Raw genomic sequence first — 144,179 nt, 5'->3', positions numbered from 1 at the left:
AGACAATTAATATGTACCTACATTAGTTTATTCATCCATCTCTTTCGCAAAACTTCAAGCATTCCGATAAAAATAATCTTCTTTCACTTATAAATAAATAATACATTGGTGCCCCGATTAAAACTGCGTTCAACGAAGCCACGAGCTTATACATCCCTAATTTTCTAGTCCCTTTAGCCTTGTGAATTCTTTAGCACACTGGTGAAAATATCAGTCAGACTGTCAACGCCATCTAGTATCGAGTAGATAGCAGTTTTATTACCAAGGAAAGTGATAGCGACATCTATTGACTATACCAAACATTACTTTAACTGCGACATCTGTTGTCGAATAGACTAAATAACAATTTAGAACTAACCCCCGTCGCGGGTTCGACCTTGATAAATGTACTGTTTTATGTGCCGTCGGATAGGTCAAATTATTGTGCTTCTTAGTCTAAAATAAAACAAAAACTTCAAATTATTATAGTTTTTAGTCTAAAATTGAACAAAAAAATTAAATAAAGAAATAGGTTTATAATTTCAGCAAATGTCAGTAAGGGACGTCACAAACCAGCACAAATCATACAATTTTCGAATAGGCCAGATATTTTGTGCCTCAGTACACTTATTACAATAACATACATCGCGCTTTTTAACACGAAAAGGTAGACAGAGATGTGCTTCATAAATATGAAAAAAAAAAACAATAAAACGACAAAAATCACTTTGGTAAGCGGCATTTATTAAAAAAACATACAAAAAAGATGTCAATTAAAATAAAAAGCACAGAAACAGACTTGAAACGAAAAAATCGTGCAGCAACTTTTTTACACAAACGAGCAACAAAAAAGTTGCCGGCGACAACGATATTTCGTAAAATTTCCAATTAATTATCTACAATTTGAGTCCGTTTCTATTCTAAAAATAATCATAATATTACAAAAAAAAAAACTATACAAAATATGTGATGTACATTAACTAAGGTACATTTGAAATATCTGTGGTAACAAATGTTGCCGGCGATGGCAACTTTTTTACAAAACCCTTATGAACATTTTACTCACAGCCTATTGGCATAACTGCTATAATTATTATAGGAATTAAATTAATAAAATTATATGTAAAACCTAGCTTTTGAACGCGACTTCATATAAGGACAAAAATCTTACTCAAAGACATTTAATAATTACTTAAACTATTCCTTAGTAACGATTTTGTACCGAAAACAATTGCTAAGGACTGGGTTAAGTTATCATTAAATGACTGACGCCCGAATACTCAAACGCTACTCAATTTTAAGTTAAATATTGTGCTATCTCTGTCATTTTATAAAGAATTGATAGGGACAGAACTACATTTGAGAGCGTCTTAAAATTGAGTAGCGTTTGAGTATTCGGGCATTAGTAAGGCTGTTAGTACTATTCCAGATTTTAATCTAGCTCTGTGTCAAATTTCATCTCGATACATGCAGTAGTTTCTACGTGATGAATGTCAGTCAAGTTATTTAGGTAATAATGCAGGGGCCTTAGTCTGCTATTACAATTGTGTCAGAATGGTCGATCATTGAGTAGTGCAAGAGGGACGGAGCTATGTAGGTTGTATAGCTCCGTCCCTCTCGACTGAGCAAAAAGTACAGCAGAAACTACTGGTCGTAGCAAGCTGAAATTTGGTAAACAGGTTCTTCTCAATGTGTACGGGAGTACTAAAAGAAGATTTGCTAAAATTCCAACCATTTTACGCGCCTGCCAAGCGTGGAGATAATGGCATACCCTCTTAGGGTGTTACAACACCAATCGAGCGATCGTCCATCGATGCCATCGACCGATGATAGAATGGATTAGTCGACGTCGATCGATAGTTTCTACAACACCAATCGATCGATAGCCGATAGATACTATCTGTCGATGGTGGAATGGATTGGTCGATATCGATCGATGCCATTGATGGACTATCGATCGATAGGTGTGGTAACACCCTTATGTAGAGGAGGCTAATAGTCCTGCAGTTGCTATCGATATGCGATATACGTAACAAAGTCGCGGGCAAAAGCTAGTATCATATAACTTTATTAATTGTAGGTACATAATTATAAAACCCATATTGTATGAAAGAAATGCAATTGCATCGTTGTATCTCGTCATTAGTCTTTTGAAAAATATATAACGTTCAATCACCTAAGACATGACAAATCTTTAAGACAATTATGGCAAAATTAATTAAGAATACTTGACGACTGATTCACAAATAAACTTAAGATTGATAATGACAAAATAATCAGTTACATTTTGAAAGAACATCATCTGAATTGGGCCTAATTTCTATAATCAACATAATTTTTCCTTATTAATTTTTAATTATTATGTTATCGGCTTACTCACGTAACTGTTTGACGAGGAACTTGACTTTCAAGCCATACTAGAGGCTCATATTTATGAGCAGCATTCCGCAACACACGACGCGGCGATTGTCGCACTGCTACTGACTGCAGTAACAGCATGGCCTCAAACTAGTCGAGTTTCTCGTCAAACAGTTACGTGAGTAAGCCGATAACATAATAATTAATTTAAGATTTTGATGGGATAGGGCGACACGCAGAAGTATCACCTGATGGTAACGTTTCTAACACCTTTTTTATAGCATAGGAGACAAACGAGCAGACGAATCACCTGATAGTAAGCAGTCAGTGCCGTCAATGGACACCCGCAACACCAGAGAAGTCCCAAAAGCATTTCTAGTTTGGAATATTACGCTCTATCAAAATAAAATAGTTGTATTTTTGTTAGCAAATAGGCCCAATTTGCGTGATATCCTTTCGAACCTAGCGTTTAAACTATGGGGTAAACTGAAACAGTTAACCAAGCCTTTCTGTTTTGACTTTCACAACCGTTTTACATAATCACAGCCAGATTAGCGACGCTTCAAAATCTAAGATGAATGGTGCACCTAACTATTGAGAAAATATAAAGTAAATTTAGTTCATTTTTCATTTATTGCCCAGTACAGCTAAAATCAATAACCAATCACAATCCAATGTTTTAATGGTATAAGCCGGTAAACGAGCGTACGGATCACCTGATGGTAAGCCATCACCGCTGCCCATGAATACTTGAAACACCAGAGGCGTTACAAGTGCGTTGCCGGGTTTTGGGGGTTAGAAATTAAAGGGTTGTTGAGGAATTGGGTCTTCGGTAACCTCACTCACACAACGAAACAACGCAAGCGTTGTTTCACGTCGGTTTTCTGTAAGGCTGTGGTATCATTCCGGTAGAGCCGCCCCAATCTTTGGATTTATATCGAAATGATATATTAGTTGATAGTTTATAATTAAACTCTCAAAATCCCAAGGAATTTTGGATGGATCAAGCTCCATTTAGAGATTTTGGATGAGTTCGGTTATTAATTCCACTTATTAAAATATACCCTTAAAACTACCTCTTTGGCCACGTGCAAGCAAAAGGTCTTTAGGTAACAATTTTTGAATCAAACAAAACATTATTAGAGGTTCTGATTTTTAGCTTATAAAACAGCATTACCAACAAGCACCATTTCAGTATCAAAATCAAAACACCTAATAATATCTTGTCCGTTACACTTGCAACTTAAAACCAATGAGTTATTTTAGAGGAACAATTTATAACCAGTCTTAATAACCTATCTGGTATTAGAGAAGGCTACCAATGTTAGAATTTTGGCATAAAAATGTGTCCCAAAGATAGATTATTAAAACTAGCTGTAAATTTTATGGGATAAGGGTCAAACGAGCTGACGGATCACCTGTACACTTAGTATGAGTTTGCTTTACGTTAAAAGTAATCGAAAAGACAGCATGTTTGGCGCTCTGATTGGTCGGCTCAAATGAATCAACCAATCAGAGCGCCGAACGCACTCTCGTTTCGTTGACCAATCTACTGATCGGTCGGTCGGCGATATACGCGTTATCGTTTCAATTACTTTAAACGTAAAGCAAGTTCATTTTAAGCGAGTACGCTTTGCTTTAGTGCTTTACGTTTCAATTAATCCAAACGATAGCGCGTATTACTTTAAACGTAATGCAAACTGGTACTTAGGGTACGGAGCACCGAACGCCGAATGCGCTCTGGTTTCGATTACTTCGAACGTAAAGCACACTCGTACTAAGATTACTGATGTTAAATAATCAACGTTGCCTATAAACACCCGCAACACCAGAAGAATTACAAATGCCTTTGAAAAGAACATCTTATGAAAAGCCAAAAAATATACAATGTTAGGTGCACATCCATCTTCTAACACACTCATAATCAAGTCCTCATGTCTTTTAACAATAAAAGCATAGTAAGTTTGCTACCTAAACTCAGGTTAAGATTTGATTTCAAACATTTGATTTACAAGTTGATCAAAAATCGTCTATACAACATACGGTCTTATGTTTTTAATGAAAATTCTTGATATCGGCGTGGTTTAAATTCATTATTATGTTTTCCTTAGTAATTGCTAAGGACTGGGTTTAAGTAACCATTAAGTCTGACTGCCAATAGAAAACTGTTGAAGGCAAATCCTCCGCTAACGTCGGTCACCGGTGACCACCACGGCGTTCAATGTGTTAAAGAATATATTCAATTAAAAACATAAGACCACTATACAGCGACATATCATTTTAAAATCATTTCATATAAAAAGCACCAATTGAATAACAATTAATTAATTATTCATTAATTTTTTACACATAATCCTCATTCTCCTTAAATCGAAAATTTCGTTAAAAATCTATAAAAAAACCTAGCAAGCTAATCTCTGCACAATTTCAAAATTTAATAAAACCTATCTACAATTTTTAATAACTAGAACATCAACTTTACGACAAAGTCGGTTAAAGAGGACATATTTGTCAATTTACATCAACATTTACAGGAAGAGTCTATTAACAAAACACTAGGATATTTTTAGACTGAAAAAAACTAAGCAACGTCACGCCTTTTATCCCCGAAGAGGTAAGCAAAGGTGCACATTACGGCACGTAATACCACTATACAATGTACACCCACTTTTCACAATTTGTGTTATAAGTCCCATGTAATAGGGGGTGAGCCTATATTTATATTAATATTTAAGACTTTTTGCCATTATTGACTCTTGTTTTAAAATACTGTAAGAAATTAAAATATTTACACTACATAATGAATTGTAACTGTAATGCCCGAATACTCAAACGCTACTCAATTTTAAGGCGCTCTCAAATGTAGTTCTGTCACTATACATTCTTTATAAAATGACAGAGATAGCACGATACTTAAGTACAACTTAAAATTGAGTAGCGTTTGAGTATTCGGGCGTAAGTGTTGTAAAACTAATATAAAATAACATGTTTCAGTTTAATATTTGTTTTTCACAACAACAACTTTCAAGACACGCTAGGGACCTAAAAGTTTTGAGTTGGTTGCGCGAAATTCATCCCATCGATGCTCGCAAAAGCTACACATGATTATAGGTCCCATGTGACGCTTGAAATTAGTAGAGTAACACGTCTCTATCTCTACGCTCGATATAACTCAAAATGTAAACTGACAAATATTCCAATACACAATTAAATTCAAATATGTCTGCTCATAACTTACTTTCTAGTTTTAATTTCCAAAATTATGTACACAGGAACGATTATAAGAGAGCACAATTATACATAACTATTATACATATAATCATAAGCTATATCACAAAATTATTATCATTATTAAAACACGTCAAAGTTGGTGAAAAGTTGCGCGACTGTCGCGCGATAGTTGGGCAACTTGTTGGACAACCTATCTAATTTTTTTTAACATTGCCCCACATTAGGATTTTTTTCTGTGTCGTGGGTGCGTTTATAAACTTACAAGTTACTACAATGCAACACCCACTTTTCACCAGTTATGTTATAAGTCCCATGTAATAGGGGTTGAATCTATTGCCATATTCCGTTCTTGTTTTAAAGGGGGAAAGTCATCGAATGACTTTTCCCGCCTTGGGCGAGGCGGGAGTGTCAGACTCTTACTGACTAAAAACCACCCCGTTCCTTCTCCTGCTTTGAGCCGGAGCCCCGGTAACCTATTACGTTGTCCGCAGCTCCGGATCTTTGACAGTCTTTTCAACAACTCTGACATATTTTATTCACACATTATAATATTAATAATAGACTACTATAAACAAATTGACATCTAACTAAGTACTAGCAGTAACAAAACATATGACTCACGATCTTTGCCAACTAGAGAATATAAGAAGCTGTTGATTTTGAACAAAAATGTTGCATTGTAACTTTCGTGAGACATACTAAATTAATTATTATGTTATCGGCTTACTCACGTAAATGTTTGACGAGGAACTCGACTAGTTTCAAGCCATGTAAGAGGCAAATATTCATGAGCAGCATTCCGCGACACACGACGCGGCGATTGTCACGCTTCTACTAGCAGGTAGCAGCGCGACAATCGGCGTTTGAATATGAGCCTCTACCTAGCTTGAAACTATTCGAGTTCCTCCACAAATAGTTACGTGAGTAAGCCGATCATAATAATTAAAAATGTTTCATCTTAATTTATATGTATGGCCGGCAAACGTTGTTTTGCCTTATAAATTATTTCTAGTTTCTAGAAAAAAAAATTAAGGGTGAATAACCCTTATCACTTAGGGGTATGGAAAATAGATAGTAGCCGATTCTCAGACCTACTGAATACGCATAAAATTTGGTAAAAATCGGTAAAGCCGTTTCGGAGGAGTAAGGTAACTAACATTGTGACATGGAAATTTTATGTATTAGATAAATGTAAAACTTTGTGAGTTTATGTGTTTCTATGTATGTTTGTTACTCAATCACGTCAAAACGGCTGAAGGGATCGGACTGAAATTGTAATTAGACGAAGTAACTCGACCAGTTTCAAGCCACAAGAGGGCCTATAAAATCTAGAAATTACCAATAGCTGTCTTATATTCTCTAACTGACAATACGACCTCTTTAATACTCGGATTTTACCAATTTTACTTGTCAAATTATTTAACAAATTATTTTTACAGTATGTAGTTATTACATACTCCATAACTTGGTTGATTATGGATATAAAAAACATCACGCCTGTTAATGCTCTAGGGGGCAGGCAGAACAGAGACTACGAGCCTACTCCAATCTGTCTTTTTTTACTATACATTAAAAAAAATATCTATGTACCTATATGTAGGTAGACTCATGGTAGCCTTAGGCTTAAGACGCCCAGGAGCTGCGGACTACCTAGCGGGTTTACCGGGGCTCCGGCTCAAAGAGCAGGAGTAGGAACGGGGTGGTTTTTAGTCAGTAAGAGTCTAACACTCCCTCTCGCCTCGCCCAAGGCTCCTGCCTTGGAAGGCATTGGATGATTTTCCCACTTCAAAAAAAAACATCACGGCTTAAGACGCCCGCTTCTCTTACATGAGGGTGGGGGTCGAAACCTACCAACGGCAAAGTACCAATGTGACATTTTCCGAGTTATACGTAGTTTTTTAGGCTATTTAGACACCACTGACAAACGGTGTAGGAAAACATCGTGAGGAAACCTGGGCTTATAATTTCTAATTGTAAGTTCGAAATCGCCAACCCGCATTGAGCAAGCGTGGTGATTAATGCTCAAACCTTTTCCGTGTGAGAAGAGGCCTTTGGTCAGCAGTGGCCACTTATAGACTGTTGATGTGTAGGTAATAGGTACTACAAAAATGCGATATGATTATCGAAAAACCATATTTTTATGAACAAAAACTTTGTTTATTTTTATATTCTGTTATCTATCGGACAAGCCCTGCTAGAAATCCCGTTTGCGTCAACATCTAACATTGATAACCTTTATTATCTAGGCAATAAGGGTTGTTTCCGAATAACACTTTGTAAAAAGAGTTGAATTTCTCGGTAATAGCACGGAGTCTGGAATTGTGCCCGGTATATGGCAATAGGTTCGCCCCCTATTACATAGCACTTATAACACTAAAGGTAAAAAGTGGGTGAACATTGTATAGCAGCATTACGTGCCATAATGTGCACCTCTGCCTACCCCTTGAGGGATAAAAGGCGTGATGATACGACGAAAAAGAGTAGAAGAACAGAGTTGAAGAGAACGATGGAGTTTCTTGTTCGTTCTTCTCCGTACTTTTTAAATATCTGAAGTAATAATTGCCTTACTACTGTGGAGATAAGGTTGAATTTGCTATGTCAATTAATAACTGGATTTTCGTATCGACTTTTGATCGCGTAAAAATTGACTTAAATTGGTAAAAATCCGAGTAAAAATTAATCTCAATAAACATAATATAGTAATTCAATTAATTCTACCTATTTATTTATATTAATTATTGATAATATTTACAAAAGAAAATTATTAAATTCACAATTATTTCGTTAAAGGTAAAAAACGGACTGCTCATTGTATTATTGAGTGCGAGAAAGAGATAAAACGATATAGCTATCCTTTTCCAACACATTAATTGACATACAAAAGTTATAATGTCAAATTATAAGTTTGAAATCGCCAACCCGCATTGAGCAAGCGTGGTGATTAATGCTCAAACCTTCTCCGTGTGAGAAGAGGGCTTTTGGTCAGCAATGGCCACTTTTAAAGACTGTTGATGTGATGATACGTAGAAAGATTTTTGAAAGCAGGTGGATGCGAAGAGCTGAAGATCAAGCTCAGTGGCCGGATACTGAAGACGCCTATGTCTAGTAGTGGTCGGAAACAGACTCATGATGATAATTAAACAAGGATGAATAAAGGTTGTGATGAAAACATATATAAAAGTCTTACAATCGTTTCATCTCTTTTTAGCATAACTAAAATAGTATTAAACAGTCCATCTTCCATCTCTGTTACTCACACTATATTATAGTAAAAAAAAAAAACAAAAGACATGGAGCTTATTGTGAAAAAAATGTCCAGTTAATAGTCTATTGCATTCATTACTCGACAACGTAAAAAAAAAAAAAGATTTTTCTGAAATATTAATTGGGGCAAAAAAAAATTACCTCACCCTTACTACCGTACTCATAGACATTTAATGATTACTTAAACTATTCCTTAGTAACGATTTTGTTGCGAAAACAATTGCTAAGGACTGGGTTAAGTAACCATTAATGACTCTGAGTACAGCGGTTATTTTCCAATACAGAGCAGATGAGAAACTACAATATAACAGCATTTAAAGAATAAAATGACAAACACCCCCTTACTTCTTAAAAAAGCCCCCCAAAAATGCAATAGACTACACCAAAATCACCTTTTTGCTGTAAAAAAGCTCCGTAAAACTAAAAACTATGAGTGTTCACTCACACTATCCTTCTGTTGGCACTCAAAATCTTTTTTCACACTCAAATTTATACTTTCCGTATCTTCTGTGACTTCTGGACTCTTCATAAGGTTCAGACCATTCTCGAAATCTTCTTGAGAACCATGTTTAAACTGTAGATGTTTCTCCATACTAGATTTTTGCACACACCGGTAAGAACAATGGGGGCATTTAACCGATTTTTGACGAGGCCTATAAGGTTTACTTTGGTTTTTAATATCAATTTTATCACCCTCTTTCTCATTCAAATGCCTCTGTTTATGTTTAGTTAAATTCGTTTTCTGGACACATCTGTACGAACACATGTCACAGCTAAAAGGCTTTTGGTCCGTATGCAAGTACATATGCTTGACTAAATTAGGCTTCTGTACCGTCCGATACTCGCAGAACGGACAAGCGAAAGGCTTGTAACCCGTATGCGTTCTTTCGTGAACGACTAAATTATTTTTTTGCGCACATCTATAATCGCAGTATTGGCACCTAAAAGGCTTCTCTTTCATATGAACTAAGATATGTTTCGCCACATTATTCTTTTGCCCAGATTTATAATCGCAAAACGTGCATGAAAACGGTTTTTCACCGGAATGCGTTCGTTCATGAATCTTTAAAATTGCAGGAGACTGACATCTGTAAGCGCACTGGCTACAACTGAACTTGCCAACTTTCTCAACTAATTGCTCATTATCCGAACAAGATTTCGAGTGGTGTTTCAACCCCCTTTTTGAAGGAAAAACATCATTACACTTATAACAAATATACTGCCCTTTGATATTCATTGAAATATCTTCAGTAATCTTATTCTGTACACTAGAATCATTCTCATTTTTCGCTTCAGAAAAATTCTGGTTATACTCCGAATAGTATATTTTATTTTCGTCTGTCGGTTTCAAATTTTCTTTTGGCTCCTCGCATTTTTCTTTCGCGCTATTCAGACCGCCATCTTGGCGTAACTTTTTAAAGTCTTCTTGGTAAGGGCTAGTGTTCTCAAACTGTCTATGTACGACTAGATTTTGGGGATTTTCTCTTATGTTAGTGTAGTTTTGGACGTAGTTTTGTGATCTAGAGTAAAGGTCTATTGAGTTTAATGCAGGAACGTTTACATGGGAGTTGTATACATACATCTGATTGTCTGGGTGGACTGGTTGTTGCGGCTGCGCGTGTTCGGGAGGCAAACCTGGAAAGAGGAAATGTATTTTTTAAATATTAAGTCTTTGACTGCCAATAGAAAACTGTTGAAGGCAAATCCTCGGCTAACGTCGGTCACCGGTGACTCGGGACCAATGTGTTAATAGGATAGATGACTAATTTTTATTTTAATGTCCGTCTTGTAGATTATTTTAAAAGATTAGACACGTATTTTTTTCTTAGGAAAACAAGTACTTTCGAAGATATATTGATTTGAAATATCGCGTGACGTCACTGCTAGGTACGTTTTATACGTAGAAATGACGTATTTGCTCCCACTTTGATTCGTTTTATCATAGTATTGTTACCTTATATGAAAAAATTAAAAAAATACGTGTCTAATATTTTTTCATTAGCTAACTGACGGACTAAATAGATTTTAAATTTGTATACCCCGTCATCATCCTTATTGAAATCATCGTCAGTTATATTTATGGACTTAGCAACTACTACAAACGACTGCCCGCGTAAACGTGGAATAAGCCTGCGTACGCCTACTACGTTATTTCAGACTATAATCTACCCCTGTCCCAAATTCCATCGCCATCCTTTTAGCCGTTTTGAGGTAATTGAGTAACAAACAAACACACAAACTTTCCTATTTATAATATAAGTTAGATTGGGTAAATACTAGCTGAAAAAATTAATCAAACCTTTAGAAAATGGTACCAAAATGGATTGATAGAATACAAATAAATGCTATGACTTTGACAGACTCCTGCCGTCCCCTACCAAGGTATAATCCGCGATGTTACGTACGTAATGCAGTCGCAATGAAAGTGAGCAAATTTATTAATATAAAAAACTCGTTATATGACCTTTAATATCACGATATAATGTATATTTGACAAAGGTCAGGGAGCCAAGTTTTATCTAATGGAACGAGATGTCTGTCTACCCCAAGTTGCTAGGGAAGATGATTGATGATAACCATTATCATCAGTCAAAATAAGGCCACTGCTGAATTAAGGAGTCCCCTATTAAAAGGGAGTTTGCCAAAATAACGCTTTTTTATGGAACAAGCCGGTAAACGACCATTTTTTATGGGACAACCCCTCCACAACCTTCCATACCGCTGCAACTCCTGTGCACCAGGATCTACAGTCGATATCACCATGAAAACACCGGAGTACTGAAGTCCGGCGCGTCGCAGGGAAATGAATGACTGTCTTGGATCCCACAACGAAACAAATCAGAAGATGTTATTAGAGGAGAAGAAAAAGAAACGGACAAAGCAAACGGATCACCTGATAGTAAGCAATCGCCACCGCCCCTGGACACTCGAAACACAAGTGCGTTACCGCAGCCTCTTCGGGATTAGGAATTTAAGGGTTCTTGGGGAATCAGGAATTGAGAAAATTGGGGGTCTCCGGTAACCTCACTCACACAACGAAACACAACGCAAACGTTGTTTCACGTCCCGATGATGATTAGGGGGATAATTGAGCCTCCGGTTATTTATCTGCTTCTCTTTGAGGGGGAAAATCATCCAATGACTTCTCCCGCCTCGAATGAAGCGAGAGTGTCAGACTCTTTCTGACAAAAAACCACCCCGTTCCTACTCCTGCTTTGAGCCGGAGGCCCGGTAACCTTTTACGTTGTCCGCAGCTCAATGTCAGACTCTTACTGACAAAAAACCACCCCGTTCCTACTCCTGCTTTGAGCCGGAGGCCCGGTAACCTTTTACGTTGTCCGCAGCTCAATGTCAGACTCTTACTGACAAAAAACCACCCCGTTCCGTCTCCTGCTTTGAGCCGGTGGCCCGGTAACCTTTTACGTTGTCCGCAGCTCAATGTCAGACTCTTACTGACAAAAAACCACCCCGTTCCTACTCCTGCTTTGAGCCGGAGTCCCGGTAACCTTTTACGATGTCCGCAGCTTACTGACAAAAAACCACCCCGTTCCTACTCCTGCTTTGAGTCGGAGCCCCGGTAACCTTTTACGTTGTCCGCAGCTCCGGATCTCTTAGCATAGCTCTTACTTTACTATGACACATGGGCTTTCCAAAAACCGCTAGATAACACGAGAACAAGTGTCAGATAACCCAATGATAACCCTATTTGATGTTTATAAATAACTGGTGATAATGCTAGTTTTATTTTATTAAAATCAGTGACCCATATTCTTTTATGTGCGACGGGCTGCTATGGGTCGACTTTCAGATTTGATTCCTGCATGGGACAACCCTTTTTTTTTTTTCAGGGCGGAAAATAATCCAATGACTTCTCCCGTTTGGGGTGAGGCGAGAGGGAATGTCAGACTCTTACAGACTAAAAACCACGCAACGCAACGTTACGCCTTTTATCCCCGAAGGACTAGGCAGGGGTGCTCATTACATTACGGCACGTAATGCCGCTTTACAATGTACAACCGTTTTGCACCATTTGTGTTTTAAGTCCCATGTAATAGGGGGTGAGCCTATTGCCATATACTGGGCACAATTCCAATCTCCGTGCTACAACTGAAAAAAAATCGTAATACCGAAATGAACCCAGTAATACTTTGCCCGGGAAGCAAACCCCGTTCCTTTTCCTGCTTTGTACCGGAGCCCCGGTAACCTGTTACGTTGTCCCCCGCTTCGGATATGGGACAATCCTGACGTGTAATTGGGTATTACAATCTGTTATCACCACACTATTTGTATTGCCTTCAAACGTCATTACAACATCGAAACACCCAATAAATCTTTGTCCGACCCATCCATAACCACGGCAAACTTGCACCTACTTATCAAGGCGACCGTTGCAAACAAAAATCAAGATCCTGTGACCTTTTTCTCTACATACATACATACAAATTAATTCATGCATTATTTTTTATGTTCAAAGCAGTTTTTTCCATACAGACGAGTTTAACAATCTTTGTGTTAAAACGAATTCAGGTTTAAAGATGAGATCTGATGTAAATTGCTATTTTAGAACCGACTAGAAACTAGTGGCGCCTAATAAAAAACTAGTAAATTGGGATGCAAAGTTTGTGTTAGAGAATTGTGTGAATAGAGATAATATTTTATTGGAAAAAGCTTTTAAACATACTATACTATGATATTATAAATTGGAAAGTCCGTTTGTTTGTCCTTTCTTCAAGTCGGAACGGAGCAAGTTTATGACATACATATTTCTTTTTGTGTGAAGTTAGACTAACTTACTACAACAAGTAGCCTATATCCCAGCCCATTTTTGTCTCTCCTACTTTCCTATAATGTGGGGATGTAAGGTTGTATGGAGCATTCGGCAATTTTTAAAATAGAAAGCTAAATATTCGAAAAGCAACCCCTTGAAAAAGCGCGTTCGAAGCCGCGGGTCACTAAATAGAAAAAGTTGTTGCGGTTCGTCTAAGATACCCTATACATCAACATCATAGCCTATTGTCCACCGTCAGAGTAGAATACATTTGCCACCACCCCCTTCCTGACCAAACGCTGATCACTTCCAAATCGAGATGTATGTTTAGTATGGTCATCGAGACTACCAAATATCAGAGAATGTGAATCAAATATCAGATTGATGAGACGTCAGGAAGAGGTTAAAATTCCAGCTATTTGATTCAAACACATGGGACTAGTTAAATAAAACCGTTTAAAAAAACTGTAGTCACCCTTGCTCTTCCCACAGGAGTAAGAGCTGACTAAAAGACGATTTGACAGATATTGAATCTTGTAAACAGTGGTCTTGATACATCGCAAACCCTCATATATTAGCTCGCCGCGTCGCGTTCCGCGGTCATCTTAAAGAGCCATCAGACCACCACAGATCGGGCCCAGTAGGGCTGATGCCTGATCTGGAGCTGCAAACTACCTAGCGGGCTTACCGGGGCTCCGGCTCGAAAAGCAGGAGTAGGAACGGGGTGGTTTTTAGTCAGTAAGAGTCTGACACTGACACACCTCGCCCAAGGCGAGAGAAGTCATTGGATGATTTTTCCCTAAACAAAACCGTTTAAAAATACTGTCGTCACCTCTATCCTACTCTTCCGTAAGAGCTGACTAGAAGAAGATTTGACAGAGAACCTTGAAACCTATGGTCTTGAGAAGCGTGAGGACACAAACCCTCATTTACATAGGAGGCCCAAACTACAGCAGTGGAGTGCCACGGACTATTAATGCTGATGATGTCGAGTCAAAAACACAAAAACAGCTGCACAAACGACCAAAAAATTTGACAATGACCTCAGAAAAATTATAATGAGACCCATAAAAAAATTACAACCTAGATTAATTAATATAGTTATAATAAAATCGTACGTTATGCATTCGCCGCTCAATGTGCACTGCCCCTTACGACTGACGTCAACGGAGTGATTTGAATAAATTATGAAAACATTTTATTTAATATATTAACGACTACTACTCGCATTCGTACTTGACCTTGGCGCATAATGTTAGAAATGTGAAAATAATTCATTAATGCTTTTAAATAAAGGTGTGGTGAGATAGAAAAAGATTTAAGATAGGATTTTCGGATAGGACATGCCGGCCAAAACATGCGGAGATTTAAGATGCTTCGCAAGCATGACAGTTTTTTTTAAGAGGGTAAATCATCCTAAGGATACTTGTTATAGGAGTATATTCATCTAGTTATTTTAAAGGTTGACGTGTAAAAGTGTTTTTTTGGTAACCTATTTGCAGAAATAAATATCATTTATCATTTATAAGATGCCCGCTTCTCATGCATGACAGTTTTTTTTAAGGGGTAAAAAATCATCCTATTTTCCTCCCGCTTTGGGCGAGGGGGAGCGAGAGGGAGTGTTAGACTTTTACTGGCTAAAAACCACCCCGTTCCTACTCCTGCCCTTTGAACCGGAGCCCCGGTGAACCCGCTAGGTAGTCCGCAGCTCCGGATCAGGCATCAGCCGGAATGATGGAGAGTAGAATACGTTTGTTATCACCCCTACTCTTCCCGTGGGTGTCGTAAGAGCCAATTTATAACCGAAATCAATAAAAGCTTAGCAGAAACGAAAGTTTAGCTGAGTCCGTTTCCACCAGTACTAAGCTATGTGTACCAATGAATATGATTGGCGAAAGCCAAACGCATCCACAGCAACGTAGCATAGCACATCTTATGTGGAAAAGCACACTTAGTCTGCTTTTACTATAGTATAATATTGATTTCATAATTGCAGATTTATCAAAGTAAAACATCACGTTACAATCAATAGGAGTCGAGAAGCGAGTGATACCGTGAGGCAGTAGCTAGTTGCATACTAACCCATATATACCTGGCGACCTGTTAATAACCCATTCTACTATAATTCAATGACTAGTATAATTTGCTGCACAATATCCAAAAACCGGAGACCTAATTCCCCCTTCCCAATCCCCGATTCCCGAACAACCCTGAAATTCCTAACCCCCAAAAAACCGACAACGCACTTGTAACGCCTTTGGTGTTTCAAGTGTCCATGGGCGGCGGCGATTGCTTACCATCAGGTGATACGGCTGCTGCTGATCTGTCTGCCATAAAAATAAAAATGGGCTAAGGCCCCTGTTTGTCTGCGAATCTGTCTACCTTGAGGGCGTGCGTCATTCGCTTGCCGGCACACGGCCTCCATTAGAGAACTTTTTGCCCCATCGGCCAAAAACTTATTTACTTACTAGTTAATTATATTATTCAAATGTAATGCAATCTGCGCATTCTATCATATACAAATATATTAATTTAAATAAATAAAACATTTCAACGAATACATCTTGTTTTTTTAATGCACTCTAAGACGTCATTGTTTATAAATCATTGCAAAACCATTTGAATCATAAATAAAAGTTTGATGTAACCTTTGTAAAGGGAACCGCCTTTTAAGGAAAACGTCGTGAGGAAACTGTTGCATTAAAAAATGGCATTTTAGTGCTATTTTTATGAATGGAGAGTAAAGTTCACGTATGTTTTTATGATATAAGCCGGTAAACGAGCATACGGATTACCTGATGGTAAGCAATTGCTGCCGCCCATGGACACTCGAAACACCAGAGGCGTTGCAATAGCGTTGCCGATCTTTCGGGGTTAGTCATTTAGGGGTTGTTGGGGAATCGGATTTTGGGAAGCGGGTAATTGGGCCTCCGGTAACTTTACTCACACAACGCAAGCGTTATTTCACGTCAGTTTTCTGTGAGGCCGTGGTACCACTCCGGTCGAGCCGGCCCATTCGTGCCGAAGCATGGCTCTCCCACACTTAACACAAATCATTTGATGGTAAGGTAAGTGATCAGCGAAACCCATGGACATCTACAATCCTAAAGGAGTTACAGGTGCATTGTCGGCCTTTGATGGTAATTTTGAAAAGTGGGAGAGCCATGATTCGGCACGAATTAGTCAGCTCGCAGTTTGACACAGCCTCACAGAAAACTGGTGTGAAATAAAGCCTGCGGTGTGATTCGATCTTCCGATCCCTGAATCCCCTATCACTAGGAAAAGCCATTTGATGAGTTATCCCAAAAAGTGATATAAAAATGTTGACATAATTCAATACTTTTTTAGAAATATCTAATTAAATATATCTGTTGACGTCATATAGCATTTAACTGCTAAAGTGAATATTAGGGTTTTACGATTGTGAAACAAGAAGACATATTGTGCCTCGTAGTGAAGTAAATAGGTTTCTCAACGGTCAGCAAAGCGCATGTACTGCCCTAAGTGTTGCAAGAAAACTAACAGGTACCGGGGCTCACTCAAAGCAGCGAAGGAACGGGGTGGTTTTTAGTCAGTAAGAGTCTGACACTCCCTCTCTCGCCCAAGACAGGAAAAGCCATTTGATGAGTTATCCCAAAAATCCCCATTTTTGGGATAACTCATCATTGCAAGCGTACTTAAAACCACTTACCATTAAAGCTTTCTTGCCAGGTTATAAAAAAATTGAAAAGGTTAATTCAGGTATTTTTGCGACATTTTCCCAGTATTGAGAGAAAGATGGGTATATTAAAAGGAATCTAGATAACACTAATACCTAGATCACTATAGCGAAACGCAAAAAGCTAGATATTCTATAAAACCATTTAACTATTATAAAACAAGTTTGGTAATGGATTCAGTACGAAAATACTTTCAATTATAATATTCTTAAAGGTTATAATGCTGGAAAGGTTACACCTACATTATGAATAACTGATTTTACCGGTCAAATCAAATAATTTTAAGTAGAGAGCTTCTTCGAATTTTCAACATAACTGGGATGGGATGGATGTTGGATGGATGTTGGGTGGATGTGATGGCAACTTTCGACATAACTGGATGTCTACCAACGGCAATGTTTGGTACATTCTGACATCTTACAAGTTATATGTGCTTTCTAAGATTATTTAGACACCACTGACAAACGGTGAAGGAAAACATCGTGACGAAACCTGGGCTTAATTTCTGATTATAAGTTTGAAATCGACGAAACACATTTAGCAAGCGTGGTGATTAATGCTGAAACCTCCGTGAGAGAAGAGGCAATTTAATACTTACATACTAAAATCCACGGTAACTTCAGAGAGAAAAGATAAGTGTGGGAGAGCCATGCTTCGGCACGAATGGGCCGGTTCGACCGGAGTGATACCACGGCCTAACAGAAAACCAACGTGAAACAACGTTGTTGTTGTTTCGTTGTGTGAATGGGGTAACGGGAGGCACAATTACCCCCTTAATAATCCCCGATTTCCCAACAACAACAACAAATTCCTAACCCCCAAAACGCCGGCAACGCACTTGTAACGCCTCTGGTGTTTCAAGTGTCCATGGGCGGCGGCGATTGCTTACCATCAAGTGATCCATCAGCTCGTTTACCGGCTTATACCATAAGAAAAATAATACACATAATAATATGACCGATATTAGAAAAGGCATAAAATATAAAAAAAAAAACTCACCATTTAAACTCGAAACACTGTTGATGACAGGATTAATATTCTCATAGAAATATCCGTCATCCTCCTGTTCAGACTTAATATGGAAAGGCATTGGCAGCATATGCTCTTGTTGGTCCAAACGCTCATGAACGTTCATCGGAGCCCCAACCAACCTTGGCCCCAAACTTTGATCCAACATATGAGGATCCTGCATCACTATAGGAGTCCGCCTCGTCTCATCCTGGCCCAAAATCTCCTGATCCATATTCTGCCTATTTAAGTGATGAGACAAATCTATCTCATGACTTAAATCGTGAGGCATATCCGTTCTCAAATCGCTTATCCGACTCAAATCCGCGTTCAAATTCTCGTTCAAATTCTGGGCTAGTTGACTCAAGTTATTTTGCAAATCTAAATCAGACCCTAATGATCTTAGAGACAAATCTAGGTTCCGGCTAAGATTTTGCCCTAATAGATCGTCATGCCTGTTCAGATTTTGAGGTAGTTCGTTCAAGTTATGCACTAGATCCAATTCTGATGTGATGTTTCGTTGCAAATGTGCTGGTATCTCATTAAAATTCAAGTTTCGTTGTAAGTGGTTCGTTTTTAGCATTAGTGATGATATTTGTCTAGGAGAGAGAGGTAGTTCGAGGTTGTGAACGATTGTGCTGGCTACTGAGGACTGCATCGCTTGATGGAGTTGCTCCATTGATAGTGAGGAGTGTTGGTAGTCAGTTGGTTCGAGCTGGTGTGACCTTTGCAGCTGTGGAGAGGAGAAGACATTATTGGTGTGTGATTTTGGTAAATAAATGGGAGAGTAACAGTTGTGGATCACAAAAATTGGCTCCGTGGGGGAATCGAACCCACGACACGTTGCGCGGCAGCCAATTACCCAGCCACCGCACCAACCGTGCAGTTTTTACCAGAATTATAGTTATTGAAAATGTTATAAGAGGGATTTTGTAGCTTTCTTCAAATGAAGAAACAACTATAGTATTTAGTAGCTGATCTGATTAGAATCTCAGCACGGTTGGCGCGGTGGCTGGGCAACCGGCTGCCGTGCAACGTGTAGCGGGCAAGATTCCTGCACGGAGCAACTCTTTGGTATAGGTGTCATGTGTATGTGAACTTGTATGTTTGTAAACGACACAGGAGAAAATCCTAGAGCGGGGCATGTTATTTTTTTTTAACTAATACATCAAGCTGACATTCATTTTGACACCTGAATGGTGTAAGAAAGAGACGTATTGAGGAAACAAAATGAGCAAAATCAATTTTCTAACAAAACGAAATTTACTTGATCTTGAATTATTGAAATAAGTCAAGGCTAACGACCAGTTTTATGTGTTTAAGTAATAACAATAAATTAACACATCTAGGTATTTTGTAAAAATCTAACGAGCTTTACAACTTTTTACTAAGCATTTTGTTTTATTTGTCACAAATTTTACCTCAATTCTTAAAGTTACAATAGATCCATAAAAAATACTTCTTTTTTGAGGGGGAAGATCATCGATTGACTCCTCCTCCTCCTGTTCTACATTACTGAAACTGTTCTTTACTCCGCAAAGAGTAACGAACAGTCTCTTGCTCGTTGATAAACATGCGAAACCATGTTTTGGAAGAAGCACCCCTTTTTTAAGGGGGAAAAACATCCAATGACTTCTCCTGCCTTGAGCGAGGCGAGGGGGAGTATCAGACTCTTACTGACTAAAAACCACCCCGTTCCTACTCCTGCTTTTCAAGCCGGAGCCCCGGTAAACCCGCTAGGTAGTCCGCAGCTCCGGAAAAGAAGCACCTAGCTTCATTGACGGACAGACTGACAGACGACTGTTATTTTAACCAAAAAACATGGTTAGCTCACGTAAATTAATGGAGAAAAGCTCAACTTGTTTCTTAGCTCCAATTCTATAGCTCTACGCGGCGACATCACGCACGCTGCTCATTATGAAGAGTACTGTGTGACTCGAAACTAGATAACTTCTCTCCATTAATTTACGTGAGCAAACCATGATTTTTAGTTAAAAAAATAGTCCATTAATCCATCCGTCAGTGAAGCTAGGTGCTCATTTAAAAGTGTAGTTTCGAATTAATGAGAAGAACGAACAAGAAAATCCATTTGTTACTCTTTTAAAAAAATACCAGTTTACAATTTCTGAACCAAGGATGTTAAGGATATCCACATCCGTAACCGAAACTATCGGATATCCGAAATAAAAATATGTATATCCATTTCCGTAACCGAAACTGAAATAAATGTTCCGGATAATTTCGGATAGGAGCGGAGTCTAAATAAGACTTGAGACAAGTTACGAAAAGTTACTTATAAGCAGATTGAAGTAGTTACCTGCCAAATGATGACCAATATATAAATAAAACCTTTTATTTTTTTTTTAAATGTTGCCCCACATTAGGATTTTCTCCTGTGTCGTGGGTGCGTTTACAAACATACAAGTTCACATGCACATACCCAGACCCGAAACAACAATTTGTGGATCACACAAAGAGTTGCTCCATGCGGGAATCGAACCCGCTACCCGTTGCGCGGCAGCCAGTTGCCCAGCCACCGCACCAACCGTGCTGTCAAGTTTAACAAGAATAACTTACAAGAATTAGATCACCATTAATTTGCTAAACAAAGAAAAAGTAATTTTGCCAAATTAAAATCTATTTACTTAATGATTGCATATTAGTTATTATAGTTACAATATCAAATTTCTTTGATAAAATAAATACCTGTGTTACTGCCATACTCAGAGTTATTTAATGGTTACTTAACCCAGTCCTTAGCAATTGTTTTCAGAACAAAATCATTACTAAGGAATAGTTTTAGTAATCATTACATGTTCTTTGAGTATGGCAGTTAGACTTTTTGTTTAATCACTGCAGGGTGTCATCTGAAAACCAGCATTGGGCTCATACACTTAACACAATACTGATATAGATGCCCTTTTGATGTGGACATGCACAACAGTATTACTTAATATGTGGTTGAAAGGCTAATTGATCTTAAAAACATCACTATTTTTCACACATAATTTGTTGAAAAAAATTCACTGATTCTGAAAATATCACATATAATACCGAATATAACTCTATATCGCAAAAAAATGTTGCTTAGATCAATTTTATTAGCCTTTCAATCATTGAATTAATTTCTGTTTTTATTTTATTATAAATAAATGGCTTTAAATAGGTTTAAACAGAGCGGAGTGGAGGTTAGGGAGGGTTTTTGCCCTGCAGTGAGATGATCAAGGCTGAAATCTAAAATCTAAAATCTAAATAGGTTACAAGATAACACTTTACACAGTACATGTCAATCTCTAAAATAACTAAATAAGGATTTTATCTATTTTCACTGATTTCTTCTATTTAGCCATTTCTTTGTTCTTATATTTACTCTTTTAAGTTCATTATTTTTATTTTGTACTATGTATACATTTATGTATTTTATTAATTAATCTTTGTATTTGTGTGTGTCTTATGTTGAATAAATGCATTTTTCTTTCTTACTAAGTTAATTTCTTTCTTTCGAATTATTTTCTTAGTATAACTAAGCCCTACTTCTTTTATTTCTAGCCATTGTAACACAGAAAGTTTTTTTTTTCAAACATAGAATCATTAACAAAGCATAGATAATATCTATTATCTACAAAATGTAGAATATATATAAAAAAAAATCAAGACTAATTTTTGTTTACTTAACCAATTAAATGTAAAAAACTTGATCTTTATAATAAGTGCACTGTTAAAAACGGAAACCAACAAAAACTGGTGGCGCCAAAAAACTAGAATACATCAATCGGGACCCAAACCCGGAACTTCAGTCACGTTATCAACAGTTTTTATGTGAAAAACGGAACGGATTTGAATTAAAACAAACAATTAATGAATTACTTACGCTTTCGAGGTAAAACTTGTAATTATCATCGTCCATGACATTCTGGTCCTCTCTTTTCACAAAATCCATGATTTTACACGGTTTTTTACTATGAAAAATTTGAAAAAATAATTCTCAGTTACTATCCATAGTACGAACCTAACCTAACAAAACACTAAATTGTATGACTTAAAATAAACACTTAAAAAACATGTAAATGCGTAAATTACACTAGATATTGCTAATCACATGACTTTTTACTTAAATTGTGAGTATAATTGTAAAAGTAATAGTATAAAAAATGAGTTTTTCGTAGTCCTTTCCGATTCTCTGAATGAAAGAAAGGAAGCTGAGTATAGACAAGTAGAGTTGCCGTCAACGAACATCTGTCGGGGATGTCGTTACCAAATTGGATTTACCCGTTTTGTTTACTTTATTATCCCATAATGTTTTATGTTTTTTGTTACATTATTTTTAATAATTAACTTTTGGTTATTTAAAATAAAAATCAGTAGATTTTCTAAAAGTAATATACTATATACTAAGTAAGCAACAAAGACTGAATTAATAAAAAATATATAAATAGATCAAATATTATCATGTATTGACGATGGTAGTGTAATCGGAAGTTAGGGATGTATCCTAAATCCAAACTACCTTATTAAGTTTAAACTATTCTTCCAATGAACATAATTTTACCGAAATTTCTCGAAAGTTTTAATTTTTTTATTTCTTATAGGGATGAATTATTATCATCAGCATCATTAGCCGAGAGACGTCCACTGCTGAACAAAGGTTGAATTATTATGTTATAGTTGAATAGTGAGACAACCAATTTTATCAATTTTTCGTTATTAGAACTTAGTTTATTATTGGGTAATTTTCATTTCATTCATTAATAGGTATTACTGGAAACAAATATTATTACATTAATTATACATACCCAATTAATATAACGATATTTATCGAACTGTTTACCTGATTTTACTCAATATTCGGGATTCGTTAATAACTAGCAACACTGCCATAGACTAAATATTATTTGTTTTAAGTTCAGAAATCATAAACTACAATCTTCCATTTTCACTCAAGTAACAAAAAAGTAAGTAATTACGTTATGGAATTTAAATTATTTCATTTACGTAATGATCAAATAATATAATTTTACATTGAAATGATCAATTTTTATTGCAACTTGAATTTATTAAATTAAGCTTACAATAAAGGTCTATTTTCTAAACGAATACCGGTATTACTGACTTTTTGTTTGACCTTCACAATCCACATATTCTGTCAAAATTCCCGTTCTTAGATGGTGCTCAGTAGTTTTATAAAAACAAAATTTCACTCGAAATATAAGTCATTATTGACATTTAGTCTTAACAGTGTGCAACAGAGGTAAGTTCTTCCTATTTACATTGCATTGTTAAACTTTATATTATAGACTGTTCGAGAATTTCATATAACTAACCCAAATTACGTAGGCCGCACTTTGGTTTTGCTAATTAGAATTTATTATGAACCTTAAAACAGAATAAATAAGTCTTAGTATACATTAATTAGTAGGTTTTGGTATTAATTTTGATGATAAAAGGGTAGGTTGTTCAGAATTCAGAATCTTTTATTATCATTTAGGTATATTATCTCTTGTTTAAATAGTAATGGATCAACATTTGATCTTTTTAACACCGGCTTACATTGCCAGAATTATTTACGTAACTACACATAATATGAAATGAATATTCAGTGGTTTTCGTTTACTTCACAATGATTTATTCAAAATTTTTTAAATTAATCTTTAACACAATATTAACAACTAAATAAAAGACAACTAAAATTTATTTACTATTCTCAAACTATAAAAAAATTGGCTGCTAATCGAAAATCATCATTGCCACACAATTTGGTAATGCTGCAAGCCTTCTGGGCAATATCCAGTCTTAACCCATTCACCGCATATTATATGGTATATGCCACACATATTTCCGTGTCCCTACCGCTCGTGTCATATTGCTGCAACAGAGAACATGCATGATTTTTTTTATTCTATTCACACGATTGCTCCTCCTTATTTAGTGTAGATATATTTTTTTCAATTTGTAGCCGCGCACTATGGGCATTGTTAATGATATTTAACTGGGTGTTAAAAGGGATCAATTACAAAGTTTATTTTAAATTTCTTTAAGATTTTTAAGTCAAACATTTCATTTATGTTGTTGGAACTATTCAAGTTGCATTTTCCTCCAGAGCTGTGGACAATATAACAGGTTACCAGGGCTCCGGCTCAAAGCAGATAACGGGATGGTTTTTAGTCAGTAAGAGTCTGACACTCCCTCCCGCCTCACCCAAGTCGGGAGAAACCATTAGATGTTTTTCCTCCTTAAAAAGTTGCATTTTCCTCAATTAGTGTTCATTTCTTGCATCTAGTGAATATATCTAGGTTGCATTGCAAAACCACAAGTCATTAGTGCACAGTTTTCCTTGTTTGTCAACATTCTTAATGCATAATATTGCACTCCCAAGCTTAGTTATATGCTTTACTCAAGTAACAGTATTTGTGGCCAGACTAAGGCAGGCGAGCAACCAGTGGTCATTTGTCTACAGTGCGTATCGTAGTGCGAGTAATCGCCCGCCTCACTCGCACACTCGCTTATAGCCGAGCTACACAAATATCAGAACTACACACTCGCTTGCCACGTCTCGCTTAACTCGTTTCTAGTTCTAGCTCTACTTGTAAACTCGTATCATCGTTGCCGGTGGGACAACTGCCTTAGTATATACAAAAATTCTAAGTTTTTTAAATTACAGTGACTTGTGTTAAAGTGGCAGTCTTTTGACTCTTTGTCTGTATTTTTGATTACATTATTGAGTAGTGCTTCAGTAGTATGGAATGGTACATCCTGAGCCAACTGCTTTAGTTTGGAAAAGGATGTCATTTTTAGACTAACCAAGAACTCTAGATAAAATTTTCATCTTATTTTAAGTGACTCTACTAGTGTGGAAAAGCTAATAAATATATAAACTTGATTTCGAAGCAACATACTAACAAACAAAAAATTTCTAACTTTTTTATATATATATTTCCAGATATTATAAAACTTGTCCCGCAATGTCGAAGACAGCGCTAGTGATTTTGGCCCAGGGTGCTGAGGAGATGGAGACTGTCATCACAGCCGATGTGCTGAGGAGGGGAGGAGTAAGTAGCAGTCTTAGGTCACTTCCCACCAGAGATATTCTATGTAGCTATACTACGAAGATGTAATAGCTAAGCTGTGCTAGTATGAGTTTGCTTTACGTTTAAAGTAATCGAAATGAAAGCGCGTTCGACGAATGATTGGTTGGCTTATTCGAGCTTATTATGGTATCCCAAAAGGGGTAGACAGGCGCGCGCCATCTGACGACCACAGAGGCCCAGTAGGGCTGATGCCTGATCCGCAGCTGCGGACTACCTAGCGGGTTTACCGGGGCTCCGGCTGGGGTGGTTTTTAGTCAGTAAGAGTCTAACTGCCACACTCAGAGTCATTTAATGCTTACTTAAACTATTCTTTAGTAACGATTTTGTATGGAGAACGATTGCTAAGGACTGGATTAAGTAACCATTAAATGACTCTGAGTGTGCGAGTAACACTTCCTCTAGCCTCGCTCAAGGCGGGAGAAGTAATTGGACGATTTTCTCCCCTTAAAAAAAAGTACCCTTAATACGAGTTAGCTTTGCGTATAAAGTAACCGAAACGAGAGCGAGTTCGACGGTGGTTGATTTTTTCGAGCCGGCCAATCGGAGACCCCTTTGGATATCACATTAAGAGTTTTTTGGGGGAAGTTCATCCAATTACTTTTCCTGCCTTGGGCGAGGCGAGAGGGAGTATCAGACTCTTACTGACTAAAAACCACCCCGTTCCTACTTCTGCCCTTTGAGCCGGAACCCCGGTAAACCCGCTAGGTAGTTCGCAGCTCCAGGGTATTAAGGATACTGATCATAAATACACCAGGTGGCAATAACACTTGTATTACAAATTCCAGGTAACAGTGACTATAGCAGGTCTGGATGGAGCGGACCCCGTGCTGTGTTCCAGGCAGATCACCATTGTGCCCGACAAGGCACTCGACGCGGCTCTGGCTGAGAATCCCATTTATGATGCGGTATGTATCAGATCAAGACAATTTTTTATGGTATAGGTACTAGCGACCAGCCCCAGCTTCGCATGGGTGCAATGGTGATATATTACGCATGTATTATACATATAAACCTTCCTCTTAAATCATTCCATCTATTAAAAAATCCGGAGCTGCGGACTACCTAGCGGGCTTACCGGGGCTCCGGCTCGAAAAGCAGGAGAAGGAACGGGGTGGTTTTTAGTCAGTAAGAGTCTGACACTCCCTCTCGCCTCGCCCAAGGCGGGAGAAGTCATTGGATGAATTTCCCCCTCAAATGTGTTCCCCTCAAAAAATTATGATGTCCTAGCGACTTGCCCCAGCTTCACATGGGTGCAATGGTGTTATATTATACATGTATTATACATATAAACATTCCTCTTGAATCACTTTACCTATTAGGTAAAAACCGCTACGAAATCCGATGCATAGTTTTAAAGATTTAAGCGTACAAAGGGACATAGGGACAGAGAAAACTATTTTATTTTATACTATGTAGTGATTCTGGTAAACGAGCAGACGGATCACCTGATGGTAAGCAATCGTCGCCGGCCATGGACACTCGAAACTCTAGAAGCGTTACAAGTTCGTTTATTGGGCGTTAGGAATTTAAGTTTTGTTGAGAAATCGGGGATTGGGAAGATTGGGAATAGGGTAACTGGACCTCCAGTAATCTCACTCACGCGGCGAAACAGAACGCTTCGGTTGTTCCACGTCGGTTCTATGTGAGGCCGTGGTAGCACTCCGGTCGGGCCGGCCCATTCGTGCCGAAGCACTTATGATTTCTGTTGCATCATAGTAAAAATAAATAGTCCGATAGTCGTGGTAGCCCAAGTTAAACGTACTTTCCAAGATTATTTAAACACCATTGACAAACGGTGAAGGAAAAAACATCGTGAGGAAACCTGGGCTTATAATTTCTGATTATAAGTTTGAATCGCCAACCCGCATTGAGCAAGCGTAGTGATTAATGCTCAAACCTCCGTGTGAGAAGAGGCCTTTGGTCAGCAGTGGCCACTTATAGGCTGTTGTTGTTGACCCGACAGGGTCCACATTGTGTCATAGTTTACCTCCTAAGTCTTACATGTGGAAAGCAATAAAATATTGAGTATTGTATAATTGGAACTTAAAACGGGATATTTACCATGTTTTTTAATTATTATGAGTTTCCGATATTTCGGCACTGTTGCAAGCTGATCACGGATAAACATGATAAATATCTCGTTTTAAGTTCTAATTATAGTGTTAGTGACCATGTCAGTTTAAAAACTTATATTGAGTATTAGTATGTTCATAGTAAAATACATTGTTTATCTTTTATCTTCCAGGTGATCCTGCCAGGCGGTCTAGAAGGATCGGATCGCCTGTCTAAGTCGGTGGTAGTGGGCAACGTCCTCAAGGAACACGAACAGAAGGGAAAGATTGTCGCTGCTATATGTGCTGGTAATTACATAGTTATTTTATAGCTTTTTGGATCCGCGTACGTCTTTAAACTGCAACCAACCACCGAGGCAGCAGCATTCTTATAAATACATTCGCGATACTCAAGCTGCCTGCCAAGCGTGGGAATTATTGCAAACCTAAAGTCAAGTTTTACCACAAATTCCTCAGTTAAATCCCCCACTGAATCTGTGCTTTCTAAGGAAACAGTCACAGTCTCTGGAACCTTGGGTTTCTCTTGGATACTTGTAGTCGCTTGGTTCTTTACTGGGTCCATTTATTTATTTATTTATTTGAATAGAACGGTACAAGCCAATGACACTATTCAACACCTTACAAAAATTAAAAAATATAAAATTCAGAAAATTAATATAAATATTAATTATTAAATATTCATTCATCCATCTTTTTTGCAAAACTTCAAACATTCCGACAAAAATAATCATAAAAGTAACCTAATGAAAGTCGTTGGTTGACATTTTCAAACAGACTATATTTATTGATGAATTTTTGCACCTCATTTGCACATAGATGGCTTATATTTACCATTGCATTTTGGTAACATTCTAATAAAACCCTCTCATCTACTCACCTCCACATCTCTCATTTTGAGCCACAACAACAAAATTAAATTAAGACGCGCGCGTATCAATGTTCCGGAATACCTACTAGTCTTCCGATAACGCGGGCGCCTCGCTGCTAACAGCTGATCATGCGAAAGCACGCCGGCGCGAAATTGTGTTATTGTGATAAATATAAAACTAATGAGTATACAACAACAGTTTCTTCAGGAAAGTTGTTTGTAATCATGAGTACAATCACGTGTTTCAATATCGTTCACTAATTACCTGTTTTTATTTAATGTTTATTTTCCCTGTCACAGCGCCCACAGCGTTCGTAGCGCACGGCATAGCTCAGAACAAGAAGGTGACCTCGTACCCGACCACTAAGGACAAGATACCGGCCGACTGCTACACCTATGTGGAAGGCGAGAGGGTCGTCGTCGATGGCAATGTTGTTACTAGCAGGGTAAGTTGGTTATTTAACTAATTTTTAGGAAACTGAGAGTAAAGTTCCCTAAAAGTAAATGTCCACAGCATAGGCGTAGTCAGGTTTTAGTGGAGGTAGTGGATCAGGAGGGGTTCAAGAAAGTAAAACGAACAAAACAATCAGTAGTTAATATTACTAACTACTTACTTTTACTAGCTACTTAAATTGTATCTTAACTTTTCGGGGGGGGGAGGGTTGAAACCCCAACCCCCTCCCTGGCTACGCCTATGGTCCACAGGCCATCAGTACCCTTCGGGGATAGAATCTCGTTTGGAGCTCAGATTGACTAACTCGAATTAATCAACCAACGCGCTCTCGTTTCGACTACTTTAAACGTAAAACAAACTCATACTAAGGATACTGGCTTTCGCACTACTAAACTTGAATACGTTTTATCTAAGTTTGACCAGTATGTATGTGTATTTATTCGCGATTATCTTCGCGTGTCAACATGTCGAATATTTTTTCATAGTGAACTAAATATTACTGCAACGTCACGCCTTTTATCCCCGAAGGGGTAGGGACATTACGGCACGTAATGCCGCTATACAATGTACATCCACTTTTCACCATTTGTGTTATAAGTCCCATGTAATAGGGGTTGAGCCTATTGCCATATACTGGGCACAATTCCAGGCTCCGTGCTACTACTGAGAAAATTTTCGAAAAATCGAAAATAGCCCAGCTTGACTGTCCGACTCGGGAATCGAACCCGAGACCTTTTGCCCGGCAGTCGCACTTACGACCACTCGACCAACGAGGCGGTTAAGTAAGCCGTAAATTAGATTTTTAACTATTTTTTTTACCGTAAAAGCCGATAACACGCCTGTAACTCCTCTGGTGTTGTGGGTCGGCTTGATCGCTTACCATCAGGCTTTCTCACTCCTAAACTTGAAAACGAGTAGCGAATATCTTAAAAAAAATATCTGTTTTACCTGTATGTATGTTTGTGCGCGATTATCTCGCATTTCGCTGAACCGATTTTGATGCGGTTTTCAGCATAGTACTTTTTATTTAAGTTTTCTTTTTCTTCATTCCAGGGCCCCGGCACAGCTTATTGGTTCGGACTGAAATTGATCGAGTTACTGACTGGCAAAGATAAGGCTGATCAAGTAGAGAAAGGCATGATCATCACTGGATACTAGAAATCTGCCATAATTATAATATAGACTAACTGCCGTACTCAGAGACATTTAATGATTACTTAAACTATTCCTTAGTAACGATTTTGTATCGAAAACAATAGCTAAGGGCTGGGTTAAGTAATCATTAAATGACTGAGTACGGCGGTAAGATTAATTATTATGTTATCAAAGTCAAAGTCAAAATTATTTATTTCAAATAGACCAGGGAAGGCACTTTTGAACGTCAAAGCAAATATAATAATATTAATAACGTCTATCTGTCGGTCAGTCCTCTAGTGAAGGCTTACTCACGTAACTGTTTGACGAGGAACTCGACTAGTTTCAAGCCATGCTAGAGGCTCATATTCATGAGCAGCATTCCGCGACACACGACGCGGCGATTGTTAGCTACTCTAGTAGTAGAGGCTATGAAAATATGAGCTCTTAGCATGGCTTGAAACTAGTCGAGTACCTCGTCAAACAGTTACGTGAGTAAGCCGATAACATAATAATTAATTTAGTATGTCTCATGCAAGTTATAATAATATAAGACTAAGATTTTTGTGTCATTTCTTTTAAAACTTAAGTATACATTTTTATTATATGATTTGAAGAATCAATATATTAGATAAAACAGTTTACTCACGGAAATAACCGTCGCCGCATATGCTGATTATGATTAAGAGCCCCGGTCGTAGTTCGAAATTAATTGAGCATACTCGAAAGTTTGTGAGTAAGCTGTATTATCTAATTATTGATTGTATTGTATCCACACAGCTTTTTGTTATGTATGCATAGCATATTATTATAATATTTTTTTTTGAAATATATTGTCTTTTTTTTTTTTTTAGAGAGAATCCATGGATATTCTTACTTCATAGTTCATTTCTATGAAAATCTACACTTTTTTATGGTATAAGCTGGTAAACGAGCTAACGTATCACCTGATGTTAAGCAATAATCACCGCCCATGTACACCTGAAACAACAGAGCAAGTATAACGCATACTTGCGTTGCCGTCCTTTTAAGAGTTACGAATTTAATGGTTATTGGGAAATCGAGGATTGGGAAGGGGGTAATCGGGCCTCACTTACACAACGAAACACAACGCGAGTGTTGTTTCACGTCAGTTTTCTGTGAGACCGTGGTATCACTCCGGTCGAGCCGGCCCATTCGTGCCGAAGCATGGCTCTCCCACACTTTTAACATATACTCCAAGAAAAAAAAACCATCATATTTCTGGCAATTCTTTATAATTTAATTGTTATATGAGTACAATATATAGAATTAAATACTAAATACTTAATTCCTAAGTAACATAAAAAAAGTTTAAATGCATTAAATGAGAGCATTATTTTATCTCCAATATTAAGAACAGGGATGCTTGCTTCAGTCCAAAAAAGGGGTAGGCAGAGGTTATGAAGCAAATACAAAGAGGAGATGTCATAACTAGATATCCTTAATTTATGGATAACCGTATAATAGGCATGTTTCCTACTAGTCAAATTCAATACTTTTTTCGAAACGTCAAAAACTATATTTTCTATGAACTTTGTATGAAATACTCTATTACGACGTCATAAGTTTTTGACGTCAAATAGCAGACTTATTTCTAGAAATTTAGCTAGAAAAAATCGAAAATTAAGTAGTTCATCAAACTTATGAATGAGAGTGTGATTATTTTTGAATATTTTATTGTATTGAAAAGTTGTAATAATTTATTTTTGACCCAGTCATCATCCCTATTGCACCTGCTTTATAACGGAATAACAGTAACTCTACGACTTAATGCTAAATATCTTCATAATACCTACTTCAAAGGGAGGGCAAACCTATTTCTTTTTATTATTACATAGTACGATTATTGAGGATTACGAAAATAACATAATATTACTTTGCCCTCCCTTGGAATCGAAAACATCCCTGTTCTTAGTAAAATAAATCATACAATTTTAATTTCTAAATATTGCGATATTTCTTTAAGTCAATGGTTTAACTAATGACTTATTATAATGATATTAAACCTATTATCCCTTAAGGGGTAGGCAGAACTAGAAGATTATGTGCAGTCAGTAGTAATCTTTAATATTAATGTATATTATACAGTATTAGTATATGTATAGACATCAAGCCATCCCAAACTTCTTTTTAAATAAGGATAACATGAGTATGTTGCTATTATAATAAAAATCGTGAGAAATTCTAAAAAAACTAAAAAATCACGATCTAATGACGTAGACTGCGCGACGTCGCCAAAAAATACAGTTTGGGATAAATTAATGTGCGTCCTAACCTAATATTACACAGATAAATTAGCATATAGACCAATTAAATATAAAATTAAATCTAGGTATAAAAACCAGTCTAGATAAAAGTTGAGTATTCCTATTTCCTATACGAATGAGGAACAAAAAATATTATTTGGCAATTTTATAATACTAAAAGGCCAGTTTCATCTATAATATCAAAAGAAGTCGAGTTTTCCTTCCTGACGCTATAATTCCAGAACGCACGAACCGATTTCCACGGTTTTTGTTGTTGATGTGTTCAAAAATGTTGTTTTAATTATGAGCCCCTTGAATGGTTCGAAACTGGTCAAGTTACCTCGTAAAATAATTAAATATTTCAAAAATTAGGCAGAAATGGTTAAGAGATCCAATAGTATGTATACAAAAATATTACGCCTTGTTAAACCCAGTAGGGGTAGGCAGAGGTGCTCGAATTAAATCTTAACCTAACACCCACTTTTCACCAGTTATGTTATAACTTATAAGTTATATCCTAACCTAACTTATAAGGAGTTATAACTGCAGAACGCAGGGCCCAATGCCAAACTCCGTACTAGTTCAATTACTGAGATTTTTCGAAAATTGTTCTTTCGTTCCTAACCTACGTTTATTCTAAGTATAAATATTATGTATCACTAATTATAGTAGACATACGCTCTTGACTACGCAAAGGAAAATGGAATTACAATGCTAATAAAATAAAAACTACAGAACCAATCTGAATCAACTATGATTTTATATTAATTACTATGTTATCGGCTTACTCACGTAAGTAATCGTTTAACGAGGAACTCGACTAGTTTCAAGCCATGCTAGAGGCTCATATTCATGAGCAGCATTCCGCGACACACGACGCGGCGATTGTCGCGCTGCTACTGAGCAACTAGCATGGCTTGAAACTAGTCGAGTTCCTCGTCAAACAGTTACGTGAGTAAGCCGATAACATAATAATTATTTTAGTATATCTCACGAAAGTTACAATAAAATTATTATATTTATAGTTAATGTAAGTCTATTATCTAAACACTAAGTATATGAGAGGAGATACGATGTCCCAAAATTCCTTTACGCTTACTCTATAATATTACATAGCTAGCTCTAACTTCTAAGAAACGATGAGTAAATAATGATATTACGACTAAGTAGGTACACTACAGTAACCTAGTTATCCTATTGAGTGTTATCTTGAGTCAAAGACATTCTTTGTTCTATTGCTTCCGCCATATAACATCACGTATTCTAAGTATATGAAGATTTACACGTGTTTATAAAAGTAATGGTATTTTTCTACCAGAGATGTGCTAATAGCTAGGCTGTGATACTATGTGACTGTTTCCACTGATACTAAGCTATGTAGCTGTGTGAGGAAGATGCGCAGCTCGAGTATGTGATGTATCGGTGGTAGGAAAACCATCTATAGCACGCATCTTTCCATATAAAAAACATAGTTTAGCTGAGTCCGTTTCCACCAGTGCTAAACTATGTGTACAAATGAAAATTGTGAAAGATCCGTCCGACCCGTCTTTGAATCCAATAGTTATTCGTGTATGTAGATACACTTAACCTAAGGTAATATTAGTAAAAAACATTTTTGCGTAGTGAATTTTGTACGAGAAAACATAGGTACCGTACCGTAATTTAAGAAAACATTCCAAATTACTTGTTCCGTGTAGGAATCAAAACCGCATTCAACAAGAGCGTATTCTGATTATCCGATCCGATATCGGTGTCGCAAATAAATACGACATTGAAGTGGTTTTTGGGGTTACTCGATCTTAGTGCGAGTTTGCTTTGCTACATTCGGCGCCGTGATTGACAGCTAACAATAAACCAACCAATTAGAGTGCCGACTGCGCTCTCATTTCGATCTCGTTAAACGTAAAGCAAACTTGTACTAAGGCCCCAGTAACCGGAGCTGCGGACAACGTAACAGGTTACCGTGGCTCCGGCTCAAAGCAGGAGTAGGAACGGGTTGGTTTTTAGTCAGTAAGAGTCTGACACTCATTCCCACGTCCCCCAAGGGGGAGAAGTCATTGGATGATTTTCCCCCCTCAAATAACAGCCCCCAGGTTACTGGCAGCTATTTTGGCGGTTACGCCAAAATAGCTTCGTTGTAAAATAAGCTCGTACCTACTAAGCCTTTTTCTTTTTTTTTTTTTTTGAGGGGGAAAATCATCCAAATACCCGCCTTGGACGAGGCGGGAGGGAGTGTCAGACTCTTACTGACTAAAAACCACCCTGTTCCTACTCCTGCTTTGAACCGGAGCCCCGGTAAACCCGATAGGTAGTCCGCAGCTCCGAACCTACTAAGCCTACTGAGGTCGTATGCTTTGCCGATATTGAATTGAATAGACCGAAAACGCTCTAAAAAACTGATATTAATAACCGACTTCAATTGAAAATCTCTGGCAGAAATCCAGGGTGCAAACCGGACGCTACAAACGCGCGAACAGGTGATGGTAAAAAAAGATAATTTAAAAAACTAAAATGTATTATAAAAATGACAAATAAAATTAGTAAGTAGCGTTTTTCAGGAGCGTTCCGTTTACACCTATATAAAAAAAAACGATATCAACTCAAATCTTTTCGATTTAAATCGGTTATTAATATCACCCGATACTAAGATCGTATAACTTTACCAAAATTCATTGACAATTTTTGAATAATAATTTATTACTAAAACGAAAATGTTTTTGGTACAAAAAATTACCAATTATCCAAGAAATCGTAACCTGTCTTCGGTACAGAGTCAGTCAGGGTCTCCGTTGACTGGAAGTCAGTTCCTGATGATGCCTGGCTTGAGGATAGCAGACCTCTATTCTCTTCTGATAAGTCTGTAACATAAAATGGAAAATTATGGTTTGATTGATATGAAATGATTGTATGGTTGGCTCGGATGCAGGTGGCGGCTTGGTTCCACGTGGGACTAAAGGGGAGGCCTTTGTTCAGCAGTGGACGTCTCTCGGCTGATGATGAAGATGGCTCGGTGGCTGGGCAACCGGCTGCCGCGCAGCGTGTATTGATTCGGCGGGTTTGATTACATAAATTCCGTCCTGCGTCAGGTGAGAAAGAGTACGACTCTTACTGAAAAACCAATACGTTCCAACTCCTGCTTTATGCCGAAGCCGCAGTAGGTATGAGGCAAGCCTCACCTGGTAGGGCTTTGAAAAATCATCGAATGACTCCTGCCCTGGGTAAGGCGAGAGGGAGTGTCAGACTCTCACTGACTAAAAACCACCCCGTTCCATCTGCTTTTCGAGTCGGAGCCCCGGTAAACCCGCTAGGAGGCCCAATTACCCTCCTTCCCAATCTTTCCAATCCCCGATTCCCCAACAACCCTTAAATTCTTAACCCCCAAAAGGCCGGCAACGCACTTGGGCGGTGGTGATTGCTTATCATCAGGTGATCCGTCTGCTCGTTTACCAGTTTATACCATAAAAAAGGTAGTCCGCAGCTCCGGAACAGGGGGCCTACACTAATTCAACGAAAAACAAAGTTTCGTCCGAAACTTTGCAGATTCTACAATTCCATTTATTGCGAAGTTTCGTGGACAAAAATGAACGACTGAAACGAAGATAAATAAATAGGTTTAGATTTGAAATTCAAAATAAAACGTTATTTTACGTAATTTCATTATTAAATCAATTAAATGCCGAAGATTAAACGAAACTCCGCATTCGAGAACCGGAGTAGCCCTACAGGCATAAAACAATAGTCTTTTACATACCTATCTCTGCCTCACAGAAAAAACAGAAACAGGAAGACACCACAACCTCTATAAAAGACCATACAAAAAGCAAAAACAATAACAATTTTGAAAACTAAATGCCCCACTATCATCGTACCATAATTATCTCCTATACCGACCACTAGCTTACCCTTTGTGGCCCACAATAAGCCTTTGACACAATGAACAAAAACAAACAACCAATTTTGGTACATTACGGCCCTATCATAAACATAGGTGAGTCACTGACGTGAGTAATGTTTGTTAAACAATTTATTATAGTTTACGGTTGGTAGTAGACTTGCTTTTACATGCGGTTTCAGACGCTTGGGTAGGTCCAAGGTTGCGGGTAAAACGTAATAGGTCACTGAGGCTTAGGTTCAAAGCAGGAGTTGGGAAGGGATGGTGTTTAGTCAGTAAGAGTCTGACACTCCCTCGCGTCTTAGCCAAGGCGGGCTTCCGCCTCGCCAAACTGGAAGCATGTATCTATACATCATCTGGGAGTTAGAACATTAACTTTAGTTAATAATTATTATTCCTGGAGCTGCGGATTACTTAGCGGGTTTACCGAGGCTCCGGCTCGAAAAGCAGGAGTAGGAACGGTGTGATTTTTTGTCTGTAAGAGTCCGACACTGCCTCTCGCTCGCCTAAGGCGTGAAAGTCATTGGATGATTTTTCCTCGAAAAAAAAAATAGTCTGACACACCTTCACGCCTTCCCCAGAGCGGGAGGAGAAATTTGATGATTTCTATACTAAATTTAAGCTTCATACGTGCGGCCTCAAAGGGCCGACATAGGCTATGATGAAAGTGTAGACCAAAAGGGTGGGCTGACGAATACTTATTGGACACAGCAGGGAGATTGGCAAAATATTGCTGAGGATGAAGACAACCCGCTGGTGCAACGTGGAGGAGGCGATTCACCCGTGGAGGAGCCCTCTGTGTGTGATAACAAATTGTTGTTTATCTGGGTGTCATGTTATGTGAAATTGTATGTTTCTAAACGCACCCACGACACAGGAGAAAATCCTTATCTGCATTGAAAAAGTTATGTAAAAAAGGCCTCCAGCTGGCTTTATGTGGGTGACCCATTGGCGAATCAGGAATTGAGGGATGATTGCAGACGATACGCACACGGTGAAAGCACAAGCGTTGTTCCACACCGGTTTCCCGTGAAACCGTAGTACCACTCTTGGGTCAAAATCTCTCTAGCCCTTCTTAATGACACTTCACAGCAAAATTATTGAGTTCACGCGTGTCGTATGCTAAATATCTGCATTTATATGTGCGTGTGTATGTCCCTATGTGTTTATTGTGTAACTGTCTTGAGAGTCGCCAGCGGGCGACGCGACAGATCCATACTAACTAAGATATAATTGCGAAGAAAGAAACTTTGTCTGTATATCTGTTTGTTTAGTAAAATAATCTGGTGAACAGAATTAGTTCAAATTGGTACAGAGATAGGCTATGGGATGTAAGATGTAAGCCTCTTTTTTAAGAGGGAAAATTATCCAATAATTTTTCCCGTCTAAGGTAGGGCTGAACCGGAGTTGCGGACTATTTTTTCTTCTTAAAAAAATCAAAGACTATCTAGGGGGAAGAAGGACTCTCTGTTGACTACCTAGACTCTGTGTAGTTTCCCGGAGCTCCGGCTCGAAGCAAGTGTAAGAACGGGGTGGTGTTTAGTCAGTAAGAGTCTGACACTCCCTATTGCTCACTCGAGACGGGAGAAGCCGTTGGATGGTTTTTCTCCTCAAAAACGGGACTTTAATCACTGGTTTTCATGTGAACTGTATTTAAGCAATTTATGTGTGACTTTGCAGAATTAAAACCGTGCAAAATCAGGTTAAATCGCTTGTGTAACACGAGTAGGTAAATAATAAATTCCTCGCACATAATATTGTAATAGAGGAAACGGCGCTTTGTAGTACGTGGAATTATTATTAAATCACCAATTATTGTGTGGAGAGCTCGTATAATTTAGCAGATTTATACTTAACTAAATGGTTTTATTGGAAAAGTTATTTATAGATATTTTTTATGGAATAGGAGGCAAATGAGCAGACGGATCACCTAATGGTAAGCGATCAGCGCCGCCCATGGACACCCGAAACCGGCCTTTTGGGGGTTAAGAAATTGAGAATTGTTGGGGAATCGGGGATTGGGAAGATTGGGAAGGGTAATTAGGCCTCCGGTAAACTCACTCAGACAACGCAAGGGTTGTTTCACGTCGGTTTCCAGTGAGGCCGCGCCATCGACCGGAGTGATAACTCCGGTCGATGGCGCGGCCTCACTGGAAACCACGGCCCATTCACGCCGAAGCATGTCTCTCCCACACTTGAAAAAATAATAAAAATAAACTCACCACTATTAGATTTAGCCACACTGCTCCTATAATCCTTCTCATACTTATTCTCGGGCTGCGGACTCTTGAAATTGGTCCTGAAGAAATTCTCCGAGGAAGCCACTATTTGGGTCTGAGGTCCGACAGACACCAGACACTCTCGTTCCTCATCTTTACTCTTGAAATTCCCAATGAACTTGCTGATGAAGCCTGGAGAAGTGACTTCCCTCTCCGTACCTTCCTTAAAAGTACTTCTTAGAACATCATGGGATTTCAAAGCATTCTTCAGCTCGGAGACCACTTTAGAGTGTGATAGAGCTAGCTCAGACATGATGGGAGGTGGTGATGTGGGTTTCACATCCTTCGGAGCCCTACAGTCGCTTAGAATACAGAGATTTAATTGGCTCTTCGTTTGGTAAAGGAACGGGCTGCTGTGTTCATCTCTGTATGATGTATGTTCATCCTGAATAAGTTTCTGCCCATGTTCACGACCAAAGAATGACATTAAGTCATCTTTGCGGACTGGTGGGTCGTTTATGTCGAAGTCTAGGGTATCTAGGAGAGCATACTTCAGACTTATGTCAGGTTTTATTAGAGATTCGTTTATGATTTCAGTCTGGAACAAAAAAGAGTTTTAATGAATAAATAGTAATTGCTGTGCTTAGAGATATTTAATGAATACATGAAACGATTTTGTTCTGAGAAAAAGGCAAAGGGCCCTTGATATCAGACTCTGACTGACTGAATTCGATACTAGTCTCAGTCAGGAGCTGCAGACTACCAAGCTGGTTACTGGGCTCCAGCTAGAAAAGCAGGAGTAGGATCTGGGTGGTTTTTAGTCAGTAAGAGTCTGACACTCCCACTCGCCTCGCCCAAAGCGGGTGAGGTCATTGGATGATTTTCCCCCTCAACAAGAAATTACTGGTCTCATTACATTCCGACTTTGCAGTATAATATTAATATTTAGTTATGTATTTATATTCGCTTAAATAGGTAGTAAGGAAAAATAATATAAGTACCTAGTTATTCTATTCTCTATTATTTATAGAATACTAATAAAGATATATCAAAATAATAGTGCATGCAGGCACACACATTCTCATTCATACGACAGAAAGTTTTTTTTTGTTGAGGGGTAAAATCCAATTACTACTCCCGTCTTGGGCGAGGCAATAAGGAATGTCCTACCCTTACTGATTAAAAACCACCCCATAAATTCTGCTTTAGTCTGCAGCATGAAAGTCTGGTTACTACCTAGGTCAAAAGTTAAGCATTTCCGTTCAACATAGCAATGCAGCTAATCTTTTAGGCACTCTACCTCATGACTCCGATGAGCATTATTTTTTTTACACTAAGTTTAAGTTAGTTTTTATTTCTTTTAAGGTAATTTTAAGTTATAAATATTTCAGTTATAGTTAGTTATTATAGTTATTTAGTCAATATGATTTATTTACTAATTAGGAACCACAGTGTTTTGCAGAATGCTGCTCATGAATATAAGCCTCTAGCATGGCTTGAAACTAGTTGAGTTCCTCGTCAAACAGTTATGTCCTAGCTTCACTGACGGGGAGACTGACAGACTATTATTTATTTCTTTCTATGTTGATGTTACAATAGTACCTAATTATATGGTTTAATTGGAATAAGTTATTTAACTCTGATTTTTTGAGTAAGCCAATAACATAATAATTAATTTAGTGTGTCTCACGAACTCTGTTGTAATAAAATTATAATTAGTATAATTTGTGATATCAATTAATTTGTTTAATGTACAAAAGTAATGTAAATAAAATTCAATAACAGTTATACTTAATAGACAGTTAATAGCTTAGTGTTAATTACAGCAATAATAAAAACAAACAATAATTGATTTAATTTATGTTTTAAACTATATGCAATCTGAAATAACGAATCATAAACATTTTTCACTTAAAAGTGCTTTTATTTTTTAATGACACACGCAAAGAGTTTCACTTAATTAGTACTGGCTGGTAATAATCTGTTAAATAGTACCAGAGGACGATAAAATGAACAAATAGGCGCTATTATAATTTGATGCATCGCACGAAATGGTATGAATCACTCAACGGTAGTCTAATTTTAAAATGCACTATTTTTGTTAATTTTCCGCACATATTACTCAACTGTACTGTTTATTATGAAGCTATTGAAGTGTTAAGGAAGTATTAGAATTACCTTTTCTTTTTCCGTTAGCGTTTCCCATATATTTTCGTAAGAATTCTTTGCGTCCTCTATATCTTCGTGTATTTTCGAAGCTATAGGATTCATGGAGCGAAAATATTCCTCAGCGTACGCCCCCAACGCCATGGTCACTGATTTTAATTAAAATAATACACTAATTCTGTTTAAAATTGTGCTATTTTTATTTTTTTTATTTATATTCGATAAACACAACCATCGCCGTACTATGAACGGAAATAAATAATGAATGAATAAGCGAGACAGCGTTATTTATTGTTACGTCATTGGTTCAAGTGACAGCCACGAACAAAGGACTGCTATTTGAAAATCGATTTTATGTCGCGTTAGTAAAGTTGAAATTTAAATGAAATAAAATAGGTTGACAGACATCTAGCGGTCAACATTGTTATCTATTCCACAGAATAGACACAAACCGTAAATAATTTAGATTTTTACAGAAAACTTGAGATTATCTGAAGTTTAAATAATCAGAACTTATGAAATAAATATAAAGATGCTAAAGAAATAACAAAAATCATAAAATATTAATAAAATAATTTAAAATTACGGTTTTCAGCAGAGTGTTGCCATAGCAATTCAGTGCCAAATATTATCGAAATATCGGTAAATGGGTGGACATCGAAACGTCAAAAAGACAAAATGGCTATCATTAGCTTTATTTGTTTAGTGTTTTTGACTATAAAATGTAACGGTAAAACGTGAAAGTGAACAAATTTTTATACAACAGCAATCATGTTGCATAATACAGGGCCTTACGGGCCTAACGAGACGCCGATAAATATGGGAGCGCCCGTGAACATGACACCGATGAGTGGTCATATGAATCTCGCTCATAACATTAATAATTTAAGTAAAATGGCCCATCACGGAGGCCAGGGGCCTAGCGGGCACTTCAATCTTCCAGAGTATGCACATTACAACCAATCTACACTGGGTATGCCGCCGCAAATGGGTCAGTTTCCCAACTATCAGCAACTGGGCTTCCAGCATTCGTACATGAATCAAAGTGCGTCTTCTGTCAACGATTTACCATTTCCAAACGGTATGTTTCCTATGAACTTTAATATACAGAACGAGCATAGCGCTAACATGATGAATTACTCGTACGAGAAGCGAGCGAGCGAAACTATGAGGCAGGAGAGCTATAAAGATCATGCTATGCGCAAAATGCCTTTAAACATACCTCAGATACCAAATAAGTCTTATGCCAGGCACAGCATCCCTGATGAAGGCTACGGACTTAACAATACATACCACGACGGTCACCACAACTTAGATCTAAGTTTAAAAACACAAGAAAAGATACAATTGGATAGCACAAGGAAGAAAAATATTGAAAACACTGTTAGATTAATTGAAAACATTCTTATAAATTCATCGAATAAACCCAAAGAAGCACCAAGTGCTCTGAGTAGACCGACGAGCACTAGAACGGAGTTACCGCAGCAAACGGTAATTGAGAAAGCGCCGAAAAGTAACATACCTGCTACGGAAATACAGAGTCATACAGTAATACAAACGCAAGCAGATCCATTACAAGTGACACCTGCAGATTTCTCGAAAACAAAGCCAAATGATGTTGTCGAAGCTCCGATAGATGTTAACGATGACAGTCAAGACAAAGAAGGGTCCGAAAACGAGCCGCAATCTGACGAAGAAGACATAAAACCTATAGCCATAACGCAACACTTTGTAACGGAAGAAACGGAAGTGAATACGGACAATAGTATCGTTATTAAAGTTGAGAAAGATAGTTGGGCGGATGCTGAGTGCTTTTCTCCGTTCCTTAAAGATGTGAATGGCTTCCAAAAGGATGATAATATTAATTGCAGGATCATCGAGGGAGAAACTAGTGTTGCTGAAGCTATTGCGGCTTATAAGAACGGTAATTAACTATAGTATTATTAAATAACTATAATTTTTAATTACAAACTAAATTACATAAATTAATTACAAAATTGATTTAATGGATAATAATTAATTAGGGCTGATCGGGGCTCCAGCTCTAAGAGCAGGAGTAGGAATGGGGTTTTTAGTTATAGTTTTAACTAACTTGTTTGTCAGAAAACATGTTTTTAATATAAGCCAGTAAACTACCACACGGAACACCTGATGGTAAGCAATCGCCGCCTCCTATGGACACCCGAAACACTAGAGGCGTTACAAGTGCGTTGTCGGCCTTTTTGGGATTAGAAATTGGGAAGATTTGAGCTCCAGTAACCTCACTCACACAACGTTATTTTACGTCGGTTTTCTGTGAGGCCGTGGTATCACAGTTAAGCAGCATAGGCGTAGCCAGGTTTTAGTATCGGGAGGGGTTCAAGAAAGTCGACCCATTACATGAGTGACCAAAAAAAAACAAGAAAAATAAAACAATTTATGTAATATGTAATGTAATTAACAGATTCATAGGTAGTAGACCTTGGCCAAACAGGGGATGTACTATGCTAACTAGAAAAATAACGCTCTGTAATGTCTAGGTACGCATTTTTGTAGGTGTAGCCAGGGGGGTTTGAACCCCCAAAGAGGCTACGCCCATGTTAAACAGTCAATTTTCTTTTAAAAAAATATAATTATCATATTTCCAGGCATAAAACCCGAAGGTGTATTCGAATGTCCGCACTGCTCACTCCTCTTCAAACATCCGAAGCGCTTCATAATCCACCACAACTGGCATACATTCGGTCTCACAAACATACGGAGGATAGAAATAGCCAAAGTGAAAGAACAGAGGAGGTTCGAGAGGAAAGAGGCTCGTGTTATTGAGAGGATGAACTCTAAAGAGGTTACGGAGGAAACAAGTGTTGATGGCAAAGTGTTTCCTTGTAAGGATTGTGATAAAGTCTTTAGTGCTAAGGGGAGCTTGAAGAATCATCGGCAACGGTGAGATGTAGTTCTTTTTTATTATTTTAATAGAGTAACGAATGGAGTTTCTTCCTCGTTCTTCTCCATTCGAAGCTACACTTTAGAACGAGCACTTAGATTCACTGACGGATAGATTGACAGACTATTGTTTATTTCTATAACTACTTGTCAAAGGTATTAGAAACGAACTTCCAACGACTTCGCCCGCATTCCCGTGGGATAAAAAGTATCATATCACCTAAGTCAGCTCATACCTTATCTGTATACCACATTTCATCAAAATCCGTTCAGTAGTTTCAGCGTGATTGACTGTATTTTTTATTTACTTACGGAAACAAATATTTTCGAAGATATATTTGATTTGAAATATCGCGTCACTTCACTTCTGCGTACGTTTTATACGTAAAAATGACGTATTTGTAACTTCCAGTCCTAAACATTGATTATTTTTATTTAAGTAATGTTATTTTAAATAGCTGTATTCACTTTCAGAACACACCCGACCCGTATAAGAGAGTGCAGGATATGCCACAAGCCCATCTCCAGTTGGATGGCACTCCGGGCACACATGGTCACTCACTCCGCTGACTCCGGACTCGGGTTCCAATGTGCGGAGTGCCCCAAGAGGTTCAAGTACTCTCACTCTCTCGCCAAGCACTCTGATACCCATTTGGTAAGTTTTTAAAGATGCTCTTTGATTAGACCCGTGTATAAAGCACAAATACAATTATGGCGTAAAAAATAGCATTACTTGCCTACTGATAAAACTACCATGTTTAATGAAGAATAACTCTGAACGGACTAAGATTTAGAACTTGACGCCATAGTAACTTTTGTTTAGCTCAAAATTAGCCATCCAATGTTGTAACACACATAGCTAGTTATTGGAAGTTGGGACCAGATTTCATAGAAACTCTGGCATCATCCTTTCCGGCTTAAGTCATCCTGTTTCCTGCATTCATTTTACCGAGGGAAGTGGAAACTATCGTTTTCTTTTAAGTCTTCTCCCCTAATAATATCTTCTCATTTATTTCGTTGCGTGATCCAAGACAGTTGTTCATGTCCCTGGGACACAGTGTTCCGTATGATACCACGGCCTCACAGAAAACCGACGTGAAACAACCAACGCCTTATATTTCGCCTCGTGATTGAGCTTACCAGAGGCCCAATTCCTTCCCTCCCTAATCTAACCGGTTCGATTCCCACACGGAACAACTCTTTGTGTGATCCACAGATTGTTGTTCCAGGTTTGGATGACATGTTTATGTGAAATTGTATGTTGGCAAATGATCCCACGACACAAGAGTAAATCTTAATTTGAGGCAACATTTAAAAAAAAAATTTCTTGCCCCCAAATCCCCAATCTTCAAATCCTCAAGCCTGGCAAGATGCATGTAAACTCTTCTTTTTTTTCCAAAACACGCCGGTAATCGAGCAGACGTATTACCTGATGGTAAGCAATCGCCGCCGCCCATTGACACTTGAAACACCAGAGGCGTTACAAGTGCGTTGCCGGAGGTTAGGAATTTAAGGGTTGTTGTTCGGGAATCGGGGATGAGGAAGATTGGGAAGGGGGAATTGGGCATCCGGTAACCTCACTCGACCATTCTCGTTAAATATAAAGCAAACTCTTACTTAGTACGAGCCCCTGATGGTAGCAAAATCACTCCGGTCGAACTTTGCCGGCCCATATTAGTGCTTGCCTGCTTCTTTAACCTCACGACCAGAACTTCTTATACCACATTATAATTAACGTTTCGTGCCCCCAGGAAAAGACGCACGCCTGCACGGAATGCCCCAAGAAGTTCGGCTCCCAGGCGCTGCTGAAGATGCATATGAAGACACATGAGCGGGTGCTGCGCGGAGCCACCTTCCGGTGCACCTACTGCGGCAAGGGATTCTTCGAGTCTTATAGTTTGCAGGTAAGGAATTGTGTTATGTTTAATACCACGTACGGTGACAAGAAAGCACATGGTTGATGGTAAGTGGGGCATTTCATGCCCGCTTTGCCTGGTACCTTGAAGTACCCCATATCGTAGCCTAAGTTAGAAAATCTTGAGTAGTTAACTTGTACATTTTTTTAAAACCCCAGAAAGAATAGGAAACATACAAAAATTCGTCCGTTTACTTAAGCTGTGAAACTATGTGACCGTTTCCACTGATACTAAGCTATGTAACTGTACTAGGAAGATGCGCAGCTCGAGTATGCGATGTATCGATAGCACGTATCTTTCTATACAGTTAAAAAACATAGGTTAGCTACGTCCATTTTCACTAGTGCTAAGCTACGTGTACCAATTAATATGATTGACTGGAAACCAAACGCATCCACAGCAACGTAGCATAACAAATATCATCATAAAAACCATCCTAATAAATAAATGGCTATTGAAAACACTAACAATACATTAGATTTTTAGTTTTAATTCCCCTTATACATCATTTTATGGTTTAATTTCCAGGTGCACGAGAGGACACATAGGAACGAGCGTCCGTTCACATGTGACATATGTAATACAAGCTTTGGAACTAACTCCAGCCTCAAGAGACATGTTAAAGTGGTGAGTTATTTCTTATATTGGTATAGATACACATACATACCTATAATGTCACGTTTTTTGTCTACCGAAGGGGTAGACTGAGGTGTGTCTCACAATTGTACCACCGAAACAATGTAACCAAGTATTGTATTGTGAATCTGATTGAAAAGGAGTAACCTATGGAGTTTCTTGCTCGTTCTTCTCCATGGGAATCTACACTTAAGAACGAGCAAATAGAGCAACTACAGGACTGACCGACAGACAGACGTTATTAATATTATTATATTTGCTTTCACGTTCAAAAGTGCCTTCCTGGTCTATTTGAAATAAATACCTATACAATGTAACACCCAAATTGCCGTCACCACTCGACACTGGCAGAATAGTCAACAAGTTTGTATTAGAGACTCGGTTACCAAGGAAAAAAATGTAACACCCATTTTTCAACAGTTATGTTATAAGTCCATGTAATAGGCGGTGAGTTTCCATACCCTGGATACATTTCTAAACTTCGTGCTATTAATGATACTTTCTATAAACGATAATATTCGAAACACCGAAAATATCCCATAGCACTTTGTCCAAATCGGCAGTCGAATACGCTCTCAACCAACTAAGCACCTTTACCACATAAAAAATGAAAACAGTTGTAAAAATATAGACCTATTTAGAAAATCTAACCCTAAATTCCTAGCTATAAAGTTGTAAATCAAACGTCACATTTGTAAAAATCACTATACAATCAGTGGCGTAGCGTAGTGGGGGCGGCGGGGCGGCCCGCCCCGGGCGGCACTTTTTAGGGGACGGCAAAATTAAACAATAAATAATAAAAATATTTTGTAAATATTTCAACCATTTTATATTTTATTCGCAAATAGAGATCGGAGAAAGTAGTGATAATGGGGATGGAACCTTTAACGAGTGTTCCTGCCCCGAGAGGGAGCCTTTAGACAGAGTCGACTGTACAAATTTGGACCGATTAAAATGAGCTTACTCTTTAGGCGTAGTCTCGAAATCATGAAAGACGGCCTTGGTCCACCCGATCCCTAAAAAAGGTGATCGAACAGATCCGTCCAACTACAGGTAGTCATAACTTCCCTCTTCTCGGAGTCCATTATCAACTACCAGCTCTTGCGGTACCTAGAGGATCACCAGCTACTCAGTGACCAACAATTTTTACGGTTTTCGTAAAGGTCGGTCGGCTGGGGATCTTCTGGTTTACCTGACACACCGTTGGGCACAGGCGATCGAATCTAAGGGGGAAGCGTTGGTAGTTAGCTTGGACGTGGCGAAAGCCTTGGACCGGGTTTGGCATAAAGCGCTTCTTTCGAAGCTTCCTTCCTATGGGCTTCCCGAGAATTGTGCGAATGGGTCTACTGCTTCCTTGCAGACAGAAGCATTAAGGTCGTTGTCGACGGGGAATGCTCCGACTCTCTGTCTGTAAACGCAGGTGTCCCTCAAGGCTGTGTGCTATCACCTACCTTGTTACTCCTCCATATCAATTATATGTTGCAAATCAGCGGCATTCATTGTTATGCGGATGACAGTACAGGTGATGCCTATTATACCGGCTGCTCTAACATTTTTCGGGAAAACGTCAACGAAAACCGAAACAGACTTGTGTCTGAAATCGAGACTTTTTTGCGGAGAATCTCAGATCACCCTACTAAGACACAGGTCTGCGTGTTTACCGTTAAAAAACTACCGTTGTTCGTTTTACCTCAGTTTCAAAGTATCCCCCTCTGACTGCCTCAGCCGGTATTGGAAATCATCATATGACTTTTCCCGCCTTTGGCGAGGCGAGAGGGAGTGTTACACGCTTACCTACTGACTAAAAACCACCACGTCTCTACTCCTGCTCTTCGAGCCGGAGCCCCGGTATTGGAATTGGGATACTTGGCATCAACATTTCGAGCGACTTCCAGTTCCGTGGCCATCTAGAGGATAAGGCTAAATTAGCGTGAAAAAAGCTTGGTGTGCTCAACAGATCAAGGCAGTATTTCACTCCAGCCCATCGCCTGCTTCTATACATATAAGGCGCAGGTTCGGCCCCATATGGATACTACTCTTATCTGTGGGCGGGGGCACCTCAGTACCAGCTTCATCCTCTGGACCGCGTTCAGCGGCGTGCGAATCGGATTGTTGAGCGTCAGGAAATTTAAAACCGACTTGACACTTTGGCAATGCGTAGAGATGTAGCTTCGTTGTGCATTTTCTATCGCCTATACCACGGGGAGTGCTCTGATTCATGACTGTTCTTGCCGAAAAGTTCTCTATTATGAATGTATGTAATGTATAGTATACATTAAATTAAAATATCTAAATAAGGGGGCGGCAAAATTGTCTTCCGCCCCGGGCGGCCGACACTCACGCTACGCCACTGCATACAATCAAAATTAAACCCTAAACCCTTTACATTAAACCTCACATTCGCCCAACAGTCTCACAACACGTCGAAGCCGTACCAATGCTCGGTGTGCCATCGGAACTTCATCACGGAGTCCATCCGAGACAGACACGAGCAACGTCTACATGGCAACCCCGAGGACTTCAAGTTTCCGTGCAAACTGTGCCCTTCCAAGTAAGTAGCTGATTTTTTTTTTGAAATTTAACTTTGAGGGGGGAAAATCATCCAATGACTTTTCTCGCCTTGGGCGAGGCGAGAGGGAGTGTCAGACTCTTACTGACTAAAAACCACCCCGTTCCTTCTCCTGCCTTTCGAGCCGGAGCCCCGGTAAACCCACTAGGTAGTCCGCAGCTCCGGATCAGGCATCAGCCCTACTGGGCCCCATCTGTGGTGGTCTGATGGCAAGTACCTGATGACTTTAATATTTATTATTTTAAGTGTGTGAGAGCCATGCTTCGGCACGAATGGGCCGGCTCGACCGGAGTGATACCACGGCCGAGCAGAAAACTGACGTGAAACAACGCTTGCGTTGTGTGAGTGAGGTTACCGGAGGCCCAATTCCCCTCTTCCCAATCTTCCCCATCCCCATTCCCGAACAACAACCCTTAAATTCCTAACTCCCAAAAAGCCGGCAACGCACTTGTAAAGCGTCTGGAGTTTCAAATGTTCGTAGGCGGCGGCGATTGTTTATCGTCTGTTCGTTTACCAGCATTTCATTCAAAAAACATAATAATTCATTTAGTATATATAATCTATAAAATCAAAATAAGTCGGGTTTTCCTTCCTGACACTATAACTCCAGAACGCACGAACCGATTCCCACGGTTTTGCATTCGTTGGAAAGGTCTCGGGCTCCGTGAGGTTTGTAGCAAAGAAAATTTAGGGAAAATTTAAGAGAAAAGCAGGAAAACCGGGAAAATTATTGGTGGCGAAACGGACTTCGCCGGGTTTGCTTGTCAATAAATAAAACTATATATTTTATTTCCAGATACTTGAAAATGAAAGATCTTCAGAAACACGTTTACAAGATGCATCCCAAAAGCAAAAGGAAGAAAAAGGAAGATAAAGACAGCGATTCCGAATAGTAACCTTATGTAAACGGAATAAGGTACGAAATTGATTGAATCATATCTCTTTGAACTCTTATAGTTGGCTTTATTCCTAAAAAAAAAAACAATGTTATTATGACGTCATTTTCAGTGATAGGAACAGAGACTTCAGGCCAATTATGGCGAAAATTTTTCTTGTCTGTATATGTATTTTCAAATGGATAATTAAGCCAATATCGTGAGAGTATAAAAGTAAGCGTCCACAGGCCCGCATCGCACGCAACGGATTTTAGTTTGTCTTGTATAGAAACTCATACAACTGCGTCCACTGATCCGCATCGTACGGACCGCATCATAGGCAATGCCTACATGCGATGCGTACTGATGACGTCATACGGAACGGATCGCATCAAACGGATTAATTTTTCTAGCTGCGTCCACTGTATCGACTGCAATCGGATTGCCGACACCACTTTTATTCGGATTTTAGTAGTGATCGTACGTGCGGAAAGTGTTTGTGAGAAAGAAGTGAATAGAGAAAAGCGATGAAGAATTTGTTATTGCTTGTTTATTAGCAGAAGAGGAAGAACAAGAAAATAATACGGTAGTTTCCTACTAGTCAAATTCAATACTTTTATCGTAATGTCAAAATCGATACTTTTCTATGGACTTAGTGGGAGATCGCTACTAATGACGTCATATAGCATACTTACTTCTCTAAAATTAGCTAGAAAAATTTAATAAATAATTATATCGTCAAATTAATGAATGAAAGTACGATTATTTTGGGATATTTTATTATATTGAAATGTCAAAATAATTTATTTTTGACCAAGGAAACTACCCAATTCTAGAAAAAGTCGAGGCGCGTCCACTGATCGTCATTCCGTATGACGTCATCAGTACGCATCGCATGTACGCATTGCCGATGATGCGGTCCGTACGATGCGGATCAGTGGACGCAGTTGTATGAGTTTCTATACAAGACAAACTAAAATCCGTTGCGTGCGATGCGTACGATGCGGGCCTGTGGACGCTTACCTTTATACTCCATAGCGAAAAAAACCAAAAATTGATATTTTCGAGTCATTTATTTGACTCAAATTTCGGCCTATTACATCTATAGTATTAAAATATTTCGAATATCGCATAGATTTCTATTATTAAATATTAAAATTAAATTTAAAATAAATAAGTTTAAAGACGTTGTTGTTATTAAAAAAAAAACCTGTAAATATTTTTGTGTATTCTTTCTTAAGGTTAGAGAATTAAAAAAAAATAGATTTACTGTAAAATATACGTTTATATATGTATAGGTATTATGTAATATATTATTGTATGTAAAGACTTTTTTTAAGGCACAGTATCCTTAGTACGAATTTGCTTAACGTCTTAATTTCTCAAGTATACGGTGACTGGTAATTAGTGAACGATATTTAAACACGTGATTGTACTCATGATTACAAACAACTTTTCTAAAGAAACTTTTTTGTATACTCATTAGTTTTATTTTTATCGCAATAACAAAACAACAAAATTGTATTAGAACGCGCGCGTAAAGTTCCAAAATACTTACTAGTCTTCCGATAACGCGGGCGCGGGCGCCTCGCTGCTAACAGCTGATCATGCGATAGCAAGCGCATTGTGATAAAAATAAAACTAATGAGTATACAAAAAAAGTTTCTTTGGGAAAGGTGTTTGTAATCATGAGTACAATCACGTGTTTAAATATCGTTCACTAATTACCAGTCACCCTATAATATAGGAAAACACATTGTGTCTCGCGTGGATACGCGAGGCTAAAGTAATTGAAACAAGAGCGCTCTGATTGGTTGGTTTATTCGAGCCGGCCAATCAGGACGCCGAACGCGCTCTCGTTTCGATTACTTTAAACGTAAAGCAAACTCGTACTAAGGGTACAGTTTCATAAAGTTTGAGATAAGCCACTCACCGGATAGTTGGAATTATAAATTACTGTTATAGTGATAAATAAAACATAATTTTACCAATACACAGTTATATAAGGTGTTCTAAAAGTATCTGCCACGGTTTTAATGGGAGGTAGTGTTGTGTTTGAAGATTACAATAGTGAAGAAAATTTCGTACTATGGACCAATTAATTCAATTTGGGAACATAAAGAAGTTAAATAAGCATTCACTCTACTCTGTATAAAGTGGTTCACAAAACGCACGATGCGTCGCTTCGCCAATAAAACGATTGATAGCAATTGTTTTCATTGACGAAGCGACAGAGACGGTGAAAGAGATAGCTCTTTCATAACAAACTCATACGTAGATTTTTTGTATGAAAAAATACTGATATAATCAATAATTTATATTCACTATTGTACTATTCAAACACACTACCTCCTATTAAAGTCGTGGCAGATACTTTTAGAACTTCCTATATTTTTCAATTTACGACAAAACTGTATACTTACTACCTCACTCAGAGACATTGAATGATTACTTAAACTATTCCTTAGTAACGATTTTGTTCCGAAAACAATTGCTAAGGACCGGGTTAGGTAACCAATGAATGACTCTGAGTACGGCAGTTAGACCAGGATCAATGTAAAATGTTTACAAACTGGTTTTGCATAGCATGATGTGTGCTTGTTATTATATTGTTTTACGGCCGTACTCAGAGTCATTTAATGATTACTTAACCCAGTCCTTAGCGATTGTTTTCGGTACAAAATCGTTACTAAGGAATTATTTAACTAATCATTAAATGTCTCTGAGTGCGGCAGTTATAGTGTTTCAAATAGGAGATTTTATAATGGGATGTTTCCTAAATATAAGGTGTTTAGATAAAATATGTAATTATTATTAATTGTAGTAGGTAAATGCCCTGTAAAATAAATCTTTTTTAAAGTATATGTGGTAGAGATTGGCTGGCTTTAAAAATCTAAAAGAATTTATAGGGTGACTGGTAATTAGTGAACGATATTTAAACACGTGATTGTACTCATGATTACAAACAACTTTCCCAAAGAAACTTTTTTTGTATACTCATTAGTTTTATTTTAAATAACATAAGATCACGCTCGTATGATCAGCTGCAACTTTACGCGCGCGTGCTAATGAAATTTTGTTGTTTTGTTATTGCGATAAAAATAAAACTAATGAGTATACAAAAAATGTTTCTTTGGGAAAGTTGTTTGTAATCATGAGTACAATCACGTGTTTAAATATCGTTCACTAATTACCAGTCACCCTATATAGAAAAAACAATTGGTGTACGTTAGTCTCGAAAACGGCTGGACCGATTTGTCTAATTGAGTCTTGAATTATTTGTGGAAGTCCAGGGAAGGTTTAAAAGATGAGAAAAACATTTTATTATAACTTTCGTGAGACATAATAAATTAATTATGATGTTAACGACTTACTCACGTAACTGTTTGACGAGGAACTCGACTTGTTTCAAGTCATGCTAGAGTAAACAGCGCGATACACGACGCGGCGATTGTCGCGCTGCTATGAGCCTCTAGCATGGCTTGAAACTAGTCGAGTTCCTCGTCAAACACTTACGTGAGTAAGCCGATAACAATAATTAATTGAGTATATATTTTAATGAAAAACTCGGTGAAGTTGCCAATTTCTATCACATATACAGTTAGACATTTGATTAAGATCCGTTTTTATCGGCTGTTAGTTAATAAATACAAGTTTATCATTAAAAAAATAAAATATAGACTTAAAATATACGAATAAAGCTAAATAACTGTACTCAGAGTCATTTAATGGTTACTTAACCCAGTCCTTAGCTATAGGGATGATAACGGGGTATGAAAATTAAAAATCTATTTAGTCCGTCAGTTAGGTAATGAAAAAATATTACACACGTATTTTTTTATTTTGTCATATAAGATAACAATACTTGGATAAAACGAATCAAAGTTTAGGAGTGGGAGCAAATACGTCATTTCTACGTATAAAACGTATTTAGAAGTGTCGTCACGCGATATTTCAAATCGATATATCTTCGAAAGTATTTGTTTCCGTAAGAAAATAAAAAATACGTGTGTAATGTTTTAAAATAATCTACAAGACGGACATTAAAATAAAAATTAGTCATCTACCCTATTGTTTTCGGAACAAAATCGTTACTAAGGAATAGTTTAAGTAATCATTAAATGTCTCTGAGTGCGGCAGTTAGAATTTGTAAATTTCTGATTTGTTTTCAGAAATATCAGTCGATATAGCAACAAAGAATGTTATTATGTAGGTGAATTAAAAAGATTTAAAAATAAATTTTTAGGAAATACATTAAATGTGATATTTTTTTCACTGTCTTTTAGTATTTTTAATAGGAATGACGATTTAAATAACATTAACACATTACCTGTAATAAACAACATATTACATTATTATGGTCTAATTAAGAAAACTCCCTTTTTTTGGAGTTGGTTAAAATGTTATAACAGTTATTTTTGAACTAGCTTCTGCCCGCATTCCCGTGGGATAAAAATAGCCTGTGTCATCTAGACAATAATCTATCCCTGTTCCGAATTTCATCAAGATCCCTTCAGCCGTTTTGACTCTTCTAACTAAAAACCACCCCATTCCAACTCCTGCTTTTCGAGCCGGAGCCCCGATAACCCGCAGCTCCAGATCAGGCACCAGCCCTACTGCATTTCCGATACTTGGACTATACATTTTTCATTATTTAATTATAAAACAAAAACATTTAAAAAACCGGCAATATAAAAAGCTGTAGCCCACCAGTAACGGGATAAATCCAAGCTACCGGCGGTCAGGGCGTCAGCCGCACGGAAAGAGTTTAGAAGATTGAATAGATTTTTAAGCTCAAGCCCATATGACGAATAGCAAAAAGTCCGTGCGGCCGACTCGCCAGTTACGTCCAAGGTTTGCACGCCTACGAGATTATAGCGTAAAAACTCTGCTACGCGCTACGAACTACGCAGTACGAGCTATGGCTGTAGAATTTCCCGTAACTTGAGTGTGAAATTAGGGCTTATCGATTTAGGTCTGGGCATGTAGGGTTAGAAACTTGGCTCTACACGGGATCTGATTACTTTTTGACAGTGCGAGCTATATGGTCTCGTCTTGGCAACATTTAACATGAAATGTTTTTGTGGGATAAATCTTTATCATTTAAGGGGTATTATCAAGAATTTCACTTTTTTGTTTTTTTAAACGTTGCCCCCACACTAGGATTTTCTCCTGTATCGTGGGTGCGTTTACAAACATACAAGTTCACATGCATATGACACCTAGACCCGAAACAACAATTTGTGGATCACACAAAGAGTTGCTCCGTGCGGGAATCGAATCCGCTACACGTTGCACGGCAGCCGGTTGCCCAGCCACCGCGCCAACCGTGTAGTCTTTTCCTGTCTTCCATTCACTGTAACTGTCTAAAAACCATCCCATTACTAGTATTCCAACTTGTAGGAAAAATGTGTAATTATTATTAATTTAAAGCGTAGTACCTACTGAAAAAGGTTCAGTACCCTTAGTACGAGTTGCTTTACGTTGAACGAAAACGCAATGAGAGCGCGTTCGATGCTCTGATTGGTTGGTTCATTCGCGCTGGCCAATCAGAGCGCTGAACGCGCTCTCGTTTCGATTACTTTAAATGTAAAGCAAACTTGTACTAAGGGTACGGGTTTATGTGAGAGCGCTGCTGCCCGGTCTCTGTCTAATGTGTAGACTCTTAGTGGTAGTGGGTATATGACACCCGCGGGAAGAGTATCGGTAGTAATTAATGTATTCTACACTGCCGTCACTATAACTATTAGGTATTTCTTTTTTTTTCAAAGGTCTTTCATGTATAATTCTGTTTGTGATACAATGAATCTTATTCCTTCACAAATAAGGCACCTTTTTCAGTAAAATGTAGATATTTCTATTGTTTTTTTTTTTTGTTAATAGTTTGTAATTAATATAATTCGTCTGGTTTTGTAAATAATAAGGACATGTACATAAGTTTTATTGAATAAATAGTTATGTCGATTCCAATGTGTTGTTTTTTCTTTATTTTATACTTTGTGCCGAAGAGGCACGGCCTCACAGAAAACCGATGTGAAACAACGCTTGCGTTGTGTGAGTGAGGTTACCGGAGACCCAATTATCCCCAATTCCTGATTCCCCAACAACCTTTAAATTCCTAACCTCAAAAAGGCCGGCAACGCACTTGTAACGCCTTTTGTCTTTCGAATATCCATTAGCGGTGGCGATTGCTTACCATCAGGTGATCTGTCTGCTCGTTTACATATGGGGCGGGGCGGCATATTCCATAACCAAAAAAAAATTAAGGAATCTAACGGCTTTTTATGAAATAGGCGGCATCTATCAGCACCGCCCATAGACACCCACAACAGCAGAGGAGTCACAGTTGCGTTGACGCCCTTTCAAAAACTCTTGCTTTACTTAGCAGTCACATTGACGACCACAGAACAAGGCAGCGCTCAGTAAGAGAAGGAACACAGAATAAAATAAAACAAAATCCATTAGTTATTGCCAAATTGGTGTTTACTCTTAAAGTACTTACAAGTATCTTAAACTAAACAAAGTAACGAGAAGTGACAAGACTTACATACAAACGTTGTACATACACTTATATATAATCAAAGAAAAAAAATCAAACGAACTGAAAACTGACTTTTGCTTAAACGTAAAGAAAACTCGTACTAAGGGGCCATCCATAAATTACGTCACACGTATTTTATGATTTTTGACCCCCTCCCCTTCCTAGTGTGACGTCACGATAATAGTTTCAAGTTAGTGTTTTAACAGTTTTATTGTATGTAGTAATTGAAAATGTGACATCACGAAATTTAAGACCCCTCCCACCCCCTTGTCTCATAATGTCACCCTTTATCGACCCCCTCCCCCCCTTAACGTGTGACGTAATTAATGCATGATCCCTTAGGTTACTGTACCCTTAGGGTCAATTTATACTAGCGCAGAGTCGAAGCGCATCGAAGCGTCTTTCCACAACTAAAGCCCCGTTTTCATGGTAAACATTTGTTTAGCAACAAAGTTGAATCAACGTGTTGCGGAGTTGCTGGCAACACGGTTTGACTGCACGGTTGGTGCGGTGGCTGGGCAACTGGCTGCCGCGCAACGGGTAGCGGGTTCGATTCCCGCACGGAGCAACTCTTTGTGTGATCCACAAATTGTTGTTTCGGGTCTGGGTGTCATGTGTATGTGAACTTGTATGTTTGTAATCGCACCCACGACACAGGAGATAATCCTTATATGGGGCAACGTTGTTTTTTTTAAATAAAAAGAACACTGCATGTTGCAGAGTGTGTGTTGTTAATTTAAACATAGTTGCTAGCAACATTCTCGCCGCTCACCAACAATGTTTAGCAACTGTTGCTTAACAAATGTTTACCATGAATACGGGGCTTAAACATAACAAATTCAACCTTAACTCCACATCGTAACGCACACATTACTTCTGAGATTTTAAAAAGGCGCGCGCATTCGTTGCTATTCGCGCGTCTGCGCGTGAACAACGCTTTGACTCTGCGCTAGTATAAATTGACCCTTACGCTGTGGAGTTAAGGTTGAATTTGTTATGTGCAGTTTTGGAGAGACGCTTCGATGCGCTTCGATTCTGCGTTAGTATAAATCGACCCTTAGTACGAGTTTGCTTTACGCTTTAAGTAATCGAAACAAGAGCTCATTCGGCGCTCTGATTGGTTGGTTTATTCGCGCCAGCCAATCAGAGCGCCGAACGCGCTCTCATTTAGATTACTTTTAAACGTAAAGCAAACTCATACTAAGGCTACAGATAGGTTATCAAAACTAACCATTTCACACCATTTACTTTACAAGTCCCATGTAATTAACAATCAGACTACAATTTGTATCGATTTAAACTTTCAATTTGTCAAAAATATACCTTACAAACAAGAATATAAAAATCAAAATTGCGTTACTTAAATAGTAACTTTAGAATTTGTTTTTTTCTTTATTGAAAAATGGCATAAGAACATTTGCTTTTTTATACCTATGTTAGATACACGCAAACATTGAAAATAGTGAATAATAAATCTTCTAGTTTACACTAGATGGCAGTAGTGTCGATAAATGTCTTATAGGTCTTTAAAAAAAATATATTTATTAGGTTATGTGGTACATGAGATCTGAAACCCATAATTGAATAGGCAGTAGAGAGAAAAGTAGTATTTTAACACAATAGCCGCCATGGGGGCAAAAATATTAAAGTCGCCATATGCTAGCGGAGGATTTGCCTTCAACAGATTTTTGTTAGCAGTCAAAGTTGATATTAAACAAAAGGGCTAGCTACAGACGGTCTATCAGGTTACCAGGGCTCCTGCTCGAAATAGGAATTACAACAATATTTGTACACAGTTTCAATCATCATATTCCTAGAAAAGTAAATTGTTTTATACACAAACGCACAAAACGACACGCCTTTTTATCCCCAAAGGGGTATGCAGATTATTTTATGTAAAATAAATACCATAAAACCTTTAAACGACACTACTGCCACCTAGCGGAGAAATCACAAAACACTTGACAGGTGTCATATTAGTTACAAATGTCAATTTTTCCCGCCATATCTTTGTATGGACGGGCGTATAAACATGGAGTATAGAGGTAAAGGAGTGATAGTTTGTGTAGGAATCAATATGAAGGTGTCCATTATAATAATTAATTTATTGAAGTCAATGCCTTTAGTATACACGGCACAATACACGTGTCGTTCACGCCGGGTACCCAGCACCGGCTATTTGGTATTAAGTTCAGATCAGGATTTATTTTTATGGAATAGGGGGCAAACGATCAGACGGGTCATCTGATGGTAAGCGATCAGCGCCGCCCATGAACAGTTGAACACCCGCAACACCAGAGAAGTCACAGATGCTTTGCAAGCCTTTTAATAACCCTCCTTCTGGCGCAGTCGGGTAAAAATGAATAGTCTTTTTCTTTTCTTTTCTAACGCTGATTTTTAGACAGACATAGCACTCTTGATCTCTATACTCCATGAAATATAAGTTTAAATTTTACACAGCTGAACACATACACAATCGACTTTATTCAATATTTTAAACAATAAATATTGAAATGACTAATTACGACCAACGAGTAACTCACGTAACTGTTTGACAAAGTACCTTCCCTTAGTACTAGTTTGCTTTACATTTAAAGTAATCGAAACACGAGCTGATTGGCCGGGTCGAATAAACCAAGCAATCAGTATCCTTAGTACGAGTTTGCTTTAACGAAATGGAAACGAAAGCGCATTCGGCGCTTTGATTGACTATCTCGAATGAACCAACCAATCATAGCGCCGAACACACTCTCATTTCGATCTCGTTTAACGTAAAGCAAAGTCTTACTAAAGGCCCAGAGCGCTGAACGCATTCTCGCACTGCTAACTACGCGTATAGCAAACTCATAGTAAGGGTACTGCACTAGTTTCAAGCCTCAACAGGGACTCATAGACATGGTCAGCTTGAAATTAGTCGAGGTGCCTCTACAAACAGTTGCGTAAGTAACCGCCGTATTTAAAGTCATTTAATGGTTACTTAACCCAGTCCTTAGCAATTGTTTTCGGAACAAAATCGTTACTAAGTAATAGTTTAAGTAATCATTAAATGTCTTTACATCGTTGATCATAATCAATTTAACATATGTCCAAGAGCTTTTAATAATAAATGAGTCTTGTGAACAAAAATATTTGAAGTCATTCTTGAGATAATAAATTTTTTGAATTTATACATAATAATATATTACTAGGTGATACCTGATAGTTTCAATTTAAATATAATAAGAGGGACAATGGATCTAAATTCTGTATCAGTCTAATAGTTTAGAATGGGTAGACAGAGGTGCACATTACCATGTAACACTTTTTACCAGTTGTGTTATAAGTCCCGTGTAATAGGGGGTGAGTCTATTGGCATATACCAGGCACAAATAATAGGGAGTCTCCCCATTATTGCTATTTATTAAGCATAAACATTATTATTATTACTGTGGACTATCAAAAAAGTCAAAAGATATAATGTCGTATTATCGGTCGCGCAACGCCAGAACAGACAAATTTATAGAAAAACAGTTGACTGACTTTTAAAAAGACTTTTTCTAGAACCAATCACTTCCACAATATAATCTACATGTCAATATAACAGTGAAATAAAACTATGAATTGAAAAACTACGCAATAACCTCTATTTTTATGTCTATAAGGTCTATATTGGAACATCAAACGCATCAAGTATCACCGTTTTAGTTTTAATAAATTTTGGAGTATAAAATACATGGAGTGTTTAATATAACTGTTTTTTTTTTTTTTTATTTAGGGGCTCTTTCAATGTCTGGATAGCTGCTATGTACCTGATAAAGAATATAGAATGTAATTTGTATGGTTATCAGGGACTTATATGGAGCTGGTGAAACAGTTCTTACTATAAAGTTACTATTGTTAGATGAAGATTCGCCTTGAATAGTGTTTCTGTATCCTTAGTATGGGTTTTCTTTACGTTTGAAGTAATCGAAACAAGAGCGCGTTTTGTAGCCTTAGTTCGAGTTTGTTTTACGTTGAACGAGATCGAAACGACACGCCGTACGGCGCTGATTGGTTGATTCATTGAAGTTGACCAATCAGAGCGCCTAACGTGGTCTCGTTTCGTTCAACTTAAATCAAACTCGTACTAAGAGTACGGCGCTCTGATTGGCCAGCTCTAATAAACCAACCAATCTGAGCGCCGAACGCGCTTTCATTTCGATTACATTAAACGTAAAGCAAACTCGCACTAAGATTACTGTATAGACTTTGTATAATGAAGTTTAGGAACTACAAAATGAAGCTTTACTTTTTTAATTATATATTTAAAGTGCCATACATAAAAATCTATGTAACATTTCAACTATTAGGTACAATAATGTTAGATTCACAAAAAACCTTTTTAAATCACACAAGACTCTATAAAATTAGATTACAAGTGTCAGTTTTATGATAATGATGTTTAACTAAAAAAAAATTATGGTTTACTCACGTAAATATACTGAGAAAGGCTCTACTGATTCTGTGATACAGAACACAGTTCCCATAATATGAGTTTTCTTTACGTTTAAAGTAAACGAAACGAGAGCACGTTCGGTACTCTATACTTTTAGTATGAGCTTGTTTGAAGGTTAACGAGATCCAAATGAGAGCGCATTCGGCACTCTGATTGGTTGATTCATTCGCACCGGTTAATCAGAGAGAACACATCCGAACACGCTTTCATTTCGTTTTCATTCAACGTAAAGCAAACTCGTGCCAAGGCTGCTAATTGGCCGGCTAGAATAAACCAACCAATCAGAGCGCTGAACGCGATTTCGTTTCTATTAAAGCTAAACGTAAAGCAAACTCATACTAAAAGGTACAGAGCTGCTCATAAGGAAGAGTCCCTCTGTAACTCGAAACTAGTAGAGCTTTTCTCAATATTTACTTGAGTAAACCGTTATTTCAAGTCAATTTATTATGTCTCACGATAGTTATTAATAGAAAAAACTAATCAAATTTCTCGTTCATGAAATAAATGCTATTATTAAAAACGTATATAAACAAAATATTTTGAAATTCAGATACCGTAGATAGCAAAGATTCACACATAACTTACCACTGAACTCAGAGTCATTTAATGGTTACCCAGTCCTTAACAATTGTTTCCTGAACAAAATCATTACTAAGGAATAGTTTATGTAATCATTAAATGTCTCTGAGTACGGCAGTTAATTAATATTGTGACTGGTAATTAGTGAACGATATTTAAACACGTGATTGTACTCATGATTACAAACAACTTTCCCGAAGTAACTTTTTTTGTATATTCATTAGTTTTATTTTTATCACAATAACAAAACGACGCGCGCGCCTTCTTTCACATGATCAGCTGTTACCAGCGAGGCGCCCGCGCCCGCGTAATTTTGTTGTTTTGTTATTGTAACAAAAATAAAACTAATGAGTATACAAAAAAGTTTCTTTGGGAAAGTTGTTTGTAATCATGAGTACAATCACGTGTTTAAATATCGTTCACTAATTACCAGTCACCATATAGAAATATATCAACAAATTACCTATATAGACACTCCATGTGTTAATAATCCTTGTACTTTGGTACTTAAATTAGTCTCCTTGGCCGGCCGCTTGACGTAGTAAGACATATATCTTTTCTTTGATCCAATCTTTGTTGTATGGTGCGTATGTGTTCGTTGATTTCTGATATACTAAACAACTTAGGTCAGCCAGCTGAAAGGAAAAATATTATGGATTAGAATTAAAAATACTTCAGACTAGGATTCTTTTATTCATGGTCCATCTATTTGCAGATCTGATGAAGCTATGAACTATATGCCGCTTACAATGACCTCCAGAGAGACTCGTTAGAAATTTCAGAATTTTTAGCCCACTAATGTTGACATGGTCTCATGTTTTGTCTTACATAGTTGTTAGTCTTTCGTTTTAAATATGCTAGTTTGTAATGGAAAGGATATAAGATAGGAGGTAGACATAGAAAGGACATAAAATGATATAAATATAAAAATAGAAAATAGAGGACATAAAAATAGGATGCCCACATCCCTGTTGCGAGGTAGACTAATGATAGAGGGCTTGCATTAACACTTGACATTCCCTCTTACCCAAGACGGGAAAAGCAATAGGATGATTTTCTCCCCTCAAAAAGACCTTTACTTTCGAACTTCATACTCTGGTACTCTTATCAAGGGATTCCCTGGCAGGGAATCTCCGTTGATTGACAGTGACATGTGGTATTTAAATAATACCATAATTAGTTATTTCCTGATATACTAATTAATGTAACTTCTTAGTAATTTCAATTAGTTTATGATTTGTCCATTAAAAGATAAGGTGGAACATAATATTGAGTGTTATCAAGATTTCCAAAAACACCACTTACTATTTTGAGTGAAAAATTATGTTTCTAACGAAACTGAACGTTCTACATAATATTTAGTGGAATAATGAGTTTGTTTCAACATCAACAACATGGGACTATTTACTTAACACTTTAAACGCCATGGGGGTCACCGGTGACCAACAATAGCGGAGGATTTGTCTTCAACAGTTTTCTATTGGCAGTCAAAGACTTAACTGCTGAACTAACATAGGGTCTCCTTGAAATTAGAGGGGTTTGCGATAATCTCCATGTTTAACAGACAGGTTAAAAGCTTCAGGTTTATCAGAGAGGGTTGTTGCCCGGTCTCTATCACATGAATGATGTCTTAGTCGGCCAATACAGAGGGTTGTTTCTTATAAAAGAAATGTAATTTATCTACCAGCCATAACCATGCCCATGTGGTATTTTTTTGGATATTCTTGCTACTTCTACATGGTTACACCGACTCTGCTCGACTTCTATTGGTTGTAGCATTTTGATTTAAAGCCTGTCTATACAGTATAGATAAATATACTATCCAATAGCAAGAGAATTTGCAAATCGAGCCCGTAGTTCCAGAGTTAGCAGTCTATACAACATCCTATGGTTCATGAGCAGGCTTATAACTTCTTTATATGAAAAGAGGCTTTTGCCTAGCAGTTTAATGCAGATTTAATTATAATACCATGACTGTTGCCATGGAAAAAGGCTAGAAATTACAAATCATAGCAAAACTCAATGCACTTGAAACTTGATACTTCTCAAGAGCCTTACATCAGCATTTTTATAGCTTCTTGCCATGAAGTAAGAACATTGAAAGGTTATAAGTTATAGTAAATATCTATGTGGTATTTTTATGGCAATTTTAATAGAGTAAATAACTTACCTGGTCGATAAAATCGAAGAGTTGCGATATATCGTATGTAATCGTCGGTGTATTTGGATTTCTTCTTTTTAAATGTTCCTCGTATATTTTACACACTCCTTCCATACAGTCGTTGACGCTTTCGTAGTCGGAGTATGTCCTGGTTTCTGGCCGTGGCCCCGGTTGAACCAACAAAATTGTGTGGGACTGAAAAAATAACCTAAGTATTACCCGCCATTTTCATCACCAATATTCAGTGCAAATATAAGTTTACTTACCATGTTTAATGTATTTAAGGCAAATTGAGGAACACTGCGTGTGTTTTAATTTGTATTTAGTGATGAATACTCGTTTTTCACTATTTTTCCAAGATTACAAACGCCGTAACGAAGCTTCTTGATGCTCGTTCTGAAATGAGATTCGTACAGATTATAAAAGTTTAGAAATATGAAATGAAGAAACAAAAATTAATTTCCTTAAGTGCTCGAGATACCATGAACAATAAAGTAGCTAAAGTTGAAATGTATACCATTCGTAACGAAGCAAGAAATAATTGTAATTTATTCGTAAGTAATTAATAAAACTATCAAATAATATTAAATTCGTTTGTGATGGGTTTATATTTCTGAACGAAAGGAAACACAAACCTTTACACGCTGTTTGGAATTCTGAAATAATGGTTCTCATTTTTAGATTGTGATCTTCATAACTCTTCGTAACAGTAAATATTGCCAATAGTATTTTAATGTAAATAAATATGAAAATGAAATATTTTCTACATTAAAATGTTAGCCAAACTGTAAATAAAAACTGGAAGTTAAAATTTGTCTGATGCATGAAATGGAACGTCCAATGAGTTCATCTGTCAAATTAAAGACGTAAATAGAAATGTTTTTACGTAAATTCGCGCTAAAATTATTTTTAAAACATAATTTTCTTTACAATTCCTACCAAAGAAAATTAAAATCTTTCTTACTTTTATAAAACAGCGTGTAAATAATCAAACCTGGTAGCGATAAGTAACAAAAAATTACAATGAGTGATTCATTACAAAACTTCGAATTAATTTTGCAGAAAAGTAGTAAAAGACCTTCTCTGGGACTTTATAAGGACAATAAACAAGAAAACAAACATACTTATAAGCCGCAGGATGTGATATCAAGTGTTTCTCTCCAGCTAAAAGCGTTTCAAGTGGCTGATTCTGTAAAAAGTGAAAAGTGTAAACCTAAAGTTTTACCTAAGTGTAAGAACTCTGATTTCTTAAGTGTTAGTAATTTACCGGTGTACGATGAGGTGAGTTTGGTATTTATATTTAGTTTGAATCTGTATTGATGTTGGACATTATGTTTGTTTATTTTGTTTTGTAATAACCTCACAATAACGTGTATAATGTAAAGGTTCATGTGAATGTAACCTAATCTGAAACTTATTCAACTTAAACTTATTCATTCTTCAAATTCTATCTCATTACCTATTTATTTATTTAGTGTCACCTACATAAATACTGTAATATTGCACAATGAAAATAACAGTACATAAAAAATACCAACAATGGCATGCATATAATTGCATAATATGCCATTGTTGGTATTGTTGACACAGGAGAAAACCCAAGGGGCAATGTTATAAAAAATATCATAAATATAAAACTATCTAATATAACTGCCTAATCCAAAAATTCTCTATAACCAAAACAAAGTATGTAGATTTTAGCAATAGATATTTTCTAAATTACAATTTCAATTTGTCTAACATATACACACTAATCCAAACATTTGCTTTCAGCCACAAAAATCAAAATTCGACACCCAATACGCAACAGACACACAACTCATAAACATAATAGAAGATGCTGAAATCATCGACATCCATCATGGAATGACACAAGAGTTCGAAACCACCTTCTGTCATCATACGGAGAAGGTTCTGGATGAAGCGGATGATGAGAAGAACAGAGAAGATAAAGATGGATGTTTGGATGACGATACAGTGGATGATAGAGTTGAAAGAGATACAGAAGATGTAAATAATGATAATAATGTAGAAATGGATACATCTGTAAGTCTAATCTCTCCTATTATTAATAGTAATAGAGTCAAATATGAAGAACCAACTATAAATAGCGGTAGAAATAAAGATTTTGGAGCTGAAAAACAAAATATAGAATGTATAGAAATTAACGATGATGATTTAGCTATAGAAATGCCTTTAAGTCCAATTTTTATTCAGAAAGTAACGAAACCAAAATCTAAAACACCGTCCCCAATGGTATTTAGTCTAGAAAAGTTCGAAGAGTTTGAAAAGCTGTCAGAACCGGTGTTAATAGGCGATGATTTAAAAATATCAAAGAAAATCATCAATTCACAGATTCTTGATAAAGAATTAAATATAAATATGGACGAAGAAATAGCATTGAATGCACGGAGTCCAGTTTTACAAAATAAACCTAAAAGGAAAATAAATAAAGAATTTAAAACTAAACTACTTATAGACCCAACTTCAGAAGAAGATATAGAATTAATAAACCTAGACAAAGCTACAACAGACAATTTAATTAAAGAAGTAACAAAAGGAGAAAGTAGAAGATTAAAAGAAGTTTTAAAAGATGAGATTTTGTTTAGTAGTGACGAAGAAGATTTGGTTCAAGAGAGTTTGCAAGATCTCCCTTTCACTTGTGCCTTAGAAACTTCCTTCTACGATCAATCTGATGTTCTGGACAAGACTATGTATGTAGGATTTCAAACAGCTAGCAATAAGTCCATACTGATATCCACAGATTCCTTTGCTCAAGCGAAAAGCATATTAGGCGATGTTGAAGATGACGTCACTATCACTGAAATGGTTAAAAACTGTGAGAGTAATGTTAAAAATACAACTAATAATGAGAAACAAGGTGAAATGGACTCTAATGATAAGAAGACAGAGTTCAAATTTATCAGCGGTAATGAAATAGATAAGGTTGTTGATACAGGACAACCAGATTCTGGTAGTTTTAAAGGTTTTATGACAGCTAGTAACAAACAAATTAGATTATCTCAAAAAGCATTAGTAAGAAGTAAGAAAGTATTTCAAGATATTGATTTGAATGAAGATTTTGATAAGAGAACCGTAGAAGATGATGATAATGCAGAAGAAAGTGAGAAGTATAAAGAAGACAAACTAGAAAGAGAAGATAGATTAAACATAGAAGAAGAAATACAAAACATTGATGATGCTTTAATACAAGAATTTGAAAATATTGAAATGTCTTTGAATGATGATAAAAAAGAAGTAGGAGTAAAAGGAGTAGCTCCAATAGGTTTTAGAACGGCTAGCAATAAAGAAATAGAAATCACAGATACAGCTTTAGCAAAGATAAAAGATGTTTTCAAAGATATTGATTTGGATGAAGATTTGAATGAGTTAGAGTTTAAAGAAGATAATTTTGAAAACAAGGATCTAGGAAACATCGGTAGAGATATAAAATCTACAACTGAAATAGGATTTAAAACTGCAAGTAATAAAAACATACATATATCTAAAGAAGCGATAAGTAAAACAAAGAATATATTTCAGGATCTAGATGATATTAAATTTCCTATTAAACTTGACAAAGTATTGAACAAAAATGAAGGAAATACCTCTGAAATAAATTCAACTGAAACAAAGGCTGATTTTGTTGGTTTTAAAACAGCTAGCAATAAAAATATCAAAATTTCAGAGGAAGCCTTAGCAAAAACTAAGAATTTATTTCAAGATATTGATGATACAGAACTTCCAAATAAAAAAACAGAAGAAAATTTTGCTAAAGAAGAAATATTCGCCAAACCTAGTACTAGCAAAGGCTTTACAGGCTTCAAAACTGCAAATAATAAACAAATAAATGTCTCCAAAGCAGCTTTAGCTAAAACTAAACGAATATTTGAAGATATAGACTCTGTAGATTTCAAAATACCTAACAAACGTGAAGCAAATTCCAAAAACTTGAAAGAAACTGAAGATTTAACTAGTGAATCTAGTTTTACTGGCTTTAAAACTGCAAGTAATAAGAATATTAAAATATCTAATGAAGCTATGGCTCGAACTGAACAAGTTTTCAAAGACATTGATTCAGAGAACTTCAGTCATCCAAAACAATCTACGAAAACTGAAGAAAATACCAAATTCAATACTGAAACTAGTAAAACAGGCTTTGTAGGATTTAAAACGGCAAATAATAAAGAAATCAAAATATCTGAAAAAGCTTTGGCTGAAACGAAGAATATGTTTAAAGATATTGATGATACAAATTTTAAATATCCTTCTAAACATGTTAAAACTACTGAAAATGACAAAAAAGATGACAGTAAAGCTAAAACTACAGATTTGTATGGACCTTCGACAAGTAAAGCTTTATTTGTTGGCTTTCAAACTGGAAATAATAAGAAAGTTAATATTTCTAAAGAAGCTTTAGTTAAAACGAGAAACATATTTAAAGATATTTTAGAAAATGATCCCAAATCCAACAAAAAACCTGAAGAAAATACAATAGACGTCGAAACTGAAGATTTTAATAAACCGTCGACGAGTAAAGCTAGTTTTATCGGTTTCCAAACAGCAAATAATAAGAAGATAACAATTTCAAAGGAATCTCTAGCTAAAACAAAAGATATATTCAAAGATATCAATGAAATTGATCTCGGAGAAACAAGTAAAGGTGATGACGATACAGAAATTGCGGCAAATGAACCTGACAAAGCTCCATATCCACTATCAACTAACAAAACAAGTTTCATAGGCTTTAAAACGGCAAATAACAAACAAATACATATTTCTAAAGAATCTCTAGCTAAAACTAAAAATATATTCAAAGATATTGATTCTAATGACGTCACAAATGCAAATAATCTTGACAAAGGTGAAGAAAAGCTTCCATATCCAAGTTTAGAAGAAGATCTCCATCCAATGAAAAGTTTAACTGGTTTTGTTGGTTTCAAAACTGCAAATAATAAGGTTATTAACGTTTCCGAAAAGGCTTTGGCTAAAACTAAGAATATTTTTAAAGATTTAGAAGAAACTGTAATTGATTCTACTAATATAACTAAAAAAGATTATCCAGATATTGAAATAGGTACGAAAGAATGTGTTAGTAATAAAGATGGAAGTGCTACAAGTATTAAAGATAATAATTTTAAAATAAACACAAATAAAATGCCAAAATTTCAAGGCTTCCAAACAGCTAGTAACAAAAAGGTTGCAATATCAGCAGAAGCTTTACTAAAATCTAGAAAAATATTTGAAAATATTGACGCCAATGAAGATATGATTACTAAAAACTTAAAAACAGGCAGTATGAATAATTTAAACCTTGCTAAAGATGATAGAGCACAGAAAAATGAACCTAATTTAGATATAGATAAGAGTAAAAGTCCTATTTTCAAAGGTTTTCAGACAGGTAATAAAAAACCTGTACCCATATCAGAAGAAGCATTAGCCAGAAGTAGAAAACTCTTTCAAGATTTGGAAACTATGCAAGACGAACCGGAACCTGCCTTTCACGGTTTTAAAACTACTAACAATAATGAGCTAGAATTATCACAGAAAGCTTTGATAGATGCTGTGAACATATTTGAAAAAGAATTGCAAGATGGTTCTCAATTCCAAACGGTAAATGAAAAAGTTAAAATAAATAAAGATTGCTTACATCCAAGACTACTTAAAGAACTTGAGGGTAGTGAAAATAAGAAAAGAAATGACGTTTCGAAAATAAAACCCAATAGTGATGTTAATAAAATTGACAACGGTGTAAGAAATAAACGCCCATTTACTGAAGTAGATACTTCAAATAACAAAATAACTGATTTAGACGAAGGATTAGAAAACATAATAAATACACAAGTTTTAAATAACTTCGACCAAAGTCTACATACTGAAGATTTTCGTGAAACACCCGTTAAAGCAAAACGACCGTCGAGTCCAATCTTATCATGTCCCAAAGCGAAAAAACGGAGAAAATTCGAAACGCCATACTCGCAAAAACTACCAGTTTTAAAGAAAAAAGAAATAATAAAACCAAATGAAGGAAATAAAATCAAATTCAAAGAAAATTATAAGCGAAACAAAGAGTATACTTTGAAAGATTTGGACAAAATGACACGAAATTTCGGTACGAAAATTGATTCATATTTGACGAAATTTCGTTTCGATAGCTTATTACAATTTGTGTTCAAAAATGAAAGAAATGATTTAACTGATAGTGATTTAACTATTGAATCTTTAAAAGAATATTTTAGTAATTCAGTAAATTGTAAATTGATACCGAAAGGATGGTTGGATAACCATTTAAAATTGATACTATGGAAGCTAATATCTTATGAGATCAAATTCAATCATCTGTTTTGTACCGCAAGAAATGTGGTAGACCAATTAAAGTTTCGCTATGACGTAGAATTATTTAATGCTAAAAGGCCAGCGTTGAGGAAGATATTTGAAAAAGACGATGTGCCATCGAAGACTATTGTTTTGTGCGTCGCTGAAATATATCAAGACGGCGTCAGTGTTATCAGGTAAGGAATTAATTTACCCACATTTTATACAGGTGATTCGACATAACGTAAAACGGGGTAGAACGGAATAGAAATCGAGGGGTGAATAGATACAGGAACGGGGTGAATAAATGTTGGCAAAATGTCTTAACATCTATCTATTTCTGTGTCTATTCTCTAACACTATTCCTGTGTCTATTCACTCCGTTTTACCGTATTCCTTTCGGGATAATACAAGTACTTTCCTTCAAAATAAACCCTGAGGTTTCTGATCCGAAAGTGGCTAGTTTCTGAGATATTCAACATTTTTGGTAAATACAGCGACTGTTCAGACGCGGCGGCTGTTCAGCCGCGCCGATTGTTCAGAGTAGTGAACGCATTTCGCGCAAGAAATTCATAAGGCATGGTACCAATATTTTGCTTTCAAATGGTTAATTTCAGTGCATCAACAACAAACAATATGGAACTACTCCTGACAGATGGTTGGTACTGCATTAAAGCCAATATTGACAAGATGTTGGCCCAACATGTGTGTCGAGGGAAGATAGTGGTTGGCACCAAGTTGGTCACCAATGGGGCTGAGTTGGTTGGCTGTGAACAGGGTGTTTCGCCGTGGGAGGTAAGTGTATTAAATTCAAATTCAACATAATATTTGCTAATATAAAAATAGGTGATTGATAAAATTTAAAGTATTTTCTTGTTGGTATTATAGTAATAAGTGCAAGTGTTGAGCAAAAAATCTCAGGAGATTGCACAAATCTTAGGTATTAGTCAAAAATAGGATAGGACCAAGAATAGTACCTTGTGGAACTCCAAAACCCGTATTTTTCTGAAATGAACACAATCTTAGCATTAGGTTTATGCTTGCCTTTCTTAATAAACTGCGTTATGGCATATAATGGATAGCGACGACTCTTTTGCCAAGCATGATGCATTACCGGACAGGTACTAATGTGAATATTTGAAAACAGACATTGCCTGACCCAAGAATCAAACCTAAAACTCTTTGCACGGCAGTGTCGCTTGCCGTGTCTCGACTAACAATTTTTTTTTATTATTTCAGGACACCACAGCAATACGCTTAAAACTCTTCGGCAACTCAACGCGCCGAGCCCGTTGGGACGCGCGCCTCGGTTACCATGGCAACGCCGCCATCTTGTCCCAGCTGTCATCTGTCAAAATAGATGGCGGGAAAGTGTCGAAGCTAAGGGTTTTTGTGACTAGAGTCTATCCTGCTTTGTATGTGGAGAAATTTGAGGATGGGAGCACTGGTATGTTTTGGATTGGACTTTATTTTTTGATAGATTTTTTTTTAAGGGGGAAAATCATCCAATGACTTCTCTCACCTTGGGCGAAGCGAGAGGGAGTGTCAGACTCTTACTGACTAAAAACCACACCGTTCCTCTGCTTTTCGAGCCGGGGCCCCGGTAAACCCGTGGTAGTTTGCAGCTTTGGGTTTTTAGGTGAAATACGGTGTTAATTGTTTGACTGTGGCAACTGCCGGGCAAGAGGCGTGGAAGGGGTCAGGTTCGATTCCCAGTTCGGGCAAAACGTTATTGGATTTTTTCAGTGTTTTGAAATTATCACAGTAATGGCTCGGTGACTCCGGCAGTAGGTCCCTATTATAAGATACATATAAGATAACTGGTAAAAAGGGGTGTTACATTTTATACTTATTTATGTTTCTGTATTTTAAATAGGTGTGTGACATTTTAATTTTTTTTTAACTTTTCAGTGACAAGATCGGAGCGCTTAGAGCACTTACACCAAGTGAAGACTGAAGCTGAAAGACAGGCGGTGATGGAGAGGATCTATGAAGAAGTTGAGAGGGAGTTCTCAGACCAGGTCAGTTCACTTTAATACTGACTTACTTGACTTAAGGTCCTATGTCCCCCAGAGGCTGGCACGTTGGCATTAATACTTTGTATAGGTCTTCATGTTTATCTACAACATCAACATCTGGCGAACTTCAGTATAATTATATCTCACCCACTCGCACGAAGCGCTTCGCTTCAAGCTTCCTTGTGCGAACTACTAGGGAGTGGAACTCCTTGCCGGAGTCTGTGTTTCCTGATGGGTATAACCTGGGTGTCTTCAAAGCCCGAGTGAATAGGTTGCTTATGGGCAGACGTGCTTCACCGTAGGCCGCATCATCACTTACCATCAGGCGAGATAGCGGCCAAACGTCTGCCCATTTAACATAAAAAAAGCAAAATAATTTCCCACCACCACGACTGCTTGACATTAATGTAGACCCACCTTCCTTGGAAGTGGCTAAAGCAATCCATTCTCTGAAGACAGGCAAAGCAACAGGACTAGTTCACTTTGATAGTCCAGTAAAGGATTATTAACTGTTCCCTCAGTTCACACATAGGACTCACTTAGTTTTAAGTCAAATTTCCGTGGTGCTTGGCGACTGGGCTTCTCCCAGTTGTGCAGTCTCTTTTGTGCCTTTACGCTTAAGTCATTCTGTCTCCTGCATTAAATTCACCGAGGGAAGTGGAAACTATCGGTTTCTTTTTCTTCTCCTCTAATAATATCTTCTGATTTATTTCGTTGCGGGATCCAAGACAGATATTCATGTCCCTGGGACGCGCCGGATTTCAATGTTCCGGTGTTTTCATGGTTGTATCTACTGTAGATCCTGGTGCACAGGAGTTGCGGCGATATGGGAGGAGTCATGTAATGTTTTTTTGCAGGAATCTCAAGACTCGGAAAGTTTTACAGACTCTTGTCACAAGAGAGTGTGTTTGGACAGTGGATCGCAAATAGCTAAGGTTATGAAGAGGAGCAGAGACCCTGAGGAGTTTAGGGTGAGTTTTATACCCACACTAGGATTTTCTCCTGTGTCGTGGGTGCGTTTACAAACATACAAGTTCACCTACACATGACACCCAGACTCAGAACAACAATTTGTGGATCACACAAAGCGTTACTCCGTTTGGGATTTAAACCCGCTACACATTGCGCGGCAACCGGCCCAGTCACCGGTAAACTAGTAGTCGGATCACCTGGTGGTAAGCACTCGCCGCCGCCTATGGACATCTGGAATACCAAAGGCGTTATAAGTGCGTTGCCGGCCTTTTGGAAGTCAGGAATTTAAAGGTTGTTGGGGAATCGGCGATTAAGAAGATTGGGAACGGGGGTAATTAGACTACCGGTAACCCCACTTACACAACACAAGCGTTATTTCACGTCGGTTTTCTGTGAGGCCGTGGTATCACTCCGGTCGAGCCGGCCCATTCGTGCCGAAGCACACTTGGTATATGTCCTAGAATTGCGACCATTTACGGGCTGTAGCATCCGCTATTACATCGGTAATCTAAATGCGATCCCTGAGCTGATTGACAAGCATAATATGGTTTATTGCAAACCCCTATTTTGACTATCAATATTATGTATGTGTGTTCATTTCTACAATCTACAATACTAATAAATTTAAAACCCAATTTTCCAGGCTGGCCTAACCTCCACCCAAACCAGACTCCTAGAAGGCCACACATCAAAACAAAGAGACCGTCTCCTACAAGATGTGCAGAAGAGAGTGAGAGAGAAGATGGAGAAAGCAGGAGTGCAAGTGAATAGGAACGTTGTTATGTTACTGAAGATAAGAGTCGCTGGAGTCGTGGAGAGGAGTGGAGTGGAGATTAGTAAAGGTGAGTGGCTTGCGAAGAATTTTTTCCCATAAAATACAGTTTTTTTTTAAAAGGAGAAATCATCTATGGACTTCTCTCACCAGGGCGAAGCGAGAGGGAGTGTCAGAATCTTACTGACTAAAAACCACCCCGTTCCTACTCCTGCTTTTCGAGCCGGAGCCCCGGTAAATAACATAAAGTTAGCATATTAAATACAGTAGCTGCAGACTGCCTAGCGGGTTACCAGGGCTTCGACACGAAAAGCAGGAGAAGAAAACGGAGTGGTTTTTAGTCAGTAAGAGTCTGACACTACCTCTCGACTCGCCTATGGCGGGAAAAGTTGAATTTGTTGATTGTCTCCTCAAAAAAATAACATGTCCATGTTTAGATTTTTTATTTTTGGAATAAGGCGGTAAGCATACAGACGTATCACCTGATGGCAAGCAATCGCCGCCGCCCATGAACACTAGAAACACCAGAGGCGTTACAAGTGCGTTGCCAGCCTTTTGGGGGTAAGGAATTTAAGGCTTGTTAGGGAATCCTGGATTGGAAGGGGGTAATGAGGCCTCCGGTAACCTCAATCACGCAACTAAACAACGCTAGCGTTGTTACACATCGGTTTTCTGTGAGACCGTGGTATCACTCCGGTCGAGCCGGCCCATTCCTGCCGAAGCATGGCTCTCCCACACTTAAAATTGGTTTGCTTGTAAACCGATATGACACAGGAGTGTTTTTTTTCTCATTTCTAGGCATGATGTCAATATGGAAACCGACGGATGCAGTCACGGATATGATCAAAGAAGGAGTCTGGATGGATGTGCTGAATGTGGTGCCTACTGCTGTCAGGTAACTATTCAGCGGGCCTACTCCGGTTCTCGAATGAGAAGTTTCGTTTAATCTTCGGCCGTTGGTTTTATTGATAATAATATAGTTACTTGAAATAGCGTTTGATTTTTAAATTCATATCAAAACCTATTTATGTATGTTCATTTTATTTGTTCATTTTTGTTTACAAAAGTACTGCGAAGTTTCAGACGAAACTTCGTTTTTCGTTGAATTAGAATAGGCCCAGCTTTTTAATATAAGAGTTTTTTTCTTGTTTTTCTTAAAAAAAACGTTGTAGTAGTTATTTTGTACAGTCGCAATAGAGTATAGAATACAGTAGTGCGGTGTATCATGTTGAATAGTGTTATAATACCAATCGGATCAGTCGCAACTACGATTGTAATTTTATTTTAGTATAATAAATATTAACTATAGTTTACAATTTTAATTTCAGGTACAACGAAATTCAGATATCAGCGGGCAGGCAATCCATCTTCAGCCTATCGAAATTCAAAGAACCTGAAGCCTTGAAACCTTACACGAAAACACTGCAACGCATCTCCTACACTATACACCAACTAGTCCAAAACCCATCGATGTCAACCGATTATAATGAAATCGATACAATCGGTTTCATCTTTCTAATCGATCCACCGATTCACGATTTCGACTCGACTAAACAGCCTTTCCAAAATATCTACCTTTCAGATGCTTATAAAAATATTATTTGTATTAATTTCTGGGGTGGTCTCAAGAAATTTGGGTACGAAAATGTTTTAGATACTGGTCAGATTATTTATTGTGGGAATTTGCAGAAGCGCGCTGGCAACACTAGAAAGAGTATACCGCAATATAGAGTGACGGAGTTTACGTATTTTACCAAAACTCCTAAGAATGAATGTGCTAGGAATTTGATACATGATTTGAGCAAAAAATTTTGCAGTTTGGATCGTAGAAAATTTTGTGAAGACTGTGTTGTGTTGAAAAATAATTTCGCTATCGTTAAGAGTAATAATGAAAACATATCGCCTTATAGGTTTAATAATAGTGACCATAATTTTTCCAAAAATAAAATGTTCATCGATTCGCCTCTAGCTAGACCTGTTAAAGATGATTTCAACCTTACCGGCTTAGATTTTGAGTCCACTTTCCGACAAACTGACACGCAAAATTTATCAGAAGAAGTTTTGCTTAGGAAGAAAAAGGTTAATGAAAAAATTGCTCGACTCAAAATGTATGGAGAACCGCCTCCTCTATCAACCATTCACATCATAAATAGATCTAAAAACGCTTCGAATTCATACAAAAGTCCTTTAAATCCAAACCAGAGTAACATTTCAAAAATCCCGCCGAAAAAATCGAAAAGCGAAACTGTCAAAAGTGACAGTTGTGATAATGTTGCCAGCGTAAAAGAAACTCCCGAGAAAAGTGGTAATTTAAATGATTCTGATTTGGTATGCAGTCCTGTGCTTATGAATAGGACTTATGTTAAGAATGTTAATCCTGTTAAGATTAATTTTGATGTTAAAGATAATAATGATAGTAATGTTGATCATTTTGCTGAAGAGTTTGACGGGAGTCCGCCTTTGAGTCTAGATTAGATTAGAATCTCCTCCACTAGCCCTAAAATTATACTTACTTTTTAATACACGATATTTATATTTCCGCCTAAAGAAAATTTTGTTTTATGATACACGTAATTGTATAGTTATATTTCAATTTATAACAGTAACTAAACTGCCTCCTTAAGAAATTTACATTACTATAAAGTCAACAATTGCGGTACTTCATTATTAGTATGGAGATCACCTTTTGTAATAAAAAATGTTATTAAAAGTAAGAGCACGGATGAAAATAGCTTGTCGGAAATTATGACGTCGCACCGTGTGCCTTCCATCTTTGGCGTGCCGTTTTCATTCGTACACCATAGAAGTTAAGGCTTATTTTAAATTGATTTATTCTTCAGTATCTTCGTTGCAATGAAATAGGATTAAAATAGGATATAACAACTAAAATTCGTTCGTTAAAATAGGGTAAAGTTATAGTTATAACTTGTTGCTTATATAGGGTGACTGGTAATTAGTGAACGATATTTAAACACGTGATTGTACTCATGATTACAAACAACTTTCCCGAAGAAACTTATTTTGTATACTCATTAGTTTTATTTTTATCACAATAACAAAACAAAATTTCGCGCGCGCGTGCTTTCGCATGATCAGCTGTTAGCAGCGAGGTGCCCGCGCCCGCGTTTTTTAAGTCTTTAAATAACGCGTAGGTAGTTTGGAACTTTACGAGCACGTGCTAATGAAATTTTGTTGTTTTTTTTTTTCGTATAACTAACGAGTATACAAAAAAGTTTCTTTGGGAAAGTTGTTTGTAATCATGAGTACAATCATGTGTTTAAATATCCTTCACGAATTATTAGTCACCCTAACTGATAATACTTGACTATATTGTTAATTTGTTACCAATTTACCTTATTTCTAGGCTAGAAATCTCTTGATACGTCAGAAATTGGTCACTAAATCAGACACAGATCTATGTTCACCTTTATTACAAAGACATAATATTGACAATTGATTTAAGAATTCACGATCTAATGGTCAAATTCTGTCGCTATCAATGTTGTCATAACTATCGTGAGAGATACTAAATTAACTAAAAACAACGGTTTACTCACGTAAATATATTGAGAAAAGCTCCACTAGTTTTGAGTCACAGAGGGACTCTTCATCATGAGCAGCGTGTAAACGGTTGTTTTTAATTAATGTTTTAATGTTACGTTTTTATATTATTAAGAAAGATTCTTTGAAATATAAATATTTCAGATTGTGATATAAACTAATGTCAATAATTTAAGAAACGTTTTGTTATATTATTTGATTATTATAAATATGTAGATATGTTAAATAAAACGTATTTTATTTTAAATTTTGATGTATTTTTTTATTTGACTTATTTCTATTGGGGTGAGAATGCGCCTGCCGAGCAGGGGTTCTCGGGTTCGATACCCGGGCCCTTCAAAGTATTTCTTGGTTTGTAAAGAAAGAAACTTTGTAAAGAAGTTACTATGCGCTGACTTCATAAATAGTGTTTTTTACACTTATTAAATCAGATAACACATTTTTTCAGCTTTTAGGATAAATTCTTTGATTTAATTTGTTTAATTTATTCAGTAACCTCATTCCCACAGCGAAATGACTCACATATTTTTTCATTACCTAACTGACGGATTAAATAGATTTTTAAATCCATACCCCAGTCATCATCCCTATTATAAGTAGTATTCTTTGATACACAACAAACACCTATACATTAACTACCAAAAACTCCCACATTCTACCAAATTTTATACGCTGACCACCCCAGCTGTCATTTCAAGGTGACCTTCAAAGCCAGCAAGTTTGACGTTTTGTAACCTACAAAAATTATTTTCATTTGAATTTCCTACCCGCGTAGACATGTACTATGCGGTAATATCACTGTAAATAACTTCGTCAAATCAAATAACGTGATAAATTCTAATAAGAACAAGTTTTCAGTGTGATTTTAAGTGATAAAAGTGCTTAAACCTACTCCCGGCGTATCTCACCAACTTTTTTTTTAATCCGTAAGTATTTATTACTTTTTTATTTTCTTAGACACGTCGTTTCATTCAGCCGATCGGCGTGGTTAAAAATAGTACTTTTAAAACTACTGCGTCTGTCTTAAATACGTAGATATGAATTAATCGACTATTGAATTGTTAATTTAAAGTCAATAATTTATTTAGTCTCGTATTACGTCGCGAACTTGATTTTTGAATTTAAATTAGTTATTGCGAGTTTATTGGCTGTTCTTATTGGTATCAGTGTTCCGGTAGGATGTGATAATTAAAAAAAGAACGTGCGATTTTTGTTTACTTTTTCTTTTTTGGTTTTTAAATATTTCTTTTTTATTAAATCTGAATTTAACTGTACCTTTAAAATACAAAATGCTAGTTATTTAAATAAAAATATTGAAATAGATTTAAGTAAACATAAAAATAAAATGTTATAAAATTGTTAAATAAGTTAAAATATTTTCCTTTTACCAATTTCAAAACAGTATGGTTTCAAAGTGAAACTCAGAAAGGTGGTATACCTACCATCTTTGAATCCATTTTTCACAGGTTTTGTGTGTTTATACTAATAAACTTATATTTTTACTTATAAAACATGAAAAAACAAAGTTAAAATGGATGAAGTAACTCTTTAATCAAAGAGTTTATAGTCTATGCAATTCACTTACACCGAAATCCCTTTAGTTATTACATTTTTAATACCTTAACTTAAACTGATACTCTGATAAAATTAATTTTCAAAAGTCAAAGATAATTATTTGAAAGTTATCATTCAAAACTAAGGACTTGTTTCACAATGTCTGGATAGCCACTATGTATCAGATAACTTTGAATTAAGAACGTAATTTGTATGCACTATCTGTCACATAAGTTTATCGGGCACTTATTTATATGAAGGTGGTGAAACAGATGCTAATTCAATGCGATTAAGATTAAATTTGTTAATAGCATGAGTCTAAAATTATGCCCAATATAATTATGGCAATAGACTCACACCCTATTACATGAGACTTATAACATAACTGGAGAATAATGGGAGTTACATTGTATCTGTACCTCTGTCTACCTCTTCAGGAATTAAAAAGAATGACTTTATCTAATGTTATTTAGATTTCTCTCTCTTTATTGTTTTTCATCAAATATCATCATATTAATTTACTTCTTACTGATGTAGATCACTTATCCGAAGCCGTAGACTAATACTCAGATAATAAATAAATCATATCTAGTTCAGGGTACCACATTATTTAAACTACACTGTCCACTTTCCTCTATGTACTATATTTAATTCACCTCTGCCTATTAATACAAGGAAAACTAGTATAATACATACAAACATACACAGCAATGTTATTTTTTAATGCTTATTTCCTTACATAAAATTGTCAATCAAATTTTCTTGTGTTTAGGAAATACCATGATTCTATTTACATAATGAACATTAGCTCATGACGATACCTAAGTACGTGTGTCGCCTGGACAGTCCACGCTACATCCTTGTTGACTGGACATCTACACTACATGAGCTGCTGTTTACATGTGAACATTAGCTTATGACGATACCTAAGTACGTGTGTCGCCTGGACAGTCTACGCTACATCCTTGTTGACTGGACATCTACACTACATGAGCTGCTGTTTACATGTGAACATTAGCTCATGACGATACCTAAGTACGTGTGTCGCCTGGACAGTCTACGCTACATCCTTGTTGACTGGACATCTACACTACATGAGCTGCTGCTTACATGTGAACATTAGCTCATGACGATACCTAAGTACGTGTGTCGCCTGGACAGTCTACGCTACATCCTTGTTCACTGGACATCTACACTACATGAGCTGCTGTTTACATGTGAACATTAGCTCATGACAATACCTAAGTACGTGTGTCGCTTGGACAGTCTACGCTACATCCTTGTTGACTGGACATCTACGCTACATGAGCTGCTGTTTACATGTGAACATTAGCTCATGACGATACCTAAGTACGTGTGTCGCCTGGACAGTCTACGCTACATCCTTGTTGACTGGACATCTACACTACATGAGCTGCTGTTTACATGTGAACAGCATATGACTCGGATATGAGTTCCATTGAACCCAGTGTTTGAGATTACGGCGATAAGTGTTGCGTAATGGTTCTTTATCTGCAGAATAATGAGCATATTGTAGTAGTCAATTAATATCACTCCACTTTGAGTATGTTAGCCTAGTACTTTCACTTATTAAGTGTCGTACGTACGTTTTTAGCTATTTTTAACCGACTTCCCAAAAAGGAGGAGGTTCTCGTAATAATTGTTATGTGTGTTGGTCATGTGCGTCAGATGCATGAGGATTTCCTAAGGAGGATTCCTAAAATAGGATGTTCCTAGCAGATTTCCTAAAGTTCTATAAAAAGCAATAAGGTTTGCCCTCGTTTTTCCATGGGAAACCGCCAAAAGCCGCCTATCTTGGCATACTACTCTCGACCGAAATGATATCACGACCTCACAGAAAACTGGCGTTTCGCTGTTTGGTATGTAGAGCCTCCCTCAAAAGGCCGACAATGCACACGTTACTCCGTCAGTGTTGCGGGTGTCTATGCTATGAACGTGATCACTTACCATCAGATAATCCATCTGCTCTGCTATTTTTAATGGGCTCAACTCATCCAGTGGCTTCTTCCGCCTTGGGTTACGGGAGTGTCAGCAGTCAGTCATTACTGATTAAAAACCACCCTTTTACTACTCCTGCTTCGAACCGAAACCTCGGTAACTCGCTAGCTTGCTAGGTCGTCCGCAGCTCCAAATCAGACCGTCTGCTCAGCCCGTGTCCACTATCACACAAGGACTTCCGACCATCAGGTCAAAACGCTTAATCAGCATAGTTCCCACATGTTTACACACAAGTATCCATGTTTTATCTCCACACGAACGCGTGTAAGATTGTTATCAAACCTTCACTGGTCGGGCGTGATCTGCAAATGATGTTATCTTTTTAATATTCACGAAATTATTTTTAGAATAACCTCTTTTGATAGGAGCAGATGATTTTGGTGTTTATTGGAGATAGTGGATCGTGATTAGACTGTTGTTATGGGTCGTGATCACTATTAGAATATTTTTTGACTAGTTTCCTATAACTAAAAATATGTGTGGCGATTTGATGCATAACCTCAGGCATGCCATGCTTCGGCACGAATGGGCCGGCTTGACCGGGGTGATACCACGGCCTCACAGAAAACCGACGTGAAACAACGCGTTGTGTTTCATTATGTGAGTGAGGTTACCGGAGGCCAAGGTTATACCCCTTCCTAATCTTTCCAATCCCTGATTCTCTACAACTCTTATATTCCTAACCCCCAAAAGACTGGCAACGTAATTGTAACGCCTCTAGTGTTTCAAGTGTCCATGTTCGGCGGCGATTGCTTACCATCAGGTGATCCGTCTGCATGTTTACCGACTTATACCATTAAAAACAATGTCATTTAGGACAATCTTCCATGGAGAGGACTACCACAATCTGACCATAATGATGACATTAAAATCACGTCTCGCGAACTAATTCAAATGTTATGCTATTCAGATCAAATACCAAACAAGTATCTATATAGTTATCAACTAAATTGGTCGCGTAATCTTGAACTTGAGTTAGCCCGTAGATAAGATTACTACGTACTACATGTTACCTACATATGTAGATAGATAGATACCTATTATATAAACATTTTATAGTACATAGTGTAAACACATGGGTAATCAAGCTAATAGTTCTGCTTCTTGTATGATTATATGTATGAATGTCACATATCATCAACATCCTATAAGTATTTAAACTGACATGGTCACTATACAATAAATGATAAATGATATTTATTTCTGTAAATAGATTATAAAATAACACTTTTTACACGTCAATATTTCAAATATCTAGATGAGGCCGGCATTTCCTATCCAACTACTCTGAGAAGAAATGCCGAAACAAACTCAGAGGTCATAGTTAATCTCTTTTAAAGTCCAGACAAAATCAATTAAAGATGTCGGAGAACCGTGCAAGTTGATTCTGTAGTGGTCTTTTGAGGAAAGAACCACAGCAGTTTGAGCGGACCTGTTCAGATGGCAGCACGCATGTGTCAGTTTACAATGAGCTCAGCTGACGGCTTTTGCTGAATGATCCGACGAACAATACCAACCAAAAGAACATTTGGGTAGGCCACACAAATGCTCACACTGTCAGAATATAATTAACTAAAAGTGGCGGATTGCTTACCATCAGGTGAAACTCTCGTTTACCGGTCCTCAAACTAACAATTTTACCAAAATAATATGTGAAAACAAAAAATATCGAATGATATTAATGTATATCATGTCAAATTGTATAAAAATGTAACTTGTGTTACAAACATGTCAACATGACCTGTGTGGACATTATAGCGGCTCACTCCCAAGCCTGACTATCATCTAAGTAGTCTTTAATTTTATAAAAAGCTTTACTATACAGTTTTTCTTTAATAACATTTTTAAATTTATTCAGGCTCAAACTTTGAATATCGCTGGGAATTTTATTGTAAAAGCGTATGCATTGACATCTGAACGAACCACTTATTTTCTTAAGTCTAGTAGTGGGAACAATATATTTGTTTTTACTTCTAGTGTTTATATTATGTATATCACAATACTTTTTGAATAAATTAATATTTTTAGTAGAATCTAACATAGAATCAGAACTTGAAATGGGATATTTAATGTTTTTCTATTTCTATGAGTTTCCGATTGTTCATCTTCATGGCGCTTGCAACAGTGCCGAAATTCGATACTCATACAAATAGAAAAACATGGTAAATATTCCGTTTCGATTCTAACACTAAGCCTATAAGTGACCACTGTTGACCAAAGGCCTCTTCTCACACGGAGAAGGTTTGAGCATTAATCACCGCGTTTGCCCAATGCTGTTGGCCCATTTCAAACCTATAATTAGAAATTATGATTCAGGTTTCTTCACGTTGTTTTTGTTTACCGTTTGTCAGTTCTCTAAATAATCTTTAAAAGTACGTATAACTTGGAAAAAGTCAACATTGGTACTTGCTTTGGTAAGCCCCACCCTGCAAGAGAAGGCGTCTTAGACCTCCGGGTCACCACGACTGATTCCGATTGAAGCTTACAAGAATTATGTAAGGAGCGTAGGAAGCGCTCTATTTGACGTTTCTATACCGTTAAAGCCCATCCTTTTTTTTGAAGGATCAAAATCATCCAATGACTTCTCATCGCCTTGTTAGGCGAGAGGGGAGTCGGGCTCTTATTGACTTCGGCCACCCCGTTCATACTCCTGCTTTTCGAACCGGCGTGGTAACCCGCTAGGCAGGCCGCAGCTCTGAATCAGACGGTGGTCTGAAACAACTACTCCTGGTCGGGCGGTAAGCTGCTCATCCTTACTGGGGTATTGCCCAAATCCCCCAAACCTCAAATCCCTAACCTCCAAAATGGTCAATAACGCTCTTGCAAATTCACTGGTGTTGCGGGTCTGCAGCCGATTGCTTACCATCAGGTGATTTTGCTCATTTGCCGACCTATACCATAAAAAAAACTCAATCTTGAGATCCCTGAGTCCTTGATTTCCATGTTCTGTTAGCAATTGTGGGAGAGTCATGCTTCGGCACGAATGGGCCGGCTCGACCGGAAATACCACGGCCTCATCTAGAAAACCGACGTGAAACAACGAGCATTGTGTTTCGTTAAATTACGACCTTCCCAATCTCCGATTCCCGAATAACCCTTATTTAAGCCCCGACAACGATTTGTAACGCCTCTGATGTTTCGGGTGTCCATGGGCGGTGGCGATTGCTTACCATCAGGTGGATCTGCTCGTTTACCGGCTTATACCATAAAAATTAAACCAATACGAGTAATCGTTAAACCTAAAAGAATTCATTACGAAATCAATAAAAAAATAAGTAAAATTCTCGCGAGTAGATAGGAAATGCGATAAACAGCGCGATAACATATTATTATGACATATTATACAGATATAGTGTAAACTGAGACTCAATGAATATGTTCTGATAACTATAATTGTTATAAAACATATATAATATAGGTATATACTCGTAAACTCAAAGTTGGTTTAGTGACACCATTTTTAACTCAATAACAACTGGTTAGATTTTAATACACACGACACGGCGTGACGACAACGTCACGCCTTTTTATCCCCGAAGAGGTAGGCAGAGCAATGTACACTCACTTTTAACCATCTATGTTATTAGTCCCTTGTAATAGGGGTTGAGCCTATTGCCACATACTGGGCACAATTTTAGACTCCGTACTACCGAATAAAAAAAATTCGAAAACCTAAAAAAAGACCAGTAATACTTTGTCCGGCAGTCGCATTTGAGACCATTGAGGCAGTCGATTTTAATAACTTTTGTGACACATACTAAATTAATTATTATGTTATCGGCTTACGCACGTAACTGTTTGACGAGGAACTCGACTAGTTTCAAGCCATGCTAGAGGCTCATATTCATGAGCAGCATTCCGCGACACACGACGAGGCGATTGTCGCGTTGCTACTCTAGCATGGCTTGAAACTAGTCAAGCTCCTCGTCAAACAGTTACGTGAGTAAGCCGATAACATAATAATTAATTTAGTAGTCTTCTCAAAATAATAAAAAGTAAGCAGTTCATTTGGAAGATAATTTCTAATTATAAGTTTGAAATCGCCAACCAGCCTTGAACGTGGTGATTAATGATCATGTGAGAAGGCCTTTGGTCAGTTCACCTCTACTCATCCTTTAGAATTGGAGAATGTGACTCTTTACGTAATTGTCAAGACATTTTGTCATTACGTCCTAACACTCCTAACAGAAACCAACAAAATGAAAATGTCAGAACAATAATTATAAGTACATAAACACAGATTTTCAATACATACAGTCTTTTGCGGTGGTGGTGTTTGCGTAAAAATAATATTTGTTCTCACACATCAAGTCACGATTAGGCGGTATAGTACCTATAGTCGCCAAGCTAAAACATTAAATAAAAACATCTAAATATATTATGAATCTTAAGACAGGAGGTAGCCTATGGTTCTTCTTTAGTGTCGTGGAAGTTTAAGAGCGGTCTAGTCCACAGCTCGAACTTCCTTGTCCGTGTTTGCTCTTGAAATCGCCAACCCGCATTGAGCAAGCGTGACGCGTGGTGTTTAATGCTCAAACCTTCTCCGTGTGAGAAGAGACCTTATTGCTAGCTGCCAGCGTGCTTACGGTACGCCCACTGCGACCTGCAAGAATGCTAGTCGATTATTTCACTTGCGCCTGGAGGGAGTGGCGGGCTGCTTTTGGCCGCCGCCGCCCGTCGATGTCAACTACGGCTCAAGAAGTCCACGCGCTGGCCATAACGTCATTTCTACGTATAAAACGTACATAGAAGTAACGTCACACGATATTTCAAATCGATATATCTTCGAAAGTATTTGTTTCCGTAAGAAAATTAAAAATACGTGTCTAACATTTTAAAATAATCTACAAGACGGACGTTAAAATAAAAATTAGTCATCTATTCTATTATTTAAATCAGTCCAGCTGTTTCGGAGCCTATTCAATGCAAACAAACAATCAATCAAATGACTGTCTCGTTGGTCGAGTGGTCGCAAGTGCGACTGCCGAACAAGGGGTCTCGGGTTCGATTCCCGGGTCGGGCAAAGAATTACTGGGGTGTTTTCGGTTTTTCGAAAATTTCTCAGTAGTAGCACGGAGTCTGGAATTGTGTCCAGTATTTGGCAATAGGCTCACCCCCTATTACATGGGACTTATAACACAAATGGTGAAAAGTGGGTGGCATAGCGGCATTACGTGTTGTAATGAGCACCTCTGCCTACCCCTTTGGGGATAAAAGGCGTGACGTTGCTTTACAAACAATCAAATGTTTCTTCTTATAATATTAAGATTAAGATACACAAAATAATACGTGTCTCTTGCACATTTGCACGTGTTTGGCTTCACGCCAACTTGCTTGATAATGGACTTGGTAGTGACCGATGTCAATAGTACACAGATTTGAGCAGAAGTTCCAAATATTGTGGGTGTGTCCTAATACTAAGGGACTTCTATACTAAGTCTGGGAGAACCATGCTTCGGTACGAATGGGCCGGCTCGACTGGAGTAATGCCACGGCCTTACTGAAACACCGACTTGAAACGTTGTGTTGCGTTGTGTAAGTGAGGTTATCGGAGGCCCGATCTTCCCAATCCCCGACTTCCTAACAACCCTGAAATTCCAAAGGCTGACAACGCACTTGTAATACTTCTTTATTTTTTATGATAAAAGCCGGTAAACGAGCAGACGGATCACCTGATGGTAAGCAATTGCCGCCCATGGATACTTGAAACACCAGACTGTGCACCAGAGGCGTTACAAGTGTGTTGCCCGTCTTTTAGGGGTTGGTATTCATTTAGGATTGTTAGGTAATCAGGGATTGGGAAGGGGGTAGACATTAGACCTCCGGTATCCCGTCTCACAGTTCTAATGCAAGCGTTGTTTCACGTCGAGCACTATTATAACCCATTCGTGCCGAAGCATGGCTACTCCCACACTTAAATTAACTTTATGTAAGATAAAAAACTAGTAGGATAGGTAGCTTACCCAAACCCACCCCGGTACCTAACAATAAAATTACTATGCGAGACTTGTATTTCTGATCATACTGTGATGCGATGAGTATTACGAATGTTACGTCAAAGCTTTGGCTGCCAACAGCGACTGTCAGCGAATTATGTCTTCCGGAGATAAATAAACAAGGCACGAGGTCTCGTGATCGATACTCGGGTTGGGCAAATGTTTATTGCGCTTTTATCATTCAAATTTTTGTTTTTACATTTGATTGGTCGACGTTTGGCCGCTATCTCACCTGATGGTAAGTGATGTTGCGGCCAACGATGGAGCACGTCTGCCCATAAGCAACCTATTCACTCGGGCTTTGAAGACACCCAGGTTGTACCCATCAGGAAACACAGACTCCGGCAAAGAATTCCGCTCCTTAGCAGTTCGCACATTATTCGAAGCTTGAAATTCGAATTCAAATAGTTTATTTGTGTTGGTACAAACATGAAATTTTATGTTCTTAAAATAGGGATGATGACGCGGTATGAAAATTAAAAATCTATTTAGTCCGTCAGTTAAGTAATGAAAAAATATTAGACACGTATTTTTTTATTTTGTCATATAAGATAACAATACTTAGATCTAACGAATCAAAGTTTAGCAGTGGGAGCAAATACGTCATTTCTAGATACAAAACATACTTAGAAGTCCCGTGACGCGATATTGCAAATCATATATCTTCGAAAGTATTTGTACCGTAAGAAAATAAAAATACGTGTCTAATATTTTAAAATCTGGAGCCGGAGTCAGTCCGCAGCTCCGGGTCGGCATCAATCCTACTGGGCCCCATTTGTGGTGGTCTGATGGCTTCTTCCCGCGCGCACACGCACGGGTCTGGCTCTGGTCGGGCGGCGAGCTACCCTTGCTCAGCGTCCGTAGACCCGCACTTACGGTGGCTGGAGATCGTTACACGATCCCTGACACCTGGAGTGTCTCTCGTGTCGGCTGGGGCGTGAGGAGTTTCGTTTCCTTACGCGCCCCGCTTCCTCCACTAGAAAATAGTATCTTTTTATCTATTTTAACACATCAGAAATTTATTGTGAAAATAAGTAACAAATAAAATATTACTTATTCATGTTTACTTCTTATGTAGCAAAACACCTAATTAGCTGCGAAACATTGTATTCTACTACACTAAGTAGTAGCTCATTATTATGTTCATACACACAGAGTGACGTATGTTCTCATAGTAAGCGGTTTTATTACTTTTTTAGTTGACATACATAACAATACTACGTTGTTTTTTATGGGCCGTGTGGTGACGTCTGAATAGAATACATGTATCACCATTCACCGCCTTTGCTCTTTCCGTGGGTGTGGTAAGAATTTGGGTTGATCTTAAGCCAAAAATTTCTGGGTGGATCTTAAGTTTATGACACAAATTCCTCTTTTTTTTGAAGAGGAATGTCATCTAATGCCTTCTCCCGCCTTAGGTAAATTGAGAGGGAGTTTCAGACTCTTACTGACTAAAAACCACCCCGTTCCTACTCCTGCTTTTCGAGCCGGAGCCTCAGTAACCCGCTAGGCAGTCCGCAGCTCCGAGATCTTTAAAACCCACTTGCCCAGCGTATGGATTATGGTAAACCCTCTTATGTAGAGGAGGCTCATAGTCTAGTAATGGACTGTAGCGGACTGAAGATGATGCTGATGATTAGAAATTCTATGTAGACGTTAAAGAACATAGACTGACTCTAAACTTACCTTTAATTCTACAATACCTACAAATTAATCTAACCCAAAACATCCCAAATCTTTAAACATGCCAATCTAAACTCAACCCTTTGCCCACAGATCACAATGTCTCGAGACAGGACCTCGAAGCGGTTCTACCGCGCAGAATCTACACATGACCTGCTCTCCTACATGGACAAGGGGCAGGCAGCTAGCAATGAGAACCGGTGGACTTTTGAAACGGCCTGGGAAGTCGCTAATAAAGGTATAGTAAATTTTTTGACCATTTTTTAGATGGACTTGTAAGGGTGTTACCATACCAATCGAGCGATCGGCGATCGATAGCATAGATCGATGGTAGAATGGATTAGTCGACATCGATCGATATTTTCTACCACACCAATCGATCGATAGCTGATAGATACCATCAATCGAATGTGGAATCAATTGGTCGATGTCGATCGATAGATTCTAGCCGGAATATAATAAATTTACCGACCGCTGCCATCGACCGGCAGTCGATCAATTGGTAAGTCGACCGGTTACCATCGATCAATTAAAGCGATTTGATTGGTTGGTTTATTCGAGCCGGCCAATCAGAGTGCTGAACGCGCTCTCATTTCGATTACTTTAAATATACAATGTGATAGGGGTGAGACTTCTAACCCGTTAAGGCTGAGTACTACATCTAATTTTATCGACAAAAGTCGGGGGTCGAAGGGGTCGAATCCAATATTTTTTTTACTTTTTTTTATATCAAAGGTTGTATGCGTCGTAGAAACAAAAAAAAAACGACAAACGGTAGCTAATAACCTTGGCTAACTAATTCATTACTTTTTTCATATGTTTGATAATGTTTTGGTGAGAAAAAAATCATTTGTGAATTATTTTTACCGAAAAAATCACTATTTTCCAATATTTTCAATAATTTCGCGCCACCTATTGTGCAGAAAAATGGGAGCCCTCATTCCCACATGAGACTCTTAGCTTGCAAAAAGTAGCTGTTACATTTTATATCTACATTTCTGTCTATCTCTTTAGTATAAGGTCTATTAAGTAACTGGACTTCAGACCCAAATCTAGACGAGTTTAAACCTTTATCTAGGTCTTAGGCAGTAACTGGATATCCTATTGTTCATGTTTACATAGTGTTTAAGTCCTTGCAAATACTAGAAATTCAGGTTTTCTTACAATTACTAAGATGTTTGAAAAGGATATGCTTTGGTTTGTTATGCTTGCATACTTGCTTAAGATATTTTATTATTTATGGTTTATTTATGTATATAGGGTGACTGGTAATTAGTGAACGATATTTAAACACATGATTGTACTTATGATTACAAACAACTTTCCCAAAGAAACTTTTGTTGTATACTCATTAGTTTTATTTTTATCACAATAACAAAACAACAATAAATTCGTGCGTGCTTGCTTTAGCATGATTAGCTGTTAGCAGAGAGGCGCCCGCGCCCACGTTATCGGAAGACGTTACTGAAATTTTGTTATCGTGATAAAAATAAAACTAATGAGTATACAAAAAAGTTTCTTTGGAAAAGTTATTTGTAATCATGAGTACAATCACGTGTTTAAATATCGTTCACTAATTACCAGTCACCCTATATACTATTATAACGTTGTCGCATTGGGTGTAACCTGTTAAAATGCGTTGTTTTAATAATAAATATTTGTTTGTTTATTTCAGTGGGCGGTATCTACACTGTGATCAGGTCGAAGGCGTACGTATCTACTGAGGAAATGGGAGAAAACTATTGTCTACTAGGTAAGATTATATTTTCGAATGCCTTAGTGTTGGTTTGTGACGACACCTGACAAGCGACAGATGACAGAAGTCGCACATAGACTATCGACGAGCAAAAATCAACGGATGACGTCATAAATATCCTGCATCGCACATGTGAAGTTTACATGCGAATTAACATGGACAAAAAAATACCAACAAGGTTTTTAGGGTGTAACATAATATTTTTTAGTTGTTTTTTCTCTATGGTATAAGCTGGTAAACGAGCAGATGGATCAGCTGATAGTAAGCAATTACAGCCGCCTATGGACACCCGAAACACAGAGGCGTTACAAGTGCGTCGCCGGCATTTTGGGGTTAGGAATTTAAGGGTTGTTGGGGAATCAGGGATTGGGAAGGGGGTAATTGTAGCACCCGGTAACTTCACTCATACAACGAATCACAACGCAAGCGTTGTTTCACGTCGGTTTTCTGTGAGGCCGTGGTATCACTCCGGTCGAGCCGGCCGATTCATGGCTCTCCCACACTTTATGTGATATTATGTGTTTAGTCAAAACATTGTCTTATTGTGTCCTCTAGGGCCGTACAAGGAACACTGCGCAAGGACGGAGGTAGAGGAGGCAGATTTCCCTCCCAACTCCCCTCTGACAACGGCTGTTAATGCTATGAGAAGCCAAGGATATAAGGTAGGTTTTGTGCACCATATATGAATATTATAACTGTTGTGACAGTATTGGTGGCTGTCTTGTTGGTCCAGTGGTCGGAAGTGCAGTACAAGGGATCTTGATTGAATTCTTAGAAAAAAATATTATATGTTGTTTGATATGATTTGATTTTGTGAGGAAACCTGGGCTTGTAATTACTAATTATTATTACTAATTATAAGTTTGTAATCGCCAACCCGAGACATTGAGCAAGCTTGGTGATTAATACTCTAATAGTTTTCCGTGTAAGAAGAGGCCTTTGTCTGCAGTGGCCTCTTATAGGCTGTTGTGTCTTTTTTATGGTATAAGTAGATAAACAAGCAGATGGATCACCTGATAGTAAGCAATTACCGCCATCCAATATGGAAACCCGAAACACTAGAAGCCTATTGGGGGTTAGACATTTAAGGGTTGTTGGGGAATTGGGGATTAGGAATATTGGGAAGGGGGTAATTGGGCCTCCGGTAACCTCACTCACACAACGCAAGCGTTGTTTCACGTCGGTTTTCTGTGACGCCGTGGTATCACTCCGGTCGAGCCAGCTCATATGACTCTTTCACACTTTTTTTTTTATGAAACAAGCCGGTAATCGAGCAGACGTATTACCTGATGGTAAGCAATCGCCGCCGCCCATGGACACTTAAAAATAGAGACGTTACAAGTGCGTTACAGGCCTTTTGGGAGGTAGGAATTTAAGGGTTGTTGTTCGGGAATCGAGGGATGGGGAAGATTGGGAAGGGGGGAACGAACCTCCGGTAATCTCACTCACACAATGCCAGCGTTGTTTCACGTCGGTTTTCAGAGAACCTCAGTATGAGTTCCAGTTGTGGAGGTTTCTCACTTATCCAGGTCCCACTTAACCAAGTTTCACTGTATCTGTTTCCACATCTCTTTTATAACCTCCCATCTTCTTTCACAGCTTCACACCGGTACCTGGCTTGTAGACGGCAATCCCCAAATCATTCTATTCGACATTGGCTCCGGCGCGTGGCAGCTAGATGGGTATAAGCAGGAGTTGTGGAATACTTGCGGTATCGGTATACCGCACCTGGATGTGGAAGCTAATGATGCGGTTATATTAGGGTTCATGGTGGCGCAGTTTATTGGGGAGGTGAGTGTTTTCTTTTGTGTAATAGGAGATAAATCACCTGATAAAATACCAAAGGAATTATAATTGGGTAGTTTCCTAGGTAAGAAATACATTACTTTGATATTTGAATACAATATAATGTCTCTAAAAAATCGTACATTCATTTATGACTATTTAATACATTCGTTTTAAAAAAAATTCTATCTACTTTTTGAGAAATAGATATTGTATTTGACTCAAATTTTTTATGACGTCATTCGATTTGTACGTCAAATAGCAGACTTATTCGTGTTTCTTGAAATTTTGCTAGTTTCGTAAATTAACTAGGTTATCAAATCAATGAATGAAAGTATGAATTGTTTTGAATATGTACAATAAAGTTATTGTATTGAAATGTCGAAATAATTTATTTTTCACTAAGGAAACTACTTAATTTGCGTTTCATTGTCTCTGCCTACTCTCATGGAAGACAGGCGTGAGGTTATGTATTTTTTTTTAAATGGGACAAGCCCGCTGCAACTCCTGTGCACCAGGATCTACAGTAGATACAACCATGAAAACACCGGAACACTGAAGTCCAACGTCCCAGGGACATGAATAACTGTCTTGGTTCCCGCAACGAAATAAATCAGAAGATATTATTAGAGGAGAAGAAAAAAAACATGATAAAATGATAAATGATATTTATATCTGTAAATAGGTTATAAAATAACACTTTTACACGTCAATATTTCAAATAGCTAGATGAGGCCGGCATTTCCTATTCGTAAAAGGTTATGTATGTATGAAAAACATTTTTTTTTTTATATTAAATGGGCCGACGTTTGGCCGCTATCTCACCTGATGGTAAGTGATGATGCGGCCTACGGTGGAGCACGTCTGCCCATAAGCAACCTATTCACTCGGGCTTTGAAGACACCCAGGTTGTACCCATCAGGAAACACAGACTCCGGCAAGGAGTTCCACTCCCTAGCTGTTCGCACAAGGAAGCTTGAACATTCATTTTACTATGTATGTATTTGTTTGCACAGTTCCGTAAAGCAGCGGAGGGGTACAGCGACACTCCCCCCCGTGTGGTCGCCCATTTCCACGAGTGGCAGGCTGGAGTCGGGCTCATAATGCTCAGGTACCAACTCATCATCATCACCATCATCTAACATTACATATACAAAGTGTAACAAAATACCCATATACATCAAGAAGCCCTGAAGAATACAGGTTGAATAGAATCTCTACACAAAGCTTCAGCTCAAAATACGTTTTAAAAAAAATTACCACCAAATACTTGGTGTCGCATGGTTCTTGATTTTAAATCATACAAACGTGTCACAACACTACAGGGATCACTCGCTAATTTTTTTTCTGACAATCGATTACGAAACATTTCTTCTGACAATCTGATCACCTAGTACCTGTATCTACCTAATTTTGATTCGCGAGCCGGCGCGATTTGAAAAATTCATAACTTGGAACGTCAGTGAAAACATGAGTTAAAAATATTCCCATGTCGTTTGTTATCTAGAAACCGTGCACTTGATATGTATAACCCCTATTTGTTACACGTTGTAAACTACTATTAAGTTTATACTAAGTCCTAGGTTAAGTAAATGTAGTCTAGGATAAGTTAGTGATCACGCAATATTTTAAATCGATTTATACTTCGAAAGTATTTGTTTCCGTAAGAAAATAAAAAATACATGTCTACCATCATCCAATGACAGTCTACTGCTGGACTATGAGGCTTTTTTACATTGAAAAATTAGTCATCTATTTTTTGAGGGGGGATCATCCAATTATTTCTCTGGCCTTGGGTGAGGCATGAGGGGGTGTCAGACGCTTACTGATTAAACACCAACACGTTTCTACCTGTTAGAGTTTATGACTACTTGCGTAACTCTTCGAGGATGCTCAACTGGTTTCAAGATATGACCGGGGCTCATAAAATCAATTCGTATGCGTTGCAAAATATGTAATTCAGTTCCTGTAACAGTGTATGTGGGTTTTGTTTTTGAAAGAGAAAATCATCCAATGACTTCCCCCCCTTTGGGTGAGGGCGAGGGCGAGAGGGAGTGTCAGACTCTTACTGACTAAAAATCACCCCGTTCCTACTCCTGCTTTGAGACTGAGCCCCAGTAACCTGTTACGTTGTCCGCAGCTCCGGAAAGTTTGTGACAACTGGTTTCAAGATATGACCAGGGCTCATAAACGCAAAATAATTCAGTTTCTTATGTGGGCTAGCTGTATATTTTATTAAATCTATTTAATAATAAAATAATTGATATTGTTTGCTTACAGAGCTCGACACGTAGACGTAGCGACGGTGTTCACAACGCACGCCACTCTCCTCGGACGATATCTGTGTGCTGGCAACACTGACTTCTACAATAATCTTGATAAGGTAACACTCGAGTTTTAATAACTTTTTAAACACAACAACACAACGTCACGGCTTTTTATCCCCGAAGCGGTAGGCAGAGGTGCACATTATGGCACGTAATGCCGCTATACAATGTACACCCACTTTTCACAATTTATTTGTGTTATAAGTCCCATGTAATAGGGGGTGAGCCTATTCCCATATACTGGGCACAATTCCAGACTCCGTGCTGCCGGGAATGATTCCCACCTTGTTCAATAGCAATAACTGCTATTCATTTGACTTGCACCAACCGTGCGGTGCTGAGCAACCGGCTCCCGCGCAAAGTATAGTGGGTTCGATTCCCGCACGGAACAAGTCTTTGTATGATCCATAAATTGTTGTTCCGGGTTTGAGTGTCATAGGTATGTAAACTTGTATATTTGCATTTGCACCCACGACACAGGAGAAAATCCTAGTGTGGGGCAACGTAAAAAAAAATCAAAAAAATATTTACCAATATGTATTATAAATACGAATGTTTGTGAGTTTGTGTGTAGGTTTGTTACTCAATCACGTCAAAATGGCTGAAGGAATAGGGATGAAATTTGGAACAGGTGTAGATTATGGTCTGGAATAACACATAGGACACATTTAGCTATCTGTCTAAATAAATAAACACTTGTTTGCTCTAGTTCTCAGTGGACGAGGAGGCGGGCAAGCGTCAGATCTACCACCGCTACTGCATGGAGCGCGCCGCCGCACACATGACGCATATATTCACCACCGTCTCTGACATTACTGGTGAGTACACATAATCACCAAGTTTAATACTCATATAGGTGACTGGTAATTAGTGAACGATATTTAAACACGTGATTGTACTCATGATTACAAACAACTTTCCCAAAGAAACTTTTTTGTACACGTTAGTTTTATTTTTATCGCAATAACAAAACAACAAAATTTAAACCACATATTTGTTATCATCTTGGCTGGCAATATAAGAAAAATTAGCGAAATAGGCCCTGTAGTTCAGCCAAAAAGTGGATTATTCTCTTTGAGCTAATTTGAATAATTTACAAATACGGCATTGTAACAGCCACTCGGCGTGTTATGTAGGTTGTCCTACATGAAATATAAGTCCGAAGTCATTCACATCTATTTAGGCTGTAAGCTTTATAACCGATAATCTATAATATAAAAATAAGTCGGGTTTTCCTTCCTGACGCTATAACTCCAGAACGCACGAACCGATTTCCACGGTTTTACATTCGTTGGAAAGGTCTCGGGCTCCGTGAGGTTTATAGCAAAGAAAATTCTGGAAAAATTCAAGAGAAAAGCAGGAAAACAAGGAAAATCATTGGTGGCGAAACGGAATTCGCCGGGTTTGCTAGTATTATATAAATTTTGTTTTTGAACACGCACCGGTAAGGGAGCAAACGTATCAACTGATGGTAAGCAATCGCCGTCACCCATGGACACTTGAAATACCAGAGGCATTACAAGTGCGTTGCTGGCTTTTTGGGGGTTAGGAATTTAAGGGTTGTTGGGGGATCGGGGATTGGGAAGATTAGAAAGGGGGAATTGCGCCTCCGGTAAGCTCACTCATACAACGCAAGATTTGTTTCACGTCAGTTTTGAGGCGTGGTATCACTCCGGTCGAGCCGGCCCTTTCGTGCCGAAGAATGGCTCTCCCACACTTAGGTGTTAATTGTAAAATGCTACATAACATATATTTTTCAGGCTACGAAGCTGAACATCTACTGAAACGTAAAGCCGACATAATAACGCCAAACGGTTTGAACGTGAAGAAGTTCTCCGCTCTACACGAGTTCCAGAATTTGCACGCACTCGCCAAAGATAAAATCAATGAATTCGCTAGAGGACACTTTTATGGGTAAGTCATACTCATTTTTATTATAACTATCGTGAGACATATTGAATTAAGTAAAAATCACGGTTTACTCACGTAAATTGCAGACTGCACGGTTGGCGTGCCGGGCAACTGGCTGCCGTGCAACGTGTAGCGGGTTCGATTCCTGCACGGTGTAACTAATTGTTTGATCCACAAACTCTTGTTTCGGGTCTGGGTGTCATGTGAATGTGAAACTGTATGATTGTAAACGCACCCACGACACAGGAGAAAATCTGAGTGTGGGGCAACGTTATTTTTAAAAAGAAATATTAATGGAGAAAAGCTCTACTAGTTTCGAGTCACAGAGAGCTTACTGTAGTCTCGGGGACGTCGCCGCGTCTGCGCACGCTGCTCATGGTGAAAAGACCCGCTCTTATTTTTTTATTTATTTATTTAACTTTTTGCAACTAATCGTACAATGGTGGGCTTAATGCCATAGGCATTCTTGCTAGCCAACCTTTAGGTGATGCAGTGAGAATGTGGTCGGTGCAACAAAGTGATAAGAAAGAATCAAATGACAAATTATATACTATCATGAGATATATATAATATAATACAATATATATAATATACTACAATATATATAATATAAACCTATATACAATATATATATATATAATATATATACACAATATATACATACTAGATGGTTTATGAAGATTCTGCCAACTTTCCCTCCATGATCCACCGACGAACACTAGCCTTGAATGCCTGCTTACTGGTAGATTTCCTGATTTCCAAGGGCAGCTTGTTCCAAAGAAGGATAGATTGGATGTGAAATGAGGAGTGAACAGTATCGGAACTGTGGGAAGGACAGTGAAGAAAGAGATTGTGTGAAGAGCGAAGATTTTTGGAGTGTCCCAAAAAGCGGTATTGAAAGTATGGAGTTAGGTAAGAGGGAGGACTAGGAGAATGAAGGATAGAGAAAAGAGTTGTTAAGGCACGGAGAGCTCTTCTCTGTCGGATGGGCATCCATTTCAACTCGGCCCGATGCCCAGAAACATGATCGTACTTGCGCAGGTTAAAGACAAATCTAATGCAATTGTTGATAAGACGATCAAGCTTGTTGAGCAGGTCCGAGCTGAGATCGTAATAGCACACGTCACCATAGTCGATTATGGGGAAGATGAGGGACTGCACAAGCATTGCCTTGGTCGTGGGTGGAAGGAAGTTTCTGAGCCGGTTTAAATTACGCAAGGCACCAGTTACCCTTTGGCTGACACTGGAGACCTGAGTCCGCCAGCTCAGCGTTGCATCGAGATGCAGGCCGAGATTCTTCGCATCAGGGCCAATAGGGATAACCGTGCCACCAAGTGTTATGGGGGGAAGATGTGCGACTACCACCCTGCTCATCATACGTGAGCCACCAATTATAATGGCCTGGCATTTCGCAGGGTTTACTGCCACACCAAACCGGTCAGACCATCTGCTCACTGCTTCCAAATCCTTATTAATGTTGTCAATAGCTATCGACAGGTCTTCCGGCCGAGCTCGAGTGTAAATCTGAAGGTCATCGGCGTAGAGATGATACGCACACTGAAGGTTATGAGTGATGAAGTTTATGAAAATAGAAAACAGTAATGGTGAAAGTATACCGCCTTGTGGGACACCAGCGGCAAGCGCACACCAATTCGACAGCGTCTCCTCGTTGCGAACAGCCTGCTGGCGCCCACGAAGATAAGACTGGAACCAATCCAGTGCCCCAGGCGACACCATAAGATAGGACAGGATGGATTCAAGGATGTCGTGACTGACGGCATTAAAGGCATTGGAGAAGTCTATCAATACCATGATGGTAACTTTGGTCTCACCTATCCCCTCTCTAATGTCGCCAGTCACTTTGAGAAGTGCTGTAGCCGTACTGTGCCCAGGTCTGAATCCAGACTGCAAGGGGCTTAAGAGGTTGTGACGGGCTATAAAACTTGAAAACTGCTTATGGACACAGGCTTCCAGCACTTTAGAGAGGAATGGAAGGATTGAAATAGGACGGAAGTGTGAAGGGAGAGAGGGATTTGTGATTTTAGGAAGAGGACGGACGTACGCATTACGCCACAGGGAAGGGAACTGTCCTGAGAACAAGGAAAAGTTGATAATGTGGGTAATCGATGGAAGGATATAATCAAGGATCGGGATAATCATACTACGACCTATGTCGTCAAAGCCAACGGCCCTGGATTTTATTGAAAGGATAATCTTTTTGATATCGCCCGAAGCAACCGGAGAAAAACTAAAGGAATCTATATTCCTACGCGGAAGGCCAGCGATGAAGTCTACCGTCTGACGAATGGTCTGACGATCCAAATTAGAAGTGGTGGTGAAATGACGATTGATATCGTCCAGACCAATCGTGTTAGGCAGCTCCACATGGCCTTGTTTACCGATACCCAGAGTTCCAAGGAATTTCCAGATATCGGCCGCGGAGCTAGAAGTGATATTTTCGAGAATGTGTCGGCGTTTAGCATTACGTATCATCTGATTACATCGATTCCTAGCCGACTTGTACAGCACCCAATTATCCTCCGACCGATCCCGCTTATATTTCCTGAAGGCTCGATTTCTTCGCCTCATGGCCATACGCACACCTTTCGACATCCATGGAGCCGGTGGACGCTTAACTTTTATTGATTTGACTGGAGCATGGATATCATATAAGGTTTTTACCAGATTGTTGAACACAGACACCTTATCATCGACCGAGGAAGCACCGGATACCTGTGACTCCCACTCGAGCTCGGCGGCATCCCTACACAGTCCGTCGACATCCATTTTTGCAAAACAACGCATGCGCAGCACCCTAGGGATAGGTTTAGGAGGCTTAAGGCGATAGGACAAATGGATTAGGTCATGACGGGAAAAGCAAGGGGCTGGACATTGGCCATGAGAGGAGACGTGAGTAGGACTTGAGGTTAGGGCCAAGTCAAGCCATGTATCCTCACCTCCAGTGCTGCTGTGAGTTGCTTGAAGTGGCAAGACATGGAGACCGACAGACTCAATAATGTTTCGTAGTTTACGGGAACGGAGGGTAGTGTGCAAAAGGTTTGTGTTAAAATCACCCATGATGACGTGATGCTCATACTCAGATCCAATGGACTCCAGAACCAACTCGAGATCAGAGAAATAGTCCACTGCAGGAGGACAGTAGACCACTCCAATGAGAGCCCTAACTCCGTTTATACAAACTTCAAGAAAGATATACTCAGCTGATGCTGAGTAACCCGGAGGTGATGCAGCTAGAATTTTGTAAGGAAAATTACTACGAAGATAAACAGCCACGCCGCCTCCCCCCCTTCCCAGTCTATCGTTTCTAATCAATATGAAGCCTGGAAGGGAGTAGCTAGTGGAAGGGAGGTGAGGTTTAAGCCAGCTCTCGGAAACCAGGACTGCGTGTACGTTGACATCAGTGAATGCCTCATACAGGTCACTATAGTGACTTGGCACACTCTGGGCATTAATATGGCAGACATTCAACAAATGTTTATTTGAGTGATCGAAAGTAATTCGTAGGTGCTCGCCGAGTGTGTCAGTACAAGAGGAGAAACTTGTATTCGAAAGGTCTGTGGAATTGTTAGCAGAAAGAAAAGAATCTTCATCTGAATGCATTAAAAATAATATATGTATATATATAATAGATCAAGTGTATAAAAATATATATAAATAATGTAAACAGAAATTTGTAAAATTATAAATATAGTTTTAAATGGTGCAGTATCCAACTAACGGTACATCTCTGCACCACCCGCCAGCAGCACTAGATAAAAGAAAAACATCGAACACACACAAACATCATGAAAACAAATCAAAAATTAATGGTCAATGAGGAAAATATTAAAATAAGGAAAAAGAAAAAAAATTTAAAAGAAATATAGTAAGCGCATCACAATTATTGCGTGCAACAAAACGTAACAAAGTGACAGTCATGAGTTGACTTCAAATGAATTATGACATGATGACATATTTGACAGTGAGTTTATATAAATTAATTAATGTTGACTAACCCTCGGATGTTTATTATTTATTTAGTTACAATTACCTGTTTAAGTGTCTTGTTTTATTAGACAGGTGAAGGTGATTTAATAAAATGAAACTATCTACACAATTATTTGAAAGAGGGTTAGTGAAACGAGACAAAGAGAAATGGGTTAACAAAGTTATTGATGGAGTGTGAAAACTATTGATTACATACCAATGTGTGATGATCCGTAATGTTAATAGGGTTAGTACTCACTGCACGAATTATAGAAGTGTTAGTACTGAATATTAGTAACACAAAATTTTAACTTTACTATTTGTTGGAGGGTTTACGAGACGCAAGTTTTGTTTCACTGGACACTTTGGGAAATTTCATCAGCAATGAACCGAGCTCCTCCTGGGTTGTAATTTTGTGCCGGCCGCCGTCTGAGGTCCTGATGACGATAACTCCCTCTTGTGTCCAGCAAGACCGCATTCCAAAATGCAGCCGTGCATTACTGAACACAGACTGTCTAGTCTTGGTCAGGAACTCTTTAATGGCAATTGAAGAGCCCTTGAGTCCCGGCTTAGCCCTCCACACAGCAGACTTTACTTCGGATTTCGAGAACCTCACCAGGATCGGCCTATTACGGCCCTCACTAGCTGCTCCGAGTCGATGACACTGTGTAATATCGTCCACTGTGATATCCTTCAAAGCTAATTTTGTGTGAAGAGTGTCCATAATCATAGTCTTACAGTCTTCCTTGTCCGTTTCAGGAAATCCTGTGCAAATGAGTGCTTTGCGTCGACTTCTCATGTCAAGCACATCAGCTATTCTGGAGAATTCCTGAATTTGTTTCCGCAGGAGACCCAGCATGCCAAATACTAGTTTCCGGAAACAGTGAAACTCATCCGCCAGCTTGGCAATTGTGTTAGGTTTAGCCAAGCCAGTAGACTGGAACTGAGCCTCCATTTCCCTGAACTTGCCCTGGACAAGCTCCTCCAGGCTCTTCTGACCGGCTTCCAAGTTCTTCTGGCCGGCTTGGACAGCAGCTAGTTCGGATTGAGACATGATGCTTTGCAGTGCTTCAAGATTCGGATATGTTTAGTGCAAGTGACTGGCAGGTGGTGAAGCAATAGTGCTAGTGCTACATAAACGTTAACACAGATGTTGGATGCTATTTACAAGTGTTTACTTCACTGGGATTTTAATTAACTTAATATAATTATTTAATAAATATTAAATTCTAGGAGCTAAGTAAAAACGCGTCTTAACTGTTTCACACCTACCGCCGAAAAAAAAGCTCTCATATTTGTCCCGGGAATACAAACCAGGCTTTGGCAGAAGCTAGTTTAATATTATTAAAGAGATATAATTATAAATTACCTAGAGGACAATAAAATTAATGCAGTCTGGAGCTGACCAGTCCCAGTTGACGGCACCTGTTCACGAACATCTAAGTCTCTAAAATAACATTACTATTAAATGATTGTCCACAGTCACTTCAACTTTGATTTGGACAAGACGCTGTATTTCTTCATCGCCGGTCGCTACGAGTTCGGTAACAAGGGAGCTGATATCTTCATCGAGGCTTTGGCTAGACTCAATCATTACTTAAAGGTAAGTTACACAACGCATCGTCACGCTTTTTTTGGGGTAGGCAGAGCCTTTTCTACATTGAAATATTTGCCGTTATATACCATACTTTTCTTTTTGGGGGGGGGGGATCTTCTTATGATTTCTCTCGCCTTGGGCGAGGCGAGAGGGAGTGTCAGGCTCGCAAGTGCCGTAAAGTAGCTATGCTCAGCTCGATTATGCAGGGGAAGCCATCCATCCATATCTTTTTATCCCTGAAGAGGTAGGCAGAGGTGTACATTATGGCACGTAATGCCGCTATACAATGTACAACCCACTTTTCATCATTTGTGTTATAAGTCCATTGTAATAGGGGCTGAGCCTATTGCCATATACAGCTGAGAAATTTCCGAAAATCCGAAAAAACCCAGTTATACTTGTCCGACTCGGGAATCGAATCAAAAAAAGGCGCTTGTCCCGCAGTGGTCACTGTTATGCAAGTAAATTCTTGAAAGTTAATGTGCATTTTGTGCCCATAATTGGTTTATTCTTAACTAACTTTATCATTAAGATAATTCGATTTTTATGCGAATTTATCATTGCTCCGTTTCTAGTTAAAATACCAAACTTCACCCTATCCTTTCCAATTTGCGTGCCGCGCGCCTCAAAGAGCCAGACCACCACAGATGGGGCCCAGTAGGGCTGATGCCTGATCCGGAGCTACGGACTACCTAGCGGGTTTACCGGGGCTCTGGCTCGAAAAGAAGGAGTAGGAACGGGGTGGTTTTTAGTCAGTAAGAGTCTGACACTCCCTCTCGCCTCGCCCAAGGCGGGAGAAGTCATTGGATGATTTTCCACCCTCAAAAAAAAAAAAAAACCTCGTCAATCAGTTACGTGAGTAAGCCTAATGAAGAAGCCTAAGTAAGAATAATAATTAATTTAGTACGTCTCACGAAAGTTATAATAAAAAATATAATTTGTTTCCAGTCATCAGGCTCCGACATGACAGTGGTAGCGTTCATGATCTTCCCTGCGAAGACGAATAACTTCAACGTGGAGAGTCTGCGAGGCCACGCCGTCACCAAGGCTCTGAGAGACACCATCAACGACATACAACAGAAGATCGGCAAGAGGATGTATGATATATGTTTGAGGTAAGATTTTTGCAATGTCTAGATGGCGGTGGTGTCGTTAATTGGCTTTAGGGTGAGATTCAAAGTCAAGTTAAACGATTTATTTCAATTAATCCTAAATTATGCATTGGGATAATTGGGCCTCCGGTAACTTCACTCACACAACGCAAGCGTTGTTTCACGTCGGTTTTCTGTAAGGCCGTGGTATCACTCCGGTCGAGCCGGCCCATTCGTGCCGAAGCATGGCTCTCCCACACTTACTCATATTGAAGACTAGCTATTTTCGCGCGGTTTCACCCGCTCTGCTCGGCTTCTATTGGTCATAGCCTTCCTACACAAAAATAATTATTCAATTCAGACCAGTAGTTCCTGAGATTAGCGCGTTCAAACAAACAAACAAACAAACAAACTCTTCAGCTTTATAATCTAATATGTATATAAAATTCTCGTGTCACAGTTTTCGTTGCCATACTCCTCCGAAACGGCTTGACCGATTTTGATGAATTTTTTTGTCCGGGTAAGCACCCGTTATCTATGAGAACACTATCTATTTTTATCCCCCTAAATGTCAGGGGTAGTACAACCCCAATTTTTTTTATTTTCCGCGGACGAAGTCGCGGGCAGAAGCTAGTATTAGTATAGATATCATCACCCCTCACTAAATGAGCCTGTGTATTACAGCGGGCACCTCCCCGACGCGTCCGACCTGCTGCACAAAGAAGACACGGTGCGCCTCAAGCGCTGTATATACAGCTTGCAGCGAGACGGACTGCCTCCCATCACTACGCATAATGTTGTACGTATTTATTTATTTGTAAAGAGATACATTTAAAGTTGTATATAGTAGTATGTCGTAGTGTATACGGAGCTGCGGAGTACCTAGCGGGTTTACCGGGGCTCCGGCTTGAAAAGCAGGAGTAAGAACGGGGTGGTTTTTAGTCAGTAAGAGTCTGCAACACTCTCCCGTCTCGAGGCTGACGCTAAATTCCGACAAAATAAATAATTATTTATGACATTCTACGATTCATATTATTGTTTAGAAGAAATTATTTTCTATATTAAAAAAAAGAACTTTGTATTTGCTAAGTTTAACTCTATGTTTGGATAGTACTACTGATGGCAAGTCATTCTGCCGTGAGCAAAACGTTAAAATTCTACGGTGTATAATATAAATTATCTTGTCCAGGTGGATGACTGGAGCGATCCTGTACTGAATTCTATCAGGAGATGTGAACTCTTCAACACGGTCAACGATAAAGTTAAGGTAAGACAAATCATATTTTACAAAATGATATAATGTTTTATATTTTACAAAATATGATTTTATGTTTTACGAATATACAACCTGATTTTTTTTATCACCTGCCAATTTTTTCTTAGAGTTAGGTATCATTCAACCAGTTAGGTACCATTTAAAAAAAAAAACTTTTCACAAAATGCTTTTCTTTTTGTACTGCCCCTTTGAAGAAAGACGGTTAAAAAGACATTAAAATGGTCAAATTGACTTTGTTCGTTTCTTATTTAATACCGACGCGACTTCCGAAATAAAAGTTGTTTTGACCATTTTAGAATGTTTGTTTGAATGATACCAAACTCTCTGAAAAAAATGGCTGATAATAAAAAAATCAGGCTGAATAGGGTGACTGGTAATTAGTGAACGATATTTAAACACGTGATTGTACTCATGATTACAAACAACTTTCCCAAAGTAACTTTTTTTGTATAGTCATTAGTTTTATTTTTATCACAATAACAAAACAACAAAATATTGCTTTCGCATGATCAGCTGTTAGCAGCGAGGCGCCCGCGCCCACGTTATCGGAAGACTAGTAGGTATTTTGGAACTTTACGCGTGCTAATGCAATTTTGTTATTGTGATAAAAATAAAACTAATGAGCATACAAAGAAAGTTTCTTCGGGAAAGTTGTTTGTAATCATGAGTACAATCACGTGTTTAAATATCGTTCACTAATTATGAACAACTGTTAGCAGCGAGGTACCCGCGTCGTACTAAGACTAGTAGGTATTTTGGAACTTTACGCGCGCGTGCTAATGACTGCACGGTTGATGCGGTAGCTGGGTAACCGGCTGCCGCGCAAAGTATAGCGGGTTCGACTCAACTCTTTGTGTGATCCACAAATTGTTACTCCGGGTCTGAGTGTCATGTGTATGTGAACTTGTATGTTTTAAACGCACCCTCGATACAGAAGACAATCCTAGTGTGGGGCAACGTTCTTTAAAGGTGCTTCCACACAGCAGTTATATAACGTTATAAACAAAAATGTGTAACAATATAACATTTGCAATAGCGTGTAACTTACTACAATTACTAAAATTACTGTTATAATTTGTTTAAACACAAATGTTAAATCAGTCTCTAACGTTTAGACAAAAAGCACCTTTAAACAAATAAAAAAACAAAATATTTTTTGTATTTCTTCTCAGGTTATCTTCCATCCAGAGTTCTTGACATCAACGAACCCGTTGTTTGGGCTGGACTACGAGGAGTTTGTGAGGGGGTGCCATCTCGGAGTCTTCCCCTCTTACTACGAACCCTGGGGGTACACGCCGGCTGAATGTACTGTCATGGGAATACCCAGTATTACTACTAATTTGTCAGGTAATATTAAGTTTTATGGTATTAATATAACTTTCGTGAGACATACTAAATTAATTATTATGTTATCGGCTTACTCACGTAACTGTTTGACGAGGAACTCGACTAGTTTCAAGCCTCAGAGGCTCATATTCGTGAGCAACGTTCCACGACACACGACGATATGAGTCTATAGCATGGCTTGAAAATAGTCGAGTTCCTCGTCAAATTGTTACGCGTGTAAGCCGATAACTATAATTAATGAGTTTTATAGTTTCGACTCTTACCAACTCTTACCGACTCTTACCAACTCTTACCGACTCTTACCGACTCTTACCCACTCTTATCTACTCTTATCGACTCTTACCGACTCTTACCCACTCTTATCTACTCTTATCGACTCTTACCAACTCTTACCGACTCTTACCAACTCTTACCATTCTTACTGTCTCTTACTGACTCTTACCGACTCTTACCGACTCTTACCAATTCTTACCGACTCTTACCGATTCTTATTCCTATTATATTATATACCGATTCAAGCAGTTATTTATTTATTTTTTATTTGAAAAATTAAATTAAAGATTATTTTTTATTTGTATAGAAGCATTATTTCAAAATTGTAAGTGTATTTAGGGAACAGAGAGTAAAGTTCCCTAAGAAAAGGAGGATCCTCCGACCAGGCGAGGTGATCAGCCTGGCGGGCTTTCTGCCCCTGTTGTACGTTGGGATTTTCTATCCGTGTTAATTCGCATGCAAACTTCATATGTGCGATGCAGGATATTTGTGACGTCATCCGTTGATTTGCTCGTCGATAGTCTATGTGCGACTTCTGTCATCTGTCATCTGTCACTTGTTACTTGTCAATGTGTCGCCACATCACTCCCCCCCAAGACCGGAGGTCGATCCTGTTGAGACGGCTGTCGATGCTTGAGATGAGCGGTGCCAGAACCAGTGTAGAATGTCCCTAGTTCCAGTGAGTCGGAACTGTGCCGCTGAATGCCCAGTGAGTCGGGTGAGCGGTGCAGGGTGATACTCCAGTGAGTCGGAGTAGTGAAGCTCGCAGTGTCCCACGGTGAGTCGGGGAATTGATGCTGCGAGGGTAGGTGCGTAGTGGCTGGCGTCTGCGTTGACGGGAGGAAGATGTCCTCAGACCGTGTGCAGAGTGCTGTGCCTAGACGCTGATGAGGCCGTAGGGAAGAACCAGGCTGCATATCTTCGATGTAGCGTGTGGTGGTCCCTGATGAGGCCGAGGATGCTGGTTGGCTGCGACTTGATTACCGCTCAGCGGAGAAGTGACGGGTGAGGGGGATGGCGATGAGGATGACGGTGCTGATCTGCTCCGTGAAGGTTGGTTTCAATCACGTCGGGGTCACCACTTTAGGGAACAGAGAGTAAAGTTCCCTAAGCAAAGGAGGATCCTCCGATATTTGTGACGCCATCCGTTGATTTGCTCATCGATAGTCTATGTGCGACTTCTGTCATCTGTCATCTGTCACTTGTTACTTGTCAATGTGTCGCCACATGTACATATGTGGGCACTATGTTTGAAACAACCCGCTTTTTTAATTTATATTCTTTACGAATTGGTTATATTGTCCCATAGTTTTGACGTCGTATTGTCGTTACATTGTTCCTACATATATATACAATAGGTAAATGATCAAATAATGTATCAGAGATATTGTAAAAAACATTTTTGAAAAGAGTAACGATGGAGTTTCTTGCTCGTTCTTCTCCATTCGAAGCAACACTTTGGAACGAGCGCCTAGCTTCACTGACAGACAGACTGACGGACAATTCAATTTGACGTTTCAAAAGTGCCTAATTTAGGATTAATTGAAATAAATGCTTTGACTTTGACTTTGACTTTGACTTTGACTTACCAACTCTTACCAACTCTTACCGACTCTTACCAACTCTTACTGACTCTTACGAACTCTTACTAACTCTTATCAACTCTTACCGATACTTACCATCTCTTACGCTAGAATACGAATACTCAAACGCTACTCAATTTTAAGTTTTACATACTTAAATATCGTGCTATCTCTCTCATTGTATAAAGAATTGATAGGGACAGAACTACATTTGAGAACGTCTTCTTAAAATTGAGTAGCGTTTGAGTATTCGGGCATTACTAACTCTTACCTACTCTTACCGACTCTTACCGACTCTTACCGATTCTTACAGACTCTTACCTAGTCTTACCGTCTCTTACCGTCTCTTACCGACTCTTACCGACTCTTACCAACTCTTACCAACTCTTACCGACTCCTTCCGACTCTTGTCCCCAGGTTTCGGTTGCTTCATGCAGGAGCATATAGCGGACCCGATGTCGTACGGTATATACGTCGTGGACCGGCGCTACATCTCGCTAGAGGGCTCTGTGCAGCAACTGGCGCAGTACATGTTTGATTTTACCAAGTAAGTGTGTGCTGTTTATGGAATTTGAACGTTATTTCTAAGCGGTTAGAGTTTAGTTTGGTTTGATGGTTGTGCGTACGGTATATACGTCGTGGACCGGCGCTACATCTCGCTAGAGGGCTCTGTGCAGCAACTGGCGCAGTACATGTTTGATTTTACCAAGTAAGTGTGTGCTGTTTATGGAATTTGAACGTTATTTCTAAGCGGTTAGAGTTTAGTTTGGTTTGATGGTTGTGCGTACGGTATATACGTCGTGGACCGGCGCTACATCTCGCTAGAGGGCTCTGTGCAGCAACTGGCGCAGTACATGTTTGATTTTACCAAGTAAGTGTGTGCTGTTTATGGAATTTGAACGTTATTTCTAAGCGGTTAGAGTTTAGTTTGGTTTGATGGTTGTGCGTACGGTATATACGTCGTGGACCGGCGCTACATCTCGCTAGAGGGCTCTGTGCAGCAACTGGCGCAGTACATGTTTGATTTTACCAAGTAAGTGTGTGCTGTTTATGGAATTTGAACGTTATTTCTAAGCGGTTAGAGTTTAGTTTGGTTTGATGGTTGTGCGTACGGTATATACGTCGTGGACCGGCGCTACATCTCGCTAGAGGGCTCTGTGCAGCAACTGGCGCAGTACATGTTTGATTTTACCAAGTAAGTGTGTGCTGTTTATGGAATTTGAACGTTATTTCTAAGCGGTTAGAGTTTAGTTTGGTTTGATGGTTGTGCGTACGGTATATACGTCGTGGACCGGCGCTACATCTCGCTAGAGGGCTCTGTGCAGCAACTGGCGCAGTACATGTTTGATTTTACCAAGTAAGTGTGTGCTGTTTATGGAATTTGAACGTTATTTCTAAGCGGTTAGAGTTTAGTTTGGTTTGATGGTTGTGCGTACGGTATATACGTCGTGGACCGGCGCTACATCTCGCTAGAGGGCTCTGTGCAGCAACTGGCGCAGTACATGTTTGATTTTACCAAGTAAGTGTGTGCTGTTTATGGAATTTGAACGTTATTTCTAAGCGGTTAGAGTTTAGTTTGGTTTGATGGTTGTGCGTACGGTATATACGTCGTGGACCGGCGCTACATCTCGCTAGAGGGCTCTGTGCAGCAACTGGCGCAGTACATGTTTGATTTTACCAAGTAAGTGTGTGCTGTTTATGGAATTTGAACGTTATTTCTAAGCGGTTAGAGTTTAGTTTGGTTTGATGGTTGTGCGTACGGTATATACGTCGTGGACCGGCGCTACATCTCGCTAGAGGGCTCTGTGCAGCAACTGGCGCAGTACATGTTTGATTTTACCAAGTAAGTGTGTGCTGTTTATGGAATTTGAACGTTATTTCTAAGCGGTTAGAGTTTAGTTTGGTTTGATGGTTGTGCGTACGGTATATACGTCGTGGACCGGCGCTACATCTCGCTAGAGGGCTCTGTGCAGCAACTGGCGCAGTACATGTTTGATTTTACCAAGTAAGTGTGTGCTGTTTATGGAATTTGAACGTTATTTCTAAGCGGTTAGAGTTTAGTTTGGTTTGATGGTTGTGCGTACGGTATATACGTCGTGGACCGGCGCTACATCTCGCTAGAGGGCTCTGTGCAGCAACTGGCGCAGTACATGTTTGATTTTACCAAGTAAGTGTGTGCTGTTTATGGAATTTGAACGTTATTTCTAAGCGGTTAGAGTTTAGTTTGGTTTGTTTATTGTGTTACTATGTTATTGAAATTACTTTCAGCTTTTGTTGCGGAATTTTGATTTAAATTCAATTCAATTTGAATTGTTGATTGTTTTAAATATTTTACTATTTTAGTCGTGTATGATAATATAGTGATTTTCAATTATGAGCTCTATTTGTTAAGTGTTCACGTCGAGATCAGTGCCCGTAGTATAAGTTTAAACGAAATGAGAGTGCGTTCGGCGCTCTGATTGGTTGGTTCATTCGCGCTGGCCAATCAGAGCGCCGAACGCACTCTCATTTCGTTTTCGTTCAACGTAAAGCAAACTCATACTAAGGGAACAGATTGTAGTATTTAACGAAATATTAATTTTCTTTTATATTAAATAAATATTTTTCTAAGTAATTTCTATTATTTATTTCAGGCTAACTCGAAGACAACGTATTATCCAGAGAAACAGGACTGAGCGATTGTCAGACCTTCTCGACTGGAGGAATTTGGGCATTGTAAGTAATTAATTCAATCATTAATTCATTCACTCACTCATTCACTCACTCACACACTCACTCACTCAGTCATTCGCTCACTCTCTCACTCACTCATCTATTCACTCACTTTTCTTTTTTTCTCCTCTAATAACATCTTCTGATTAATTTCGTCGTGGGATCCAAGACAGTCAATTATGTCCCTGGGACGCGGACTTCAATGTTCCGGTGTTTTCATTGTTGTATCTACTGTAGATCCTGGTGCACAGGAGTTGCAGCGATATTGCAGGATGTGTGTGTTGTCACTCACTCACTCGATCACGCTTTCATTCACTTACTTACTCACTCATTCTCTCCCACATTCATTCACTCCCTCACTCACTCTCTCATTCATTGTCTCACTCTCTCTCTCACTCACTCACTCACTCACCCACTCACTTAATTACTTATTCACTCATACTCTCACTCACTCTCTCACTCACTCACTCACTCACTCACTCACTCCCTATTATTTATTATTACAGTACTACCGCCAAGCGCGCGCTGAAGCCCTTAAAATCGTCTACCCAGACTACGTCGATCATATGGACCAGGAGCTGGGCAAGAGGTTCAACTACCCAAGACCCATCTCAGAACCACCCAGTCCCACCCATTCTAGTAAGTTGTTTTATATTTTAGTTATATATGTCGGTGATTTAACTGGAATCCTCGTGTTGCCTGCCAAGTGTGGGGATTGTAGTAAATCTAATACTAAAAAGAGATTATTTTATGACCTAACTGCGATCTCGCTCACTTGATAACCGTGTTTAAATTTGATCCCCAAGTTGTTTGTCAAATGGGGGATTTAAATGGTGATCCCCAAGTCGCTTGAAAAGCGTGAGGATTTAATTGTGATCACTCAAGTCGTTTGACTAGTGTGGAGATTTTAAATATGATCCTCAAGTCGCTTGTCAAACGTGGGTATTCAAATTGTGATCCCAAAGTCGCTTTCCAAACATGGGGACTTAATAAAATTAAGATCCCCCAATCGCTTGACGAGAATGGGGATTATAGCAAACTTTTTGTTAAGAGAGGGGTCCTTTTTTAAGAGACAGTCAGACGCAAAGGCAATTAAAAAGATAAAAACTATAACATATTACGTGTTACGTAACGTTTAGAGAGGGAGGGGGGTACAGAAAAACGTTACGTTGCGTTACAAAGGGGATGGGGAGGTCAAAAAACTTAAAAAAAATGCGTTACGTAGCACTTGAACACCCCCTTATTGCATATATAAGGCTTAAAACTTGACGAGTCACCTTATTGAGTTTTTACGTAAGCAAAAATTTATAATTATAATAATAGTTATAGATCGGAGTAGGTAGATTGATTTTTGGTACTAGTATCATAAATGCACACAAAAAGATTAACTCGGATAAGCCATTTTCCTGAATTTATTAAATTCCTGTTAAAAGTTAATGTTGTTAGTGATATTATTACCGTACGAGTATGTAATTAATCCGTCAATTACGTTCACAAATGACCAGTATTTTTTGTTTGCGACTATGACGAAGTGGTAATGATGGTTTTTAAATTCAGTGCTATAATAAGTTCCTATAATAAGTGCTACAATATTAATATATATGTTTCGGACCCAAGTTCAATCTACCTACTCCGACCACTGATAATAATTCACATCACCAGTCCGTCGCGAACGAAAATCATCTTCCTCCGACGATGCAAATACGAATGAAGATCAAACCAATGAAGACATAATTGCAAAGAAAAATCAAATAAACATAAGGAAATCTTTAGAAATATTGAACATATCGGACGATGGTACCGATCCGGCGTTGGAAATAAGCTTCGAAAAGCCGAACTTTGCCGAATCGGAGCACGAAAATTACCGAACGCCGAACGAGAACTTCCTTGAGCCTTTGAATGAAGCTATGGTTGAGCAAATAGATCAATTGATCGCTAAGCTACAGGATTGCGCTGAAGTACAGAATTAGGGTAGGATTTATTCGGATTTTTCATCATTTACGGCGCATTCCAATAACCTACCGATCGGTAGATTTCCCTCCAGCGGTAGAATTTTGACACATTTTGTATGGAGCTTATGTCAAAATTCTACCTCTGGTAGGCAAATCTACCGATCGGTAGGTTATTGGAATGCGCCGTTAATGCTTAGAGTGGTAATTTGATTGTTTGGGATAGAAAGTAGTTATTTTTTTGGCGGTTTAGTAATTGTGTCGGGTAATTAGGAATCGGGTTGTTAACAAGGCATGAAAAGAGTATCAAAATCCGTTCAGCCGTACGCGAGATAATATCGCACAAACATACATACACACAGGTCAAACTGAGAATCCTCCTGAAACTAGCAATTGGGTTGTTGCTAAGGTATGAAAATCGCAACAAAATCCGTTCAGCCGTACGCGAGATAATCGCTTACAAACACATATAGGTCAAACTGAGAACCTTCTTTTTTTGAAGTCGGTTAAATATTGGGTTTATTGACTTATAACGAAAAATTGGTAGACTGTGCAATGCAAAGTATTTCTTCATTATAATATTTATTGTTAAAAAACCTAGAATTTCGGTAAAACTTGTAAAATTTTAAAGTTTTGCAACACAAAACGTCATCTGTCAATACCAATGCGCCTTTGAAGTAAGTGAAAGCAAACCTTATCTTAAGGGCGTAACGTCTATAATAGTCTGAATGGTGTTGACAGATGGCGAGTGGGTTGCCAGCTTAAAAATTACCACGAATCCGGGGAAAATGGAAACTGTAGCGGCTCTGAATCTTGGTTTATCTCGCTCTGGTTTTTGGTCACAATTCGGATGGACTTTAGAAAGGTTTTTTTTTGTGGTAGTTTTGAGTTTTTTTGGTATGGCAATACTTTAGTGACACGAGTTTTTTTTTACACTAGGTTTTTTGTTTTTTTTTTGATAATGCACGCGTGAGGCACATTTGATATGTTACTGGGGATGGCTATAATTTCGATAAATGATTAAAAAAGATGTAATGTAAAGAAAATAAAATACTTGAAAATAAAGTTATACAAAATTCGTAATAAAATCAATTAATTTTTTATTAATTTTGATGTTTATTTTGTTGACGTGTTTTAATAGTAATAAATAAATAAATACATTGAAACACAAGCGTCGATAAAACCAAAATATATCTGAATTTCAAAATAGATTTAAAAAAAATATAAAACCTATAAAGGATATTCTTTTAACTATTAAAACATCAAGAATTACCACAAAATATATGTGGTAATAAAATACACCATTGTTTAATTATAAAATTGTTCTAACACTATATTGAAAATTCCTTTTCCCAGGAGGTACAACCCCGGCCGCATCAGTCCACGGCTCTGATGATGAAGACGAAGTGGATGAGGAGCAGGAACTAGCAGAATTGAGGATCAGTGATAAATAAGTAAATAATATATTATATAGTAATTATATATTACATATATCTACAATGTATAGGGTGACTGGTAATTAGTGAACGATATTTAAACACGTGATTGTACTCATGATTACAAACAACTTTCCCGAAGAAACTTTTTTTGTATACTTGTTAGTTTTATTTTTATCACAATAACAAAACAACAGAATTTCAAATAGACGCGCGCGTATAGTTCCAAAATACCTACTAGTCTTCCGATAACGCGGGCGCAGGCCTCGCTGCTAACAGCTAATCATGCGAAAGCACGCGCGTTGTTGTTTTGTTATTGTGATAAAAATAAAACTAATGAGTATACAAATAAAGTTTCTTTGAGAAAGTTGTTTGTAATCATGAGTACAATCACGTGTTTAAATATCGTTCACTAATTACCAGTCACCCTATATAAGATCAAATCATGTTTGATACATGATCAAAATACTGCCGTACTCAGAGACATTTAATGATTACATAAACTATTTCTTAGTAACGATTTTGTTCCGAAAACAATTGCTAAGGACTGGGTTAAGTGACCATTAAATGACTCTGAGTACGGCGGTTATAATAGTGTCTTTATTGAATAAATAGGCTGCTATATGGCACCTTTAAATAGGCATTTCCTATCTGACTGCTCTGAGTATAGGCTTTCCCACACAGGCGCGATATTATCGGTCGATAATATCGCATGCGTTATTGCGATATCTGTTTTCAGTACATTTTGTATTAGGACGGTCATGTACACACATCAGGGTTTGCCTTAGTCTGCTTTTACAATTGTGTCAGAATGGTCGATCATTGAGCAGTGCAGGGACGGAGCTATGTAGGTTGTATAGCTACATCCCTCTTGCACTGATTAGTGATCGACCATTCTGACACAGTTGTAATAGCAGACTAAGGCCCCAGACTGCACGGTTGGTGCGGTGGTTGGGCAACTGGCTGCCGTGCAACGTGTAGCGGGTTCGATTCCCGCACGGAACAACTCTGTGTGATCTACAAATTGTTGTTTCGGGTCTGGGTGTCATGTGTATGTGAAATTGTATGTTTGTAAACGCACCCACGATACAGAAGAAAATCCTAGTGTGGGGCAATGTTTAAAAAAAAACACTGCTTTTTAAGTCATCCAATGACTTCTCCCGCCTTGGGCAAGGCGAGAGGGAGTGTCAGACTCTTACTGACTAAAAACCACCCCGTTCCTACTCCTGCTTTTCGAGCCGGAGCCCCGGTAAACCCGCTAGGTAGTCCGCAGCTCCAGAAGGCGCCTGTGTAGGGGAGCCTTAAATACCGAAATGAACTCAGAGATATATGTTAACAATCCAGACAAAATAGTTATATTTTATAACTCAAAACTGTTAAAATTATATGTATATAATATAAAATATAGTTTATGCTACTAATTTTCGACGTTATATTAAACTAGTTTCTGCTACCGACTTCACTGCGTTCCTGTAGGATAAAAAGTATCCTATGTGTTATTTTAGACCATAATCTACTCCTGTTCCAAATTTTATCCCGATCCTTTCAGCCGTTTTGACGTGATTAAGTAACAAACATACATATAAACACACAAACTTTCGCATTTATTATATTTAGTAAGATAATATTCTTTTTATATCCTACTAATATTATAAATGCGAAAGTTTGTATGTTTCTTACTTTTTCACGTCAAAAAGGGCCGAAAGGATATGGATAAAGAATATTTTTATGGTATAAGCCGGTAAACGAGCAGACGGATCACCTAATGGCAAGCAATAACCGTCGCCTATGGACACTCGAAATACCAGAGGCGTTACAAGTGCGTTGTCGGCCTTTTGGAGGTTAGGAATTTAAGGGTTATTGGGGAATCGGGGATTGGGAAGGGGGGTGATTGGAGCTCCGGTATCCTCACTCACACAACGCAAGCAATTTGGAACAGGGGTAGATTATGGTTTGGAATAACACATAGGTTACTTTTTATCCCACAGTAAACCGGGGAAACTGCTAGCAGAAGCTAGTATATAAGTAAAGAATATTTATTTTGGGATGGGTAAAATACTTAAAAAAAATATGTATAACTACAGATACATAGTATAAAACAAAGTCGCTTTCTGCTGTCTGTCCCTATGTATGCTTAAATCTTTAAAACTACGCAACGGATTTTGATACAGTTTCTTTTAATACATAGAGTGATTTACGAAGAAGGTTTATATATGTATAATATGTACAATAACATTCTTTTTTATATTGTGTTTGTTACTTATTGGACAAAGTTTGAGTGAAAGAAATATTTATTAAATTAACAAGGAACATCTAAGAAAGTTGTATACCATATGGGGAAACTTCTTATGACTTAATTTAAACCACATATTTGTTATCATCTTGGCTGACAATATACGAAAAATGAGTGAGAAAGACCCAGTAGGTCTACTCTAATTCAACGAAAAACGAAGTTTCGTCCGAAACTTCGCAGATTTCTACAATTCCATTTATTGCGAACTTTCGTGAACAAATATGAACGAATGAAATGAAGATAAATAAATAGGTTTTGATATGAAATTAAAAATAAAACGTTATTTTTAAGTAATTTCATTAGTAAATCAATAAAACCTACGGCCGAAGATTAAACGAAACTTCGCATTCGAGAATTGGAGTAGACCTACTGTTCTTAAAATGTTCAGTTTTCGTTGAAATATTTAGTTGTATTATGCTTCTGTGGACGAGTACTACTTCTAGTTTCATTTAAGTCATATGAGTGATCTCCATACTGTATATAATATACAATTGTTAAGCAATATAAATTATAATACATATTATAAAGTATATCAGGGCGCTTACTCTTGAAACCAATCTATAGACATTAGAAACACCAGAGGCGTTACAAGTGCGTTGCCGGCCTTTTGGAGGTTAGGAATTTGAATTTAAGAGATGTTGGAGAATCAGGGTTTGGGAAGGGGGTAATTGGGCCTCCGGTAACTTCACTCACACAACGAAATACAACGCAAGCGATGATTCACTTCGGTTTAGAGTCTGTGAGACCGTGTCTTTATGTAAGGGTTGTTCGGGGATTGGGGATTGGGAAGGGGGGTAATTGGGCCTCCGATGTCGATGTCTGATGTAGGTCGATCGGAATTGCATTCAAGAGTAAGCCCCCATATGTTACACCTATTTAAAAAAGCAATATTTTTTCTTGCCCTCTTAAATAAAAATATATAGTCTTTTTTAAAGTCTCGAAACGAAAAATCATAGTTTTATATTTTTTTACTTAAAATAGTAATTTTATTAATGTTATAGATTTTATATATAGCAATATATTTTTTTATATAAATTATAGTTCTCGATGTATTTAGACAGATTATATTTAACATATTATGTTAGTTTTAACGTAAGAAAATCACTACTATGTTTATAACGTATAATAATTTGCTCATTAAAGTTAAAATTATGTATTTGACATATATTTAAAGAAAGTTATATAGTTATTTTTACATTTGGGAGCAAAGAAACGGAGCCACTAGCGATTTTTCTTTATCGTATGGGGAAACTTCTTATGACTTAATTTAAACCACATATTTGTTATCATCTTGGCTGACGATATACGAAAAATGAGCGAAATAGGCCCAGTAGGTAAGCCAAAAAGTGTATTATTCTCTTTGAGCTAATTCGAACGCTCTTTACAAATACGGCATTCTAACAGCCGCGCCGCATGTGCGTAACATTCCTAGACAACCTACAACATTACAGCTCTTCTGTGGTCAAAGTATTGTGAACAAATACGACAGTGGGTCCTTTTCTTTGCTCCCAAGTATATATAATAATGTATAAGTTATATTTTATATATCAGTGTTGCTTGCATAATAATTTATAAGTGCGTAGTGTTGCTACAGGTAATATATTTTTATTTTATAGAAATAAAACGATTTTTAATATATTTCCGAAATATAAAGTAAATCGTTTATTAGTTGGGAAACCGTATAGTGGTTTTAAAATCACATCAACAGCCTATAAGTGGCCACTGTTGACCAAAGGCCTCTTCTCACATGGAGAAGGTTTGAGCATTAATCACCACGCTTGCTCAATGCGGGTTGGCGATTTCAAACTTACAATTAGAAATTATTATAAGCCCAGGTTTCCTCACGATGTTTTCCTTCATCGTTAGTCAGTGGTGTCTAAATAATCTTATAAAGTACATATAACTCGGAAAAAGTCACATTGGTACTTGCCGTTGGTAGGTTTCGAAACCGCACTCTCATGCATGAGAAGCGGGTGTTTTAAACCTCCGGGCCACCACGCCACAAGGCTGAAAAATACCTTTATACGATTTCTTTACTAATGAAGTAATTTACTTTATAAATTAAACATTTTTACTTTAAGTTAAAATAACCTATTTAAGCTAAAATATATATTTTAAACACGGTATATTTTTATATAACATAGTTTAAGAAATTACGTTATATATTTTTATATAAATTGAATAAGTTGTTTTTTAAGTTGTGAATGAATTTAATTAAATTCTTAAAATTAGCTTTTTTAATTAAATTTTTATTAGTGTGTCGCCTTTGCCATTGGAAAAATAAAAATCAAATGTTAAATATTAAATGTCATCACAAAATGAAATTGTTTTAAACAAATTTTAGCGATTTTACGTAGTCATATATTATTTTTAAATTATATTGAATTTTTTACATACCCATAGTTTTTGTAAAACTTAATATCATGTTGAGCGATTTTGAATTTTAAAGGCATATGTTATAGAGTTGTTTTTACGTTGAAAATAGGGTAGATGACGTATTTTATTCATTACCTAACTGACGGACTAATTAGATTTTTAATTATCATACCCCGTCATCATCCCTATTAGCTAGTGTCAATCGTTCAATATATGACAATTGCTGTGATTGGACAAAAAAATACTAGCTACATTTGCGCCATCTAGTGACCAAAAAACAAAACGCCCCATTCAAATAGCATGGTAAAGCCTCAAAAAAGAAATGGTATATGAAAATCAATATAAACGTACATATATATTATATTTTAAATAATTGATAACTATTTTTAATTTAAGTTTAAATCGCTTTACTGCCATCTTTTAAACTATTTTTAAAGAGCTATGTCAGACATTTTTAATTGAAATTTTGTTATGAAAAGTCTGTGTACTTTAAAATAAGCGTCCACAGCCCCGCATCGCACGCAACGGATTTTAGTTTGTCTTGTATAGAAACTCATACAACTGCGTCCACTGATCCGCATCGTACGGACCGCATCATCGACAATGCTTACATGCGATGCGTGCTGATAAGGACTTACGGAATGCGTACGATGCGGGTTTGTGCACGCTTACCTAAATATGCTTTTTAGGCGGGGCGGCAGTGGACGGTACATGGCAAATAATAAATGATATTTATTTTTGCAAATAGGTTACAATGTAAACTCTTTTACCCGTCAATCTTTTAACACATTGAACGCAGTGGTGGTCACCGGTGACTGATGTTAGCTGAGGATTCGCCTTCAGCAGTTTTCTAAAGGCAGTCAAAGACTTACGCCCGAATTCTGAAACGCTACTCAATTTTAAGTTGTACTTAAATATCGTATATCTCTGTCATTTTATAAAGAATTGATAGGGACAGAAATAGTTTTGAGAGCGTCTTAAAATTGAGTAGCGTTTGAGTATTTGGACATTAAATAACTAGATGAGGCCGATTCCAGGATCATGTGAAATGTCTGACATAGTATTTTTATCACAATTGTAGTCTATCTATAAGTCTGACCCGTTTTTAATGTCCCACTCCTCAGTGCCATAAGATATTTCCTTGTTATTTAGTAATAAATAAAAATGTTTTAAAATATTTGTCTTGTTTGTTTTTTTTTGCGACCTTGGGCGAAACCTTTTAACCCTTTGTTTGATAATGGATGATTATCCAATTACTTTTCCTTAGACGAGGCAAGAGGGAGTGTCAAACTCTTACTGACTAAAAACCAACCCATTCCTACTCCTGCTTTTCCAGCCGGAGCCCCAGTAAAACCGCTAGGTAGTCCGCAGCAAACCTTTTATTCTTTGGTTAGACTTGGGATTTTAAGGTTTGGATTGGATTATCTAGGATTGCAAAATTCTATAAACCATTTACAAAAATGGTCAAGTTTTTAGTGAGAACTTTATCTTACTATTCTACTAATATTAAACATTTCTCAGTGGTTGTCCGACCCGGGAATCGAACCCGAGACCAACAAGGCAGTGTGTGTGTGATAAAATTATGTGAAATTGTATGTTTGTAAACGCACCCACGACAGGAAATTCCTAGTGTGGGGTAATGTTTAAAACATATTTTGTAAGGGAGTACCTCACAGAAAAACACATTGATTCATTATTAAATATTTATTTATTTTCATTATTTAACTTATTATACTTTAATCTACTATTTACAACACTTAAAAGAGTAACGATGGAGTTTCTTGCTCGTTCTTCTCCATTCGAATCTACACTTTGGAACGAGCACCTAGCTTTACTGACAGACTATTATTTATTTCTTTATTTGTTGACATTTCAAAAGTACCTAAATATATGGTTTAATTGGAATAAATGATTTGACTTTGACTTTAAAACCATTTTTAGAGGTTAAATCAACTACAATCAATAGTTTTTTTTGCCAAACTCTTTATCAATCAATTAGTCTTTTTATTTTAAAGAGTAACGAATGGAGTTTCTTGCTCGTTCTTCTCCATAGGAATCTACACTTTGGAACGAGCACCTAGCTTCACTGACGGACTATTATATTCTGACATTTTAAGTACCTATGCTTGTAAGGTTTGGTAATTGAAATATGTTTTGACTTTAAAAAATAAAAAAATCTGTTCTATGTCATTACTGAATAACTCTTACCGCCATACTCAGAGTCATTTAATGGTTACTTAACCCAGTCCTTAGCAATTGTTTTCGAAACAAAATCGTTACTAAGGAATAGTTTAAGTAATGATTAAACGTCTTTAAGTACGGTAGTTAGTAGAGTTTTTAGATTTAGATTTAGGTTTTTTTTTATATATTTGATGGGTCGACGTTTGGCCGCTATCTCGCCTGATGGTAAGTGATGATGCGGCCTACGATGGAGCACGTCTGCCCATGAGCAACCTATTCACTTCTAGTCATTTTTAGCAGACTCACTGTCCTATTCAGTAGATTCTTCTTTTTTATCAGAAGGCTCGTCTTTCTTCTCTGTGGAGTCATCTTTCTTCTCCGCAGATTCTTCTTTCTTATCCGTTTCATCTTTCGTTTCAGCAGAATTATCCTTTTTCTCGTCTAATTCCTCTTTTTTGTCAGAAAGTTCGTCATTTTTTTCAGGAAATTCGTCTGTTTTGTCAGATGTGTCTTTTTTGTCTACAGATTCGTCATTTTTCTCGTCAGCATCCTCTTTATTTGCAACCACATCTTTCTTCTCTATTGGTTCATCTTTCTTATCCGTTTTATCTTTCGTTTCAGCAGAATTATCCTTTTTTTCAGTAGATTCATCTTTTTTGTCAGATTTTTCTGTTTTGTCTACAGATTCGTCTTTCTTCTCTGAAGATTCATCTTTCTTCTCAGCAGATTCATCTTTCTTCTCCGCAGATTCTTCTTTCTTATCCGATTCATCTTTCGTTTCAGCAGAATTATCCTGTTTCTCGGCTAATTCATCTTTTCTCTCTTCAGCCTCCCCTTTCTTCTGGACACCTTCATCTTTTGCTGTAGATTCGTCTTTCTTCTCAGCAGGTTTATGTTTTTTGTCATTTGATTCATCTTTATTTTCAGCGGATGCGTCTCTCTCATCATCTGATTTGTCTATCTTATCATCTGATTCATCTTTCTTTTCAGTAGATTCATCTTTTTTGTCAGCGGGTTTATCTATCTTTTGCGCAGTTTCTTCTTTCTTTTCGGCGGATTCTTCTTTCTTTTCATCTGATTTGTCTTTCTCTTCAGCGGATTCGTCTTTCTTTTCAGCAGATTCGTCATTTTTGTCGCCACTTTCATCCTTTTCAGGTAATTTGTCTTTATTCTCAGAAGACTCACCCTTCTTCTCTGCAGAATCATCTTTTTTCACAGCGTCTACATCTTCTTCGCCAGATTTATCTTTTTTCTCGACAGCTTCTACTTTTTCTGCAGATTTATCTTCCTTTTCAACTGTTTTGTCTGCAGTATTATCTTCTTTCTCAGTAATCTCAACTTTCTTCTCAGAAGATTTATCCTTCTTTTCACTAGTCGCGTCCTTTTCAACAGGTTTATTTTTTTCTCAGCAGATGCTTCTTTGTTCTCAGCACCTTGATCTTTTACAGCAGTTTTGTCTTTTTTCTTATTAGGTTTATGTTTTTCAGTAGATTCCTCTTTAATTTCGTCAGGTTTATGTTTTTCCTTTGCAGAGTCATGTTTCTTCTTAGCAGATTCACCTTTTTTCTTAGCAGCCTCATGTTTTTTGCCAGATTTATCTTTTTCCTCCGATGGTTTATTTTTACTATCAGTGTATTTATCTTTCTTTTCATCTTTTTCAGCTGTTGCCTCTTTTTTCTCAGCTGCTTCCTCTTTTTCTGCAGTCACATCTTTTTTCTCTACTGATTCGCCTTCCTTAGAGTTTTCTTTTTTGGTAGATTTATTTTTGTCAGTTTTTGTAGGTTTTTCTTTTGACGGCTTTTTATTATGAGATTTAACTTCCTTTGAATCTTTTTCTACGTCTGTTTTTTCTTTTAAGTCATCTTTCTTATCAGATGATAAGTCTTTATCAGATTTTTCAGGTTTGTCCTGTTTTTTAGAAGAATCTTCTTGTTTTTCATCTCCTTCTGCTTCTACAGCTACATCATCAATAGCATCTTTTTCAGCTACTAAGTCCACATTAGAATTTGGTTTTTCTTCAACATTTTTTACTTCGTTTGGTTCAATTTGGTCTTTAATTTCCTTATCATCTACTTTTTCCTGAGATTCCTTTTCAATATGTTGTTCTTCTTCTCTAAGTTTATCAGCCCCATCATAAATATGACTTTTATCCTTTTTATGACTAGTATGTTTTCCCTTTTCAGGTCCAAAAGCGAAAATATTTGTAGTGTCGTCACCATCTACAAGATCTTTTACATTTTTCATGATATCACCTAAGTTTTTGCTTCCATAGAATATGTAAACATTAGTTACTTTGTCGCTACCTACTGAGTTACCGTATATAGTATTGGCTTTTACATAAACTGATGGTTTATCCTTTGATTTATCTTCTGCAGTTTGGTGTTCTTCTGTTTTGTCTTCTAAAGTCCTTTTAACTTCTTCTTCTTTATTGCTATCTTCTTTATTTTCATTATCAATAGGTTTTTCTGTACTATCTTCAGCTTCAGAGGGATTTGTTACTGTTTCATCAGAGTTATCAGGTGTTGTCACATCAATTTCGTCTTTTTGAGGCTCAATTTTAGGTTGCTTTTCGCGCAGCACTTCTTTTTCTGGTTCTAAATTGATTTCAGGTTTATGTTCTTCGAAATATTTTTCTATTTGTGCTGTTATTTCTTCTTTGATGAATTTCTTGGTGCGCTGTGAATATAGAATAGAATTTTTATTGCTTATAGTGATTGTTTATGGTTTTTACAACTGGTTTTGGTTTAATGTTATATTTATTAAAAATTATGGATTTGTGCCAATTATTAGGTAACATGGTACATTCTCATTAGACTTTCTTTATGGTATAAGCCAGTAAACGAGCAGACTGATCACCTGATGGCAATCGCCGCCGCCCATGGACACTTAAAACACCAAATGCGTTACAAGTGCGTTGCCGGCCTTTAGAGGGTTAGAAATTTATGGGTTGTTGGGGGGTGGGATCGGGGACTGGGAAGATTGGGAAGGGGTAATTGTAATAGGTAATTTGGCCTCCGGTTACCTCGCTCACACAACGAAACACAACTTAAGCGTTGTTTCACGTCGGTTTTTTATCACTTCGGTCGAACAAAATTAAACTACTAAAATATTTAAAAAAAGTAACTGAATATCACTTCTTTCGCACACTTTCAAATACTTTACAAGTTACATACCTCTGACAGAGACGCGATATATTTCTTGCCCAAGTCTCCCATGAAATCCCAGAATTTCTCCTGAAAATAAATACATTTTGGTATAAGTTTTAATTCTGCAAATATGAGTTACTTTTACGTTGTTTGCCTCAAATCAAATCAAATCATCTTTATTGTGAACTGGTTTGCATCATAAATAATTAAAATAAGTTCACCTATGTCCCGTCGTTGAGGCATACAATAATAAAATACAAGTCAGAATTTAAAACACAGTTAGTCGTACAAGTCTCGATACATAATATATTATATATTATTAGTCATAAAGTGGGCGTCGTTAGCCGAGTGGACGCAACTGGGACGGCAAGGGGTCTCGGGTTCGATTAGTAGAACTACTGGACCTTTTTCGTGATCGTTTCATTGTCAATCGTAATTTAGATTCTTTATACCAAGTACTTACATTGTTTATTAAATCCATCACTTTATCTGGTTCCGATACGTTATCTTCATTTTCCTGTAAAAATAAAGTTAATAATAATGAGTTTCTTGCTCGTTCTTCTCCATTCGAAGCTACACTTTAGAACGAACACCTAGCTTCACTGACGGACAGACTGTCAGACTATTGTTGATTTCTTTATTTGTTGACATTTATTTTATTTTATTTATAAATAAAGGTTTACCAACAGCTTCTGTATAAAAAATATTAAGTGCAGTAAATACATATCAGTTTTGGACTTATACAGTCGCCAATTATAGGTAACTGGGTAACCAACATTTAATATTAAGTGATAACTTGAAACCAAGAGAAATATGAATGAATTTTTAAAAATAAACAAAAACAAAAGAACATTAAGACATTTCAAAAGTACTTATTTATGGTTTAATTGGAATAAATGATTTGACTTTGATTAACTGTCGAAATACTCTTGTTCTCTCCTTCAGTATTATGACATGTTTATTTACCTTTTCTTCAACAGCATCCTTTTCTTCTTCCAATTTATCCACAGGCGCTTCTGTTACGTCCTTTGATTCTTCTTTTTCATCCTTAGAAGGTTCTTTACTGTCTTCTGTAACCTTTTTATCATCTTCTAAAGGTTTTTTCTCCTTTTCATCACTATCAGAACGTTTTTCTTCGTCGTCTGGTAGAACTTTATCATTATTTTCTTTTTCTACTGCGTCATTTTCTTTAATATCTTTTTCTGTATGTAATTCTTCTTTATTTTCTTTAGAATCTTTTTCCAAATCTTCATCTTTTTCTTCTTTGTTAGGTGCTATGTCAGGTATGTCGTCTTTTAGAATTTCAGGTTTTTCTAATGAATTGTTTTTGTCTTCAGCATTTTCAGGATTTTCTGTGGTTACTTTCTCATCAATGCTTTCTGAAGTCGCTTCTTTTTTTTCATTTTCAGAAGGCTTTTCTTCATCAGCGTCTGGTTTCTCATTTTCTTTAGAATCCTCATCTTTTTCAGGTGTAATTTTAACATCTTCATCACCAACTTGATCTTTAGGTTTTTCAGTACTAACAGCATCCTTTTCAGCGACAATTTTATCCGACTCTTCAGACATAGCCGCGTTATTATTGATAACTATTTTGTTTTTGACTATTTTAGTAAACAATCCTTCTAGTACATTTACTATATTAGTTTTACCTGTAGCGTCGCTTTTAATTTCAAGACTAGGTTTCAGTATTTGCTCTTCTTTGTTAATAATATCATCTCCTAGAACATCATTAAGTACACTAGACACGTGTATTTTATCTTTATCTAAAACAATACTAGTGTTCCCTTTAACAAACATATTATGTAAATCGTCAATTATTTTATCTACTTTATGAATAACATCGTTCGTTGCCCCATTCTTGTCTGTTTCGTCTCCATCTTCTTTTGAATTGGTTTCAGAATCACCAGATTTGTCAGAACTTTCATTAGATTCAATAGAATCACTAGTTTCTTCGACAGAATCACCAGCTTCTTCGCCAAGATCACCAGTTTCTTCATCTGAAGTTTCTTCTGAAGCACTTTCATTGGAATTTTCTTCGATGTTGTCTATAGGGTTTTTATCATCTAAGCCATGGACAGTTACTTGACTATAAGTAACATTTTCGAACGATTCTTGACTAGAGTATGAAGAAGGGTTCTTTTCGTTGGATTCTTTAGAATCAGATTCTTTACTGTCGCTGTTTAACTGAAAATTCAAATATTTTGTATTAGATTATTTAGGAAATTAGTTAGCTGCCGCGTAGCGTGTACCGGGTTCGATACACGCACGGAGCAACTCATTGTATAATCCACAAATTGTAGTTTCCGGTCTGGGTGTCATGTGTATGTGAACTAGTATGTTTGTTAACGCACCCACACGGCACAGGGGGAAATCCTAGTGTAACGTTATTTAACCTTTCGTATGCCCGAATATAAGACAACAATAGGAAACACATTGTGTCTCGCGTGGATCCACGTTCCAAACATACGAAGGGTTAAAAAAAGTTATGTCATACTGGATTTTGTGTTTAGGACAAAATTATTATAAGCTGTTTTCTAATTTCTGAATTACCGTAGTTACCTCTGCTAAGTCTTCGACGCTGTTGCTGCTGGGTCCAACATGGAACGCTAACGGGCCATTCAGATTCTGAAAACATAAAACGATATCTTTCACATTTCATAATAACACGATGCGAATAAAAATCACATTTATTACTAAGTAGGTATTCGTTAAATCGGGTTTCTTTGACCCTAGAGGGTAACTTTCTAATGCGGAGCTGCGGACTGCCTATCAGGTTGCAGGGCTCCGGCTTGAAAAACAGGAGTAGGAACGGGGTGGTTTTTAGTCAGTAAGAGTCTAACGCTTACTCTCGCCTCGCCCAAGGCGGGAGAAGTCATTGAATGATTTTACCCCCTCAAAGTTTCCTCTTAACTTTGAAATAAACAAATAGTTTCACTAGGAGACAGACTCTTCACTAGGACTCAGACGTCTTTAAATATTTGATTGTTGTGTTTTTATCCTTACTTGTTGACCGAGTGGTCGCCAGTTCTACTGCCGAGCAAGGGGTCTCGGGTTCGATTCCCGGGTCGGGAAAATATTACCGGGCTTTTTTCAGTTTATCGAAAATTTCTCAGTAGTAGCACGGAGTCTGGAATAGTGCCCAGTATATGGCAATAGGCTCACCCCCTATTACATGGGACTTATAACATAAATGGTGAAAAGTACATTGTACAGCGGCATTACGTGCCATAATGTGCACCTCTACCTACCCCTTCAGGGATAAAAGGCGTGACGATTATTCTGTTATTCTGAACTTCATATATTATATTATAGTATTTTAAGTCTACTTACATTCCAAACGACAGCATCGTCCCCTCGTAAGACCATCCCATACGTCTTCGGACGCACAGTTCTTGGCACATAAGCAGGTAGCGTGTTATGTACTGCGTCTTTGAAGGAACTTAGCTCACTTTTCAAGGCCTGAAAATAATAATGATAACTGTAATCCCATGGGATCATGATCTGATTGCCAATTTATAAGTAAGTAGCTAAGTATGGATGAGATTATGAAAAATCCTTTTTTGTAGAGGAGGCTGTGTCTAACAGTGGACTCTCATTAATCGAATTTCAATGGTATAGAAGAAAATCCGGAGCTGCGGATTACCTAGCGAGTTATAGGGGCTCTGGCTAAAAGCAGGAGTAGGAACGGGGTGGTTTTTAGTCAGTAAGAGTCTGACACTCCCTCTCACCTCATCCAAGGCGATAGACGTCACTGGATTTTACCCCCCCAAAAAACGCACTTAGTATTGATGAAAGAATAAGTATTGAACAACATAAGCCCATAGCCGTTTGACAGTTGCCAAAAGACATATACAATGAAAATGATAATTATGTATTTATATATACATTGTTACTTTCAGCTTCAGGTTGTTTATTTACAGGCTTCCTTGCATTTAATGAAAGGACATTTTTCACGTAGTCCGATAGTTTTGCTGGTGGGACCAGTGGTAGTAAGCGTTGCTGAAAATTAAGGAGTTTTTGTTATATAGAGTTTTTGAAGCTGTTATTACAATGTATATTACAATAGATAGCTCTACCTCACATTGACAATTATTCATTGTCTATTTATTATTAACTAGCGACCCGCCCCAGCTTCGCATGAGTTGCAATGGTGTTATATTATGCATGTATTATACGTTTAAACCTTCCTCCTGAATCACTCTATCTTTTTTTTTATTGTAACTTTCGTGACGACATATTAAATTAATTATTATGTTATCAGCTTACTCCCGTAACTGTTTGAGGAGGAACTCGACTAGCGCGACAATCGTCGCGTCGTGTGTCGCGGAATGCTGCTCATGAATATGAGCCTCTAGCATGGCTTGAAACTGGTCGAGTTCCTCGTCAAACAGTTACGTGAGTAAGTCGATAACATAATTAAAACAAAAAAAAAATTAAAGAACTTACTCCATATTGTATATCTCGTTTATATCGTCGATCTTTTGACAACTGTAAAATAAAGGTTTTGTTAGCATTGGTTGGTTTCCTCAGTCAAAAATAAATTATTTCGACTTTTCAATACAAAAAAAAAATATACAAAAATAATCACACTTTCATTCATAGATTTGATGATCTAGTTAATTCGAATTTTTCTAGTGAATTTTCTAGAAATAAGTTGTTTGCTATTAAAAAAATGATTTAAAATCTGATGAAGTCAAAACGCATACTGAGTTATATATCATATAAAATAAGGTATCTGACGTTTCGAAAAAAGTATTGAATTTGACTAGAGTCTATTTATTACACCTATAGACCTACCTATATTCTAAATAACGTGACGGTCTTTCAAATAACATTAATACTTACTCGGTCTTCTTCTAAAACATCACGTTTCCGTCTTCTTTGGTCTTTTTGTTCATCATTTCGTTTATCTTCTGTTATCTTCTTTTGGTCTTCTGGTGTCTCTTTGTGTACATCTGTTTGCGCGTCCTTTAATTCACTTGGCGTATCTTTTAATATATCTTCTGGCAAGTCTTTTTGTCCATCTTGTCTGTTTATAGGTGCTTCTTCTTGAGCATCCTTTGGTTCGTCTTCTAGTTCATTTTGTGCTGCGTCTACTGGTAATTCATTTAGTGAATCTTCTGATACCTGTTAACATATAATATAATGGGGATTGAAACACTTCTCTTTTAACTAACATTTGCGTCATCTTTTTTATTAAAAACTATAAAAATGTACTTTTGTAAGTGGATAAAATATAGCATATTCTTAGGACTGGGAATCGAGCCCGTAATTCCTTGACTAGTAATTCTCTTGAGGCCCTTCGACTAATAAGACAGTTCATTTAATGATATCCATATTTATATCTATTAATATACATATAAAGCTGAAAAATTATAAAAAAAAATATTTACTCGTGAATAATATTTGTTATTTTGAACACGCTAATCTCCGAAACTACTCTTCCGATTTGAATAATTATTTTTGTGTTGGATAGTGCATTTATCGAGAAAGGTTATAAGCTATAAAACATCACGCTACGATCAATAGTAGCCGAGCAGAGTGGGTGAAACCACGCGGGAATAGCTACTGCTTAACAATTATTATTTGTTACCTCATCAGTAGATCTCTTCAATATATCTTCTTGGCTATTTATTTTGACATCGGGTTCATTCTCACTTTCTGATTGTTCGGTCTGAAAAATAGTAAGAATAATTTTATACATTTAAGTGAAACACAATTTTATTGTACCGTTTTGTTGTACCATCTACGCAATCTTCCCAATCCCCGATTTCCCAACAACCCTTAAATTCCTAACCCCTAAAAGGCCGGCAACGCACTTGTGACGCCTCTGGTGTTTCAAGTGTCCATGGGCGGCGGCGATTGCTTACCATCAGGTGATTCATCTACTCGTTTACGGGCTTATACCCTAAAAAAAATTACCAATACTTACTTTGTCATCGTCATTAGCTAAAAACTGATATCCTGGTCCATTGGTGAACGTTCGTCCATCGTTGGAAACCAGAACCTCTTCGTTAGAAGTAACCTAGAACGGTAAAAATATAACATTAAGGTGCTTTAACAGATGTATCTGCGGACTCCTAGCAGGTTACCAGAACCTCCGTCGAAAAGCAGGAGTAGAAACTGGTTTTTAGTCAGTAAAACGCTGCCACTCCGTCTCGCCTCGCCCATGCTGCTCATGATGAAGAGTCCCTCTTCGACTCGAAACTAGTAGAACTTTTCTTTATCATTTTACGTGAGTAAACCGCAGTTTTTAAGTTTAAAAGCTGCCTAGTCGGCGGTTATTTTGTTTTTATTTATTCATTTTTTTAAATGTTGCTTCGATGGTGAGCATATATGTATAGCTCGCCGCCCGACCAGAACCAGACCCGTGCGTTCCGCGCGCGATTCCGCAACGAAATAAATCAGAAGATATTGATAGAAGAGATAAGATAGATAATACTTTTTATTAATCCAATATAGTGGATTGTGGAACATTGAAGTCTGGCGCGTCCCAGGGACATAAATGACTGTCTTGGATCCCGCAACGAAGAGAGGAGAATAAAAAGCCTAACTCTTCTACGAACAAAAACATAATATTAACTTGAATCAAACCTCTTTACTCGTATCGTCGGACTTCCAAAATGGCCTCTCTATTATATGGTAATATATAATTTCCCTTAAACTTGGCACCTTCCATCTTGGGCGGGATATCCTGAGAGTATCATCGAGTTTATCATCTATTAATTGAACGACTAAATTTGATGGTGTTACCTGGAAAAAGATAGAATGCAAATGTTAAATATAAAGTAAAATTTTCATTACTTCTCTTAAGTGTGTGAGAGCCATGCTTCGGCGCGAATGGGCCGGCTCGACCGGAGGCGAGGTGAAACAACACATGCGTTGTGTAAGTGAGGTTACCGGAGGCCTAATTACCACCCTTCCCAATCCCCGATTTCCCAGCCAAGCCGGTAAACGAGCAGACAGATCACCTAATGGTAAGCAATCACCGCCGCCTATGGACACCCGAAACACCAGAGGCGTTACAAGTACATTGTTGGCCTTTTGGGGTTTAGAATTTAAAGGTTGTTGGGGAATCGGGGATTGAGAAGGAATTGGACCTCCGGTAACTTCACTCACACAAACAAAACGCAACTGTTGTTTCATGTCAGTTTTCTTTGAGGCCGTGGTATCACTCCGGTCGTGGCCCATTCGTGCCGAAGCAGGGCTCTTCAGTATAAAAAAATAATTTCAATACTCACTCTGGTTAGAGTAAATCCCGAGCAGCAATGCCAGCCCAGCCAAAGTATTGATATACTTAACTGTAAGGAAATAGTACAGGTACATCAGTTTTTATTCACAGCTTTTACAGGGAATGAAAATTAAACATTAGTACCGTAAGGCCGGGTTTCTTTGACTCTAGATGGTGACATTAAATAAATATACATTAAATAAAAACTTAAGAATAAAACTTAAGAAGTAATAAATAAATCTACAACTTACAATAAATCTCTATATATAAAAATCAATTGCTGTTCGTTAGTCTCGCTAAAATTTTGGTCTTGAATAATTTGTAAAAGTCCAGCGAAGGTTTAAAGGTGAGGAATAAAATGTTTGAGGCGGTACAAAGTTTGCCGGGTTACATAGTAAGTAATAAATAAAATTAATGTACAACAGATAAAATGTAACAGCAACAATCAAAATGAAATTTGGAAGAGGGCTACCCCTCTTTCAAATTTCATCAACATTTCCATTATAGTTTAGAATAATACATAGGCTATACACGTTGTCAGAATCTAATTTAAAACAACTAACTAACCAGGCGAACTTCGTTTCGCCACCAAGAATTTTCCCTGCTTTCCTGCTTTTGCAATGCAAAATCGGTTCGTGCGTTCTGGAGTTATAGCGTCAGGAAGGAAAACCCGACTTTAATTTTATATAATAGATAAACAATACTTACAATTGCCACCTTCATCTTGACACAGTAACGGTACTAGCAATCAGTGTAATAATTCAAACCCATCTCTTATATACAACGGCTGATTGAGATCTTATCTTATCTCACTCATTCTTGAGGTCAAAACTGGAAGATGGTAATGGGTTATAACGACGGTAAGAGGTGATGGTGGAATACATTTGAGTCACCCCTACCTTACCTTTCTTGCGGACTACCTAGCGGGTTACCGGGGCTCCGGCTTGAAAAGCAGGAGTAGGAACAGGGGGTCTACTCTAATTCAACGAAAAACGAAGTTTCGGACGAAACTTCGCAAATTTCGTACTACAATTCCATTTATTGCGAACCTTTGTGAACAAAAATTAACGAATGAAATGAAGATAAATAAATAGGTTTTGATTTGAAATTAAAAATAAAACGTTATTTTAAGTCATTTCATTAGTAAATCAATAAAACCTACGGCCGAAAATTAAACGAAACTTCGGATTCGAGAACCAGAGTAGGCCCCCAGGGTGGTTTTTAGTGAGTAAGAGTCTGACACTACCTCTCGCTTTATTCAAGGTGAGAGAAGTCTTTGCATTATGTTCTGGTTTATAGTCAGTAAGAGTCTAATACTCTCTTCTCACTCAAAGCGAAGACATTGGATCATGTCCCCCTTAAAAAAAACCCTACTCTTGGCGCGGGTGTCATAAGAGAAGACTAAGGGACTTCATATTAGGTAGAGACCGGGAAGCAATGTCTGAGAAATCTAACTCATAATTTGCGTTTTAGAACCTGCCTGCTAAGCATGGAAATTTGGCAAACCCTCTCTTCGTCATTGGAAACTATCGTTTTCTTTTTCTTCTCCTCTAATAACATCTTCTGATTTATTTCGTTGCGGGATCCAAGATAGTCATTCATGTCCCTGGGACGCGCCGGACTTCAGTGTTCCGGTGTTTGCATGGTTGTATCTACTGTAGATCCTGGTGCACAGGAGTTGCAGCGGTATGGAAGGGTGTGGCGGGCTTAAAAAACCCCTCTCTTGTAGAGGTACATATATATACCGATAGTGGACTGTGATCCAAATTCCAAATTCAGTGCTGACAGAGAAATTCTCCAAAAACCAAAATAACATTTAAAAATATATTTTAAATTAGTGATAAAAATAAGGTAATTGCGTAACGTAATGCAACGTCAAAGCTTTTATCTCCGAAGGGGTGCACATTACGCAATGTAATAATATCACTGTACAACGTACACTTATTTTTTAGCATTTATGGCACAATTCATGACTCCGTTCTATTACTGAGGGAACTTTCGAAAATCCAAAAAAACCAGTAATACTTTGTCTGACCTGGGAATCGAACCCAAGACCCCTTGCCCGGCAATCGCATCTTGCGACCACTCGACCAACGAGGCAATCGATAAGGTAATTAATATGTAAAAAACTAGTTTGTTTTGATGACTTGATGGGCTGATGATAAAATATAGCTTTGCAAATGTAATACTATATTAAATGATTGTTTCTTTGATCGAGTCAATGGTCAAACTGAGAGAACGCGCGTCGCATTCCGTGCGCGCCTCTAAGAGCCATCAGACCACCACAGATGGGGCCCAGTAAGGCTGATGCCCGATACGGAGCCTTGGAAGACCTGACGGGTTACCGGGGCTCCGGCTCGAAGAGCAGGAGTAGGAACGGGGTGGTTTTTAGTTAGTAAGAGTCTGACACTTCTTCTCGTTTCACCCAAGGTGGGAGAAGTCATTGGATGACTTTCCCCCTCAAAAAAGGACATGATTTTGGGCTATTCAGGGTTCAGGAATGTATTATTGAGGGTTTTAGATTAAAACTCTTCGGATCTACTTAGAACAATATCTTTAGTGAGATTCCCTAATTGTATTGTGGCGACACATTGACAAGTGTCAGATGACAGATGACAGATGACAGAAGTCGCACATAAACTATCGACGAGCAAATCAATGGATGACGTCACAAATATCCTGCATCGCATATCATAACATAACTGGCAAATGCCTGTTGGGTAGAGAAGTAAGATAATGCAGAAGGGAATTAGGGAACTGAGTAAGAAAGTCAATAAAAAAACAAAATTGCAAAACACATTTCAATTTTATTTGTCAAAAAAATAAACAATAGTTGTGTTATAATAAATAAAAAAAAACTTGCACTAACTCTTTATAAAGAATTTACAGAAGTATCTAAAACTCAAGTCAAAATAGTATTATTAGAATTAACTAAATTAGTAATAAAATCCCTATTTTTCTTTACATCACCAACTGGTATGACTTTATAATCATTTTCTAACTCATCAATGAAAAACCTCGACTGATTATTAGCTTCCAATTTTATCTTTTCCTTTTCAACATGTATATCTTTAGCGTGTATAGTATTCGTATGTATATGACCATGATATACAACGCTAGCGACCGGCGTATTAATTTTATGAGGCATTATAGGTTGTTGATATGCGTAAACAAATGGTATAGAAATTTGGGAGTCATTCCTTTTCCCAATAATATTTTGATTGAAATGATCAGCTTGATTCGTCCAGTCTACTTTAAATGGTTCAGCGTATCTCACTACTTTTGGTGTAATAGGTGCAGGCGTTGTTACCTGTATTCTCTCTGTGAGTTTTCTCAAAAATATTTGCAGTATTTCTGTGTTCTTATCTATCTTTCTCAGTATTTGGTCTGTTAAGTTCCCATTTCTTTCTATTGTGTTTATTATATTCTTTTTTATTTTCTCTGTGAATAAGTGTTGTTGTAGCGAGTGGTGTGTTGTTGCTGTTGTTGTAGTGGGTGCAGCAGTTGTTGCAGTTGTTTTAACAGTTCTTGGCTTTTGAGTTGTCGTTGTTACTTCTTCTTTCGGTTCCTCTTCTATGCTGTCTGGAGCTCTCTTTACTGGTGTATTAGGTAAATAAGGCTTTGGATTTGTATCATCATAGTCTGCATATTTAATCTCAGTTATATTATCATTGGTTAGCAAAGATTCTAGATTGATTTTCTCCTCATTGAGTCTGGTTAGTTGTTCGTTTATGTGTTTTGCATGTTGCTTTAATAGAAAAGACATTTTAGCTTGTTGTTCTTTCATTCTTTTTGCCATAAAGTTGTCGTGTGGCCCTAGTACTCTAAGTTGTACTTGTCCTCCGTGCCTCATGTCTGCTTCCATTTCCTCTTTAGTCCTATTCAGTTTAATTATCTTCGATATTTCTGATACGTTTACCAAAGAAGAGTAAAGCAAGCCATTCTTATTGTATCTCTTATTAATACTTGTATGTACTTCTTTAAACCCTGAATTCAATCCTGTTTGGTTCTTAGGCATTATTTTGACTGTGACTTTATAATTGGCTCTATTAGGTGGTGGGATTAAAGAGTTAACTAGTTCTTCATCTTTAGCATTGTTGTGGGCATCTGTAGTGTTTGTAGTAGTTATATGTTCACCATCACCTTTCTCATCAGTCTTTTCCATTTCAAAACTTTGTCTTAGAGTGGAAAGACCGGGGATTTTGCCAAATAATAACGAATTGTGTGGAATATACTCTTCCCTTGATCGGGAAATTTCTTCCATGAATACATGGGGATATTTGGACATTAACGGATTGTGTCTGGAGCGGCCATCAAATATCTTTGTGATGTAAGTCGAGGGCATACTGTCTTCGTTCTGATAAGGTAGATAGTCTGAGTCTTCTTGCTTGTCATGTTCACCTTCTGAAGTTTCCATGTCCTTGACTATTGCTCTGTCAGCAAATACGTTTTCGTCTGACACTACAAATACATTTTCATCTGAATGTTTAGACATATGTGGCAAATCTGTAGCTATGATCCTTATTTTATTAATCTGTCGTTTATTTCTCTTCTTATTCAAATAGATTCGTTTCGTCGGCATCGCGTTTGTATTCAAAAACCTATTCAGCTTGATTTTGTTTTTTAAATTCGATATCTTTTTTATGTTAATCGATCTTTTATTCATGTTGATCGCTCTTTTCTTTCTTTCGAACAGACTCGCGAGTCCGAATATTTCGGCTGGTTTCAGGTTTTTGTCGAAAACGTTTTCGTCGACTACTAAAGGTAGTTTTAAACGTTTTTGAGAAGTGAACGCTAATTTGGACCGTGGCTGGATTTTGTTGGACTCAAAAATGTCTCGATAATTACGATAAGGCATGAAATTATTATCGTATATAATTTTATATTCATTAGAATGATAATCATGATTCTTGTTCACAGATCTCCTTTCTATATTATGTTCAACATTCCTTGTGGGCATGGGAATAATTTCTGGCTTTATATTAGCTTCTGTGGTCGTGCTAGCTTGAGGTCCTTCTGGCACAGGATCATAGGTCTGATGGTAAGTCTTGATAACATTTTCTAGACCCGTGAACAGCCTCATAGTATCAGGATCTGGTGGCTCATCAACATATTGGTTGAAACCTACGGAAAACCCAGAACCATCAATGTCTTTGATGAAAAATTTCATCTTACCGACATCATAAAAAGAATTCGTGTTAAGATTCTCTTCACTGGCTTCTGTATTCAAAGGCTGTTGTAGTCTTTGTGGTACACCATTTATGTCTAGAATTTTGCTATAATCAATGTCTACTTGACTTAGTTCAGCTGAATTAATGGCTTTATTGGCAGCTAAAAAATGGGGCCCGAAACATGGTTTCTTCCATTCTTCTCCAGACCTTGAACCAATATAAGGTGAGCTCTCTTGCATCGGCACTGTCTTGCTGATAGGGTTCAACTGACGGTGGAAAAGGTTTTTTAACGGCAAACTGTATTTGTTTACTAAGACATGGTTACTTTTATGATCTAGCGGGTCTTGGAGGCGTTTTTTGAAATGTAATCGCCTCATTTTATTCGGTTCTCGTTTCGGAGTTATAAGTGTACCTTTCATATCAGTGTGTATGGCCTTTTGTATTTTTTCTATGATATTCCTTATTAGTTTCTTTTTCTTCTCACCTTTTAAGCCTTTGCTGTCAAAGTGAGTTTCTATTTCAACGTATAAATCGTCGTCTTCTGCTTTTTCAACTGGTTTTTCTAGAATCTTTTTAGGATATCCGTCGTATTTTATTTTTACGTGTCTTTTAAAGCGTTTAGTTTCGAAATGGTCTTTAGCATCATTATTTGAATCTTTCAAGTTATCTTTTGGGTATCTTTTAAAATATTCTTCTATGAATTTGTTTAAATACATCTTTGGTACTAAATTATAGTCGTTATTAACTTTTGCAGTGGTTGTTTCTGGTGTTACTGTCCTTGGTTGGGATACTTTTGGTTGAATTACTGGTTGGAGTGATTTTGGTAGGGATGGTTGTAATGTCTCAGTAATATCTGGTCGAGTGAATTTTATTGTTTTACCGTTGTATACTAGTTCTATGACGCCTTTGACGTTGTCTTTTGATGATCTGCAAATTAAATATTGAAAGTTGTAGTATTCTTAAATATAGGGTTCGAAATGTTTGGGTTTTCATGTGAACAAGTTGTTGTAATATAATTAGAGAATGTAAATTCGATTGCAGTGTTTTTTACACATAACTTTTATCTTTATGATTAGCGTAAGAATGCTTTTTACTAGAAAGGTGCTATGTTACGTTGCTGTGGATGCGTTTGGCTTCCATCAATGAATATGATATTCATTGGTACACATAGCTTAGCACTGGTGGTTTCGCTACTAGCGATACATTGCATACTCAAGCTGCGCATCTTCCTCGCACAGCTACATAACTTAGTATCAGTGAAAACGGTCACATAGTTTCGCAGCTTAGCTATTACATCTTCGTAGCATAGCTACATAGCACATCTCTGGTGGAAAAGTACCGTAATACGAGCTAATAGTAAATACTAGTAAATACTTACTTAGTGTCATTATCCTTTGCCGGTGATGATATATCTATGATCGTTTTAATCATCACGTTAGGTTTTGCTGAAAGAATAATATTAATATTAGTGTCTTATTGAGTTGCCTTGTACATAGGTCGAATGGTCAGGTTTGTAGATGGTGAGCAAGGGTAGCTCGCCGCCCGACCAGAACCAGACTCGTGCGTACGGTGCATCAGACCACCACAGATGGGGCCCAGTAGGGCTGATGCCGACCCGGAACTGCGGACTACCTAGCGGGTTTACTGGGGCTCCGGCTCGAAAAGCAGGAGTAGGAACGGGGTGATTTTTAGTCAGTAGACGATCGACAATCATATCAACGGATTTCGTCTTAAATCCAACATCGCACATGTGCAGTTTACGAATAAACATGGATAGAAAATCCCAACGAACAACAGTTGGGCAGAAAGTCCGCCAGGCACGATCACCTCGCCTGGTCGGAGGATCCTCCTTTTCTTAGGGAACTTTACTCACTGTTCCTTAAAACATTATAATTATTACCTTTTACTGGCTTCTTATTTTCCTCCTTAACTGTAGCGCTTTCAACAATTTGTTCCTGCAGCTCGTTGCAGTTTAGCATTTCATCGAAAAACTTCGCTTCAACTGGTTTTGGCAATATCCTTGATTCCGGATTATTATTAGATTTTTCATTTGGATTTTGCCTGAGTCCATCTGTAAGTGAAAATACATTAATTAAATCTATACTTAATTAATTAAAATATTGTTGGCTCGACTAGTTTCAATATCTATACTTGTGGTCATTTGAATAGACGGTGAAGACTATTATTATGGAATAGGGATAAAACCATTCGTGCCAAAGCATGGCTCTCCCACACTTAAAAAATGGTATAGGACATAGGCCATAAATCATCACGCTACAATAAATAGGAGCCGAGTAGCGAGGGTAGCTAGTTTTACTAATATTATAAATGCGAATGTTTGTGTGTATGTTTGTTACTCATTCACATCAAAACTTCTGAAGGTATCGGGATGAAATTTAGAACATGGCTAGATTATGGTCTGGAATTACACATAGGACACTTTTTATCCCACGGAACCCAGGCGAAGCCGCTAGTAGAAGCTAGTTTAATAATAATAAATACCTTTCTTTTGCTGCAAATCATTGAAATTGGATATCAGAGAGTAGACCCGTTTGTAGACATCATTTAAGTCCAAATGTCCAATAATTCCTTGCAGAAGAATGTTATGCATCGTCAAATGTAGAAGTTCATCATCTTTTTTCTTTTTTTCATCTTCTTTAATAGATAGCTTTGGTGCTACTGTAGTAAGGACAGGGGCTTCTGTAGTCTTTGCTATTTCTTTAGCTAACTTTTCTTTAAGCTTAGTGTCTGCTGTTTCTTCTGCGTCTAATTCTTCTAGCAGAGATGATAGCTTATTGGCTAGTATGTTTTTCACTTTTGGATTTTTAATGTGAAAAAGAAAGCTTTGGGTTTCTGCAAAAAAGAGTTTTGTGTTAAGTATTCTACAGGATAATTTTGCTACATCCTTGTTGACTGGACATCTACACTACATGAGCTGCTGTTTACATGTGAACATTAGCTCATGACGATACCTAAGTAAGTGTGGGCAGTCCACTTAACTACATTCTTGTTGACTTTTTTATATTTGATGGGTCGACGTTTGGCCAAGTTCTCGCCTGGTGGTAAGTGATGATGCGGCCTACGATGGAGCACGTCTGCCCATAAGCAACCTATTCACTCGGGCCTTGAAGACACCCAGGTTATACACATCAGGAAACACAGAATTCCACTCCTTAGCAGTTCGCACAAGGAAGCTTGAACCGAAGCGCTTCGTGCGAGTGGGTGGGATATCCACCATGAAACGGTAGCGCTTCGCCAATTGTCTTGTGGTTCGATGATGGAAAGGACTAGGGGGAATCAAGTTGTGTGATTCCTCAGATTACAAACTGGACTAGTTTAGGGTCTTACCAACGGATCGTTTGGTTCTATATGATTCATCATTTTCTCCATAATTGATTTCTTCATTAATGTCCGTGGCTTCGGGAGTAAACTCATCATGAATGATGTTATCATTAATATGAGTGTTGTGTTTGTCTGTAAAGTAATTAATATTCAATTAGGTGATAGAAATAACTGTAATAGTGACCGCTTGTTGTCTATTATTAGATTCTGCGGTGGTTAGTTGCTAATTATGAGTGTTTAGTAGTTAAAGGTGTTAAATGTAGTCTTTGAATGGGTTGAGTACTATTGGGTTTTATCTTTTATTCATTTATTTCTTTTACTTGTTTGTTACATTTTTAAATATTAAATTAAAATTAAAAAGAAAAAATAAATAAAACATTTAAAAATATAAAAAGCAGTAGCCCACCAGTAACGGGATAAATCCAAGCTACCGGTGGTCAGGGCTCAAGAGAGAGGAATTTCCGGACAATACGCGCCGTGTCCAGAAGTACTGCCTTCTGCATCAGGCTCTTGATCCAACCATCTAACGTTAGCCTACTCAGGTGTTGGTCGAGGCTTTTGGCTATAACGGCCATTGAGCAGATACGACTATCTGGCACAATGATTGCTGAATCTACATCCCACATGTCGACAACCTCATGTAGCTAAATCAAGATATTTACTGGAATTGTATCTTTTTCAGCTTTCACAAGATTCTCGTCATGTGGGATTGTTATATCCTATTATCATTGTGCGACGGCTTGGTCGATCTATCACCACAATGTCAGGTTTGTTAGCAACAATTGTCCTGTACATGTGATGATAGTTCGATCCCAATACAGTGTGACATCGTCCATTTTCAAGAACTGGGTCTAGCAGATACTTACGTAATACGGCACTTCAGATTCAACGAAGGCTTTGCCTACCTCTTAAAGCAAGTTGTTGATGAATAATCCTGGCTACAAGATTGACGTCTGTGCAAGTAAAGTGACTACTATTGGCTTTAATTATTATGTTATCGGCTTACTCACGTAACTGTTTGACGAGGAACTCGACCTTAAGTTTCAATGCCATGCTAGAGGCTTATTGTTAGTAGCAACGCGACAAATAACGATGAGTTGCCGCAAGTCGCGTCTATAACTGCCGGAGATATGGATTAACATACATAAAAAAAATACGGTCGAATTGAGAACCTCCTCCTTTTTTTGAAGTCGATTAAAAATAATGTACCTTTCTTACTAGCGAGCAATCCGTCGATATCAATGAAGACATTGGTTAGGATCACAGTGAATGTGAACGCAATGGCTAGCAGTGATATACAGAAAACCCTGTAGAATACAGCGTCGTAGTCGCATCGTGTCATATGTAGGGTGTTGGGTTATTTGGGTTTCTGTAATGAGATAAAAAATGTATAATGAAAGAGAAGTAGGAGACATGGCAAGATGGGAAGACGACGTAGGGTGCACCTCTGCCTATCCGTATAAACGTCACGCCTTTTATCCCTGAAGCAACTAGGCAAGAGCCTTCTTTGTATGTCATTGTGATACAACCATATAGCCATCTAAACTATCAGCCACTTAACCTTAAGCTTTAAAAAGAATGTACCTTTCTTACTAGCGGGGATAAAAGGCGTGACGTTGTATGTATTCTGCCATATAGCCACATATAACTATTAGCTTAATCTCCAAAAATAGTATACCTTTCTTACTAGCGAGCAATCCGTCGATATCAATGAACACATTGGTTAGGATCACAGTGAATGTGAACGCGATGGCTAGCAGTGAGATACAGAAAACCCTGTAGAATACAGCGTCGTAGTCGCATCGTGTCATATGTAGGGTGTTGGGTTATTTGGTTTTCTGTAATCAGATAAAAAAATAACATAAGAGAGAAGTAGGAGAAATGAACGAGACTGATAACAGGGGCCTTAGTCTGCTATTACAATTGTGTCACAATGGTCGATCACTGAGCAGTGCAAGAGAGCTATACAACCTACATAGCTCCGTCCCTCTTGCACAATTGTAATACAGACTAAGGCCCCAGATTGGTGATCATGAGATAGCAATAGAAATAGAAGCTGACAAACTACTCCGCTCCGCTAAATGCTAAAAACCGCTCCGTTCCTACTCCTGCTTTTTAAGCTGGAGTCCTGGTAAACCCGCTAGATAGTCCGCAGCTCCGGATCAGGCATCAGCCCTACTGGGCCCCATCTGTGGTGGTCTGATGGCTGTTTGAGGCACTCACGGTTCGGTGGATGCACGGCACGTCTGATTCTGGTCACGGTACGGTGGCCGGAGATCATCGCGCGATCATCTAGAATCTAGATGATTTATCTTTAGATTCTAGAGGAAGGCTTTTGTTCGGCTTAGGTTAATTTGGATTCCGGAACTGCGGACTACTTAGCAGATTTACCGGGATGGTTTTTGGTAGTAAGAGTCTGACATTCCCTTTCACCTCACACAAGACGAGAGAAGTCATTGGACGATTTTCTCTCCAAAAAAAGAAAGATTTTCTCGTCAAAAACAGAAAAATCAGTAGCCGTGTGGTATCAGCAAAGTGGAATACATTGTCATTACCGAATATTTCTGTAAATATTGAATAAGCCCCTTTAGGAACTGCACATTAAAAGCCGTGGTGGTCCTAAGGTTTAAGACGCCTGACGATCTTTTCATGCATGATGGTGCGGGTTTAAAACCTACCAACGGCAAAGTACCAATGTGTCTTTTTCCGAGTTATATGTACTTTCTAAGATTATTTAGACACCACTGACGAACGGAGAAGGAAACACCACAGGCGTTATACAACTTGTAACGCCTATGTAACTTACAAGTGCGTTCCCAGCCTTTTGGGTGTTAGGAATTTTAGGGTGTTAGGAATAAAATTCCTTATTTATTAGGGTTATTAGGGTTATTGAGGAATCAGGGGATTGAAAAGATTGGTGAGTAACTGGGCCTCCAGCAACCTCACTCACACAACGAAACACAACGCAAGCGTTGTTTCGGGTCGGTTTTCTGTTAGGGCGTGGTATCATTCCGGTCAAACCGAAGCATAGCTCTTCCACACTTAAAACTAATTCTACTAAAAAAGCTTAAAATGGAATGCAATAAAGGACTTAAATGAAAGAAATAAAACCATATCTTAGTCTGAATGAGTACTCACAATAGACACGTCGTATTCGTCGGGTAGTTAGCAAGCAAGTGGAAAATGTTTCATAAACAATGCCTTATCGGAGTCTTGTTTCAGTCACATTTTCTTTTTTATCCTTTCACTAGTTTTATTTTCTTTTTTCTTTTATAAAAGGAGCAAACTGTCAACGATAAAAGATTGTTTTTTTTATGGAGATTCGTTTGTGAATATCGTGTTTTTTTTAGTTTTTTAATACTGTAATAAAAGGTTGTTGATGTTGCTAATATCGGTATCTGTACAGTTCCTCTTTTTGTTTTATAACAGCTTTTGGCTTTTTTTAAGTTAACCAGCTTTCTAGGCTTTAGCGCAGTGCGGGTCTGCGGACGGCGAGCACGGGTAGCTCGTCGCTCGATCAGAACCAGATCCGTGCGTATGGCGTCAAAGAGCTATCAGACCACCACAGACGAAGCCCAGTAGGGATGATGCTGACCTGGGGCTGCAAAGACTGCTTAGTGGGTTACCAAGGCTCCGGCTCATCCACCACAGACGAAGCCCAGTAGGGATGATGCTCAATTCGCAGCTGCGGATTGCTTTACCGGAGTTCTGGCCCGAAAAGCAGGAGTAGGAATGGGGTGGTTTTTAGTCAGAAAAGAGTCTGACACTCCCTCTCGTTTTGCTCAAGGCGGTAGAAGTTATTAGATGATTTTCCCCCTAAACTACTCCTCTTTCTGTTCTTGCTCTTCGAGCTGGAGTCCTGGTAAACCGCTAGGTAGTCCGCAGCTCCGGATCAAGCATCAGCCCTACTAGGTCCCACCTGTACTGGTCTGATGGCACTTTGAGGCGCGCGCGGAACGCTTGGCGCCGTACGCCCCATGCATTCTGGTTCCGTTCCATCATCATACCTTTGTGATTCTTTACCACCGATCGATGAACCGATGACCATAAATGACCCTATACACAACTAATATTGATGTAGGAGTTTCTCGCTCGTTCTTCTCCATTCGACGCTACACTTTTGAACGAGCGCTAGCTTCACTGACAATTAGTCAGATGGACCGACGGATAATGCAATTTGAATCAATTTCGAAATTACCTAATTTAGGATTAATAAAATTTAAATAGAAAAATGCTTTGACTTTGATCTTTTATTTTAAGAAACAGATTAACGTCACAGGCATCCGATATTTTTCAGCATAATAATATGACCGCCTTGACCGAGTGGTCACAAGTGCAGTTGCCGGGCAAGGGGTATCGGGTTCGATTACCGGGCAAACTATTACTGGCGTCTGGAAATGTGCCCGGTATATGGCAATAGGCTCACCCCTATTACATGGGACTTATAACACAAATAGTGAAAAGAGGGTGTACATCGTATACAGTGGCACCTCTGCCTACCCCTTTAGGGATAAATAATATCATGTAATTTATTATAATTGTGCGTCGTGTGATGAATACTTTTTATTGTGACGTGATGTGATGAATACAACAATATAGATACAACCAACAGTATGCCAACACAATTGGTGACAATCGGCAACCAACAGTCTAGTGTTGGTTGCATTTCACCAGAGACAAATCTAAGTGTGGGAGAACCATGCTTCGGCACGAATGGGCCGCCGGCTTGACCGGAGTGATACCACGGCCTCACAAAAGCCGACTTGAATAAACAATTGTGTTGTGTAATCATCATCATCATCAACCGAGAGACGTCCACTGCTGAACAAAGGCGCTGTGTAATAAATTTTAATATTTCTGACATTGTGTTAGTGAGGTTACTGGAGCCCCAATTACCCCCTTACCAAATCGTCCTAATCCCAAACAATCTTCAACTTCCTATCCAAAAAGGTCGGCTGCGCACTTGTAACGCCTTTGGTCTTTCGGGTGTCCATATAGTGATCTGTCGGATCTTTTACAGGCTTATCTCATACAAAAAGCTTAAACCTTTTACGGCTGGAATCTTCAAACCGCCAGCTAAGCGTGGAGATTATGGCAGTAGTATATTGTCCCGGCTTATGTTGGTAATGTCCTTGACTTTTTGAATTGTCTTTATATTAGTGGTTTATTCGACTGTACTACCCAGTACAGTTGAGTTGTTTTTTTTATGGTATAAGCCGGTAAACGAGCAGACGGATCACCTGATGGTAAGCAATCGCCGTCGCCCATGGACATTCGAAATATCAGAGGCGTTACAAGTGCGTTGCAGGCCTTTTGGGGGTTAGGAATTTAAGGGAATCGGGGATTGGGAAGATTGGGAAGA

The 144,179-nt window shown here is 37.9% G+C and overlaps 9 protein-coding genes across 10 annotated transcripts; 4 read left to right on the top strand and 5 right to left on the bottom strand.

Moving 5' to 3' along the window:
* Positions 1 to 7,741: 7,741 nt before the first annotated feature.
* On the bottom strand, positions 7,742 to 22,547 carry LOC118280342 (zinc finger protein 563). The gene is made up of 3 exons (XM_035600326.2): positions 22,199 to 22,547; positions 18,319 to 19,060; positions 7,742 to 10,467 (listed from the first exon to the last, which is right to left on the bottom strand). The coding sequence occupies exons 1-3, from the start codon at positions 22,265 to 22,267 to the stop codon at positions 9,260 to 9,262; spliced, it is 2,019 nt and encodes a 672-aa protein (XP_035456219.1). The 5' UTR covers positions 22,268 to 22,547; the 3' UTR covers positions 7,742 to 9,259.
* Positions 22,548 to 23,408: 861 nt separating this feature from the next.
* LOC118280343 (protein dj-1beta-like) lies at positions 23,409 to 30,769 on the top strand. The gene is made up of 6 exons (XM_050701973.1): positions 23,409 to 23,575; positions 25,265 to 25,373; positions 26,198 to 26,317; positions 27,658 to 27,772; positions 28,653 to 28,798; positions 29,860 to 30,769. The coding sequence occupies exons 1-6, from the start codon at positions 23,490 to 23,492 to the stop codon at positions 29,962 to 29,964; spliced, it is 681 nt and encodes a 226-aa protein (XP_050557930.1). The 5' UTR covers positions 23,409 to 23,489; the 3' UTR covers positions 29,965 to 30,769.
* A 4,114-nt stretch (positions 30,770 to 34,883) lies between these two features.
* On the bottom strand, positions 34,884 to 40,759 carry LOC118280345 (uncharacterized protein C1orf198 homolog). The gene is made up of 3 exons (XM_035600328.2): positions 40,497 to 40,759; positions 38,322 to 38,916; positions 34,884 to 35,065 (listed from the first exon to the last, which is right to left on the bottom strand). The coding sequence occupies exons 1-3, from the start codon at positions 40,626 to 40,628 to the stop codon at positions 34,938 to 34,940; spliced, it is 855 nt and encodes a 284-aa protein (XP_035456221.2). The 5' UTR covers positions 40,629 to 40,759; the 3' UTR covers positions 34,884 to 34,937.
* A 372-nt stretch (positions 40,760 to 41,131) lies between these two features.
* Positions 41,132 to 49,495, top strand: LOC118280465 (zinc finger protein 286A-like). Its single transcript, XM_050701892.1, has 7 exons — positions 41,132 to 42,408; positions 43,112 to 43,406; positions 43,881 to 44,061; positions 45,158 to 45,310; positions 45,851 to 45,949; positions 48,370 to 48,509; positions 49,324 to 49,495. Exons 1-7 carry the CDS (start codon positions 41,256 to 41,258, stop codon positions 49,418 to 49,420), a joined length of 2,118 nt encoding a protein of 705 aa, XP_050557849.1. The 5' UTR covers positions 41,132 to 41,255; the 3' UTR covers positions 49,421 to 49,495.
* Positions 49,496 to 59,438: 9,943 nt separating this feature from the next.
* Positions 59,439 to 63,562, bottom strand: LOC118280462 (enhancer of rudimentary homolog). 2 transcript variants are annotated; one of them, XM_035600503.2, is made up of 4 exons: positions 63,424 to 63,562; positions 63,167 to 63,352; positions 61,460 to 61,631; positions 59,439 to 59,731 (listed from the first exon to the last, which is right to left on the bottom strand). In XM_035600503.2, exons 1-3 carry the CDS (start codon positions 63,424 to 63,426, stop codon positions 61,509 to 61,511), a joined length of 312 nt encoding a protein of 103 aa, XP_035456396.1. In that variant the 5' UTR covers positions 63,427 to 63,562; the 3' UTR covers positions 59,439 to 59,731; positions 61,460 to 61,508. The 2 variants fall into 2 exon arrangements, with proteins under 2 accessions (XP_035456396.1, XP_050557937.1); XM_050701980.1 differs by lacking the exon at positions 59,439 to 59,731 and having other exon boundaries at positions 61,329 to 61,631.
* Positions 63,563 to 64,003: 441 nt separating this feature from the next.
* Positions 64,004 to 75,886, top strand: LOC118280426 (breast cancer type 2 susceptibility protein homolog). Its single transcript, XM_035600449.2, has 9 exons — positions 64,004 to 64,438; positions 64,931 to 69,669; positions 70,090 to 70,267; positions 70,712 to 70,919; positions 71,384 to 71,493; positions 72,348 to 72,461; positions 73,106 to 73,304; positions 74,033 to 74,129; positions 74,563 to 75,886. Exons 1-9 carry the CDS (start codon positions 64,181 to 64,183, stop codon positions 75,707 to 75,709), a joined length of 7,050 nt encoding a protein of 2,349 aa, XP_035456342.2. The 5' UTR covers positions 64,004 to 64,180; the 3' UTR covers positions 75,710 to 75,886.
* Positions 75,887 to 77,523: 1,637 nt separating this feature from the next.
* LOC118280302 (glycogen [starch] synthase) lies at positions 77,524 to 113,276 on the top strand. Its single transcript, XM_050701893.1, has 18 exons — positions 77,524 to 77,721; positions 88,141 to 88,285; positions 89,723 to 89,800; positions 90,359 to 90,465; positions 91,403 to 91,594; positions 92,605 to 92,699; positions 93,869 to 93,971; positions 94,625 to 94,733; positions 95,676 to 95,829; positions 101,296 to 101,416; positions 102,359 to 102,525; positions 103,186 to 103,300; positions 103,691 to 103,768; positions 104,950 to 105,124; positions 107,398 to 107,527; positions 109,614 to 109,695; positions 110,199 to 110,331; positions 112,998 to 113,276. The coding sequence occupies exons 2-18, from the start codon at positions 88,147 to 88,149 to the stop codon at positions 113,093 to 113,095; spliced, it is 2,076 nt and encodes a 691-aa protein (XP_050557850.1). The 5' UTR covers positions 77,524 to 77,721; positions 88,141 to 88,146; the 3' UTR covers positions 113,096 to 113,276.
* A 6,961-nt stretch (positions 113,277 to 120,237) lies between these two features.
* On the bottom strand, positions 120,238 to 131,027 carry LOC118280173 (titin homolog). Its single transcript, XM_050702241.1, has 13 exons — positions 131,013 to 131,027; positions 129,668 to 129,826; positions 129,006 to 129,098; positions 128,667 to 128,747; positions 127,919 to 128,200; positions 126,959 to 127,072; positions 126,404 to 126,532; positions 125,633 to 125,698; positions 124,040 to 125,257; positions 123,537 to 123,590; positions 123,101 to 123,160; positions 121,374 to 122,603; positions 120,238 to 121,308 (listed from the first exon to the last, which is right to left on the bottom strand). Exons 1-13 carry the CDS (start codon positions 131,025 to 131,027, stop codon positions 120,238 to 120,240), a joined length of 4,572 nt encoding a protein of 1,523 aa, XP_050558198.1.
* Positions 131,028 to 133,147: 2,120 nt separating this feature from the next.
* Positions 133,148 to 140,667, bottom strand: LOC118280178 (uncharacterized). The gene is made up of 7 exons (XM_050702240.1): positions 140,496 to 140,667; positions 140,027 to 140,176; positions 138,824 to 138,949; positions 137,978 to 138,328; positions 137,376 to 137,546; positions 136,854 to 136,920; positions 133,148 to 136,402 (listed from the first exon to the last, which is right to left on the bottom strand). The coding sequence occupies exons 1-7, from the start codon at positions 140,626 to 140,628 to the stop codon at positions 133,207 to 133,209; spliced, it is 4,194 nt and encodes a 1,397-aa protein (XP_050558197.1). The 5' UTR covers positions 140,629 to 140,667; the 3' UTR covers positions 133,148 to 133,206.
* Between the last annotated feature and the right edge of the window lie 3,512 nt (positions 140,668 to 144,179).

This window comes from Spodoptera frugiperda, chromosome 21 (assembly GCF_023101765.2).
Source record: "Spodoptera frugiperda isolate SF20-4 chromosome 21, AGI-APGP_CSIRO_Sfru_2.0, whole genome shotgun sequence".
NCBI classification, from domain to species: domain Eukaryota; kingdom Metazoa; phylum Arthropoda; class Insecta; order Lepidoptera; family Noctuidae; genus Spodoptera; species Spodoptera frugiperda.
This window is presented reverse-complemented; position numbering and strand designations above follow the sequence as displayed.

Bases quoted from the DNA above. Each gene is read 5' to 3' on its own strand.
- LOC118280342 (XM_035600326.2), bottom strand. From the start codon at position 22,267: ATGGATTTTGTGAAAAGAGAGGACCAGAATGTCATGGACGATGATAAT. The intron at 19,061-22,198 runs GTAAGTAATTCA...TCCTCTCCACAG, and splicing joins ACAAGTTTTACCTCGAAAGC to CTGCAAAGGTCACACCAGCT. The intron at 10,468-18,318 runs GTGAGTTTTTTT...TCCTCTTTCCAG, and splicing joins CAGTGTTTCGAGTTTAAATG to GTTTGCCTCCCGAACACGCG.
- LOC118280343 (XM_050701973.1), top strand. From the start codon at position 23,490: ATGGTGCTCAGTAGTTTTATAAAAACAAAATTTCACTCGAAATATAAG. The intron at 26,318-27,657 runs GTATGTATCAGA...TTTATCTTCCAG, and splicing joins AGAATCCCATTTATGATGCG to GTGATCCTGCCAGGCGGTCT. The intron at 27,773-28,652 runs GTAATTACATAG...TCCCTGTCACAG, and splicing joins TGTCGCTGCTATATGTGCTG to CGCCCACAGCGTTCGTAGCG.
- LOC118280345 (XM_035600328.2), bottom strand. From the start codon at position 40,628: ATGGCGTTGGGGGCGTACGCTGAGGAATATTTTCGCTCCATGAATCCT. The intron at 38,917-40,496 runs GTAATTCTAATA...TTTTTGTTCCAG, and splicing joins CGCTAACGGAAAAAGAAAAG to ACTGAAATCATAAACGAATC. The intron at 35,066-38,321 runs GTGAGTTTATTT...TTTATGTTACAG, and splicing joins TGTGGCTAAATCTAATAGTG to ACTTATCAGAAGAGAATAGA.
- LOC118280465 (XM_050701892.1), top strand. From the start codon at position 41,256: ATGTTGCATAATACAGGGCCTTACGGGCCTAACGAGACGCCGATAAAT. The intron at 44,062-45,157 runs GTAAGTTTTTAA...TCGTGCCCCCAG, and splicing joins AGCACTCTGATACCCATTTG to GAAAAGACGCACGCCTGCAC. The intron at 45,950-48,369 runs GTGAGTTATTTC...TTCGCCCAACAG, and splicing joins TCAAGAGACATGTTAAAGTG to TCTCACAACACGTCGAAGCC.
- LOC118280462 (XM_035600503.2), bottom strand. The intron at 61,632-63,166 runs GTAAGTTATTTA...TTTTCCTTTCAG, and splicing joins TCTTCGATTTTATCGACCAG to CTGGCTGACCTAAGTTGTTT.
- LOC118280426 (XM_035600449.2), top strand. From the start codon at position 64,181: ATGAGTGATTCATTACAAAACTTCGAATTAATTTTGCAGAAAAGTAGT. The intron at 70,920-71,383 runs GTATGTTTTGGA...TTAACTTTTCAG, and splicing joins ATTTGAGGATGGGAGCACTG to TGACAAGATCGGAGCGCTTA. The intron at 73,305-74,032 runs GTGAGTGGCTTG...TCTCATTTCTAG, and splicing joins TGGAGTGGAGATTAGTAAAG to GCATGATGTCAATATGGAAA.
- LOC118280302 (XM_050701893.1), top strand. From the start codon at position 88,147: ATGTCTCGAGACAGGACCTCGAAGCGGTTCTACCGCGCAGAATCTACA. The intron at 105,125-107,397 runs GTAATATTAAGT...TCTTGTCCCCAG, and splicing joins TATTACTACTAATTTGTCAG to GTTTCGGTTGCTTCATGCAG. The intron at 107,528-109,613 runs GTAAGTGTGTGC...TATTTATTTCAG, and splicing joins TACATGTTTGATTTTACCAA to GCTAACTCGAAGACAACGTA.
- LOC118280173 (XM_050702241.1), bottom strand. The intron at 127,073-127,918 runs GTAAGTATTAAT...CTTAATTTTCAG, and splicing joins ATGTTTTAGAAGAAGACCGA to CAACGCTTACTACCACTGGT. The intron at 125,258-125,632 runs GTAACTACGGTA...TTGAATTTTCAG, and splicing joins GCGTCGAAGACTTAGCAGAG to TTAAACAGCGACAGTAAAGA.
- LOC118280178 (XM_050702240.1), bottom strand. From the start codon at position 140,628: ATGACACGATGCGACTACGACGCTGTATTCTACAGGGTTTTCTGTATC. The intron at 138,950-140,026 runs GTACATTATTTT...ATTACTTTACAG, and splicing joins ATTGCTCGCTAGTAAGAAAG to ACAAACACAACACTCATATT. The intron at 137,547-137,977 runs GTATTTATTATT...TTTCACTTACAG, and splicing joins TGATTTGCAGCAAAAGAAAG to ATGGACTCAGGCAAAATCCA.